General features: G+C 45.4%; 5 protein-coding genes across 8 annotated transcripts; 2 read left to right on the forward strand and 3 right to left on the reverse strand.

Annotated features, from left to right (window-relative positions):
- Positions 1–6,231: 6,231 nt before the first annotated feature.
- On the reverse strand, positions 6,232–25,760 carry LOC119185941 (arylsulfatase B). 2 transcript variants are annotated; one of them, XM_075872023.1, is made up of 10 exons: positions 25,377–25,758; positions 23,655–23,814; positions 20,506–20,618; positions 19,145–19,255; positions 18,837–18,989; positions 17,894–18,020; positions 17,504–17,794; positions 9,585–9,963; positions 7,699–7,903; positions 6,232–6,439 (listed from the first exon to the last, which is right to left on the reverse strand). In XM_075872023.1, the coding sequence occupies exons 1-10, from the start codon at positions 25,485–25,487 to the stop codon at positions 6,305–6,307; spliced, it is 1,785 nt and encodes a 594-aa protein (XP_075728138.1). In that variant the 5' UTR covers positions 25,488–25,758; the 3' UTR covers positions 6,232–6,304. The 2 variants fall into 2 exon arrangements, with proteins under 2 accessions (XP_075728138.1, XP_075728139.1); XM_075872024.1 differs by lacking the exon at positions 19,145–19,255 and having other exon boundaries at positions 25,377–25,760.
- Positions 25,761–28,840: 3,080 nt separating this feature from the next.
- Positions 28,841–71,855, forward strand: LOC142768269 (uncharacterized). Its single transcript, XM_075870223.1, has 10 exons — positions 28,841–29,006; positions 32,810–32,883; positions 35,579–35,784; positions 38,110–38,230; positions 65,828–65,894; positions 67,225–67,304; positions 67,950–68,032; positions 69,407–69,559; positions 70,782–70,923; positions 71,754–71,855. The coding sequence occupies exons 1-10, from the start codon at positions 28,841–28,843 to the stop codon at positions 71,853–71,855; spliced, it is 1,194 nt and encodes a 397-aa protein (XP_075726338.1).
- Positions 71,856–73,052: 1,197 nt separating this feature from the next.
- LOC119165857 (uncharacterized) lies at positions 73,053–97,015 on the forward strand. Its single transcript, XM_037417883.2, has 12 exons — positions 73,053–73,128; positions 73,872–74,018; positions 76,678–76,764; positions 78,280–78,348; positions 78,803–78,892; positions 80,322–80,455; positions 82,457–82,510; positions 82,995–83,030; positions 93,453–93,482; positions 95,370–95,393; positions 95,803–95,883; positions 96,719–97,015. The coding sequence occupies exons 1-12, from the start codon at positions 73,111–73,113 to the stop codon at positions 96,795–96,797; spliced, it is 849 nt and encodes a 282-aa protein (XP_037273780.2). The 5' UTR covers positions 73,053–73,110; the 3' UTR covers positions 96,798–97,015.
- Positions 97,016–105,943: 8,928 nt separating this feature from the next.
- LOC142769098 (uncharacterized) lies at positions 105,944–120,909 on the reverse strand. 3 transcript variants are annotated; one of them, XM_075872027.1, is made up of 5 exons: positions 120,086–120,909; positions 115,626–116,342; positions 112,157–112,205; positions 107,238–107,300; positions 105,944–106,174 (listed from the first exon to the last, which is right to left on the reverse strand). In XM_075872027.1, exons 1-2 carry the CDS (start codon positions 120,878–120,880, stop codon positions 116,301–116,303), a joined length of 837 nt encoding a protein of 278 aa, XP_075728142.1. In that variant the 5' UTR covers positions 120,881–120,909; the 3' UTR covers positions 105,944–106,174; positions 107,238–107,300; positions 112,157–112,205; positions 115,626–116,300. The 3 variants fall into 3 exon arrangements, with proteins under 3 accessions (XP_075728142.1, XP_075728141.1, XP_075728143.1); XM_075872026.1 differs by having other exon boundaries at positions 112,106–112,205; XM_075872028.1 differs by lacking the exon at positions 112,157–112,205.
- A 9,723-nt stretch (positions 120,910–130,632) lies between these two features.
- On the reverse strand, positions 130,633–141,320 carry LOC142768270 (uncharacterized). The gene is made up of 4 exons (XM_075870224.1): positions 141,306–141,320; positions 139,789–139,930; positions 132,266–132,483; positions 130,633–130,845 (listed from the first exon to the last, which is right to left on the reverse strand). Exons 1-4 carry the CDS (start codon positions 141,318–141,320, stop codon positions 130,633–130,635), a joined length of 588 nt encoding a protein of 195 aa, XP_075726339.1.
- Positions 141,321–144,179: the final 2,859 nt, after the last annotated feature.

The raw sequence follows: 144,179 nt of genomic DNA on the forward strand, positions 1-144,179 counted from the left end.
CGCTGTCGCAAACGTGGGCATGGCTGCGAAACTGGTGACTTGAAATATTTTTTTTCCTGTTACCAGTTACTTCGCGCCGTCGGTGGACCAAATCATGCTGCTTCACCTGTTCACCCATGTCAGTACGGTGCCAACGTTCCCTAGAGTGAAAGCTGCAGCTGTGATTGCTCTATTTTTGCCGATAATGTGGATCGTTGGGTTACTTTGTGAAAAAGTATGACACGAACTGCTAACAGAATGTTTCGGTGGTCGTTCTCAAGCCTGCTCTACTTCATCGCCTTTCAAAGGGAAGTGCTCAAGTAAGCTTGTTGGGACATTCGCGTAAGATATGGCGACCAACAATTATAAAAGAAAGGTCAATGATCATACGCCAAGTCTGAAAACGCCAGGCTGGTAACGTGTTGAGATTTTTGCTCCAGAAACGCGTAAGATTGCACTGCAATATTCATCTTCGTGCGGTAGCCTTCTCATTCCGTGTTAGTTATTTTATTTGCCAATTTTCACCTTCATTCGTGTGTGAAGGGGCGCAACTGTCATTATTGACGACGCAACGGACAGTCACCCACTAATGTTTACGGACCACGTGATCGCGTGGCCGAGAACCTTCTCGTGACATTTCCGCTACGTCCACGGTGATCGGAAGGAGCGAATCCCTCGAGACGTAACCAGACGTCAATCGATGGCCTGATTGTTTTCCGCGTTGTTTGCCGACGGTACGATTGCATTTCTCACTTTTCACTTCCGACGCGAAGCGCTTCATTGCATACACAGCTGCTTTTTTCTGTCTTGGGAGCAGTCTATCAGCGTGAATTTTATCAGCCGCAATGGTTTTCACAAATGACATCCATTCGACGTCACGCCATTCCAGGCACGCCGCGATATATTCGATTTTTCTATCAAAGTATAAATTTGATGGTCATAGCACAGAAAAGCTCCCTGCATGAAATCTGTGACCTGACCATGGGCAGTACGACAATAAAAAAAATTTAAATGCCAGTGAATAAAAATTACTCGTTTTCAGCCAAGCGTCAGGTCGACGGTAAATGGCGCACCGACATCTGACCAAGGAGGATTGAAGAAATGGCTGGAGTGGAAATCACTGCGCAGAAGTGAAGCCGTTCCTCTGGCAAGGGGCCAGATGGTGGCTGTGGCGGCCATATTACTAGGGGCATGATAAGTTATCACCGTTCAGCGATTTGGTTTTTAGAAAAAGTGGTTAACGATTTAGAGTACTTAGTACTCTACTATGGGAGAGCTGAGAGCCGTCCCGTGGATGGCGGAACAATCAGTTCAGCGATTTGTGTTTAGAAAAAGTTTATTCTCTCATGGGACGCAACAAAGCTAAGGGACAAGCGTCTGTATAACAGGCACATAACACGAAGCATTTCTTTCGCAGGCCCAACGAGCTTCATGTGAGAACTTTTTCGGACCACATAGTGCTCCAAGTGCGTCTTAGTGTTACTAGTTTTCCTTCGTGAGCCTCTAGTTGAAGGCAAAGTTCTTTGAATAGTCAGTCATCTATACAAGCTTCTGTGTGTTATTTCGTCGGGAACAACCACCCTTTAATACAGAACTAACATAACATTTACGCAACATATCAAAGTCACTTGATGTTTAAGTGGGCACTATCAGAAAACAGCATGTTTCCGCCGTCTTGGCAGTGGCAAAAATGGCTTCAATTCTTCTGGCAAGGCATTGCTGGAGCTTCCACTCCAGCAATTTTTTTAAATCCTCCTTGCATCTGACACGGACCTGCAGTTTGGAATACACCCGCGGTGTGCTTATGCTTTTCGGGTTAATTATATCACACACTTATTAGTTTGCGTAATAGACCTCGTTTCTGAAGCATGTGCGAGGTTTCAAGGCAGGCCTTTTCTTCGTCCTTTCGATGTTCTTGTGTGCTTTACATCCTTTAAATATACACAGACCAAACGCTGACCGATGCAAGGCGTGGTAATTTTTGTAAGCATGCGCGCCAAGAAATTTTATTATCGACTCTTGGATATATCGTGCACGTCTGAGGCGTGTGCATGTTCGTATCACCTAACAATTATTGCTCTTTGCACGTATAACGTCTCGATCCGATCACCCAAAATCGAAAGAAAGAAAAGTAACAGCATACCAGGGGAGGGGGGAGGAATTTATATTTGCAACGAGTAGACACAAAAAGTGTACAGATTCCCCTGCTTTCGTCAACATAGGAAACACAAAACTGCTCACCACCGTCGCTTGGTTGTGCATGGCCTTGCCTGGCAATGCATTGGACGCATATTGGGTTTCTGGCCAGGGCGATCGCTTTGAGATAAGAGCGAACTGAAAAATTATGCCAAAATTCAATTTTGGCGCTGTTCACATGCCCAAAGTGGTGAAAATATCCCATGTGCCGCAAAAGAGCGTTCCTCGGAATAACATCACGCGTTGATGTTATTCATCGCTACTCATCACTACTCATCGTTACCGCGATATAGCGTTGAAGAGCTCGTTTCGCAGAAACAACTACGTCGGCGGTGGCATTGTTGGTTGTGAGCGAAAAACTATCATCTCGTGCGTGATCGTTAAATCGAGATGAATGAAAAACTTTATTATTTTATGAAAAACTTTGTTGATAAATTGAGAAAAATGAAACACAAAATTTTGGTTTTCAGTGGGCATCAAACAAAGGTGCTTTTGGTGGCAAGTGCGTGTTTTACCACAAAGTCACGCGTCTGCTTAGGAAAGTTCACGCCACAAATGAGTGGTGTATTGTAATCTTGCCAATCGATGTTCGTTAACGTTGTTCCACAGTTGCAAAACAAAACTGTCTTTCCGCGTCTCCTAGACAAGCGAACATATTAGCTTCGATCGGCGTCATATACTGGATTGATGGTACTACGTTCGAAACATAACAGTGAATGGCTTTGTTTTCACGTGACACATGTACAAAATTAGAAAATACATACAAACCATGGGAGTGCGTGCTGAAATAGATGTCTGCACCATCGATAGTACTGTGCAGCAGACCGAGGGGATGTTGTTTCGATACCCGTTGAGGGAACGTTTTTTTTTTTTTTTTTGACATCTGATCATGGGAATTTTTTCGACGTCCGTTCCGTCACCGAAATACATAACGGAAGTCTTGGTGAACTCCATCATAAAACACTTTCGTGTAAAAGAAATATGAGAAATAAGCTTTCTTTACTGAAATGGCCAAATATATTTTTCATGTTTTCATAGTGTAGGACCGGGGCACACGGCTCCAAACTGCCATGCCACGACGAAGGCATAGTTTCGCGCGAAATGTCTTTAACAGGAACATTAAAGGAAACTACAGTTAACTAGTACAGGCGATACAGTGCACAACACACGATGTGGAGCAGCGTATTGTCTTCTTGAGAGCTCCCATTGTGTAATTTATGTGTAAACATTCACTCCTTGGGCATGCTTACATATGGACAATCAAACTTCTTTCCTCAATCGTTTCATTGCTATAGTAAAAACGTGTACCTGTGATAACTGTTTTTATCACCGTTTTAGTCTTTGCAGAAACACACGTTTTCTCTTTTTTTATCATCAATGTAAGAGCATGTTGTGGTTGGTGGCGCTACTTCGTGATAAATATGGTTATGCGAAGGCCCTGAGAGGCACTTCTTTTCGTGTATTCGTCTTTGTGTTCACAGTCTTAAACGTGTGATGTGTTTAGAAAAAATTTATTGCCACAAACGTCAATAACACTCAACAGAACATTTCCGTCTTAGACATACTCTAACGATGATGACAAGACAGACGTCATTTACATGAACATGGATATGAGATGACGTTGAAAAAACATGTACATTCGATGGTTCACTCAAACACAACCACAAAATACTTCAAGGTAAACAAGAGACAAATAAAACATAAATATGGACATTTTGCATATTTACATGTTGGCATGCCATTTCTGCCGGCACATCGACAGATCAGCCTACCAATACCAGGCCGGCCGAAAGACAAGTTTCACTCGTCCGTCATAGACCGACACAAAAGGGCAAGACCAGTGCCGAAGAAATTCCTCTTCACCGAGGAAGAAGAGCTCCTCCGACAAAACAGACAGCAGCTCCGAGTACAATCGTTCTAGGATCGGGTAGAGCGCGCGGCGGCGGCGGCCCGCTGCAACCGCCTCGCAGCGGTTGCGCCAGAGGCAGAAAGCGCTGGCAACAATGAGAAGACAAGCGAAGCGGCCTCGCGAACAACGCCCAGAAGAAACGAAGCGATTTACTCTGAGGCAGTGAAATCCAGCATGTACGGCTCTCCAAAAAACGCGAGCAATGATACAAACTAAACGCAACCGGGCGTAGACGCAGTGTGGGTACCAAGATGGGGCGACAGCGCGGCGTTCCTGTCTGGCAACATTGTGTTTTGGCGGGCGGTGGTGAGTTGGCGGCATGTAGTGGGTCAAAGGCTGACATCACCCTAAAAACGGCCGCTCATGTAGGCTCCCTACGGTCATCGCAATCGCGACGCTACCGGGTGCATGAAAGTTGTAAAGAAAAAAATGAAACCTGTTCTTATCTTACAGCAAGATCGAAAATTTTGTTTTATAAGAGTGTGAATTTATTTACTGTTTGATGCACGAGCTTTTTTTTTTGTCACCGTCACTTGGAGCTGAACTACAACCAAAGCCTTCAAGGCAGCCCAAATCCGTTTCAAACGCCCCGCCCTCAGCGGTGTGTTCACCGGGTTGCCTTGTGGCAAATCAAACTGAGGAGCTTTTTTGAATAGGTGAAAAAGTGGCTGCTGTTAAAAACTAAGTTGTTACCACTGTTAGTAAAAAAAAATGGCAGCATATCCACGGAGTTAATGATGAAGAGTGGGGCGAAGAATTCGTCCGTCCATTCGTTCTTTCTTTCCGTCCGTCCATGCGTCCGTCAGTGTGACCGTCCGTGCGTCCATCAGCCCGTCCGTGCGTGCATCTGTTCGTGCGTCCGTCCCTGCGTTCGTCCATGCAGCCGCCCCTGCGTCCGTTCATGCGTCCATCCATGCATCTGTCTATGTGTCCGTTCGTCCATCTATTCAACACTCCAAGTACCACCATCTCGCATCGTTTCATCATATATTCCCCATATAGAAGCACCGGCATCCAGCGGACATTCAAAGGACTAAAAGAGAGGTGGCACACGCACACTTTCTTACGGCTTGCGCTTCGGGTCCACTTCCCACCTTTAACCAACTCGAGTTCATGGTATATACTAGTTCACTGTATTCATGGCACTGCGGCCGAACGCTCGCTAAACCTTTCGAAAACCAAGGAGGTTACGCCCAGCGAGTTTGACGTAGCAAACTTTTTCAGTCAGATAGTGCTCAATGTACATGCCAATGGCTGCTAATGGGAAATGAGAGGTGGAGAATTCGGCTTTTACTTTCTTACGACTTGCGCTTCGTATCTACTTCCCATTTTTAACCACCTCGAGTTCATTCATGGTATATACAAGTTCATTGTATTCATGGCAGTGCGGCTCAACCCTTTCTTGTCAGATAGTGCTCAATGTACATGCCAATGAATGGCTGCTAATGGGGATTGCAGCGTGTGCGTTGACTAAAGCCGAATGCTTCTGTCTCTCATTCCCCATTAGCAGCCATTGGCATGTACATTGAGCACTATTTTTAATTGTTCAACAACGCACAGAAGAAGTCTCTCACCGGCACCACCTTGTAGCTCAAAATGTTATACTTGTTTCATACTACGGGGGACGAACGGGTGCCGCTATAAGGAGTTTCGCCCCTAATTACTATCGAAGATTCCAGAAGTTCCTTTGAAAGAAATACCATAGAAGTATCTCGAGACGCTTATGGTCCCAAGTGTCAGCTCTAGATCGTTTCGTGGAACTTCACCCCACAATGCTCCATCCCGTGGGCCTCACACTCGAAATGTGTGTTTTTAGAAAAAAAAATTGTTTAACGATATCGAGTACTTCGAACACAACTATGGGATAGCACTGAGCCGTCTCGCTAAATGAAGCGACGATGGATATTCGAAAACGAACACCACTATGTCATTATTACCAGTATTTTAGAGATTGTTATAGCCGAAGGCGCAGAGGTCAGCCAAAGCTTATAGGGTGCGTCCGGCCATGGACAATGTGCCGCTTTCTTTGTTCCCTCTTGCTTTATCTGAGGATAACTAAAATATGTCTAAAAAGGGATGAAATATATAGAAGCAGTGCTTCATGACGACGCACGGAACTTCAAACCTTCATGAGACAGACAAACCCATCGAGGCCTAATTTGATTTACTGAGCAAAATGATTCACACGAAGCAACAGTCCATGGACACCAGAAAAGTTAATCACACAGTGTCCATATAAGGTGCCCAGGTGAAATCGAAATATCTCGGATCTGATCTCCTCGTAGGTGGCTTGTTCAGCGGTGGGACCATAGTTTTCTTGTGCTGTTGCAGTCGGTTTTCCAAGCTTTGTAATACCTGACAAAAAAAGAACAAACAGGTCATAGTGCATGATGGGTAATCAAAGTTACTTAAGTCTTAGAAGTATGGCAGGTTGGGCTAGTTGGTATGACATGACGATAATTAAAGCGCGAGAACAGAACAATGACGCGTGTGCTTCTTGTCTCAGCATCATCGTTCTGTTCTCGCGCTATAACCATCCTCGTTACTTAAGACGTTGTGAAATGTTTTTCTTACTTGGTGTGTTCTTGTTGTCTTGAAACAAGTGAAAACTTTGTGGCGTACGGACACGATGAATTCACGTTCTTAAAGCAATGGATGACTACTTTCTACTACCGCTTAGCCGAACTGCAAACCTTTTCGTGCGAACACAAGAATCTAATTTTTTTTAGTTTTCACGCGAGCTAGGCTCATTATTTGTGAGTCGATTGACGGTTAACAACGATAATGAATTGAACGGTTTAGAAGTACAGACCAATATATTTTACAATATGCAAACACAGCACACCAAGCTAATAGGCTGTCATCAATGAACTTCTAAGGTGCGTCTAGATTTCATGTTGAGTTCTGCAAGTATATTCAATCTACAGATATTTAGTTGTGTGTTCCTATGTGCTAAATGTACATTTTGGTATGTGTCTAAACAATCGAAACATCCCTTTTTATACAAATATATGTTATATATGTAGTGTGTCAATTTCGAAGCCTACCTAATACACCCACTTATAAAATCATGTTTAGCCTTAAAACTGTTAGAAGCTGTGTGTGTCCGTCATACGCAATGTTCGGCATGTTATAAGCGAAAGCGATCGGCCTACGATAAGTATGGCCACCAAATCTCATGAAATAGAAAAACCGACAGTGAAAAACCTCCTTTTGAACTTCCTTGTTCGTGTTACGACAATTTCTTTTTCCTGCGTTCAAAAAAAGTTGCGCCACAGCGTAGCAACGCCTTCAAGATATGGTGCTACCAAACAGCGCTTCCGCATTTCTCGGAAGGTGCGACCACATAGAGTAGCGATAGTGCAATCGGGCTACGTTTGTATCGCCTTGCTAATCACAAGCCTCCTTGCGGTGGGGACCTATAGAGCTCACCGCGACAAAAGCCAAAGTACGGAAACCCCCAAGCTCACATTTTATTTGCATCTACCTCGCTTTCGCATTCACGGGAAATGTTCATTTGTCCTTGCCATCAAAGCCCGAAACCGAGGCCAACAACTTTCGAAATTCTTCGAAACGAGCTTTTTCACGCTATCGCGTTTAAACCAATTACTCACGTGCGGGTAATCATCGGCTATGTTGTCAATCTCGCAGGGGTCTCGCTCGATGTCAAAGAGGCAAGGCTTTTCGAGCGGCTTGCATTCACTCTTCCTGGGCTGACCACACTTCGTCACCACTTCCGAGGGAGTGTGCTTCGGCAAGGCGCGGCCGATGGACAGAATGGCCCGGGCCACTGCACACGTCCGATCCAGGAGGTTGTTGCTAATGGGAGAAAAATGTTCGCAAGCATTGTACGCTTCCCATTGCGTAGACTGAAAGCTCAAACACAAAAAGAGAGCCGTTTGAGACTGAGAAAGATGACTAGACAAGAAAGCACTTCGAAGCAATGCTCTAAAATATAGGATCATGCACAAACGAAACGCTGCAAATCATTACAGCCAGAACATAATTATAATGACCTTTGTGACGGAGTCGTCGTTTTGTTGTTCACTTTTTTCTGATTCTAACATCGTAACACAGAGAGAGAGAGAGAGAGAAATGCAGACAGAATACGTCATTCCATGTGATATACCTCCTGTCCTCTATTTCATGCTGGCAATATTGATTGTACTTTGCCGACTACAATGTTTAGGTAGAACAAAGTGGGTACTTTATAGAAGCTAATGTGATTTGATCGCATTTGTGCAATCCTTCGCTAACAATTTACGCTGCTCACTCATCTCGGATTTCAGTAGCCGACGCTGCAGAAGTGTAGCCACATGCTTAAGTGTAGCTACATACCAAGCGTGAAATTCGCACGTGTTTATTCCACGATACTACTGAAATTTTACGGGCGTCGCGTTCACTCTTATTGTTAATTTTTCTGGGCACTCATCATCAACACTTTGGGCCGTAGAAGGGCACGGTACTTTCACTGAAATGGAGGACACGTTTACAGACCATTGTCACATGTTTCACTATAGGTGAGCAACATATGAAAGGCCAAAGATAAAACTTCCTGCTGAGCTCGCGTCACTTCAAGTTTGTACACTTCAGCACTCGGCATTTGCACATCCGAGCGATGAAGAGTACTGCCGAAGACACCGGCACACGTTATACTGAGAAAATTTAGATATGAATGTTTATTGCAAGATTACGGACAGCAGGCAAAGTTACAGCTTGGAATTTACAAGAGAAGTTCGATAAAAGCGTTGAAGAACACTGATGAACATACGCATGCCAACCATGACCAATCAAGCGGATGGGGAGGTCAAGTTTTGCATGCCAACCATGATAAATCAAGCGGATGTGGAGGTCAAGTTTTGTGGTAGAACGTCTGCCCTTCTTTCGTCCGAATAAAAACAAATTGCACGATAAATGCACAAACGAGAAGGAAGTGGGATAGTGCTGCTCACAGCGGCCTGACTTTGGCCGTCAGCTTCCCGGCAATATAGGTAACAATGTGTGTTTAGAAATTAGTGGTTAACAATTTCGAGTACTAGGTACTCTACCATGGGAAATCACAAAGCAGCCGCGTGGGCTTCACATGTGGGGCGTTTAGAAAAAAATGTTAAACGATATTAAGTACTTGGTACTCAACTATGGTAGAGCAGTATGCCGTCCCTAAATAAGAACAAGATTAATAGTTGTCTGTGGTTGACCAAGAAAGTAGAAATGGGGTTCCTCGGTCAACTACATATTAAAAAAAATTACCCAGATGGTCCTAACGGGCAAACGTATGGAGTATACTTAACGTCCTCCTTATATGATCCGGAGATGTGCACTCTCCCCTGCCCCTCCCCCTCTTGTGTCCTGTGCTAACGACGTCATGTTAGGCCATATCATTACGTTAAAAAATATCTATGCAACCTCATTGTTCTTACTGATTTTTTTCGTCACGTTAATTTTCCAACAACACGTAATGAACGTAAGCCTATCTCACGCAAGGACAAGCGCCGCGTACCTTCTTGCCGCACTCGACGAGGAATCACGATAACTGGGAGGTTCCTGCTGCCGCGCCTTGTAGTAGTCCGCAGCAGTCATAGTTGTGGCGTCCCCGTCATGGTAGAGGTGGCGGAGGCCGTACTTGTCTCCCGACGTGTTGTCCACCCCGTAGAGTCCAAACTCGGAGCCTCTTTCTTGCAGTGGTTCGTACCAGCCGTCGTACCGGCCATCGCCGTAAGTCCCGTTGAGGTACTTGTAGCGGCCGACGCGTAGGGCGGACATGTTCCATATGGGGTCGATGTTGTGCAGAACCTCGGACCTCGGAGAGCCGAGGCCCGTTACGAGGCTTCGCCACATGTCCACGCCATCGATGTCGCCCAGGTCCTCCACGTTGCCGCCTTGACGTCACAAGTGGTCCATAGGGGGGGATGATAAAGAAAAGCAAGTTTAATCTAACCACAGCAAGGCTTTCCTACTCATACAGCCGTAAAATATATAAAAATGTGGGAAATAAGGGGACAGGGGCACGCTCCTTTGTGAGGCACAACCAAGTGAATTCAACAGACAAACATGCCAAGGAAAGCGTGCGCGGCTTTATTGATTCTCCTTAGGGGCGAAGCACTTCATCGTCTTGGCTTAACGGCGTGTAATGTTGTCGTCACGGTCCGTCGTAAACGGGTATACATCACGAAGATCACATAATTCCCACCACTTGCTACCGGTCCCTACTGTGCATATAGTTAATACTGTGTTGGAATACTATTAACGAGCAAGAAGACGAGAAACTGTTCTACGTTTGATTCAGGCGCTGCAGCAGCAACCCACGGAGTCAGGATGTGGATTGTTATATGAAAAAGCATTTCAGGGACGAAACTCCCTAGGGTGTGGGTCGTTTCCTACTCTTTAGTAGTAGTAGTAGTAGTAGTAGTAGTAGTAGTAGTAGTAGTAGTAGTAGCAGTAGTAGTAGTAGTAGTAGTAGTAGTATATGTAGCCACTTCTAGTTAGTTTTGAAACTTGATCTCTAGATGGCCTTTTAAATACGTGTCCTTGGAAATATTACCAGTAGATGGCGTTATAGTGGTTTTCATATTTGCAACAGTACTGAGAAGTGTGAAGGGCAAATTACATGGGAGTTAGGAAGGCTGCACTCGACGATAGATTACACACTGCTGTCACATAGGATGTAGGATAAGCTCAGGGGAATGCTCAGATATGAAGGTGGCTCCAGAAGTCTGGGTAGTGATCACAAACGTATCAAGCTAAGTTTTGGAAGAGCAGCGAAAGTGGGAAGGAGACAAGATGAGCAACTACAGGAAAATTTTTATTCAGAAAGGCAAATAGAAATAGCTACTAAACAAATTGAGAAAGTAATCACTAAGGTTAACAAAACAGTGCGGACATACATCAATCGCATTAGACTGTTTAAGCTGGAGCTTGCTAAGGCACGTGACAAGTCACCCCGGAAAAGAACACACAAACCCAAGAGTTGGTGGTATGAGGAAGTTAAAAGAGCCATAGCAAAACGTCAGGAAGCCTCTGGGGAACACAGACATGCTAAGGAGCGGGGGGAGCCGACAGATGATGTTGAAAGAAAATGGGAAACCTTTCTAAGCTGTAGAAGGGATGCATCCCTTCTGATCAATAAAAAAATTAGAAGAAAGGGAGCTCAGTGGCTGGCAGAAGTACATAAAAAGGACAAAAAAGCAGCTGCGAAATTTCGGAACCATCTAAACTCCTTAAGAAATGAAACAAGCCTAGAGCAGAGGTTTATAACTACAGCTCAAGGTGCTGGGCTAAAAGGGGACGAAGCTATGGAATATATAAGAACAACGGTGACCGAAAAATTGCAACAAATAAGTGTCTTATGCGCCACAGTAGACAAGGATGGATCAAGTGGCGCAATGGCTTCATTTTCAAAACGAAAGTGGGAAAGGGCTGAGAAGAGGGTTCCAAGTAGTACGTCAACAGGCCCAGATGGCATTCCAATTATGCTGATAAAGACATTGGGTCCGAAGTATAAACAGACTTTGAGAGAGGCAGTAAGCAGAACAATAATCAATGGTCAAGTCCCCGATGGATGGAAGCTTAGCAGGATGGGCATGATCTATAAAGGAAAAGGGGACAAAGCTAACATAAGCAACTACCATCCTATAACGGTGACATCAGTGGTCTACAGGTTGGTGATGAAGATTATAAAGGAAAGACTGCAAGCATAGTTAGAGGATGAGGGGGTGCTGGGAGAACTGCAGAAAGGGTTTCGGAAACACAGGAGGTTGGAAGACAATCTGTTCTCACTGACGCAGTGCATCGAAATAGCAGAAAAGGAACTAAGGCACCTCTAGCTAGCATTTTTCGATATCAAGAGAGCGTACGCTAGCGTGGTTCAAGAGGAATTTTGGGGAATACTGGACACACTAGGCGTGGAAGATGTAGTCACTAATCTTTTAAAGGATATCTATAAAGGTAACAAGGCAGTTATAAAGTGGGAAAAACAGGTATCCAAGTCTGCAGAAGTAAAACGGGGGCTTAGGCAGGGGTGTCCTTTGTCACCCTTGTTATTCATGACGTACCTACAAGGATTAGAGGCCAAATTAGAGGGAAGTGGACTTCGCTTCAACCTCTCTTTCGTCAAACAAGGAAAACTCATTGATCAGGTACTACCTGAAATAATTTACGCAGATGATATAGTGCTAATGGCCGACAACAAGGAAGATTTGCAGAGATTGATGGACATCTTCGGTAATGAGGGAGATAGGTTAGGTTTCAGATTCAGTAAAGAAAAATCAGCAGTCATGATATTTAATCATAATGAAGGTTGTGAGCTAAGGATACAATAAGTCACGCAAGAGATAACAGATAAATACAAATATCTGGGCCTATGGAGATAAATACAAATATCTGGGCGTATGGATAAGCAATTGTACCGAATACCTAAGGGAACACGAAATATACGTGAACACTAAAGGTAACAGAAATGCAGCAGTGATGAAAAATAGGGCACTGTGGAATTACAATAGGTATGATGTGGTGAGAGGCATATGGGAAGGGGTCATGGTTCCTGGTATGACGTTCGGCAATGCGGTCTTGTGCATGATATCGGAAGTTCAAGCAAGATTAGAAAATAAGCATCGTGGTATAGGTAGGCTTGCCTTAGGAGCTCACGGGAATACACCAAATCAGGGAGTACAAGGTGATATGGCATGGATATCATTTGAGGGCAGGGAAGCTAGCAGCAAGATAAAATTTGAGAAGCGATTGAGAGAAAGGGGGAGAAGCGTTGGGCCAGGAAGGTAATCAGCTACTTCTACATGAAGAATGTCGATACAAAATGGAGGAAGCGAACTAGAAAATTGACTGGTAAATACTTGGAAAACAGCAGGGGGCCAAACCAAAAAGAATTTTCGGTTAAGAAGAAGGTGAAGGAAGCTGAGACTGACATGTGGAGAATTGGCATGATTAAGCAGTGCGCACTAGAGATCTATCGAACTTTTAAGCAGGAAATGGCCAAGGAAAGAATCTATAATAATACTCGGGGTAGTTCTCTACTGTTTAGGACCAGGACGGGAGTATTGCAAACCAAGACATATCGGGCCAAATACGAAGGGGTAGACACGGTATGCAGTACATGTGGTGAGGAGGAGGAAACTGCCGAACACTTGATAATGTTCTGTAAAGGGCTTCACCCTATAGTTCAGAATGATGGCGCAGTTTTTCAAAGCACTGGGGTTTAGGGACCGGGAGGGCAAAATAGACTTTAATTGGGTAGCATTAACTAAAAGAAGGTTATCTGATTGGTGGCTAAAGTCAATGCACGAGTGAAAATTAAATCCTTCACTTCAAAGTACCAGTCCTCAACTTCAATATTTAAAGGGAAAAAACATAAATCTATTGGTTAGTTAACTAAGTATTACGGCTAGGTGGCGTTAGCCGCCGCCCGATCTAAAGGGTAGAGCCACATCCGTCCATCCATCCTATTGTAGATGGTTCAACATAGTTGACTGATGAACAGACGGATGGACGGACAGACAGACAGGCAGACAGACGGACATGCGGGCGGACGCTTCACCCCACTCATTACCATCCCCTCCGTGTATGGGCTGTGATTTTTTTTCTACGCGGCGGGAAGCTCGATTTCCTACAATTGGTGTTGAAACCCGGCATCATGTGTGGGAAATCAAGCCACCCGTTGTGCAAAGAAATTTATTTAGAATAAACCGCTGTCGTCCTGAAGCGCGTGAATCGAAGGCAAAGCAGTTCATCTTCTTCTTCCTCGTTCAAATTTTTTAGGGGCGAAGCTCCTTAAGCTGTGGGTCGCGCATACCTTTGTACGTAGTAGTAGTAGTAGTAGTAGTAGTAGTAGTAGTAGTAGTAGTAGTAGTAGTAGTAGGAGGAGGAGGAGGAGGAGGAGGAGGAGGAGAAGTAGTAGTAGTAGTAGTAGTTGTAGTAGCAGTAGTGATTAGTAGCTACCTCTCATTTAGCCCTTGGAATGTGTCCGCTGGATTGCGGTACCTGCACGATGAATATGCAATGAAAAGATGCAAGATGGCGGTACTTGTAGTATTCGCTATATGGACGGACGGACGGACGGAAAGACGGACGGACGGACAGAAAGACAGACTGACGGACGGAACGAAGGCACTGACGGCTGCACGGACGCTCAGATGGACGCACGGATGAAAGCACGGGTGGATGGACAGACGAACGGGCGGAGGACTCACAGACGTGTGGATGGATGGACGCATGGACTATCGCACGGAAAAACGGACGAATGGACGGACGGACGGACTGACGCTTCTCCCCACTCATCATCATTCACTCCGTGGATATGTTGCAATTTTTTTCTAACAGCCCCTCATGGAGAAGTTTGCACGAAGGTAAATTCCAGTGCTTACAGATTCTGAAGGGCACGTTCAACTGTAGTTATACCCAGTACTCCCTGGTGATTCGAACCATGTTCTCCCTACTGTGCGTCAAATGAATAAAAGGCTGATCGTTACCACCTGAAGTATTTACCTTAACACCGGTGTCAGAATCCTCGACAAAATTCAAAGAGGTGCTCACACTTTTTACCCAGAACCAGAGACACAAACGTGCGTCTCTACGCCGAAGTTGTCTACTTGAAACACATTACATTGAAATATTCCTGCAAAGTGAAGATGCACTAACAGACCGGTGGCAGCAAAGCAGTATAGAATAAATATCTGGCCGTGAGAAACACTGGCATCCGCAGCATGCTTCACGCCTTCATTGGCCTCACAGTGGTCAAGATGAAACAGATCGCGTAGTACTCCCTCGTAGTTTCGTTTATTCAAATTAGACATACAATGCCTAAGTTGACGGGACTAAAAGCAGATGATCGCTGCCTGACCAAGGCCCGCACTCACCAGCAAACCTGCGCCTTACCTCACCTTTAGTTCAAGTTTCTGTACTCTCTACATGAGTTATAAGGGCACGAGAAAGATAAGAGGGTAAAAGATAACACGATTGGTTCATAGCTACTTAGCTACTTTGTTCATCAATGGCAATAAATGCTTATTATCGATAAGGAAAACCCGATGTAAGGCTCAGGTTGATTTGTGAATACAGGCCTAATATCAATCCTCCCATGCATAAGGTCAGTGGTAGCGACAGGATAACGGCAAACGTGTTAAAACAATAATGAATAATAGCCCGAATAACACAAAAAGTAATTCATAAACTAATTGCTCCCTTCGAGTATAGCGCAGCACTTATGTAATAAATTGAAATGGATCAAACTGTACGGAGAAAGGTACTGTTATCGTCGGTGAGATGCAAACTCGCAAACGTCAAAATGCGTGACCAGTTCACCACCAACAGAGCAAGGACAGAAGGCACCTGCCCGTGCAAGTCTTTCAAAATATATGTACACCTAATCCCTGCGAGTAGTGACTTTATGCTATGAAGCGTGGAAACTTGGGCAAGTTTCTACGCTTTCCTTGTTTTTATCCTTGTTTCTTCGCTTCCATACTAACACTGTAACTACTTTTAAGTTTCGCTGTTCACAAGTTCAGTTATGACTTCATGCTACTCCTCCCCGGCCACGGAGGCGCGTCCCTGAAACGAGTCCCTGACGTTTGCGAGTCCCTGAAAAAAACTAAAGTAGCACCATTCGTGTCAATGTTCAGACTCTTCTCCCCTCGCATGCATAGCTTTTGGAAAGGTATCGAAAACGCCATATTGTTTTTCCACTTTCCCGAACGCGCCCTCCATGAACTGACCCCACCGGCCCACCCTTTCCGCATAGCCGAGGCATGGCCACTCAATGAACACACGGCACAGCAGTGCCCGAGCTGCCCAAGCGTCTTGCACATTCGGGGCGCCCGCGTGCTTTCGCGTTCGTAGTTTCCTGGTGGGCACTCTAGAGGCGCTGCTGTGGTGGCTGGGAGAGGAGGTAGAGGCAAAAGGATGCGGTTGGCGCTACTTTAGTTTTTTTTTTTTCGGGGACATTACCACTGGGCGCAGGGTGGCGATATCTGCGCTGTATTCCAGCTCGTATCGACACGTGCGTGAGGCATAGAGTTTCTCAAAATTAACTAGAGGGCACTCTGGCGCTGCGATCGTTCCGCGACCATGGGAATGATGGGTAGTACACACATTTTCCTAGTCTTCGTACTTGCGGGTGGCGAATCGTACTTGCGGCTGCGTTTATTGCTGTGTTTCGATTTTGTTTTGAAAGAAAGATTCAACCCTTTTGAACTTCGTGACCCAATTTGGAAGGGTAATTCGAAAAAAAAATACGGTGGTGAAGCGCAATCGCTGAACATTTGCTGATTTTTGTTTCGTGAGAAAACAACTTCAAGCCACACGAGCAAACACGGAGCCAAAAGCAGGCCATAAGTACGAAGTTTAGACAAATGTGTGTACTACCCATAATTCCCATTCTCGCTGAAGCGCTGTGCATTGCAGCTCCCATAGACACTAGCGCCAGAGTTCCCTCTAGTGTATACTGGGAAACTCTATGGCGTGAGGCGTGAGCGAAGGCGGACGTACCAGCATCGGACGCCGCCAAACAGCGCGGAGTGGTGGGAAAGGGGCAGCATCGAGGCACACTAGCTGGCAGTGTTGGCCAGCTATACGTGCACCCACGACGGCGAATCTAAAACGTTCGTTTTACCTCGTGACCTTCGCATGTGGCACGTGACATCTTCACAAAGTGGCTGCTGACCATCGCAGGCTACCCTGAGGCATTAACTGTGCCTAGAGAATACCCACTTGACGAATGAACAAAAGAAGGCGACCATCTGTCGAGGGTCTCGCTTCTTAGACACAGCCAAATAAATCCAGCGGACATTCACAAAGCGTATCACTGTAACCGCCATCTTTGTTGTGTATTTCGTTGCGTTTGTCGTTGACCTTGCGTGACATCACTGCCGACTTCTCTGTACTGTACATAGCCCACATATGTATATTCATCGACAGTGATTGCCGCAGGGGCACAGGTCGACACCTAGATTTCTTTTAGAAAAAGGGTTTCACAATTTAGAGTACTTGGTACTCTACTATGGGAGAGCAAAAAGCCGTGCCGTGAAAAAGAAAACCTCCCAAAAAAAGCATACTGGTAGTGACGTATTCTTTCACTGTATGCAAACACAGGCCTTTGAAGACATCTGGGTCAGAAGGGCTTTAGAAAACAGCCCGCTTGTTTTCTAGACTTTTCTTCTCTCATTTGGCAAAATATATTCAAACAAATGTTCTTTTGAGCTACATAAAAAATTGAAATAGATTCCCTGAACTTCGCACACGTTCTTTTTATCTGAAAAACTACGAAGAGAATTTTCGTACTCTTGGAAAAAAATTGAAAACCTGCTATCAGTTTTGGCGTTAGAAGCTGGTCAATGAAGTGACCGGTAGCTTTTTTTTTTGGGGGGGGGAGGGGGGCGTACAACGTTTGTAATCTTGAAACCGTCTTTACCTTACCAGCTGCGGAGTAGAGCGTGGGCAGCCAATCAGATACGTGCATCAGCTGGCGAGACACCCTGGGCTGACGTATCATGGGGCTCCAGAGGAGAGCTATTCCCCGCACTCCTCCTTCCCAGTGGTTCGCCTTCGTGCCGCGAAGAGGCCAGTTGGATCCGGCGCTGCTGTCAATGCCCCCCGTTGCCGCGCCGTTGTCCGTCGTCAGAGCAATTATGGTGTCCTGAATCGCGTCCGTGGCGTTGAGGGCTTCCACCAACTGGCCAATGGAATCGTCCAGCGCAGACAACATTGCTGCACAGAGGAGGGACTATTTATTTCTCACTTCAGCGGCACTGGTAAAGAAGGTTGATTCATCCGGAAGTGACAAAAAGTTTGGTTCCACGCACTAACCAGCAAAATGTCGTCTCTTGCTGTTCTCGATGTGTCTGTTCAACTCGATATACCTGTCCGGTGCCTCGAAGAGTGCATAGAAGTTCCCCACGTGAACGGCCAGGTGAGCGAGGTACAAAAATAATGGCTGGAAGACAAGTAATTGCAAGCCCAGAAGAATAAATAAAGCATAAATCAGTTCTACCTGCACATGCACATGTGATATGACTTGAGTGTTTTGAAACTGTCGCTTGGAAAATGTTGCCAAAGGAAATCCTAGCTTTTTTTTCTAGCCAAGCACCATCTTCCCACGAAGTACTGTTTTATCAGATCATTAAGAAAAAATATTTAGCCCCATAATACTTCGACAAGATGATGTAGACAGGACAGCGCTTACTCAGCTACACAACTTCATTGACGAACCTTATTGTTGAAAGGCAAATATCCATACATGTCTTCAAGTTTCAAAAAACCTTCGGCGGGGTCTGTGGTAGTTCCTTGCCAAAGAACGAGAATAAAATATACACGAGGTATATACGAGCGCCTACATTTCTTGACTTTTGTATCATATTTTTTTTTTCAATTGACCACGCTAATGCAAGCTAAGTTCATACGAGGTAGCTTAACAGTTCAGATCGTGTTACGAAGCCGCTGTATCCCGTTAAGTGCAAGGTAGGAACAGCATCATGTTGTTTACTTAAACGAAATAAAATACTTCCGAAATATTAAAGAGAGAACGAGGGCCGTCCATTACTGAATTATATTTGCTCCTCGTTCCCACTGAAAACTTCTTCTATCTCAAAAAAAAATTAAGCCGGGCGTTTTCAATGAGTCAATCAATTGTGAATATACGCAGCACTATGACAGTTATTCTGTTAAGTATCACAATATGTCATGCACAGGAGGCGACGCAAAGAATGTGTCACAGTTGCATCTCATAGTTTTCATTCAGCACGATTCTTACCTTACTACGGTCCCGATTTTTCAGTATTTCAATCGCCTTCTCCGTAAACAGTTGCGTGGTGTAATTTCCCGACTTGGATCTATCAGCTTCGAGATTGTGCCAAAGGTCCAAACCCCAGCCTGTCCATTGATCCTTGGGATCGTCCATGTACTCCTAAGAGGAGCCCAGTAAGGATACCGGTATATGAAAAAGAGCGTGCAGTGAACGTGTCTGTTATAGGGTGCACTCTGTATTCACCTTCACATACAATCTCACAAAAACTATATTACAGATAGGCTAGGGTTGTTCTTACAAATACCTGGTTATACCTCGAAGGCTGAGTGATCCGTGTAACCATGGTGACCGCTGTAGTAGCCGTAGAAGGAATCGAAGCCCCGACGTGTCGGTGTGTGGTTCATGGTCATGTGACCTAAATGCCACTTGGTCAGACACACAGAGAGAGAATTCTGTTACATTTCCTGAATCGACAAATGTCAGAGTACGTGCAGTACAGCATATCGTACGCCACCGTGACTCGAGGTTTAGCCTTGCCCGTATACGTAGTGCTGGATCACTTACTTGAACGCCTATAATATTGCCACGCGCGTTTATCATTTATACCCGTAAGACAAGGGCACCCTAAAGTCTTTTAGATAAGGGGACGTCTTCTAGAAAGGCGTATACGGGCGCAGTGACACACGACAAAGAAGTAACTCCTTTCAAAGATCCTTTTTTGGTAAAGCGGATCCCGCATATACTTGTCGGCCCGGGAAGGCATATACTTTCAAATCAAACGCCCGCCTGAAGTCACTACCACTGCGTTAATTGGCAGCGGCAGTTGCTGTGTCTGGCTCCGTGTGTCGTGGGCACAACTCCTATCTGCAACTGGTCTCTTTTGGCGAACAAAGGGGTTTACTACAAAGTACTTTACTTTTTCCCGTCTGTCACACGTATTTGGTTTTCACCCACAAATCCTGTTTGGAATGCTCAGCGCGAAGCTGCGCCTCATTGTTCTAGAAGGCTCACGGTTAACGTAGATCAATCTGTTCAGGTTGCGCGCAAGACGTGAAAACTCGAGATTATTCCAGAGCATGCGCGAAGACCTTTGTTAAAGCTGGAATATTTGACGGCACATGTACAAATACCGACGCGCTTCGCCACTTGTCAGTTGATCGACGGCCGACCCTGTGCTCGCCGCTACGAGTGCCAGTGCCCTGCTGTAATGTGAGTTTTCTTTCACGTGGCCACAATTTCGACTCAATAAGCAGTTTAGGCTGAACACCCAGCCTGCTCCCTTTATCTGCGTCACGATCCCGTGACAATATATTGGAAGTTTTGTGACAGATTTCTGAACCCAAGATGGGCGGAATCATTTCCACTCTCTCGGGCTTTAGCATTACGTTTGTTTATTGTTCTTGTTAGGTATCTCTTAGTGTATCGTCCATCTATGAAGGAATAAAAATAGCACGCCATAGCTACTTTTATGAGGAAGCTTTTGTCAGCGCTTTGTAAAGCAACTCAGTAGACCATAACTCAATACTAACTCAATACTTATTGGAACACTCACTCTATTCAACATCACCAGATGGTGAGATACAGTGTCTGCAGTCTCCATCAGCCACATCAGTGTTCGCTGTCTCTGCCAACACGTTTAACGACAGAGTGAAGCTCTAAAAAGCATATAGCTTACCTTTCCCACAGCGTGCGATTCATATCCCAGTGCCTTGAAATATTCGGGCATCACCTTAAAATGGAGAGGGAAAGCGTATGGCATCGCTGAATAGATTACATTGTGCTGCAGCCCTGAAAACAAGATGAGGCACGTCATTCACTCTTACTTTAATTGCTGATTTAGTCAAACCACTTATACATGACTTGACCGTTTTGTTAACATAATCATTAGTAATGACGTGCATTTAGGCTTTATCGAGTAAAAGCACTATCTGCATCAAAAAGCTCGAATATAATGTATTCGTTCTTCAAAACTTTCTCCTGGCAAGTTTTTCTCTTTCGAACGCCATTATTTATACAAGTATAGTGGGTATGGCTTTTTGGTGTTTCATCAATCGCTTATATCTTCCTTAAAAATTATGAAGTATGGTCCGATTGACCTGCATATCGCTCTCTTGTTCTGTGAAATCTCATAAAATTACATCATGCGCACATATGGTCACAATTTCTGGTAATATATTTGATTGATGGATTGATATTTGGGATTTGACGTCCCAAAACAACCATATTATTATGAAAGACGCCGTAGTGCAGGGCTCCGGAAATTTCGACCACCTGGGGCTCTTTAACGTGCACCCAAATCGGAGCACACGGGCCTACAGCATTCCCGCCTCCATCGGAAATGTAGCCGCCGCAGTCGGGATTCGATCCCGCGACCTGGTAATATATTTGGGCAGTTTAAGTAAACTCATCTGCTTTCTTGTAAGCTTGGTATACCACAAGTAAGCCGCATGTGTACAACCTAATATACAAAGTCATCGTTGAGTACCATAGACTTTATTTGCAGTAAGAACTCCTAAGCAGGTCATCAGGAGAATGTCTATGTGAGGATACAAATGGTCACAATTTTGTTGACGTTGCAAACATTTATATTGTACGAAAGCAGTGCAAGAACAGCAAGACAGAGTGAAACCGTATATTGTGTTCTAACAGTCCAACGATGGAATGCCGATACAGTATATTCAACAAGAAATATCAGCTCTCATGTTCTTTTGTCATAACTAAGCGCTTGCCTCGAAACACCGGAATATTGGGGTCTGAATGCTTCATCATTCTGACTTTACCCACTCTTTGTAAAAGTTTCACTTTAATCATGTACTGTTGAGGAGATTCAAAAAACTTTTTTTTAATAATGTGTTGGTCTGCACTGCATTTTTGCGGTAGATAATATCTTTGACAAGGTGCGATGTTCTATCGTGGCTTTGGCATGGCGACCACTGGCATTTCAAATATTTATCTGACAGCTGTTTCTGAAAAGTTACTATAGAAGTTCTGGCACTAACATGTACGAGCTGCCATAGCAACGATACTTGTTGCAGTGACTCGCCTCACAATCGTACTTATGGCTCAAAGCAACCTTGCGGGGAATTATTGTGATTTATTGCTCAAATTTACTAATGAATTCCAAGTTTTTATGACCAGCACAAGCTAATAACTTTCCACTCGCGCACCAGATTACTACGGTCTTAATGATTTTGCAGTACATTAATGAGCTCTTCTGGTTTTTCTTTTCTTCTTTTAAGTCCTACGTCTTCTCCATTCTCAAATGCAGGGCAGCCAGCAGGATATCATCTCTGCTTAACCATAACAGCGTTTATTTTCATTTCTTTCCTGCTCGTGTGCGATTTTTGCGTTTATAAACGTATATTTAGAATAAAAGTACCAATTTCAAACTAGACAAAGTCACTTGAAACATGTGGCCAAAGTATGTGTGAACCCGTATACAGTGCACAGCTATTCTTTCACTAGCTCAACTAAGACTCTCTCTTAGATTCAAGTACCACACAACCAGAGGAGTAGCCACGGGGAGGGCTGGAGGAGTGACACTACCCCCCGAATTTTTCAGTTATACTTCCCTATACATATACACGCCCATATAACTAACCCATCCCCCCCCCCCCCCGAACGGAGAATTTTCTGGTTACGCGCAACCAGCAATCAGTTACGAAGCGCACGATTTGCTGTCCTGCACTAAATGACAGGAGCACATAAAAAGAAAACAGAAAAGTAGACGGTAAATAATGACAACAAATTATTGCGCATGCGCAACAGCATTTACCGCGTGCACAGGGGGCATCATTGAGTTTCTATTAAAGAATGACAGTGGCATTGCATAGTTGAATCTAAAGGCAACATTCAAGCTTAAAGTTCTAGTGGTATTTTCATTTTGTGTAAGCTGTGTTTTCCACAGAACCCTCAACGTCTCTGCCATACTGAACCACAATTTCGACGTCACATTTCATCTTTAAACGCGCACTTAGTCTACACAAGCACTTCGCAAAGCAAAAAAAAAAATACAGAACGCACGTCATTGAGCGCATGGCGTTGAATGTGTGTCCTATATGTTTTCGTTCTGTGCATTGCCTGTGTTGACTTAATGCACCGATAAATCAACTCCTGGTCACCCATTTTGTAGCTTTAGGCTATGTCACAGTGAACGCTAGAATAAGTCTGGATGACTGTGTTATCCGTACCTGTGGTTGTTCAGCACCATGCATGTGTGAACAACTGCCGTGAGCACTCCAATAAAGAAGTTTTCTCCTTGAGACTACGCACCATACTTAGGGCTTCTAACGATTCTTTATTTCGTGGGACTGTCCCGGCTTTTTATACAGGATCCCGAATCCCGCGGAGTGCTTTTCGGGGTGTGTCCCGGATTCTTTCTGAACCGTCCAGTTAAAACTTTTTATGTGAACGAATGGAAGCGCGCTACAAGCTATGGAACACGAACTTCGCACGAATAACACGCAGGGGACAATGTTTCAGTGACTCGCGGTAGTTGAGAGGTGCTTTCGCCACCTTATTTGAACTTTTGCGTGAAATGCGGCAACTTTCACGGGTACATTCTGCAGCAAGAGGAAGTGTTTCAAACATCACGTAGCCAGCTGAAGCACCACTTCAAAGGTTCCGGAGATATACAATGGATACGTCATAGATATGCCTTGAAGAAAGAATTATATGTCTTGCAGATGGAAGAAGGAAACAATGAGTATGTCTTGAAGATTACGCAAGCAAACGGATTCTGCACAACTTCTATGTTAGTGCACGACCAATTCCCCGTCACCATCCCGACTCTCTTCATTGAAGAGTTGGTAACTCTATACGCACCCGTGTGAATTGGGTGCCTGCCGGAGAGGAGCGTCGCCCTGGATGGTGTGCACAGCGGCGACACATAATGGTTGTCGAGCACGATGCCGTCCGCGGCCAGTGCGTCGATATTGGGCGTGCGGATTTGTTGAGATCCATGGAAGCTGACGTCACCCCAACCCTGCAGTTGTCAGTCGTGAACACCAGGAGGTGGAACAGACATCAGACGATTTGTATGAGTATACTTATGAGGATATATTCACTCAAGAAATGACGTGTAACATGTGCTCTATGAGAGTAGACTCTTGTACTACAGGAATGAACCAAGAATTTTTGTATAATTATGCTACTCTATAAATGCCTTAGAACGACAGAACTTGAGCTCTTGACGAAGATTCATCATAAAGCGTGGCGAGGTGAGCGAAAATGGAACAGAAAAGAAGCGAACAATGCGACACACACGCAGACTGTTTACAAATAGGGCATACAACAATAAACAAACGAAGTACACGGAGCAATTTACCTGCGCATGCACAGTATGGTAGCGCCAGCTGTGGATCTTACACACGTGTGGGCCCAGACGAGAGATGACAGTTCAGGCATTCAATTTCTTTATGGACACTCGATCAAGCGAGTATGACGCATGCGCTTTTAGTGTTATCGATATACGAGGCTCCTAAGCGTTCCTTGCCATAAAGAAACGCCAGAACAGTGAACTTTAACTATGGGCCACCACATGTGCAAGACTAAATAGTGGTTATACACATACCTAGGCATGCACAGGCAAGTTTCCGTGCTCAGCCTGCTTTCTTGTTCCGCTGATATCGAGAATCCATATATAGCTCTTTTTGCACGCCTCAGTCAAAACAAATAAAATGTGTTTCATTAAGACGTAATTACCGAGAACGCGTACAAAGTACTTGCACCAGTAGTCCACATGGCTACTCACTGGTCTAACAAAGAAAGTATGTAGATGTTAGCAACGCACGTGACTTTTCGTTAAATGAGACGTTTTACAGATATGAAAGCTTCAATGATATACAATTCTAAGAAAGTAAATGTGTTACAATTGAAAAGACTCAGAACAGCGTTTGTAAATAACGTTGAAGTTCGCGTAGTTTTTGTCGAGTTCCAGTTAACAGCTCCGTAAAATTCGAGCAATCGTTCGCCGTAAACATTGTTGCCGAAAGGAATATGTTAACGTCAGGAGATTCGCTTGCCTGCATTTTCCCGCAGAAAGTTGAGTATGGTGTTAAGTAGAGAACAGTTTGTGTGCAGCATCTTGTGAACTAGACAGGTAACCTCATCATTTCTAAGTGCCGTAAATGACATAATAAGAGGCTCATTAAATAAAGGCGTTTAATAAAATTTGTACTTTAGGCACCATACACCACGGCCATAATTTATATCTTTATGTAAGAGGGAAATGTTTGCGAAACGAAGCGAATTCCCAGGCAAATGTTGCATTCTTTCATGATGCCTGCACGTCATCGGGCCTACATTATACAACGAAAACACACGCACGCCGACCTCAGGCAGACAGAAAGAGTCGATCAGAGTGTTCTGTATTGGACTTCAAGGCGATACAAAAATGACTCTTACTACATTTGATCACCATCTAAACGCATCTACCGTTGTTGGGAAACAAACCCGCGCCCTTCAGTTCAGCAGAATGACACGTTTGTCTACAAAGTACCGCGGAAGGTCTGTCGTAGGCTATCAACAAGAAAAGGATGTACAAACCAAATCGTCAGCCACTATGACGATGATGTTTGGTCTCGCCGCGCAATCCATCGGGCGTGAGACCCACACAACTCCAGCCAACACACACAGAAGCGTCGTCCCACCCATCATCGAGGCGAGCGACGACAGGAAGATCTTGTAATGCTTGCGAAGCTGTCATACAAGCGACGCTACACCGCCGTCGAGGGCACTCGTAATCCGCCCGAGCAACGCATTTCTCAAGTCTGATCTTTCCCGTCGCTTCGCTAAAACAAACAAAAGGAAGCGCTTCGAAGACGCTGTAATGCTTTATGCAGAAAGAGCGCGCAGCCGCATATGCTTATGCACCGGGAATGGGTCGTCAGAATGCAAGTGAAGAGACGTGGGATGATCTTTTCATCGTCTCGCTCGCGGTTACTGGAGTAGGATATGCCTGACGCCGATATAACTCGAGAGCCTAAAGAGATAAGACAGATCCCACGCTTTCTTTGCTGTCTTTGTTTATTTCATTTTGTGCTCTTATCTTATCTTATCAAACACACGTGCTCTTCTCGACTATGGGAATCACCGAAGAGGTCAGCGCTCTGATAGTCACCGCGAAAAACAGTATCGTATATCGAAAAACAGTTCTCGTGTATATGCTAGAGTGTGTTGTGCGTACTATTCAGGACAAATGAAGCCTAAACAGGGGCAAGACTTCGCGATGGTATAAGGCCCACCGTCCACTTATCATCATTGACAGGCCCGAGCATGCCATTCGGCAACTCTGCGCATATATGCATGCCTGTTCATAGTGATGAGTGGAACGGCTCGTACTATATCATCGCGAACGCTTGCCGATGCCCAAGTTTCACTTGACGTGGATAGTACGCGCAGCCAGACAGTGCGAACGCGATCACTATCGGTGCGTTATCTTTCTTTACCGAGTTCCGCGAAATTTCCTGTTTGGAGGCACTGATTCAAGTTTACTTCAATTATTACTTGCTCTTCAACACTATTTGCCAATTCTGACTTTTAATTGTGTCATACAACAGTACCAGGGACGAATAGAGGAGGATTGGTTAAAGACTCGTTTGCTTCGTTCAAGATAACGTAAGAAATAACAGTCAATAAAGGAAGACATATATGCATCCCTGTACAATCCCTACCTATCAGTATGCACATGTCATCTCGCATATAAAAGAGATATTTTTCAAATAGAGTTAGTTGCAAGCTGACAACCTATCTTACCGCCTTTTTTTCTGCCTATGTGGACTGCATCCTTAATATTTTTTAGTACGAACCAACTAGCCCCCAAACACATTCTAGTATACTTCTTAAGTTGTCTCAGTCTCAACGCTTGTGGCCATCTACGCACCGCGATATGTGTTCAGAGCTAATGTTAGACCACTTAAAGTGCGATGGACTCTACTACGGAGCATCAATATGTTGTCCCAAACACGATGCAGCATTACCGCGAAAGTGTTCAGAAAATGTTTATTTACACTACGCAAAGAGAACAAAGAGTCCATAACATTTCAGTAGTAAGGGTGCATACACATCGACACGTCTATGTACCAAGACAAACATCACTACGTTGCAATGAAGACATCACTGCTCTAATATACAGGACAATGTTGGCATACATGTACACAAGAACTCAATGCGATATCATGATACAATGGTATAACGATACAATAGATACAATGAAACACAACTTGTAACAAATGAAATCTTGAATAACTACTCAACGGGAGCTAATTAGCACCACGTCGGTCGAAAAATGAGTTGTATCCTTTCGTGTTCAACCTTGACGAAAGGGCACGACCAATGCCGCAGAAACTCGTGCACCCCGAGGAAAAAAAGATTGGCAGATCCCACGTACATCGGGAACTGTTGATAGTCGAAGCACGAGTCAGGACGGTTGTATGTCACTTTAGATCAGCACGACGTTACGAGGCGGAGGTAAGTTATGCGCTACGTGACTTATGTATCATGATTAGCATGTTTGAACCTGTCATTTGCATTCTTCGTCTATTCACGTCAAGTGATATCAAATTTGGCATATGTGGAGCTAGTGAAACGGCCGGGAGTGCCTCATGGGCATGGTATGTTGTCCTGTTCTTACACGGCACGCGTGTCATGAGTAATATGCTTGCACCAGTCATATACCTTCGTCATCCATTGAAATCACCTAACACCAAATTTGGTATTTGTAGAGCTAGCGAAGTAGTCGCGAAGGACCCATCACGAAGGATCCAATCCTCTGACCTATCTATGACGAGCACGCACGCACTTCATTTCGAGCACATCTAGGCCTAACTACAATATCGATATAAACAAATCGGCAACATAATTTTTTCGCGTTTGGTGCATGGTTCATATTTATTTTCTTTTATTAGTAGTAAAATAAACTTGTAACAATGCTTCGCACGGTGGCATAGGGATACATTCTCGTTTTTTTTCGCTGTCATTAACTTATTAACCATCCCATAGGTGGCGCCACCATTCCAGGTGGGGCACATAAACCTCGTAAACGCTATCCTGCTATACTATAAGACGCTGTCCACAACGAACGTTTGCTGCACGGTAACGCCATTTCCTTAAGCTCTGCTAACACGCTAACCGTAAACTATAACTGTCTATTGACATGGTGCGCTTATGGCTTTGTAGGTGTGAGTTCGCACCACACGCGCAAAAACGTCATTAACAACACCCGTGCACGAACTGTTACGCACCCGGCGATACCCTTCCGTGGTGCACGCTCACGCTCTTCACCTCGTTCACCTGCCGTGCCACATGGTTGGCTGGCTTGTGTCACGTGATCCGCCTTTCCGGTCAGATCACGCCATGCTCTCACATCGAAGTCGCAGCAGTTGGGAGCGCTCTGAGTCAGAGGCTGATGCTCTGAAAGAACCAACCGAAGATAGTCTGAGCGCTCGATTTCTATCAAGCGAAGGCGCAGCCACTTATCAAAGCGCTCCAGAGCGCTCGGAAACATCTAACCGATTACGCCATTAGTACCTACCCAAGAACGATGCGAACACACACGGGCAATTTTAGCGCGTGAGCGTTAAGGAAAACCTGACATCGGCAGCGTTGACCCGACCAATGCAAAGAATAAATGTCAGGGTCCAAGCAAGAATCGAACCCAAGCAGTCTGCATGACAATGATCTACCACAAAGGGTAGGTCTTGACGACTTATTCATAACGAATCCCACAAATGGGATCCGACATAAATGAGTCATCATAACAGTCAAAAGTCTAACCTCTGGTAGCCCTTAAAAAATTCAGACTTATAAGATCCACCCGACCCTTGGCTGATCACCCTGAGTGGGTAGCTGCCATTTACCCAAAAACGTCATCATCAGCAGCAGCAAGATGGCACGAGAGCATCTCAGAAGCAGTAGAAGAAGAACTGCATGCGCCGCATGGGTCGTTCCAGCTTCAAGGAGACCCAAGGAGGCCCTGCGTATACAATTCTGTACAACTCGTGCGCGTCGCCATGGCCCACCGGTACGACGATCGCCTTCGCGCCGTGGAGTGGGCCATCCTGGAGGCCAATCGGCCGCTCACCGAGGAGGCCCAGAAGCCGTCACTCTACCTGCAGGCCTTCCTGGACATGGTGCAATTCACCATCACCGTCGTCACCTGCTGCGCCAAGGACGAGCGTGAGACGCAAGGCCCGCCACTTTTGCGTTGCAACAGTGCCTCGAGAATTACGTGTTGAAGAGCCAGCCAACAGGCTTCAACTTTTTTTACAACTCCCAAACAAGCTCGCGCATTTTCACTACGCCTGACCAACCTCCTTCCACGCGCAGTGACGTCAACTCGGTGATCGGGGACGTTCACTTCATTATCGTTTGTTGAGGCCTGGTTTAGACCAATGGACGAGCTGCGTGCTGCGTCACAACCCCGATCGCGGAGTTGACGTCACTGCGCGTGGAAGGAGGTTGGTCAGGCATGGGGAGGATGCACGAGCTTGTTTGGGAAATGTAAAAAAGTCAGAACCTGTTCACTGGCACTTCAAGCCGTGAAAAGACAGGCTGCGCAAACTCAAACACAAGCGAGAGGTCAGGACACCAAAAAAAAAAAAAAAAACGCGCTTTGTCGCCTGATGTCAATTGTGAGTCATCACGTCAGAAATGGCGTCTGGTAATCGCTTTTGTGTCTGTGTTTGCATGACCTGTCTTCTTGACATGAATAGTTGCCAAGTGGCTCACTCAACAGTGTTATTCCAGTCCCTGTAAACCATCGATGTAATTTATAGCCTTGTGTCTGGTAATTCCGAAATTTAATCGTAAATTCTATAACGTACCACATCAATTAGTGTTAGCTCCACTAACTGTGACTGATTACCATGATTTTGAAACATCCGTCAAGAATTGTAAGAAGCAAAGACCCCACGGGGGCAGACCTGAGACCGCTTGTTTCCAAGCTTCGTGGACGTTCAAAAAAACAGTTTTATATCTGGGTCTCGTACGTGGTATGAAAAAAAAACAATGTGGGTGATTGCCTAGGAGTTTATCCTGTTAAGAACGTGTCCTTTGAGAAAGAAAAGCGCCCCCTGGCGTAAGCAGCCGCATCCACCTAGACAGCAGCTGGACAACAAAGCAAGAGTGACGAGGAACCACAGTACTCAGTGGGTAGCAGCCATGAAATTGTGTGCCCCAAGAGTCTCCTGCGACGTATACTATATTCGCTCTTCTTGAGGAACGTTACAGAGCGTCTGTCTACGTCATACTAGTGGCGATGTCACAAGGTGCTGAAAGCCGAAATGAACTCTCACACTTAGCTAAAAACCAAATTTTAAAGATTTCCTAAAAGCAACGTTCAATATTAATAATCGGTGAGAAATACCCACGTATACAGAATGATGAAACTACAAAATTTACTAGAACGTTTTGTTGGACCAGTTGGTTCATGCTGAGAAAAGGTTAATGACGCATACCATGTAGACGAAAAACGGAAGCAGTATAGAGCGTCAACTTGCAAGTGAATTTTGTTGAAAAAGGCTCTCTTTTATATACATGCAGACCTGTGTGTAGGGCCAATAGCGAACAATATCGAGCTTAAGACATCATGATATCATAAATGAAAAGATTCCGCTTCTCCTTCACTCAGGGGGACAGGCGTGTCACTGGTCACCAATCTCGTTTACGTGCCACAGTATTCTTACATTCCTACATGAATGCGGATATTTGTAAGGTCTGACCCACCCATGCAGGACTCGCAGCGCTTAGTGAATGGCCACTGATCCTATTTTTAGGACCTTACAAATATTCGCATACATGTGGGGACGCAAGAATACTGTGGCACGTAAACTTTCGGAGGTGCATTCCATCAATGAGAAACGAAAGATGAGCATTGGCGACAGGTCTGTCACCCTGCATAAAGCAGAAGCGCATTTTTTATGTTTTGATTTGGTGATGTCACAATCATGGTATTTTCCACCACTATCCTGCGCAATTGTAGCTGCTCAAATGCCTGCATGTATATAAATAGGAACTCTTTTTTTTGTCAAGTAAAGTCGGTTACAAGTTGACGCTCTTTGATTGTAGCTGTTGGGATTTAACGTCCTGAAACCACCACACGGTGATAATCAGATACGCCTTATATAGTGGAGAGCCCCGGAAATTTCGACTACCTGGGGTTCTTCAACGGGTCCCTGAATCGAAGCACACGGGCTTCGAGTATTTTTGCCTCCATTGAGAATGCAGCCGCCATGGCCGGAATTCGAACCCGCGACATTGTCTGAGTGGAGGGGACAGGCTGCTTTCCTCCTAGTCACCTAAGAGAAGGGGGGGGCGCAAACAAAGCCCCATACATTGACGTAATAGAGAGGGGGGCGCTGCAACGAACCATCCCCCCCCCCTCTGCTCCAAGGAACCCTGCGCAGGCATATGATGACCATATCCCTGCACATTAAAGAATGGCAGCAAAGGTTATAGTAAAAAAAAATGGAGAGGACGCATTTTGCACCCGCATTAGATTTTCTCTGCGGACGTCTATGACAGCTACAACAGTGCATCGGCGACACTATCAGCGCATATTTAGCCTGAGTAATTATGTATAATACACCATCTAATTGGGAGAACAAAATTTTCCGAACCGTCTGAAGCAGCGTTGAGCTTTCATGGGAAGCTTGCCGCAATCTCACTGAGACCCCCAGCGGTTCCGATCGCGATCTCTCGTCGATTCAACGTTCCGGCTGGTTCGCGCCTGCCGAACGTGTCAAGCGTTTTCATAGGCTGACACTGAAGACTCCACCGCAATACGGCGATAGAGAACCACGAGGTTGAGGCGCTATAATATGCTGAGCGGCTGATTTTCGGCTTTTGCACATTCAATACATCGAGTTAGCTACGCGAGAGGGTGCGACCAGTGCTGCCCCTGACGTCAACGTCATTTCCGTGTTTTGGATTCCACTGGACTTACATCACGAAGATGCGGTGGCGCTGTGTTGGTAGGCAGAAGACGCTCTGCCTACAGCAGTTTCTGCTACGTTTTCAATGGTGCATGTGGTGTTCTCAGTCAAGCAACGAGAAACAAAAACGGTATGTCGACGAGCTGCGTCGCGGTTGGATGTGAGTCGCGTCTCACAACTTAGTTTTGTTTGTTGGCGCACTTCGCAGCCCTCAGCGCTTACGGCGGAACTTACGTGCGGACGTCGCTATATTTTACCCTTAATGTTGACATTGCCCTACTTGTGTTTACAAACATGGAATGGGTCTAAAAGCGAGTTTGGTGCATGGTGTCTCGGAAAGCTACACCTAAAGCGAGTTTGGTGCGAGGTATCCATGTTAAAGTACATGTCTGTCACCGTTTGTGCAGTTTCATCTAGATTTGAGCCAGTTGGTGATAAAACATATCCAAATAAATAGAGTGGACAAATAAGACAGGGGAGAACATGGAACCCATCATGTGATTTGCGTTCTTTTTTCTCGTGCAACTTACACCGCCCAAACCTTCAGATTGTGCTCAGCGACACACGTCAGTGGAAGGTTTGACACCAGGCAATTCGTATAGTCAGTAGCTCACGCTGCACTGCTGATAAACTCAAACTTAAATCAGCTTCTCGATCAAAATAATCATCTGTAAGCTTCAATCATGACACATCTTCATTGCATTCAAATAAAAACAACGTGCACATCAATAAAGCTATTGTAATTGAATCGATGGTAGGAGCATATCAAGATAAATAGCAAATTTCATCAGCTGGCTCATTACGAAAACGTGCCGTTATAACTTACCGTATCGCGCATAAACAACAAAAATAGTGGTCCAAAACTAACAGGTTTGGCAGCGCCCACGTTTATTAGCACCTCTTAACTAAGCATATAATGTCATTGCATCAGCGAACAGTTTTGAGCTGCATTAAACGTCATCGCACTACCGACACATGTCGGATAAGGTCAGTGTTGTTGTGCAAGAGCAATGCGAACAACCGCGTACCTTGTTTGTCTGCAAACAGAATTCATCAAAAAGATTGTCGAGGTCAAGGGGGAGGATGGATTGGAAACGGATTACTTCGACTACATGGTCGCCGTAAGTATTTCGCTTAGAATTAAATTTAAAATTTCATGAGAGCATTTAGGAGGAGTCCTGAATAACTTTTCAAAGTAATCATGGAATGACCTCAGTGTCGGTGTTCTTGGTATAACTGTCCGTTCAAGCGCAGGTGTTTTTAATACCTCAAGAATCGAATGCCGCTAAAATATTTCGAGTCTTTAAAGGACTGTTGCAGTTACGAAAATTTATCACATGCTTCAAGCACTTTTTTTTCTCTTCTCCCGACGGACACCCTGCAATCTATCCAGGGAAGGATGGCTCTAAGCAAAAAACTTACATCAGCAGCACGCATCATAACCTTGAGTGAGCGAGGCGGAACGCGATCGCTCTCCCGTATTGCGATTCGTGTGCGCACTAATGTGGCTACTGTGTAATGTTAGCAGACTATGAAGCTCGGCTCTAGCAGGCGGTGGCACTCCGTGGCAAGAAGCCGCGGGGTGCTGTGGCTTTTCGCTACTGGTCAACACCATCCGTCCTGTGGTCAGACTAAGGTCCCTAGATGAAACAAGGTAGCGTCACTCATTGTTCTCGAGCCGTCCTCCTCACTCTCTCGATTACTCCTCTTTTTCTCTGCCATCCGCGTCTGTAATTGGCGCATTACTTGCACGTGATCTTGCAAATGGCTGGTGGTGTTATTTATTATTATGCAAAAGGTTCAAAACGAGTACGCGTGCGCATATGGCTCCAGCCGGATTCTCGTCGGTACCAAAGACAAAATCGTAGCCAGAACATAAACTGAAGAGGAGGAGCGTTTCGGTGTGCGCTAAGTCGACCAAGATTGTTTCGCCATGCTCGTTCAATGCAACATCTGCGTTTTTCAGCAATGCTGCGTTGCCGTAAACAACAGAAAATGGTTTCGCTCTCTTCAACTTACCTCGTGCTTTCCGAGATGAAGCGCACTATGAAGTGCAACTATGAACCATTTCACGCGAATGCTTTCGTGCAACTCCGTCAACGTATGTAGACGCGGATCTGCGAAGCGAGTTCACTTGTCGGTTTTTATTGAAACGCCAGGCGCGCGTCTAATGCGTGTCTAGTGCATGCCTGTTGGTACAAATACGTGTGGGTGTGCACGTATACAGAGCAGCTGTAGGTTGTAATCAACGCACCTTCAGAAACATTTCACTCTTGACCAGTTCCCGCTTGAGCCGAAACGCGCTGCTTCGAGGCACCTCACCAGTAGAACTCTCACTTTTCAGGAAGTTCCCAGCACCGCATCAGAATCACTTGGCATCACGATTGTCCAAATGGGCACATTAAAAAAAAAACGTCATCGCAGTGCTGCTGGAGGAGTGTTCGTACCAGTCTGGTCGTAGTTTTTTTTCTTGCGTGTGCGCAAGCCGGTTGTAATCAATCGTCACAACGTCACGCCCTGTGGCCACTTACAGGATCCAGCAAGAAGCACGTTCACTGTGTCACAGCACGAACAAAACACAATCGGAGAAGTGGACTAGTTAGAACTGGACGAAATACCACGGCCGTGGAACTAAAATGTACTACGCGTGACGCCATGGCTAGTGGTGTAAAGTATAGAACTGCACAACGTTGCCGGTTGAGTAACGCACATCCCGCTTGCTCTTGTGTTGTGCCGTTTATGTTTATAAAGGTAACTGTTTATTCTACGTCTTATTTCGTTCCATTTTGTTTCATTTACATCTATTCACCGTAGCAACAGAACCCAAACATTCGCTTTTGGATGAAAGTTTTAAACCTTCTAGGGGGCGCTTCAGGCAAATAAGCGAGGAGGAAAAGGGAGGGTGTCGCTACCTTGGAAACTTGTTTCATCTAGAGACCTTAGGTCAGACAGCATGCAGACGCCACCCGCGGCTCTCGAGCAAGTGAGCACCGGTCTCTGTAGAGAAATGGTGGGATAGAGATAACGGAAATTGGTCAACTCATCGCTCCCCTTTTAAACTCTTTTTGTGACCAATGAATACAAGGTGTAGGCGAGCTTTTTATAGCTATTTATACTCTCCGCAGCAAATGTTTTTCACCAAGTCAAAGGGTGCCTCATGACTCCTTGGAACGAAAATGGCTACATGTCTTGATATAATGTTGGAAGATCACATTACAAAACATTTAACAGCAGCCCACTACTGTGTGTCGTGATTTTATCTATCTATCTATCTATCTATCTATCTATCTATCTATCTATCTATCTATCTATCTATCTATCTATCTATACATATATATATATATATATATATATATATATATATATATATATATTTATATATATATATATATATATGTATGTGTGTGTGTGTGTGTGTGTGTGTGTGTACCTATCTACCTACCTGTCTGTCTGTCGATTTATTTATCTATCTATGTATCTATGTGTCTGTCTATCTATCTATCCATGAACAGGGTCTATGTAACAGCCTCCTCACCATAACCGCAATTCGGTTATGTGCTCAGATTTTGGTGCACGTTAAAGAACCCCAGGTGGTCTAAATTTCCGGAGCCCTCCACTACGGTGTCTCTCACAATCATATGGTGGTTTTGGGACGTTAAACCCCATATATCAATCAATTAATCAATCAATCAATCAATCAATCGGTGTGCCCTGGTGTAATTCACTTCGTATTCACCACTGCCTGGTTGGTACCGCCACCGCAAAAAGGGCGAAACTGAAGAAATACTTCGTCTCAAATCCGACTGACGCACGCAGCTGTTCACGGACGAGCCGTTGCTGGCCTTGATCGTGACCATCGGCGTCGGCTTCTTCCTGGGCTCGGTGTTCTGCGGCCTGTTCTTTGTGCTAATGCGCATGGTGGGGGCGTTCGGCGGCCGCAAGGTGCAGAACATCACCGGCTACTACATGCTCGCGCTGCGCCTGCACACGGCCACCATGACGCTGCTCACTGGCCTCAACATGTGAGCATACGCGCGTCGTGTTTCATTTAGAAGACGACAGTCCTTCTTAGAATGCGCAAAAATTTTGGTCTGTCTGTCCTTCTGTCTGTTGGTGCGTCTCTCCAACGATTAAATTATCCGGTGAAGATTTGAACCCATGCTCGATACCCACCCATCTCAATTTGGTAGCTGCATTCATGCTTCTGAATGTTGTCCATCAAACTATCTCGGTATACTACGCGAAAGAAAACACGGACGGGAAAAAGAAAGCACAAGCGCAGACTATCAACTGAAGGTTCATTTATCTCGCACTGGATTTATTAATGCAACCAGACAAAAAAAGCTAAGTTAGCCTTTGAACAAGCGACAAACTTTATACACCCGAAGCATGAGGCAAAGGATCTGATTCATTTCACACATGCGCCATTTGGCAGGTCTTTGTCTAGGAGGGCAACCGATGGTTTGCTCGCGCAGTTTTTGGGTTTCTTAGATCATGTATCAATAACTGGCCCATCACCAACTGGATGCTTCGATCACGTATCACCAGCTGGCCCAATCGTCCACTTTGATTGGTCAATCATAAAGCATACATTATGCATATTTGAGGCGCAACAACATTATGCAGTTATTAGGTAGTGTGTTTCTCTTTTATTTACAAAATTCATAGATACACAATTCTAAAAGACCGTATTATTTATAAGCTGTTCTGACGCTATGCACAAAAAGCGGGTGTTTCTACGCTTCGCTAGAACGACACGGTGCTGCCACCTACCAGTAGCTCTCCGTACAAAAAAAAAAAAGCTTCAGTTTTTTCCCATAACTGCCAGATGACGCCATATCTCACGCAGTACTCGCCGGTCTTCTCGCACAGAACGCCAAATATCCGTTTTATTCCCCCTCTCTAGACATAGGACTATAATTCTACGTCATTCGCAGAGAAGCACGTAGACATGGAGTTCTTTTTTTTTAATTTTGCCACCTTATAGGCACCACAGTGGAGCTCTTATATTCCATGCGGTCATCGATTAGAAGTATTAGCGAATATGTACTGAATGTTGCCCTAAAGATCCCACCAAGTGGCTTCTACACAATGGCATGGATTGGCAACCACAGTCAGGAGCTGACTCACGCAGACGTACTGTGAGGCTCAGATCAAACCGTGAGTCTCAGACTGAATCCGTGCGAGGAATACGGATTTCGGTGACATGGAGTCAAAGTGTGTCGGGCTGAGGAACCTTTGGTGAACCTGACTGCGAGTAAAGCCTAAGCATAATATGTATTTTGAGTGAGCTTCGCTTTTGTTGCCTACCTATGCAGGAGTGACAAGAATCTGCGTTGGAGCGAGTTGGTACATGCAATCACGTCGAAGGCACACTGATGCAGCATTACACAAAGTATGAACGAGCCCGAACTAGCACTGACTCGCGACTAACTGTAAGGAGGCACATATTTCCGCTATCACCAACACCAATATGCCGCCTCCATGCATCGATGAAGACATTTTCGCGCACGTAGAAACATTTGAAAATTACACCTGTCCATTCTTAAGCTATTATATGAAGCTCACTACAAGTGGAAGTTTACTGTCATGCAGAGCTATTGAAAGCATTTTCGCACGCCCAGCTTGCTTTTATGTAGTTTTTTTTACCCATCGGTGCACAAAAAATGGTGCGTTCTCAATTCTAAGGCCTTATTTCAAATCTGGTATTAGCCAGAAAATCGACTAAAAAAGTGCCTCGCGAAATAACTGGCAAAATTTGTTTCGACCTTAGCAAATACGTGCATGGGAAGTTGTCAAAAAAGTCTAGCGAATTTACCCTCATGTTTGACGGAGCTCACAATCCCGCAAGCGTAGTTAGCTGTAGTTAGGGGAGGTTCCGCTCAGGCAAGTGAAGCGCAGCAGCCGTTCACCTCAGCGACTAAAAAGTAAATCCAGCTCTCCCTTTTGACAATGTTCTCAGCAGGCAGGACCAACGGGCCTCCGACTCATGAGGTCAGTCTAAAGCAAACGCCCATTGCTGCAAGGCTTACGGGCATCCGCCTTTGAGGAGGAAATGCCGCTGACTTCTGAGTTATAACCGACACTAGCTTGACTCACGTGTGCGGTTTATTTATCAAACACAGCGTCATTTCCTCGTCGTCATACGCTTTTGTAGTGGGACATGTTGGCCGACATCAACCAAATTCAGCTTGTGATGCCTTACTAACCCGCAAATAACCAGCACTAACCAGCATATGGTAGGCCACATGCCTTACTAAAACGCAAGTTGCCTTCATCAACTCAGTCAAACAAAAAGTACAGCGAGTTAATTGTCAAACCTTTTCTTCTCCACTCGTTGAACGCAGCTTGTCCCTGGCCTGGCTCTACGGCAGCTCGGATCGGCTGCAGGTGGCGCACGAGAACAGCGTCCGCGTGATGCACGAAGGTCACAATTTCATGAAATCCAGTATACTCAACGGCGTGGGCGTAAGTGCATACCGCTAGATGCATGTGCTTAAACGCAATACGAGTGCCATACGACGGAACCTCGAACGCACCTGTCAGAACAGCCCAGCAACTGGTGGAACGGACGTCAGAGCGAACTCATCCATAGATTGCCCAGGCCGAGACTGTAATGATGATCTTTGTTGACATGCCCATAGGCAGCCGGCAATGCAGTTTAAGAGATCTGATGGTAGCGCCAGAACACACAACCTAGCGGTTAGGCGCAGCAAAACGGAGTCTTCCAATGCGTAGCCTAGCGAGTAGACACAGCAAAACCGAACTTGCACGTGCATATAATTTTATTTTTTAGTTGTGGGCAAGCGGTCACGGCTGATTATGTAAGCGCCCTGGAAGCGTTCTTTGGAAACAGGCTAAAAAGGGCACTGACACTTTAGCGTGTCACTGTGTTCAGCGAGCGTTCCATTTTCTTAGTATCCCTGGCGGTCAGTACCAACAATGCTGAGGTGGCCCAAAGTAAGGCCCCTGTATATACAGCAAGTAAGGCCCCTGTATTTACAAAATAAGGCCCCTGTATTTACAAAATAAGGCCCCTGTATTTACAGGGGCCTTAGCCCTGTATATACAGGGGCCTTTACAGGGGCCTGTATTTAAAGGGGCCTTAGCTGTATTTACAGGGGCTAAGGCCCGTGTAAATACAGGGGCCTTATCCCAAAGAGGTTCGTCGCGCCCTCTGGTCCACTGTCGGGTGCCTATACGCGTGTACAAGCGATGGAGGCATGGCGGTGTTTGCCTCCTTAGTCACCTAAGGAGTCACCTAAGGAGGGGGGAGGGCAACATTTCAGCCCTGTACACTGATATAATAGGAAGGGGCGCTGCAACTCGGCAGAGGGGGGCAAATATAGCTTTATACATTGACAAATAGAGTGGGCGGGAACACTGAGATGAACCGTCCCTGTAGGGGAACTGTGCACACACATATGGACGTGCCCTTTGAAATGGGTCGGCTACCGATAGTGACCAAGCCTGTTGTGATCAGACATGTGTTCCTCTGGCACAGTCTACCACCCTGCCTACATTTTTTCAAGAGTCATAAACGACGCCAAGAGTGCCAATGCACGGCTCCCGCGTCTGTGCTGTAGTCAAACGCATGTTTTTCGGACATAAATCTCTCTCGGATAAAGTACTGTGAGAACGCGCAGGCCTTTACGAGGAACGCCATTAGCGCTGAGAGAAACGCACTTGACAAGACTTTACTTCCGTTTTTACTATCACTTGCGGTTCCCATGCTTTGTCTCTTATTTATCATGCCCCGCTTTTGGTTCCTTTTCTTGCATCAACGTTTCACAAAAGTATTGAAAAAGACAACTTAATAGGCAAAAATTGTGCAAAAAGTGAGCAACGAGACAAATAGGGCACATAAAAAACTAGTAATGGCACGCGCATGGATATATCATTGTATATGTGTGTTGTTCTAAGAGTGATGTTCCAGACAACATGCGAAGACAGACGTCGGGGTCTGTCAGTTCTAGTTGACGCTATGCGGTGAGTGATGCTAACACGACATTGCTTTTGTACGAATTTATTGCCTTTTGCTACTATCTAGAACTAGAAATAACTTTGTCCGTACCTTTTGTCAACCACTACTCTACGTCATTACGCTAACCCCAGATGTAAGTGGTAGTACGCTTATATCCCTCCCGACCGAGGACCACTATCTACTACTATATCTGCTTACTAGAAATTTAGTTCCTACTCCAAAACACCAAAGAAATACGATCGAGCCTTAACCCTTTCCGACGCCATCTATAGAGAACGCTCTGTAAATGTGTCAAATCAATACAACGTTAATTCAATATTTGATTGCTTTAGGAGTAACATGAGAATTGTTAAATTAATGTGTGTTGCAGTAACTCCTCACAATTAGGTTGTACTTAAATATCTCCTTACTCGGAATTCATTCTTGGTTATGTCTAATTCGCACAAAAAAATCTGCTATCGAATTGGCTTACAAGAAGTGGCACGTCGCACGACTGGCCGAACGTGGTTATGCCTTCAGAAACGTGATCGTATGTATCACTATGCACTGAAAATTAAAATTAAATAAAGACAAATTATCTATCTATCTATCTATCTATCTATCTATCTATCTATCTATCTATCTATCTATGTGTCTATCTATTTATCTATCGATCTATCTATCTAGCCGCCTACGACTTTCAGCTCTCCGGGCCGTTTGGATAATGGTATTCGCACCTCAAACTTTGTATGCCTTGGACGTCTACAGATGTGTTTAGAAAAAGCGGTGAACGATATAGAGTAGTTGGTACTCTGCTATGGGAGTGCACTAGGCTTTCTAGTGGGTCTCCTAAGTGATGAGGCCTTGTTGACATAAAAATCTGTACACAACGATGCGTTTTAGAAAAAAATGTTAACGATTTCGAGTACTTCGTACTCAACTATGGGAGAGCACTGAGCCGTCCCGCTAAAACGGACTTTACTACGGGAGAGCAGTGAGCCGTGCAACATGGATGAAATATAGAAGCCGCGCTTTTGTAAAGAGAGAAACTTTATTCTTTTTTCGTGTTCCACACTCTATCACTGGTTTCTACATTCATGTACACAAGTATAAACCTTGTTACGACGCAGATACTTTAGTCCCCTGTGTTGCGGTGCTGTTAAAGCTCGCCGATATAAATAACTGTTTGGCTATTTGCGTTAAGCGCGGCTGCTTCCGTGTTGTCTACCTCAATTTTGAGCTTATAGAAGCACGAGCCATTATTCCCTTCTTCAATGTTGTGACGAGTTTTCCGGAATATGAAACATCGAATTTATCCGGACGAAGGCTCCTAGATAGGGACCATGGGGGCTTTAAAAAAATCACAGCATGTCCACGGAGTGAATGATGATGAGTGGGGCGAAGCGTCCGTCCGTGCTCCCTTCCACGCGACCGTCAGTCCATGAATCCGTCCACGCAACCATGCATTCGTGCGACCATCCGCACGTCCGTCCGTATGTCTGTCCATCCGTCCATTCATCCGTCCGTCCGTCTGTCTGTCCGCCCGTTGATGTAGTGAACACTCCAAGTACCGCCATCTCGCATCTTTTCATCATATATTTATCATATACAATTACCGCCATCCAGCGGATATTCTAAGAACTAAACGAGAAGTGGCTACTACTACAAACACGAGACGAACAGCCCACGGCGTAAGCAGCTTCGCTCCTAAAAATGCTTCAGTCGAAATTATCTATCAACAGTGAAAGCATGTGCTCGAAACGATGGCGGCGGCTGCCGCAATTTTATGGTCGCGGACAACTTTTTCTCGGCAATGCATCGGAGGCTACCGAGCCGAATTGGACGCATCCTACCGCTAATTATTGTAGTCCCACAACTGTCCCCTTATTTTGCCATAGGCATGAAATATACTGCCTTCATTTCTTGCTTGCATCTTTTTGACACAGGACGCAGCTCAAAGCAGTAAGATATTTGCATTTGCTTTATTTTCTCGTTGTCGCTTCGAGTTTCTGAACGCGTGAGAAAGCCGCGCCTTTCAAGTGTACCTCGTACGCCAAGCAGCATCTGCGTCGATATGAAACGCTGTTGGTCACGCACAGCCATCATTTTCCGCAGTTGTACGGAACGCGTGTCATTCTGGACTACTTCACGTAGTGGTGCATGTGCAGAAGCTCCGCCCCTGTAGTTTTCACTTCATTGCCAATAAAAGTTGTCTGCGAGTATAGTAGAGAGAAGAAAAACCATCGGCGTGCGGCCATGGAAAGTGAGCGCTCTTTCCGCACTGCCGACGAGTGCCATGTGGCAACTTTTACGGGTCAGATACTACTCTAGGTGAGCGTCTGTGTTGCTGGTTCTCCCTAATAATTTACTCGAGGTATTGTAAATTTTATTGGAGGTCAAGTCATAAATAGTCATCTTGATATACACTTTTGACGGGACCAACAGCTTTACCATTAACGTAGCATTCTCACTACCAGATCAAAGCCACTTGGCCTCTAAGAGGGCACCACCAAAAATGAGCATGTTTACGGATACTTCGCAGTCCAAAAGCTGACTTGGCGACGGCAAGCGATAGAGATGAACACATCAGTTCATGACTTGCACCAGCGGATGCTAAACAAGGGTGAATATCTGAACCTTGCATATTGCGTGGCATTTGTATCCCGAACTAAGTTTTCACGCGTAAGCATGGGTCTTGCTTACACAACATAGCTTTGAGAGTCCTGAACTGCACTGGACAGACAAAGTACGGAGTGATCAAGAGAATAGGGGGTATTCGAAGCGCGCAGGCTCTATTTTAAATAGTGAAAGACAAACAGCGCGAAAAACGAGAGACCAGACGAAGAAGCGCTTTCTGTGTGTACTTCTTCGTCTGGTCTCACGTTTATCACTCTGTTTGTTTTTTCACTATGTCGTACCGACACGCCCAAGCAACCACTTTAGCTGCACCCATTCGAAAGCTTCCTAGTGTCTAGGGCTTAACGTCCGAAAACCACGATATGATTACGAAAGAGGCTGCGTAGTGGAGGGCTCCGGAAATGTTTACCACCTGTGGTTCTTTAAGCACCACCTAATCCAATCACACGGGAGAGCGCGGAAGTAGCAAAGGCCACAGTTACTTTTCAAGACGGTAGACGATCTGGGCATACTTCAAAGCAGAAATTTTGGCCTGTCTGTCTGTTTGTCTATCTGTCGCTTTACCCAGCCACCCGGCAGAAGTTTAAGCCCTTGCTCAACGCCCAGTCATCGTCATCCGGTGGCTGCGTTCGTATGTGTGAACACTGTCGATGAAAAAGCTATAGGTATACGATTACGCATATATAGGGCACATCATCAATACGTGAGTATCGAGAAGTGTGTGTTTTTAATAGAAAATACATATATACGTAATTATAAAGACCGCAGTCATCCTTACGCTGCGTTGAAAATGCAACGTTATGTAAGAAAAAGCGGGCGTTCTCTATACGCTTTGGGAGACGCAGGGGGCGCCGACCAATGCGGACGCGAGAAGATAGGCTCCCGTTTCTGTTAATGTTTTTGTTAGGATTTTTGTGGTGCCTGTGCTGGAGCTGCATTTCATTCGACGCAGTTTCTTCTGAGGATCACGTTGATACCAGACTTTTTTCGGTGAGTGGTCCTTTTGCCGAATTATTAGAACTTTTCTTGTGGAACGCGCCGCGGCTCGGCTAACCCTACCGGGCTCAGCCTAGCGTCGACGGCGAGGGGCGGGAGAAAAGGGGCAACATGCCCGAAGTAGAGATGGTGGAAGGAGAGGAAATCTCTCACGAAGAAGCCAATCGCCCGGGTTGGACGAAAGCGCTGGGCAGGAACAAGAAAGCTCGTGTAGAAACGCCAGTTTCTGCGGGCAACGCATCACATGTGGGCTCGAAGGGAGGCCGCTGCACGGCAGCCCCGCAAGGTGCAATGAAGCGCCTCGCAGCTGCATCGAGGCTCCCCCGGCTGCCGAGGGACCACATACGAATTATTGTCAGGCCGAGGGACGAACTTGACGTCAGAAAAGTAAGCCAAATTAGGCTCGCACAGGCTATTGCCATGGCGGCTGCTCTTGCCCCGGCAGGGACGGAAGGGGACATCGTTTGCCCAAACATCGCCCAGAACATTCTCGTAGTTTCCACACCGGAGAAGAAGAACGCAAACGCCTACGCCGCGATCCAACAGATTCGGATAAGCGAAGGAATGTACCAAGTGGCGGTATATGTCGCGGCCCCCGATAACACCTGTAAAGGAGTCATACGAGGAGTGGACACTGACATCAGCGAGGCCCAGCTCCAAACGATGATCGTCAACCAGCGAAATCCACAGGCCCTAGAAGCCAAAAGGATCAAGAACACCACCACTGTGGTAGTGCTTTTCGACGGCATGAAGGTACCAAACTATGTCATATGCGGCGTCAGCATGCTGCGCTGCACGCTCTACAAGCGCCAAACCGACGTGTGCTACGCGTGTGGAGGACTTGGTCACAGGGTTGATGTTTGCCCCAACCCCAACAAGAGGGTGTGCAGGGGCTGTGGGCTCGTGTCTCCACCCGACGATCACCAGTGCTCGCCGAAATGTGCCCTTTGCGGAGGCCCACATTCGACGGCGGACAGAACGTGCAAAGAACGCTTTCAAGTTCCTTACGTCGTGCGACGGGGAAGACGACGGCACCGAAAGCGCGTCAAAAAGTCTCAGCAACAGCTGACCGAAGAGGACCGGTCAAGGGATTCCAGCGTGGCAAGTGCTCCCAGGCAGGGGCGTTCCGTCACGCCGGCTGGCCGCCGGCGCGACCACTCCAGGGGCCGCGCTCGCACGAAAGGGCGCTCTTGCTCCCGGGCACGAATCCAGGAAGTACCTACCTGGGCGGATCGAGCCAAGCCGAAGCCAGCGGCGCCGCCACCAGAGGTAACGCAGGTACCATTGCCAGAGCATAAGGAAGACCCCAGGGTAGCTAAGTTGATCCAAGAGAATGCTTGCCTTAAGGCAGAGATTCAACAGCTGAGGGCTGACCTTGAGTCGTTCTGCAAACATTACTCCTCGCAAGGTGAGAGACAACAGATTCCCCCACCAGGGGACGTGCAGGCGCGCTCGGGAAAACGTAGGGCCTCACCCCCCCCCCCCCCCAAGGGGAGTGGGATGCTATGGAGACAGAATCCAACAGCAAGGCTCTGGAAAGCATGCAGCAATCGATTAAACAACTGGCTGATAGCATGACTACCCTACTGAAAAGGGTGTCGTCTCTTGAAGGTACACAGGCAGTGCTAGCTACGGGTAGCTCGCCTCCGAAAGGCCCGAACAGGGCACAGTCGCCTGCAGGTGTGGTAGCAGTCAACCCGACAGGAGATTGGCTGTCTCAGAACAGTAATTATGGCGGACAACACTAATGAACTGGTCGTGTGGCAGTGGAACTGTACCAGCTTCAAAAGGCGCAGGGCTCCACTGCTGCAATTTATTGCTTCTAAGGCGGTCAAACCGCACGTAATAATGTTACAGGAAACTCTCGGTGATGCGCTAACTTTTCCGGGCGATCGAGTCGTCTCGGTGCGCGAGCAAGGGAAGCGCGGTTTGGCAACCTTGGTCGCAAAAAAGGGCTCCTTTCATGAACACAAACTACAGCTTGGCAACAGCAAGGCTGAGGTCATTATCCTCGAAATAATCCCCAACAGCTGGCTCAAGAACAGCGTATTCCTCATGAATGTGTACAGCTCGCCGTCGGACAAGCGGCAGGGGTTCGCTTCGATCATGGCAAAAGCGGTGGCTCTGGCCAGGGGGGCCCCCATCGTGGTAGCGGGAGACTTTAATGCTCCGCACGACGCTTGGCGATACGCCAGGCAGTCCCCCAAAGGCAACAACCTCCTAAAGGCCGTATCTAGCTGTTCTCTTAAATTGATTACGGACCTGCAATACCCGACAAGAATTGGCACATCGGTGGTCCGAGACACAACTCCAGACTTGGCGTTCGTCAAGAACGTCGCCGGAACAGGGTGGCAAAATTTGCAAAAGAATCTAGGTAGCGACCACTTCCTAGTGGCTATTACCCTAGCAGTCAATGCAGCTCCCCCCAGGGAATTTAAAGTAACGGACTGGGATGCCTTTCGTAAATTGCGGAAGGAGGACCAGGATGAATACGACAGCTTAGACAGCCTCTTTGCAAGGCTTAAGGAGGATGCTAATGCTGCGACCAAGGTTGTCAAAACGAACCTGAGGGTTGATCGGATGGATGCACGCCTCGCGCATCTTTTAGAGGCTAAGAATTCCATCCTGTCCCGGTGGAGGACGCAAAGGCTCAATCGCCGACTTCGAAAGAAAATTGCGCAACTCAATCGCGAGATCGAAGCCTACTCTATTGAACTCTCCAAACAGCAGTGGAATGAAGTATGTTCTTCGGTTGACGGACAGATGAGAGTGGGGGCCAAATGGAACCTCCTCAAACAATTACTTGATGAGTCACAGTCGAAGGGAAATCAGCGATTGGCTATTGAAAGAATCGTTCACAACCAAAAAGCAAAGGGAGTGTCCGAAAAGGACCTCCTGAAGAGGTTAGCAGACAGCTATCTTCCGCTGGGCCCTTCCGGCGGTGCGGACTATCCGCATTACAGGGGTGGAATGGTGGCGGAGCTGGACGCACCTTTCACTGAACCAGAAATCTGGAAGGTCCTCCACGAGCTCAACGGGCGCTCTGCACCGGGCCCGGATGGAATCTCAAATAAGCTCTTACGTAACTTGGATGGCAAATCCATCGAGAAGCTTATCGAGGAAGTCAACAAAATCTGGGAGACTGGGCACGTCCCCGAATCCTGGAAGACAGCTTCGGTAGCGCTCATCCCAAAGCCAGGCAAACCTCTGGCTTTGGAGAACATGCGACCCATCTCGCTTACGTCCTGCGTAGGCAAGGTGGCCGAACATGCGATTCACCATCGGATATCCGAGTTCATAGAAAGCAGAGAGCTATTTCCACAGAATATGGTAGGATTCAGACCTGCACTATCCACACAGGACGTGATGCTCCTTATCAAAAGACAAATTATTGACAACAACACCAGGGATACTAGAGGCATACTAGCTCTAGACCTAGCCAAAGCTTTTGATATTATCTCGCACAAGTTTGTGCTTGAGGCAATTTCGGTTATGGGTGTAGGACAACGGTTCCGCGCATACGTTAGGTCTTTTCTCAGGGATCGCAGGGCTACCATTAGGATCGGTCAAATGCAATCCACGGAATTTACCTTGGGAGCGAGAGGCACCCCACAGGGGGCATTTATCTCTCCTCTACTCTTCAATATTGCCATGAAGGGCCTCTCGGAGCGACTCGCTACGGTACGCGGGGTTAACCATGCTCTCTACGCGGACGATATCACCGTGTGGTGCATGGGAGGGTCCGACGCCGGGGTAGAGCAGGCGCTTCAAGAGGTATTAGACATCACGGAGAGCTTTCTAGTCGGTTCGGGCCTGAGCCTGTCATCGGCAAAGCCTAAGTTACTACTATACAGACCCACCCGACAAGGACTGAGGAACCTCACTCCTTTAGAACAGATTCCCATAGCTTTATACACACGGGATGGGGAGAAAATACCCAGGGTGGACTCCATCAGGGTCCTCGAACTCCTGCTAGAGTCCAAGGGGGGCAACTCACGAACTATAGCCCGCATCACCTCCAAGACGGAGAACATGCTTAGGCTCATACTCAGGGTCTCGAACCGCAGGGGTGGACTGAGCGAGAGCAATCTCCTTCGGCTCTATCATGCATTTCTCATGAGCCACATTAGAGAGTTTTAGTACTGCGTACGCTGCGTACGTGGCGGCGTTGCGTACGTAAGGACGCCACGTTCTGCGTAGTGCGCATGCGCAGACCGCAACGCACACGTATCGCATTACGTACGCAGCCGCTACGTACGCACGCATGAGATGCGTGCGTGCGTACGTATGAGCTGATCACGCCGCTCTCGAACAAGTTCGCGACAGCGTGAGACTTCGTTTTGCAAAATGGCAGCATCGAAGGCAAGCACCGACCGGCTCGGTGGCTTAAAATATGGCCATAATCTGGCTATAACACTTGGATTGGCTCACATTGGCTGTCAACAACACGTGCTTCTATTTTGATCTACCAGATGACGCAACACGCTTCACGCTCGTTACGTACGCTGGTACTACGGCGTACTAAAAGCCGATTAGTGGCAAACGACGCCACGTAACGCAAGGCGCTTGCGTGATGCGTACGTAGCACCATTCCGCAGTACTAAAACTCTCTATTATTATGTCGCTTCGGCGTTGCGCTGGTCCAAAAGAGAAGAGGCAAGAATTGATACACTAATGCGCAAAAGCATAAAGCGAGTGCTAGACTTGCCTATACACACTAGCACCGAGAAGCTCCTACAATTGGGCATGCATAACTCCCTCTCGGTGTTGATCGAGGCCCAGCAGATGGCTCAGGTTGTGCGACTATCGTCCTCGAGGGCTGGTAGGCGCATCCTGGAATCCATAGGCTGCAGTCCTACGGCGACTAACCAGCGTAATGTAACACTACCACCCTCGATCAGAGGCACGTTTTCAGTAGCTCCACTTCCAAGAAATGTCCACCCACTATAAAATGTAGGGCGCCGCATAGCTCGGGCCCGTTCCTTATTAAAATCAGTTGCAAACAGACCGCATCTCGCGACCTTTGTCGATGCAGCCCAGTACGGGCGTTCGGATCGCTTTGCAGTAGTCTCCGTCGATCATAGTGGCACACTCCTATGCTCTGCCTCGGTTAGAAAGGTTTCGGCAATGATGGCTGAGCAAATCGCCATCGCCATAGCAATGAAGGACCCATCGCGTCCTAATGTCTTTACAGATTCGCGTTCCGCAACTAGGGCTTTCGCCTCGGGCTCGATCTCGCGTGAGGCAGCGGCCATCCTCGGCTGTGAGGGGGCTGCCGGGTTTCACACCATAACATGGTTCCCGGCCCACATGGGGGCGAACGTACATCCTGATGTCCCCAACACCAATGAGTTTGCCCATGACCATGCTCGAGGTATCGCTCACCGCGGCGGTCCCGGCGGATTCGCAGGCGGGGACGCCGGAAGATACAGGGACTCGCTACTCACTTTCCACGAGATCATGACTCATTATCATCTATCTCGGAGGGCTTTTCCACTTCCTCATCCTAAACTTACGCGACCGCAATCATCGGCCTACAGGATGCTCCAAACGGGGTCTTTCCCTTCGCGAGGCAGGTTCAGTCATTTTTCGCCCAACATCGAGCCGCATTGTCCGGACTGCGGAGAGGCGTATTGCTCATTACCTCATATGCTCTGGCAATGTCCTTCGTTACGTGACGCAGAGTTCAACAAAGAAGAGAACTGGGAGGAAGCCCTTAACAGCGGCGACCTCTTGGTTCAACTTCGGGCTGTCCAGAGGGCCTGCGAGAGGGCGGAGGGCCACGGTCTTCCGGTCCCTACGTTGGAGCGGCCCGCGACTGCTACGGATTCCCCCTAAACGGGGCCGTTACAACGCAGATCCTCAGGACCTGAATAAAGTACTTTGTCTGTCTGTCTGTCTGTCTGTCTGTCTGTCTGTCTGTCTGTCTGTCTGTCTGTCTGTCTGTCTGTCTGTCTATACGCTTTGCTAAAATGACACGTTTATGCTACCTCCTGCCGGTTCTGCGTTTGATAAAAGCTTTCGTTTCTCGACATTACTACCAGAGCGCGTGCATACCTAACGCCACATCTGGAAGACAATGAAATATATAAAAACAAAGATTACAGAACAGTTCAAATACCAAGAAAGCGCTGCATGCACCGTACCAGATGAAGATGGACCAATCAGCACATTGGCTCCACTGGGAGAACGATAAAGGGAAGGAGCAGAGAAAAAGGTTCCTAATAACGCATCAACAGGCCTTGACCACCTCTCAATTATGATAATAAATAAATTAGGATCAAGCTCTAAGCAAACATTAAAAGAGGCAGCGAGCAAAGCAACAGTGGATGGTGAAGCTCCACTGGGTGGAAGGTAAGCATGATGAGCATGATCTATAAAGGAAAGGGGGACAAAGCTGATATAAACAACTACCGCCCTATAACAATGACATCAGTAGTTTACAGGCTGCTGATGCAGATATTAAAGGGAAGATTACAGACTTGGGTGGAGAATGAGAGGGTGCTGGGAGATTACAAAATAATTTCCGTAAACGAATAAGGTCGCAGGACAAGCTGTTTTCATTGATGCAGTGTATTGAAACAGCGGAAAAAGAACACAAGCCCCAGTGGCTGGTATTTCTAGATATCAAGGGAGATTACGAAAGTGTGATTCAAGAAGACTTGTGGGGAATACTGGACACACTAGATGTGTAAGATGGAATAACTAATCTTCTAAATGATATCTATATAAAAGTAACAAGGTAGTTATCAAATAAGCAGAACAAGTATCTTAACATATGGAAACACAACGTGGGCTTCAAAAGGGATGTCTCTTGTCACCTTTGTTACTTGTGCTGTATCTACAGGGACTAGACGCCAAATTAGAGGGGAGTCAAGTCGGCTTCAGCCTTTTTTTTGCCAAGCGCGGAAAACACGTTGAACAGTCATTGCCAGCATTGATGTATGCGGATGATATAGTATTATTAGCCGACAAGGAGATCTGCAGAGATTGATAGACATCTGCGGTAATGAAGGAGATAAGTTCAATTTGAAGTTCAGCGAGGAAATTTGGCAATCATGATTTTTAATCATAACGAAGGCAGTGAGCATAAGATACAGAAAGCCCCGCTAGAAATAGTGAATAAATACAAATATTTTGGCGTATAGATAAATGACGGGGCTAAATACCTAAGGGAGCACGAAAGATACGTAATGACTAAGGGTAACAGGAATGCTGCTGTAATGAAAAATAGGGCACTGTGGAATTACAATATGTATGACGTTGTGAGAGGGATTTGGAAAAGTGTCATGGTCCCGGGTTTGACGTTCGGCAATGCGTTCTTGTGTATAAAATCAGAGTTTCAAGCAAGATCGGAAATTAAACAACGTGGCATAGGTAAACTTGTTTTGGGAGCACACGGGACTACCCCAAATCAGGGGGTGCAGGGTGACATTGGATGGACATCGTCTGAGTGCAGGGAAGCTAGCATCAAGATATACTTTGAAGAGCGTTGGCAAAAGTGGGAGAGGAGCATTGGGCCAGGAAGTTTTCAGCTACTTGTACATGATAAATGTTGCTCAAGATTCAGCGTTCGTACTTGTGCGATTGTCAATTAAAAACCAATTATTGCGCGTATCTGAGGCACCATGACAACACGTATATATTCTGTATGTGCGTCTTTTACTAGAAAAGGCATACATAAGTAATTCTAAGGACCGTAGTGTTTACCACGCTGCGCTGGCCATGCAACGCTTGCACGAAAAGGCAACACTTTGCTAAGACGACACGGTGGTGGCACCTACCCGTCGCCTTGCGTTCTTCACCTTCTCACCTTTGAGACGGGTGAGCACGCCTGTCTCAGAGCCGCGCGCTTCGTTTTCCAAGATAACTGCCAGATAGCACTCATGTCTCACAAGTGACGTGACTTGTAGCGCTCGTTCACCTCCGCTGCACGCTCGAGGCACTCTAACGCAGTGCCTTCAGAATACCATTCACCAATTTTCTTGCGCAGAATAACAAATAAACGTTTTCTTTTCAATCTCTCCAGATGCAAGACTATCGTCTCACGATGACATTAACAGAGTAACACGCAGATACGGGGCCAATGTTTTTGTTATTGTGTTTTTTAAAACGTTTTAAGCTTTTTCAACGTTTCGCTTCTGAAGTGACTGGGTGAGGGTTAAGCCGCGTGTTCTGACCACAGCTCCAACTGTCTTGAATAGCGTGTCAACTTTTTCACTGATGTAGTACCCCCTAATTTGGTATGTAGAGTTTAAATTTGTTATTAACATACTTTTTAGGGCTGGCCAAGAAGTGCCCTCAAGCTGCACTCAAACGGATGTGTGACGTAAGCGTGACCAGAGCGTGGTGCGGGCATTGCCATGGTTACGCAGAACTTTTGGATTTATTTGCGGTGTTTTGTAATTAACTCGTTCGAAAGTTGGACGCATGATTTCATTCCAATTTAATTGCTTAAATTTGCACGAAGGCTACGCACGCCGTCTCTCTCTTGTTGCGACTGGTTCGCCCTGTATTCGCTACAATTATATATGTTGTACCCACCCCCTCTGTAATGCCCTACGGGCCCTGAGGGTATTCTAATAAATAAATAAATAAAATTGAAACCATCACAAACTTTCGTTATTACGCGCTGGCACTCAGGGACGCTGCTGGTGAATGCGTATACCCTTTCTCAGTGCTCAAGTGGTGTAGTGGGTGGTGTGACCCACTAAGCACTATCGTGATAAAGCGGGTGATGTGACTGGCAATAAAAGCTTCAGTATAATATGGGGATCATAAATGGTACTGTGCTCCACGGGGCTATATGTAATTAGCAATTTTTATTACTAGGAATGCCACTCATATATAGAGTGTCAAGGTTCCGGCGAAAGATGAAGAAAATGGCGACTTTGGGCGACTTTTCAGTTCTCGCTTGGGGAATTTCGCTTCAAAGTTAGTGGCAACCATGTACCTAGAACATACGATGCGTGGTGCAGTGTTACCGCCCTTTGGCTTTATACGGAACCTCACGGCAACGCTGACGGTTACAATTCAACTGCAGTGTCCGTGCAATCGCTATAGTAATAATAGCATGCAAAACGATTCATTGAGCAGTTATGTCAAATCAACATTGCGCTTGAGTCGTGGAGCCCGACGGGCGGCGTATAAACACGTTATTAGGACAGTTTCGTGAAAAGTTATGAAAACTTCTAAAGGTGTGTATATCCTTACACTTGATGTGTTATTACTCAAGTTTACAGTATAACAATAGAAGATATAACGCAATGGGGCGAAGTTTAGTTGTATATAACACTCACGGTACCCCACTCCTCTAAAAGCATCGCTTGTATACTTTTGTGTGATGAATACAATTAAATTTCATTTTTATTAATGTGCATTGTTTTCTTTTTTGCCTTTTTCAATATTTTGCATTTACAAGTGCTTGTTACTTTTAATCTTTTCGCGCTATTTTGAAACGCGCTTTTTAATTTCACCATACTTGTTTTGGTAGTTTGATGTACATGCAGTGTATACATTAGTGTGCATATTCTGCGAAACTATGATTGTTCCTTATCACCTGAACATTAATTGAGAAAGTAGTACTTCAATACAAATGAATTATGTAATGAAATCAGTAAAAAACTACGGAATAATGTTTGTCATCCTTTTTTCTTTCCTTTTTGCATGATCAGGATTTGAGAAACTCCATTGAAACGGCTCGTGAAGCCAGGAAGCAGATCGCGGACATCGTTAATAACGCACAAAAAGGTACGACTCAGTATTAGCTAAAGCTTTAGAAACATTTTTATCCAACATGCTGCAACGTATATGCGAATATGCGATGAAATTTTACTGACGCCATATTAGTGTAATTCCCTTTAAAAAAGTAATTGAAGTCTGAATTTGAATTTTATTGGTGTGAAATAAATACAAATAGATTGGGAATATTGCACAGCCCCTTAGCAAAAGGCTAGTATGAGGCCATATACAAACATCTAATTGTCGCTTGTACACCAGAGACCTTTAAATACATTCCATTGAAGCAATCTATAATTCCATTGAACAATCTTCTACGGGAGTATCTCTCTTACTGTCTATAAATGCTTTCTTTGATCAGTGCGTCTTTTTATTAAATGTTCAAAACCTACTTTACATAAAGGTCTGATGCATATGAATATGTTGAGTTTAGTTCACTTACTTCATACACTTTTACAGTGAGTAATTGGGCCAATGAAAAAAAAGCTGCATGAAACAGCTCGAAAGTACGCCAATGTCGAAGTGAAAAGACAGAAAGAAACCCAATCCTTGACGCTTTTTCTGTCTCTTCTTTGTTCTGCTCACTTTTAGTTTGCACCATGTTTTTGAAGTAGCAATGCAGCAACTGGCCCCACATAGCGTATTGGTACGTAATCTACGAACGTTCACGGGAATCGATATCGCACAATATGTCTCAGCCGCTAAACTTTGTGTCAGTCCTCGCTTAACCTAAAACACCCTTTTAACAGCGCAAGCCATTATGAACTGGCATCGATAGCCTAATTTGGTGACGTAGTTTTCCGCCACAGCAACCGGCGTCAGTCGCAGCTATCCCGCAAATTTATAAAGAAAGAAAAACATCCTGACGTTTGCACTAAGTCAGCTTGGCGCAGTGAAGCCGAGGCACCACGCTGCTCGTACTCCTCGTGACCCACACGTCTAGCTTCGAGATCCAGGGGTTTCTTCTGTGGGGTACGAAATTTCTTGGGATTCCCCATTGCTATCTCGGCTCGATCGAGTAACGCCAGGCTAGGTACGGTAGAGCGGAGGTTGCACGCGATGTCTTCATCGGTGGGCGTGGCTTAGCTACCGCACATACACGGCTTGACCAAGTGGTGCGGTACACTGACCTCCATTACGTGGTACGGTATGGGGCCATGTCACCTAGAAAAATCCTTTTTTTAGTTCCACAGAAAATGCATTTTCTAGGTGGCGTTTTACGTCGTCGCGATGCTTGCTTTCTCTTTCTTTCTACCTTATGCTCTCTCTCTCTCTCTCTCTCTCTCTGTGTGTGTGTGTGTGTGTGTGTGTGTGTGACGCTGGCTTCAAACTGCCACGGGAGGCTACGCGCTGCGTCTCCATCTGTCGCTATGCTCGACCATGGCCTTCGAGATGACGGGCGCGCTATCTTGGAGGCCATGGCTCGGCGGTCTCCATCGCAAAGACGATGCGTGACGTCACACCAGCTGTGCTCTTTGCGTCCCACGGCTCTAAGCTGCCATAGGACGCTAAGACTGGCATCGGTTGCTATGAGTTTCCTAAATATACACTAGAGAGAACTATGGCGCTTAGTGTCTATGGGAGCTGCAATGCATAGCGCTTCAGCGAGTACGGAAATTATGGTTATGACAGGGATTTGCCTAGTCTTCGTAATTTACATTCGCTCTGGCTTCGCTTGGCTTTAAGAGAGAGAGAAAGAATAAGGATGAAAGAAAGGCAGTAAGGTTAACCATGGCTGAGCCTGGTGCGCTACCTTGCACTGGGGAGGGGGTAAGAGTAATAAAGTTAGAAAGAGAGAAGGAAAGAATTGTCACTCATGCCGTCGATAAAGCGGTAGTTATGTGCTTAACATCAAAGACGGTGAGTAACATCCGTGTCTTAATCAATTGAGCCCATTCGATGCATTACCTTGTATGCGCGGTTCCATGCACCCAAAATCTTGCCGATGGTGAAGCCATTTTGGTGCCGCTTGGGTGCTCAAGGAGCAAACCTCTGAAGGCTTGAGAGAACTGGAGTGATGAAGCTGCTCGAAACCCAATCGAAACAACAATCGGCAAATGTTCGGCTGTCACGCTTCGTCACCTTAATATTTTAGGCTCTTTTAGGCTTAATATTTTAGGCTATTTTAGGCTGAAACTCTATGTTGTGAGCGGCGGTCTCCATTGCGCAGCGCGTGCTACATGAGCTAGGCGGTTGCCAGACGCAGTGAGTTTCTAAGGCAAAAACCTTTGCTGGCTTAGTCGAGCGAGATTCGCGGTGTGTCTCCACTTGGCCCTGAAGCGAAGAACGCACACCACGTGACTAAACCAGCCCCGCCGCCACTGCTAGGATGACTAACGCTGCCCCGCCACTCGTGTCGACGTGAATAATCACGTGCCTTTTACCACGTCAGGTAAGTGGGCGAGGGATTCAGTTTTGCTGCTGTGCCATAGGCACCATGCACCGGAGTTTTACTCTGTGACTGCGGTGCCAGAACGCAAATCGTAAGAATAAGACAGCGATAATGAGGCGGGTTCAGACAAAATGAAACAAATGGAACGCTATGCGCACGCTTCCTTTCCTGTGTGAGTGGGCGTATTGTCGCCGGGATTCTGCGTGCGTGAGTACGTTTTATGCGTGCCCCTAACGGCCACCGTCCGCAAACTTGAGAAGGACCAGTGTAAGCAACACAGCTCCCTCTGTTCGGTGGATGGTGCCTATAATGAATGGGAATATACTAACGCGTTAAAGAGCTCGTGCCGCAGAAAACCCGCCGCCGGCGTCGGCCCCGTTGGTTGTGAGCGAAAAATTGTCTGTGCGTCTGTGACCAAGAAATCAAGTTACCGAGATAGCCGTGAGAGGCCGCTACTTGTCCACGCGAATTCAGTTCGGGCTGTCACGGTGGACGGACGTGTTCTTTGAGCGCTCCAGAATCACGGCGCAGATAAGTGTTTTTGCATGTTTTGAGCTTGTCTTTATAATTATAAGGCAGCGGTTGAAATCTGCGTAGCATTTATTTTATGGTACGGCTTTTTCGGGGGCCAGTAACCAGGTATTTATTAGTTAATGCGGGTGTGTGTTTGAATTTTTTGTTGTTTTTTTTTCTTTTGCCACCCCGTGGGGGAGGTGCGCGTACATTGAACACGCAAGTTTTGTAGTAGAGCTTAGACTTTTTTTTTTCGTAGTACAGGGCTTGAGTTTAGTAATTATCGAGTATAGGGACAATTGGTGTCAGAAAGACATGGTTAAAAGACGGTAAGTGTTCAGGATGTGGAGTGGGTTTGAAAGTGGACCCAAGCAAAGAAGCGGATGGAGAAGAGGCTGACGCAAAGTGTACGCAATGTGAGGTCGAGGAAAAAAATGGAGAAAATGATGGTTGCCCAGAGTGAACTGCTGATGAGAATCGCCGAGCTCGAGACTGAGTTGGCGACAGAGCAAGAGAAAACGAGGGCAATCGGAGAAAGACTTAAGTCCACCGAGGAAGCACTAGCGAAGCTGAACAAAGAAGCGGCCTACGGAGAGAACAGTAGGGAACCGGCAACCAGAACGGTGGAGAAGGAAGAGCAAGCAAGTTTGGAAAAAACAGGTGTAGCCGGTTCAACTGTCCAAGGCCCAGCTTCAGCGAGGTAGTGGTGAGGCTGGGAGGGGCCAAAGCAGCCGGCGTCACAGGTGCAAGCAGCCCCCAGGTGCAGGACGCTCTCGCTGAAGTCACAGCATGTGATAATCGCCGGGGACTCGAATTTAAATTGATGCACAGAAGCCATCAAAGAGAGGGTAAGAGGGGACAAGAGGGTTGCAGTAGGGGCGTTCCCAGGACGCAAGCTTGAAGCAGTCATGAGGCAAGCGAGCACAAAACTCAAAACTACAGCTGATAGACGAAACCTCGTGATGATTTCAGGCGGTTTAAACGCTGTCTTAAATGAAGATACAGCAAGACTAGCAGCCACACTGGCGAAAGGCGTCGATGACATGCGCGCCACCTCTGCTAAGGTACAGGTAGTGATATGCATGATACCGGAGGTACCGGTGCGTGATAGCAACCTGCAAAAAGCGGTTGTCAACGCAAACCAAGAGATATGGCGGATGAGTCGAGAGAAACGCTTTGAGGTGGTGGAAATGAACGGAGAGGTGCATAGGTAGGGTGGTTTTCAACGAGACAGAATTCACTTCAATGGGCGGCTAGGTTATGAGGTGAGTTGGCGACTTTCAGGACGCCCAGTAGCTTTTTTGGGGGGCAAGCGAGCCCTTCGGAGTGCAGGATAGCTAGTAACGAGAAAAAAACCAGGAAGACTCTTCGACAGGTGGTACGGACAGATACGATTCCAAAGTGGCACCAATATCTAAGATAGGTAGAGTCCGGGGCATAAATAGACGTTGCCACGAGCGCCGAGCCAATTCAGACATAGGGTATATTAACATGCAGGGTGGTGGGAACAGGCTGAAGTGGGAAGAGATAGAAGAACAGCTAAGGGAAAAGAGGCCGATAGTATACGGTTTTGTGGAAACACATCTCAGGGACATGGAACAACCTCCGAACAATCCGGACTACGCGTGGGAATATTGTAATAGAACAAAAGGCAGCAGAAAGGGAGGTGGTATTGGGGCATTCATTCATAAAAGTACAGACTGGCAAAGGATCAAGCAGGAGTGCAAGGAACATTTATGGCTAAAAGGGAAAGTGGCAGGTGAAATGACACTCCTTGGTTTCGTGTACTTGTGGACGAAGCAAAGGGCAGAGATGAAAACCAGGCAATGGTAGAGTGTATATCAAAGGACATTCAGGAGTTAGAAAGAGAGTGCGAGATAATTATACTAGGAGACATGAATGCGCACGTAGAAGATATAGATGGGTATACCGACCCGACAGGCAAAATGATCATGGATATGTGTGAAAGGCTTGATTTGATCATTTGCAACAGTACCGAGAAGTGTGAAGGGCAAATAACATGCGAGGTAGGAAGGCTGCAGTCGACGATAGATTATGCACTGATGTCACATAGGATGCATGATAAGCTCAAGGGAATGCACATAGATGAAGGTGGCTCCAGAAGTCTTGGTAGTGATCACAAACGTATCAAGCTAAGTTTTGGAAGAGCAGTGAAAGTGGGAAGGAGACAAGATAAGCAACTGCAGGAGAATTTTTATCCAGAAAGGCAAATTGAAATAGCCACTAAACAAATTGAGAAAGTAATCACGGAGGATAATAAGACAGTGTGGACACACACGAATCTAATTAGACTCTTTGAGCTAGAGCTTTCTAAGACGCGTGACAAGTCACCCCGGAAAAGAAGACACAAACCCAAAAGTTGGTGGGATGAGGAAGTTAAGAGAGTCATAGCAAAACGTCAGGAAGCCTCTAGGGAACACAGACATGCTAAGCAGCGGGGTGAACCGACAGATGATGTTGAAAGAAAATGGGAAACCTTTCTAAGCTGTAGAAGGGATGCATCCCTTCTGATCAATGAAAAGATTAGAAGAAAGCGAGCTCAGTGGCTGGCAGAAGTACATCAAAAAGATAGAAAGGCAGCTGCAAAATTTTGGAACTATCTAAACTCCCTAAGAAAGGAGACGAGTCTAGAGCAGAGTTTTATAACTACAGCCCAAGGTGCTAGGCTAGAAGGGGACGAAGCTATTGAATATATAAGAACAAGGGTGACAGAAAAATTTCAACAAAGACGTACTTTATGCACCACAATAGACAAGGACGAATCAAGTGGTGCAATGGCTCCATTTTCACAACGAGAGTGGGAAAGGACTGAGAAAAGGGTTCCTAGTAGTACATCAACAGGCCCAGATGGCATTCCAATTAGGCTGATAAAGACATTAGGTCCGAGGTCTAAGCAGGCTTTGAGAGAGGCAGTGAGCAAAATAATAATCGATGGTGAAGTTCCCGATGGATGGAAACTTAGCAAAATGAGCATGATCTATAAAGGAAAGGGGGACAAAGCTGACAGAAACAACTATCGTCCTATAACAGTGACATCAGTGGTCTACAGGCTGGCGATGCAGATTATAAAGGAAAGACTGCAGGCGTGGATAAAGGATGAGGAGGTGCTGGGGGAACTGCAGAATGGGTTTCGGAAACACAGGAGGTTGGAAGACAATCTGTTCTCACTGACGCAGTGCATCGAAATAGCAGAAAAGGAACACAGGCCCCTGTGGCTAGCATTTTTGGATATCAAGGGAGCATACGATAGCGTGGTTCAAGAGGAATTGTGGGGAATACTGGACACACTAGGCGTGCAACATGTAGTGACTAATCTTTTAAAGGGCATCTATAAAGGTAACAAGGTAGTTATAAAGTGGGAAAAACAGGTATTCAAGCCTGCAGAGGTAAAACGGGGGCTTAGGCTGGGGTACCCCCCTGTCACCCTTATTATTCATGATGTACCTACAAGGGTTAGAGGCAAAATTAGAGGGAAATGGACTGGGCTTCAACCTCTCTTCAGTCAAACAAGGAAAACTTATTGACCAGGCACTACCAGCATTAATGTACGCAGATGATATAGTGCTAATGGCCAACAACAAGGAAGATTTGCAGAGATTGATGGACATCTGCGGTAATGAAGGAGATAGGTTAGATTTTAGATTCAGTAAGGAAAAATCAGCAGTCATGATTTTCAATGACAACGAAGGTAGTGAGCTTAGAATACAGGAGGTCACGCTAGAGATAACAGATAAATACAAATATCTGGGCGTATGGATTAGCAATGGGACCGAGTACCTGAGGGAACACGAAATATACGTGACGACTAAAGGTAGCAGGAATGCAGCAGTGATGAAAAATAGGGCACTGTGGAATTACAATAGGTATGATGTTGTGAGAGGAATATGGAAAGGGGTCATGGTTCCTTGGCTGACGTTCGGGAATGCGATCTTGTGCATGAGATCAGAAGCTCAAGCAAGATTAGAAATTGAGCAACGTGGAATTGGTAGGCTTGCTTTAGGAGCTCACGGGAATACACCAAATCAGGGAGTACAAGGTGATATGGGATGGACATCATTTGAGGGCAGGGAAGCTAGCAGCAAGATAAAATTTGAGAAGCGATTGAGAGAAATGGGGGAGGAGCGTTGGGCTAGGAAGGTATTCAGCTACTTGTACATGAAGAATGTCGACACAAAATGGAGGAAGCGAACCAGGAAGTTGACTGGTAAATACTTAGAAAACAGCACGTGGCCAAACCAAAAAGAACTATCGGTTAAAAAGAAAGTGAAGGAAACGGAGACTGACATGTGGAGAATGGGCATGATTAAGAAGTCCGCCCTAGAGATCTATCAAACTTTTAAGCAGAAAATGCCAAGGAAAGGATCTATGATAATACTTGGGGTAGTTCTCTACTGTTTGAGGCTAGGACGGGAGTACTGCGAACCAAGACATATCGGGCCAAATACGAAGGGGTAGACACAGTATGCAGTGCGTGTGGAGAGGAAGAAGAAACTGCCGAACACTCGATAATGTTCTGTAAAGGGCTTCACCCTATAGTTCAGGATGATGGCGCAGTGTTTTTCAAAGCACTGGGGTTTAGGGACCGGGAGGGCAAAATAGACTTTAAGCGGGTAGACGTAACTAGAAGGAGGTTATGTGATTGGTGGCTAAAGTCAAGGAACGAGTGAAAATTAAACTCTTCACTGCAAAGTACGAAACCTCAAAGTCACTTTTTAAGGAAAAAAATATAGTTTTTGGTTCATTAAGTTCATTTGGTTCATTAAGCTTGGTGGCGCTAGCCACCACCCGATCTAAATGGTACAGCCATAGCCATCCATCCATCCATGCACGCGCTATTACACTAAGAAAGCCGCGCATTAGAAGAAAAAAAGTGCTCAAGGTCACGAGGCGCGGTAGTTTTTTGCCCTGCCACCCCTCCCTGCAGCTTCTAGCGCTTTCGTCAGGACGAGAAAAGATATAATGTGGCATGCGACAAACCTTCGTAACTCCACTCGCACTGGACGGATTCTTAAAGATTTTTCCCCGTTGAATACGTGAGGCAATAAGCTCTTCTAGTGAATTCACTCCTTGGTTACTTGACAAAGTGTTACATGGCCCCTCTAACGCATTTCGTTCGACAGGTGTCACGACGAAAACGAGTCCATTCGGCGACGATAGCGCGCGCTGGTCCAATCTACCGTGTGCGTGTTTGTGTGCGTGCGTGTGTATGGAACAAAACATATGAATAAGTATGCACTTAGCGATTGAAAGGTGCACTAGGAGCCGGATTTCACTATCGCGTTCAAGTCTAGTAGGCGAAGCTGAAGGGTCCCCCAATTTTTCTAGTTCACTATAATGGTGCCTACGGTTACACGATGGAAACAGCGCGAACGCTGGTTCATTTAGCCGAAGTTGTCGGCATGGTCCCAGTGGCGAGTGCGGCAAGTTATGACGGACCATCCTGCAGATGTCGCTCAACTTGCTAATAAGTTGAAGCGACGACATCAATAAAAAGTGGCAGGTTGAAAGTGGCGCGAAAGTGGCAGGTTGAAGTGAGTGAGGAACTAAGTTCCGCGAGTTAAACATCGGGAGATGGACGCAGAAGGACGACAATGCCGATCTTTAAAGCAGGCAGTGAACGCCTAGCGTTAGACTTCGGTAGTGGTTTCGGAAACTCCCGAAACGGTGGTACTGAGTGCTTGCAGTAGGGCACAATCGACTACCCATATTCATTCAGTTGGCAAGCTGTGCTTCAGATACAAGCATGACCAAGTGTAACAAGCTCTTGCTTCCATAACCAGCCCTAGTCGATGTGTGCAACGGCCAACTTTCTTGCAACACCACTGCCGTTTTTATAATTTAACTATGTATAAAAAATGCAGAGTTCAAGTATAATTTGGATCCAGGCACTTTGCAATGAAAGTCGTGCATACTACCAGGGCCACAGATATAGTTTCGAAATAATGAAGTATTTGACATAAAGTGGGGTTTCTCTACGTCGAGGCGACACTGCACCTAATGTCACTCGCAATAAACACGCGTGATGAGGTTCTACTAAATGTTTCCACCGTAATTAAAACAACAATGTCCTTACTTCTCTTTTTTTTTTCAGATTATTTAGGCAATCTCCAGAAGCACGTAGGCCTGATCTTAGAAAAATCTAGTCTGCCATCGGAACAGCAAGTCACCGATCTTGGCAGCTGTAAGTGCAATAAATTTAGCGACTCCGCAAGAAATCATTCGAATGCGTTCTATCGCGCCATGCTGATGCGGTCCTGATGGCAAATAATATTTAGGGCTATCCCTACACTCTTAAACGAAAAAATGTTGTAGTACTTGCTAAGTTTGGTTTACTAAGTACTTGTCACATATGTTACTAACTGTAGTAAGCTTATATATATTGCCTCAATAACCTCGAATGCATCCCCGTGCTACTGAATAGGTTGTTAGACGCTCGTAGTAATAACCTGTAAGGTATGTTTAACGAGTTCATTAAATGTATACGTGCATGACGTAAAGTTACTAACAGTGCGCAAAACGTGGTATTCGTTGCAACCTTCAAGCGTTTGCTAACGTGGGTATTAAAATGTTCGTAAAAAGTCAATAATGGCCCAAGAAGGCTAGTAACAGCTGCTGTTACTGACATTTTGCTCGAGGTTACAAGCTTTTTACAAATTTTTTTAACGGTGTACAGCTAGGAGATTGTAATACTTGTCTATACCCACGAAAAGGAAAGTGTCTTTTAGTACAGCAAGAAATAGAAGAAAAAAAATACCCTCGATAAACAAATCAGTGCGAATCACTTACTCCTTGCCTACTTCTAAGTGGTGGCATAAAATTGAATGTCGCATGCATACGTGACCTTTGTAAAGTCGGCCACAAAATATTATGGGCCACGCAAGCATCGGCCGATATGGCCTTTCGTGCCATATGCTGTTGAACTGCCTGCTAAATAACTGCCTGCCGTCTTGCCTGAATTCGTTTATTCATTAATTGATGAATCGATTTGCCAGCAGCTCTCTTTGGCACGCATCTCGGTCATTCGGTGGTCTACAGTATGCACTCTATACCAAGTAGAATGCATCAGTTACATGAATATACACGAAATGCTAACGTGCACCAATTTCAGCGTTCACCTATCATGTCAAACAGATCAGAACAAAGGGCGGCTTTTAGCTTTGCCGGCTCTACAAGTGATGGTAGCCTCAGTGACGCTATCGCGTAGCCACTATAGTCCAAGCAGTTAAACTTCGGTGGAAGCAAACAGAATGTATGAGGGAGCCTTTACAACTCCGCACCGAACGATACGGAACAGAGAATGACGTGTGGTACAAAGAAGAGGGAGCACTCGACATATTCGTCTCACATACGCGTTAATTTACCTTCCATGCAGTCTGCAAGGACGCCGCTCAAGTAAGTATGGCCGTCAAAATCGGTGTGCACCTTTTTTCTCTTACCGCTTACTACAGGGGCCAGGGTCGTCTATTAAGGGCAGTGGCGTAGTATGAAGGTGCTACATCGGGCGCGTGCCGCTCCCCCATACTTTTTTGGTCGCCACAGCATACATAGCACAAAATAACCATTTGCCAGCCCACCCATTCCCCTTCAGATTAAGGAGGTGTCCCCTGCCCGAAAGTTTGACCGCAACGATTCCTATCTCCCCACAGCATTGCTGGAGCCCGACGGAAAACAAACTTGCCAATTCGTACGCAATCCTGAAAGTCCAGCGGTGACGTGCACCTCACAGCACCCTGCTTTTGGTACCTGGTGTTTCGCGAGCAAAGGTGTGAAGTGAACAGCTCTCGGAAGTCAACATAAGGAGCCCTCTTCAGTCCAACGCTGGCCAACACTCCCTACAAGCACACATTGTTGCCACAACGACGAAGAAACGTTTGCAACATTACAGAAATAATTCGCCACACTCGGACAACGATGGGACCAACTAGGATTATCAGTCATTACAATCCCATCGATTGGTGCATCTAGGGCCCACGATCATTCAGACATAGTCAGCCAACTCTATAGCCGACTTTGGCCACCATTTGTTTGAACATAGCCAGCATGAGACCGTTTCGATAACACGCGAGTAAACACAGTGCGCAACGACACCTGTCATCCATTTAGCGCTCCCAACTATAGTATTTAGCAGTAACGCGAAGATACTATTTTGCTTGAATTCGAGCTTTTTTTGTAATTGCCGTCATGAAGAAAAAATGAACGTACGTCATCAAGACATACTGCATGTAAGTACCAAAAGATACATCAGTATACGCGTGATTTTTTAGCATGGTGGAGAAGTATTTTTACGACGCGCATAACATCTATCTATCTATCTATCTATCTATCTATCTATCTATCTATCTATCTATCTATCTATCTATCTATCTATCTATCTATCTATCTATCTATCTATCTATCTATCTATCTATCTATCTATCTATCTATCTATCTATCTATCTATCTATCTATCTATCTATCTATCTATCTATCTATCTATCTATCTATCTGTCTGTCTGTCTGTCTGTCTATCTATCTATCTATCTATCTATCTATCTATCTATCTATCTATCTATCTATCTATCTATCTATCTATCTATCTATCTATCTATCTATCTATCTATCTATCTATCTATCTATCTATCTATCTATCTATCTATCTATCTATCTATTTATCTATATATCTATCTACCTATCGATAGATCGAGTGAACGAAAAAGGCAAATAACTGAACAGCGTTACTACAAATATTTTTTCTTAACCTTGCAGGACAACAGCGTGCCCCAGGGAGAACGCACTAAATTCGACACCTGCGCCACTGCGTGCGCCGACCTTCTGACGGTATATTACCGGAATCTCTATAGACCTTTTCTAAAATGGTTCCTTGGGCGCCACCATAATCATTTTTTGGGCTGCGCAGATTGTGACCCCCCAAAAACGCACTGTGGATGCTGTGCCTTTAGCCTTTGTACTCCCGCGTCCAGACAATCATGATGGCGTTTCTTCCTCTCCTGTGAAAAGGTGTATTCCTGCCACTTATTATTTGTGCAGTGCGTTTAAGCAAGTGCCTCCTTCTCACTTAGATAGTGCACAACTACAACGGCACATTTGGTGGCCATACAGTGCACTGCTAGTCACGAGCCAGTATACGAGCCACTGAATTTACGGCCCGCCTATTGTGAAACACTGCCTAACTATACTATTTTTTCTCTAGCTAGGAATTTCCTTCACCGTTTACCTATGCCTACGTGTCAAATGCCTCACTTTAGAACGTTATATCAACTATACAATTTAGGAAGCATTTACAAGACTAAACGTCTTGACCTTTTGTGTACCTTTCCTAATACGTTAAACTAAAATGTTAGTAGCAAGCTACTTGAACTGCAAGGCGGGCATGTTGAATACATGTGCTCCATGACTTAATAGCACGTGTCACGTGGATATTCGCACAGATATACCGTATATTAGAGATGATGGCAGCAAGCCCTCACATGTAACCCCAACCTCTGGGGACTTTAACTCTTAGGCGACAGGTTCAATTTCATGTAATGGTGGCAGGGCAGAATGCTTAAACACCACGTCACTCAACACGTAGGCAGAAGTCACATATAGGCACGAGGCTGATCGACTGAACTGAAATCGTCCACTTCCGTTTGCTACGCCAGCTTTATAGAGGCGTGTTATATCCGGAGTTCATGTACTATTATATCGCCCTTCGACCGCAACACGCACCGCACAAATGCATTATTCTTAGTCATTTACCATGCTGCGTTGCCCATATTAGCGCAGCCTATGAACACTGTACAAGTGTTGGCTTCGAATGCTGCAGGCCGTGAAAGATGCAGAGCACGAGGTCATGCCTCAGCTTCAGAAGACTGTGGAAGAGTACAACAGAGGTGCGTAGCCAGGTGTTCTCTTGTGGGTTTGGTTTTTTTTAATGAGAATAATTTGCATGTTATGCATTCTCTAAAAGTGTAAATCTTGTGAATTAGGTTCGGGATGGTAGAGATGTGATAGGTGAGAAAGAATTAGAGGTGGCTCTAGGCCATTAGCTTGGTGTCTGGAAATGGCACTCGTACCTCGGTGCTTGTATTCCCTCGTATATTCCGAAAGTGGTTCTCAGAGGCCACATAGAACGATGCGCGTGGTTGATATCTCTGCCGCCAGGTGTCGCAATGATCCCAGCTGCTCACAAAAAGAATCTGCTTCAATGAACGCGTTGAACTAGATTCCGCTAATTATCGGAATAGTTACTTGGCCCTGTATATTCTCGTACTTAGTATATGTACCCAGTATTACTTTTGACTTGAACCCGCACCATCGATTGCCTGTCTGTTTTATTTGAACAGCGGAGGTGTATAAGCTTGGCGTAAGGTGTCTGCGCAATCCGAAAACACGCTTGCCTGCAGCGATGACACCGCTGCGCGATGCGGTGGGAAATTGGTGCAGCTGCTGTGACGTCACGTGCGACCACCACTTAGGCGCACCTAGCGTTGCAACACTCGCTATCTCTCGCACGTAACTTCAATTCACACCACGCGATTTACTACGCCGATAGCTACTCGCCTCACGGCTGAAAGAAGGCGGGGGCGGAATTCAATGCAATTGGTTGCGGCCGGAGCGTGCGCCCCGATCATCGAACGACATGTGAGACCCAGTCATCTGACATCAGCAGACCGGAAACATCGCGACTCTTCGCGTTAATAAAAGCACTACACATAACGTAACGTCGAGAGGCGTTACATCCAAGCCTCAGCCCCGTGACAGCTGATCACGTGACCTGGTCCCACCAGAACAACGAGACAAGTGCGTAGTGTAGGTAACCGACTGAATTCGAAGAATAGTGCTGCCTAGCCACACTTGGTAATAAAAAATCAACACCTCTAGCAAAAGCTTGGCGTTACTAGCAAAATGAGCTAGATCAAACACTATCGCCACTGTCGGTTACAGGACTGCGCCCCTTCTACAAGCTGCGCACGTATTTTTAATGGCATCGCCTGAATATGGGAAAACCAGAAGAGCGTACTCGATCGGACGTATTTGGAAGAGAAACATGATTTTCAGTCATTATTGCTCGTGACACTAAACTTCATGAAACGATTTCCCAGCAATTTCATAGAAAGCGTGCGAGACTAACTTGTTCTTTTTTTTTTTGGCGTGACACGAAGGTGACCTTGAGCCTCGATTGATCGTCGTTGTATCGTTATTCTCGGCAACTGTTTTCAGGCGGAGCCGCTTTCAGGGAGCTTACCCCAGGCACCATCTGGAACACCAACAGACAGAAGTTAGACATATTATACACCGAAGTAAGCATGCCATCCGTTGCTCCTTTAAGCCAGCTGTACGCCATGCCCTCTTGTGCAGAACACGGCTCAGAGTGGCCGCGCTCAGCGGGGCGGCAGTCCATCTGGAACGTATGCGCTAAATGACCTAGATATACGAGACGTACCTTGCGTCCTCGGCTGCAACACTGGAGCAAACCACTCTTGCTTTGTTGTAGTACACAGCAAGTACAGCGTAGTGTGGCACAGTCGCACTTCTGTGAACCTGCGCCGCTTCATTTCGATGCGCTGCCGAGAAGGATGACGTGACACTCCACGGGACGCTGCCATTGCACTGCCACGCTGAGCCGAGTTCAGTTAGGAGCCTGTACAGCAAGGTGCACCCCACGCAATACGCTTTGCATTTACAATGGCGCATCTTTATTTAGTAATGCTGTTAACCCTCACTTGAGGGCCATTACAGAAAGGATTAAGTATAGAGGTCCACAAAATTACATAAATATTTGAAGAGCATTCGTAAGAAAAATTGTGCAACATATAGCACACTTGTATATGACACACAGTTACATGATTTTCACTCATAACATTTGCAACGTGCGTGACATGCAACGCCAAAACGCTACTGCAATCACGTGGATATCAACAGGGGTAAACTATGTTCTACCCCAGGTCAATTCGAAAGACTTTCCCGCCATATCCGACTACGGAATCCTCTCCTTTCTCAATCCTTACGGCGACATCTTCGAGAGAGGGTGAGTTGCAGCGCTTGAAAGCCGAAGCAAGTTGTGCGTCCGGTCATGTCATGTATCTCTAGCAATAGACTGCGTGGACCAATTTCAGTGTATAAAACAATGTGGCAGGAATGGCAAGGCAAGAGAAAGGCACACTAGGCAGGCTTTAAGCCATACCATTTACCAGCGATACTTGTAGCTGGGCGTGTTCGTGCAAACTGAGGAGGAGACTGGAGCACGAAGACACGGACACATGAAAAGGATGGGGCGAGTACTGTGTCCGTCTGTGCCAATGTCATAGTTCGAGCTCTGCTTCCCTCGTCAGCAATGATCATGCTCATTGCAATCGGGAACGAATGAATGTTGTCCATCTACGCACGATCTCTCACAGTACTGGCATTCATCACCTCGGGATTATTATGGTAATGACTCGGGAAGAGCACATCTGAACCTCAAGAGCTCGGGGCCACGTTACCTGGGCAGAAACACCAATTACGTACGTTATGCATAGCGGAGTGGCACGTCGCCATCGACCCTGGCTCTTGCAGGTGGTCATGCTGGTAAGATAGCGAGAACGGCAAAGCGACGGGTCGCAGTTTGCCATCCAGTGGCGATTGTCAGCGCATTGATTGCTTACATGTTGGCTAAGCTTCTTCCAATACGGCTGGATACCTTTTAATGTTGAATACCGTTTTCTAAACAATATTAAGCTAACCTTGATGTTTGCGAGTGTCATCTAAGTTGCAAGCATCGCGCCGTCATAGCAGCATAATTAAAATTATGACGTCATAGGTAACAATATCACGTTGCGCAATATATGTCATAGTCGCGCATCCTTACTACCAGCCCAACTGAGTCCGCTACAAGGCAAAAGCATCTACACGATGTTACGCCAATGAGCCCGTTGCTGTGCTTGCCGAGGCCTCGTTACACTCGCAAACTTCTTAATCTCATTGGCCCATCTAACTGTATCTTCCCCTCCCCTCTGTGCATAATTTTTAACTTATTTTGAACTCCAGTCAGTCTCTCGTAAAGACCAGCGGTTATCTTGCCTATGCCCATGCACATTTCTTCTTTATTTCGACTAAAATGACCTTAACTCCCATATGTTCGCCGACCTACCCTGCTTTCTTCTAGCCACTTGAAGTTACATCTATATCTTTTTTCGATTCTTCCCTGAGTCGCCCTTCATTTAAGTTTAACCCAATTTGTAAGCCTCCAGATTCCTGAAAAACCATAGGGAAATTTTATACCCAACATGGCTCTGCATATACGTCGATTAACAATTTTAATTGATTCTGTCTGTATTTCTTTTCAGTAAACTAATTCTTCCTGTTGGCCACACTTCCGACACTTCATTGTGAATGTTCTGCGCTCATTCTTTTTTCGCCACAGCCTTGGCTTCGGTAGCAACGTGTGCATCGCCGCGTTCATACTGCAAGTGGTGGTGACGCTCAGCTTCGCCGTAGGCACCTGGGCACACGACCCCGAGATACCGCCCAACAAGCGGGGCTTCGTCTCCAACCAGAGTGGCATCACTCTCGTCGTGTACGTTGTCCCAGTTACATTTCTGTTATTTTCCCTACTAGAATCTAATGCAGGTCAAGCGTTAAATGGATGTAACCGTGGCAAGACTGACTTTAACTCATTGCGATTGTATTGCAGAACAAAAAATATGTATAAGGTGCTTCAAAGCAACGTTGCCTTGCGCGTGCCTCGTAGTGTCAGGAACTCGCCAAGTGCATGTCATTCTCGTCATAACTTGTGAATGGCTGCAAGGTCACTTGCGAAAAAATAGGCTGGGATTTCAGTGACGTCGCTTTACGCATTGCTTCAAGCATCACTGTGAAAACATGCGTCGGTGTTAAAATTCAACAAACATGCAGGCACTGATGTATACTCTTATGTCTATCTTGAAACAATGGCTATCGGCGGATTGAGATGTAACTTATAAGTGACCCGCCTTAGCAATCGCCTTCACCGGATCTTTTCTTTGCTGATCATTAACTAACTGATATGAGTGGCGTCATCCCGTCACGTCACCTAAATCACCTGCTCATCAAAATTTCATGAAAATTTCTATACCTACAGTGTTCAATCAATATATGTGGCCCCTAGTTAGAAGCTTTGCACCTTCAAATCTCACCCATTATGCCATATCTTCAACAATTGGTATTTTAGAAACCAAAATGTAACATGAATACTCAATGGTTCAGCTGTTTAATGAGTTACCGCATCAATAATAACAATGCATATATTGGCACACTATCCTGTACTGGTGCAATAAAAACATGCTGAAGTTACTTGAGTACCACTGAAAACAGCTGATTTTCACCTGTGTATGCACCAAAGTGATAGCACGTAAGCTTTACAGCATTTGACGAAACGTTTGTACAATGTGAATGTGGTTCATGACTTGATGAAGTTTTCCTTCGTTTTTTTCCCTACTTTTACCAAGACCTTAACCAGAAAAGCCTCTGCTAAAGTTCACAACAACGTTCGTCCTGACGTGTGATCGCTGTATGCCATTGCAAAGAGCGGTAGTGCTGTGAAGGTATCAGCGGCATAGCCAGGGGGTGGTAAACCAGGCCCGTGCCCCCCCCCCCTCCCCGAATGTTTTTTTTTCTTTTTTGTCATGGCATACAGAGCTAAAAATTGTCATTTGAAGACACCCCCTCCCCCCTTAGCTTGTACCCGAAAAAATTTTCTGCCTTCACCCCTGGTAGGTCTACACAGTTTCACCTGTCAATGATGGTCTATACGCGTGCAGTGCGTCATTCTTCATGTGGCTCTTCACGACCATCATGGTTCCCTCGTCCATCTTGTACATGATGAGCGGAGTCATCGCGTCGAAGTACCTCTGCGACCCGTACCAGAACGGCGACGCCCAGGGCTTCGAGATTCTGGACAACGTGAGTGCATGTTGCCAGCGCACTCAAATCTCTTCGAAGTGGACGCCTCTCGATTGTCACTTCCGTTTTATTACGATGTCGTTAAAAGCTCGTAAATCACGTAACCTAATTATTGGAAAGTTTGCTTTATATACTGGCGTGGGTCGGTCGTGAATCACCTGTACTCTTTTGAAGGGGCAGAATCTACCGCATAGCGGATTGTCGCGTTTTGCTATTGTCCCCTTTATGGTTAAATCGCCCAATCCAACCAACCAATGTGGCTTATGTAGGGGCGCGAGTGCTAACCCGAAGGTCGCGTGATCGAATCTCGGCGGCGTTTTCGACAGTGACAGCTGCATTTTCGATGGAAGCGAAAATGCTTAGGCCAGTGTACTGAGATCTGCGTGCACCGTAAATATTCCCTGGTGGTCGAAATTGCCAGAACCCTCCACTACGGCGTCTCTCATAATCATGGCGTGCTTTTGGGATGTTAAATCCAATATATTAATAAATATAGTAGCCACTGCATGCCACTTATTGGCAGCTTGAAAACCCCATCATGCTTCACATAATTGGCGGTTTAGACGATGGACATTCAGTACGCAATTTGCAACACTTGGTATTTCTGCCTAATTTAAATAGCAATGCATAATTATTATTTTTGAATGAAAAAAAATGAATCGGAATACACACGTGTGCACACAGCTCTATTTCTGCTATATTATATTATTCAAACAGAATAATCACACAACAAAGCAGCGCATTCTCATAGCAGTTACATTTGTTATTTTTGTGCTTGTTTGTCTTCAAACGGTAGCCCGGTTTGGATCATGCTGTTTACATACTTGCAGGTGACAGCATCGTTGTACGTCAAAGGCAAATGGGATCCAACCGAAAACAGCGACTACGAACTGTACAACACAACTTACAAGCCGGGACAAGTGATCGTGTAAAAAAAAAAAAAACATTTCTTTCGTTTCTCCGTTCAGCGGTGCTTGCATTTGCATAGAAGCGCGCCGAAACTATATACGGGCTAACTAGTGGTCGCAGTCGTAGGGTAATCCACTACGAATGATGCACAGAACGCGGAAAACAGATACGGCTGACTGTAAAGAAAGGGCTGCACGGATTTGGATCAAAGCAGAACTTTTTTTTCTTTTTTCAGGATACGGCAATTAAATTTCCAGACCAAGGATTTCGCGGTCAAGTACCCCTTTCTGACCGTCAATGAAACTTGCGATTCGGGGCCGTAGTCAGGCTTTCGCATTTTGAAATTTCCAGTACGCTCTATTAGTTTAAGTTTGAAAATGATAAGTTCGCGTGAAACCAGTTTTAGTTCTGGTGAATCTGAGGACCACACATTATAACGAGAATATTTAGGACAATCGCATGCGATTTTGGAGAAAAAAACTTGGCGTGCCGCGGAGCTCCTCTTCTCTCGATTATTCGTATGAGTCAAGGAAACAAATTTAGTCTAATTAGTGCATATGTGTATTAAAGTTTACTGGTTATTAATAAACTATTGTTTACAAATGATCACCAGAGAAGAATCGTTCTTGCTGCATACGGGTACGAACAGTATAGTGACTTAACTACTGTAAACTAATTTCCGTTCATAAACGCATGTTATTGCCTGTAGGCATCTCACTAGTTGACCATGCACGTCAGTTTCAGCCAAATATTTTATCTGGTCATGTCTTCATACCTTAAAGATGCGGGCGAGGCCGAAGCGTTTCCGCTTATGCACATGTGCCTTTACTGGCGGGCTGTCTCGGCTTTTCGCAACACATAAAAATGGTATGCCAAGTATTATTACACCAGTTAATTGCCGCTTGTGAACCTTTCTCATGACCACGCATCTACATCTGAACGCCACTACGTATCTCCCATAAAAAATATTGGCGTACTTGAACGTATTTTTTCTTAATATATCAAAAGTGGTCCATACTACTAAACAACTCAGCTTTGTTAAAAATTTAATTTTAGTGTTAGATGCAGTGTTTTTTTTTCCAAATGGTCGCGTTGGATACGGATTCTTTTATTTATTTTTTACATTGCGCTAGATGCATTGCTCCGAACACGAGTTTCAGAACTTTCCAAACAGCTTGCCTAAGTAATGTCAAAATATTCTTTTTCCTTCTCAGAAAATGCAACAATACAACACCGCTGGTCAATTTGTCAACGAATCCGGACGTCACTATTGCTTCAATGACTTTGAAGACGCACGTGAGTTCATCATCGACGGCTCCTAAAAAACAAGAGCTCACGCCGAAAATTGCGCAGGTCTTATAGTACTCCCCGCCGGGTCTGGTGTTGAACATAGCCTTCTGCTTCGCTATTCACATTATCGCAGAACATGTGAACGAGCGTAACCATCCTAATTACTTAATTTTAACAGAACACTAACTGGGTATGCGTAAAAGGGGACCGAAGCAAAAGTCCATTCAACCTCAATCAAACTGTTCATTCATTAGTTTTTTGTGAGCCAACGGAGTAAATGTGCCACTTTATAGAATACTAAGACGCGTTCTTGGGCTAGTTGGTGCATTGACTAATATATATAAAGATGCCGTCTTTCAGTAATTATCGCAGCGACTTGCACTTTTTAGACAAGTTCTGATCACTGGTTGTCGTATACATCATTCTGTAACGACGATCACCAATGCGACTTGCGTATTCGCTTGAAGCTACCTAGAATGCGAACGTCCTTTCAATAAATCGGTTATTAGTTGGCACCAATTTTGTCGTTTGTTGTTCTGGTTCCTTCGTGCCTCGCGCATTACATTAGACATATTATCGAATACCAGGGCGCTCTAACTCTTTCTTTCGCTTTCTCTAAAATGGTGTCAAGATGTCACGCGGTGACACGCAGCAATATGAAGTTGAACGCACCGTTCATTGGCCCCTGGTCTAAAATGCATACCTATGTAACTCACTGCTAACACTGTCGCCAACCCGTCGAATTGCAGGGCTATCCCATGTACCTGAGGCTACTGGAAGAAAACAAGGCCCTGTCGCTGCCCAGCAGCCTTGCTCTGCCCAGTGGTCTCACCGTCAAGCTGAGCGACGCGAAAAACGCATTGGACGCGTTGAGCCCAAGGACGGCGTCCACCGCTGTGAGTGGGGGCATGATTTTTTCTATACCCCTAAAGTCAAATAACAATTTAAGTCAGAGAGGAAGCTCAATGAATGACAACGTCTAAAACGACAATGTCATCAACACCAGTGCCCCACTTACCCAGAAATTATTGTAAATGCACGAAAACACATGCACCGCGAGTAGCAGATATGCAAAACAATCCCGATGACGTCAGACTTACCGCCTACATTTAATTACTAGGAATCGAACTAGCTACACTAATTAAATAACTTTCCGTGCATCAAGAAACGTAATAAAATGATGCCTGTTCGGTTCTGTTTGATTCATGGAAAAAACAACAGCCGGACGTTACTATAGGGAGTAGTACGGGTGGTTCAAAAGTTCAATTTTCGCCTGGTTAAACAGGACAGGTCGTGTCATCTAGCAGGGCCCAGTCGAAACAAGCACGCCCGCAATTTTGAAGGCCATGGCTAAAAATTGTTCAATGGCCGTTGTTGCTGCTGTGGCTCCCACTCCTATCCCTCTGCTGGTACTATAGCGTCGGCAGCCGCGCATTAAAGCACAGCAACGTTGTGCACAGCAACAGTGACGTGACAGGTTCCGCTTAAAGCGGGTAATTTGAAGTGCGCTAACGCGATGCCGACCTCTGAAACGGGATTTTATTTCAGAATAAGCACAACCCTGGCACGAAAGTAGCACTACGGAGTTTTTGGATCGCTATTGCAGCAATCAAAATCGACGCAGTATTTGCCTCAAGTTTCCCTTTAAAGAAGCCCTGCAACACTTTTCCAAGTAATAATCGAATGGGTTCATTAGAGTAGTTTATTGCCTACCCAATTTTCAACATACGTCAAGTACCCACGGAGTTAAAGATCTGTCGCACGCCTTAGTTTAACAGAATAATAGAATGCAATAATAGAAGAGAAGTTTATTAGGATTGAGCTTAGACTACTTACGATGCGTGCCTGAGAATGAGCCCCCTCCCGTATAATTTGAACTAAACGTATTCTACATAATGCATCCAAACTTTTGACCTAGCTTTGCGCATTCTTTACCGTGATAATTTTTTGGAGGCAATCATAGACTTGTAGTGGCATGTGGGTGAAACTTTAGAAGGGGTTCTAATATTACAATATATCTAAGTAAAAAAAAACTGGTACCACAAACTTGCCCGACAACACCTCCCGCTGGCAAAAATGATCTACTATGTTCCAGATAAGATGCACCAGTGACCGCTGTACAGCGTATTTCTTTGTCTTCGTGGAATGGAAGAACACTCACTCCATGATAATAATTTTGATGCGAAAATTATAATGCGTAAGTTCCGCCTCGTTCACCTATCCACAGCTGGTTTAATATCAGGCTGACATATATAAGCCTCTGGTGGTAGAGACCGGTGTGACCAAAAAAGCAACTGGACAAGTGGCCCCATCGAAAGGGAGGCAGGTGTGTATTGCAAGGACGATGTCTGAAAGAGCAAATACCTTCTTTTCCTTACGCTAGGTCACCGGTTCCATCAGGTCGACCGATGACGCCAAGGTGAGGTTCCAACCACGACGTCATTTCTCACACTCATACACATCTTCCGAGAGACGCCCCTACAACCCGCTGTATTCAAAGTCCGCTAATTCACGTTCCTGTAGATTTGCCGTAGTGGTGTCGTACTTGCTAAAAAATTCGCTATCAAAGAAGGCTGTAAGACACCATGTGAAGAGGCATCGGTTGTCCAGATCATTCCCGTCCCCCATTACGTCTTGCCCTGCAATATTTTCGGAGTTATGGCAAGTAAAACCTCAGGCGTTACCTTTACCTAATATAGACCCTCAATTTTTACGAGAAAAAAAAACGTTCTCGCTGACACGGCCACATAATCAATACAAATGGAGGCCACTGGTGTTAATATCTATCAACACAACCACTGCTCCCGCCGAGCCTGAGCCACAGCTAAGCTGATATGTCAAATTTGTGACAATTCGTTGTCTGGATGAGTCTAATTCCAGCGATTGCTTTTAAAATTTGCCGACGTCTCTCCTGCATTTACGTGCGGCAGCAATCAGCTGACGTTAATGATCCTCAGGCCTCCCTTCGAAATATTTGTCCACCTCACATGGCTGTACACTGACATCACAATGAGCCTATCTTTGAGCAAGCGACGACGTCATGCAACGACGCGTCATGAGACGTCACGCTGTTAGGCTGCATCGTGACGTAATGGTGATATCTCGAAATCCAATATCTTGGACGATGGTTAGGAAGACGTCACACGCTCACGTCATAACGTGATTATGACTTTTTGCATTGATCGCTCTTCGCATTTGATGAGGCGTTTCGAGTTAAGGCCTTAATAGGGATAGCATAGTGACGCAAGTAGTTGAGGTGCCGCTCGTGATTCATCTAAGTATTTTCATACTTTTTGATGCTTTCACTTTTCATAAAATAATATCGTGTCAGCTCCCACCGGGAAATGATTTTTAACCTGCTGACTTCATGCTTTTTTTTTGCCGCTACAAGACTCGAAGATTAGTTTTCTTCTTTGAATGTTAGATTGTATTCGTGTTTTCTTTAAAGTTAGACGTGTCTAGCATACAGCGCCACTTTGCACATAACATTTTAAGCTATTATATTAACACTTTCTTATATGTTCTTCGCTTTATTTTGCCTTTGCATAACTGAAGAACGTGTCCGCAAGGTGGCGGGAAGGCTTTACGGCTCTTGCGAGTGACGATGCGTATAGAAAATCATTACAAGCGTCTATGAACAAGGTGAGTGAAGCGTGCCATTCTTGCATGGTTTTTGTCGGTACAGACGCACACAGTGAGTGAACGCGATGCGCCGTGAACGAAAAGAACGAGTTACAACACTATGTCAGTCAAGCCGTGATTGAGCCACAGCTTGGTTGTCCCTCTCTCCATGTCTTCTTATTTACCATCTTCCAGAGCGTGACGAGATTCTGTAGCAACTCACTCTGTGCAGCATCGTCTAATAAGTGATAGTGGCAGCGCTGCAGCTAAACAGAGTCCTAACATATTGTGATTATCAGGTTACAGCAGTAGGAAAATAGGCGACACAAGTGTCTCGCAGAAATGCATATTTCTGTGATGCATGCGTTCTCACCAACTAAAGGAATCATAAATAGCTTTTGAAACCTTGTATCTGGCTCTCTCACACAGTTGGTGCGCAAATAAAAATAAAAGTTTATGGCTGTCACCCTCGCTGCTTAGATAAAAGTTCACGCCTTTAAGATTTTTTTCTCATTGCTTCTTTCATTGTACCGCTTACATGATAGTCCTCGAAGTCGAAACTCTCCCGAAATGCTGTTAAGCGTTCTTTGTAAGTACTATAGCAAGAATCTCTTTCTATTTTGTTTCAAAAGAGGTCTCCGTGTATGTGGCATCATGGTGTAAAGGTGGGTCCGTGAACGCAATAGTTCGCGACGCTGATTGCACCCATCGTCAGGCTTATGTTACTACTTCCGCCTTTCTCGGTATAATTGTACGTTACGCACCGCTACTCGTTACGCCACGCCGTGTAGAACGCTGACCGCGAACCAACCTGCGAGACAGCGTATCGTAACCTGTCAAACGGCCACTCCCACGTGACCTACGATATCATTACGTCACGCGAAAACGAGAGTACAGCGAAACTATGGCACCGGTCGTGTTTTGGTGTTGTATTGTTCCACCACACACATCTGTATACACCCATTTCAAGAACCAAGTGTCTCCGTAGACAAACTTGAAGAAAGCAATGTTCCCCGTGAGCAAGCGATGTGTGGTGACATCGTGCTAAACAACAAACCTCCTGAAATACAAAAGTGAAACTATAGCCTTCTTCACGCCTACACGTGATGGGCTTTTTTCAGGGTAAATATAGCCTGCGCATGCGCGTGAGCGTGAACGAGGCACGCGCCAGGATCTTCGGCGACCAACCAAGCGACGCCTAGTGTCACAAACTAGCGTATGTTTTCCTCAAAGAAAGGCACGAATACAGGCCTCCCGGATTGCCTACCGGTTGGCGAAGAACCATTACGGAGGCCAGTTTTCTCAAGTTTACTTTTCGGCGATCTCAACTTTAAGTACTGTTCGGACCCAGAAAAAGCCCATTTCCGCGCCGTGTTTTAAGTGAACCATCCCATTTATACTCGAATAGTGAACGAACTGTAGGTCAAGGTAGAACATTAGAGCAAGGTGTGTCAGTGGTCATTTAGCGAACGTGGTCCTCATGCTTCGATTGCATTCTCTCTCTCTCTCTCTCTCTCTCTCATCCTCACAATAAAGGAGTACCTGGAGTACACGAAAGCCGCCATCGTTTCGCAGTTGAGCAATCTCAAGAGAATCACAACAGCGGTAAGATCATCACTATATTTTTGTACCGCAAGTCTGTACAGCACATCACACTTCGGTTATGCACACTTCCCCATTACTCGGTATTGTAAATCCGTGCCTTTCAAACGCAAGGACCTGCCTGCTTAGTAAAGGTACTTTTGTCAGCGAAAGGTATCCTAGATTCTAACTCACGTTCTCGCCAAGGCTCGATACATCTCGCCGTGTATTGCCAGGAGTTATCGCAAGCTACCAAAAGCTCATTAGTCCTGCTGTTTAAGCCTGTTCGTTAGCAGCTGCGTCACGCTAACGCCGTTCCTCCAATTCGATGAAGACCCGCACGACAATTACAAAGTACTCCGGCCTGCGTTTGTTTTTTTCCTGGTTTGCATTAATGTTCCGTTTTTTTTCTTGCGTGCATTGCCCGCAGCATTTGATTCTAAAATCTTCGTTCTTTGTTTCTCTCTTAATTCTGCAGGTTTTCACAAATCTCGGTGACTGCAAGCCCATCCGCCAGTTCTATATACAGTGCCTCGAAGCCTTCTGTGACGGTACCTTGTTATGCATGGTGAGGGGATGGTAACGCAAATACTTCTCGAAAGGATTTAGCCCGCTGCGAACGTGTAAAGTATTTTCACGGAGTTACTCCAAGAATATTCTTAGCAGATAAAACTATAAAATCTCAAACGAATCCTATAAAGAGGCGCTATTGACTTCGTTTTCAGAGATGCTTCGTTTCAAGTGGATCGAGTGTGAATCGTAGGTCGGCTATCTCACTCGTGAGTTGACTCGCTCGGACTCACTCAAACTCAGATCGATCCATGAGTCTGAGTGAGTCCGGGTCAATAATATTTTCGTGATTGTGTGGTTGACGTTTATTTATTTAATTTCCTGAAAATAAGAAGAAAAAAACGAAGCAAAAACAAAAGGCTGTAAGAGTCAGAGTTAGTCCAGCTGAAGAAGAAATTTCGTATGATTCAGTCTGAGTAAGTCCGGTTCAGAAAAATGTTTGTGAGTCTGAGTCCGAGCGAGTCCAAAGCTCGAAATATATTTCATGAGTGAGTTCGAGTGAGCTCCGCTAGTTTTGCCGACCTGTGGTGTGAATACGCGGCAGGAACGACGCACGCAAACTGCGACAGCGCGGGAAGCGGTAGAACGTATAATAGGGAAAGCACAGAGACATTCAGTTGAGAAACTTCGCGGGCATCGGCGAGCACCAAACCTCATCCGTGTTTCCGTCGGGAGGCAGAGTTATCTTCAACGCATGCAAACGCTTCCACAAAAGTCGCTTTCGCAGCTCTATTTAGAAGCGAAGCTCCTTGGGCTTCTACGATGTCCGTTGGCACATTTGTCGTAGCTTCCCGTCGGACAGAGGCACAGGTGTTACATATGTCGCACATAAAGCGTTCGTAGCGCGCATATAGGTTCAAAATAGACCGTTCGTCTGTCCGTCCTTCCGTGCATCCTTCCATCCATCCATCTGCCATCAATACGAGTCGGCGACGTCGACGTCGAAGTTATCGACCTTAGGACCATAACGTCTACGTTGTAGTGAATTTATAACGTGCATACGTTATAGTCCTAAGACCCATATCTTCTACGTTGAAGTGAATCTATGAAGTGAATGATGATGGAGCTCCTTCATCACCCACTTCATAGATTCACTTCAACGTAGACGTTATGGGCCTTAGGACCATAACGTCTACGTCGAAGTGAGTCTATAACGGTTTACGTTATAGCCCTGAGGCCCATAACTTCTACGTTGAAGTGAATCTATGAAGTGTATGATGATGGAGCTCCATTATTATTCACTTCATAGATTGCAGCAATTTTGTATCGGCAGACTGGTACGACTAAGCAGCTGCGTATGATGTTCTACGTTTACGTTATTTACTGACGCGTAACTGTCACTCACAGAATGCATACGCTGGCGGCTCTTTGTAAAATATTTTGACGAGCGCGTTTTTTTCATTGGCGACGTCCATTCATCCTTCCAGAACGGCATCTGGTTCTCGGTGTGGCTCGTTTGTGGCATGTTCACCACCCAAATCGCCGTTGGCCTAAAGCTCTCCAAGTACCTCATGAGGATGGATGACTACATGTACGAAGGCATCGAAGTCGAGGAGTCCGTGTAAGTTCACAGGCATGTCCGCATGGGCTGGTATAGAAGCACTCAATCGGTCGGGGTCTTCATCTTTCTTTAAAAACTATTTAACTATAGGCATTTTTAACGGAGAGCAGGATTGCCTCCTTTCTGGGCTGTTGGACGGGAGTACAAAAGCCAACGTCACAGCCTCGGTAGTGCATTTTCGGGCTTCACGCATGTTAACAACAGCCCAGAGAGAACTGTGGCGGCGCTCAAAGAGCCTTCGCTGACTAAGTGCATAAGCACCATTTAGAAATATTGGTTGATCACTAGAATTTGCCTCATGCAGTCTCTGGAGCGCTCCACCGAAAGAAAAGTCACCTTCATTACTGGACATGCTTAGGCAAATTTCAATGGTACAAGCAAACTGCAACGTCACGAGTTTACTGCACTTCCAGAGCAGGGAGATGAAGCGACCCTGACTATGTCAATCATTTGTTCGGCAGTTAGTTCGTCGCCGTTACTGCTGCAAAGCACGATGTTACCCTTAAGGTGCCGAGGTTTTTGTCCACTAATCTCTACACGAATTCTTGCCAATATTTAGCCGCGTTGTTTCTCCTCCAAAGCATGTAAGATGCTAGATACCTAATCATGCGCATCACTCGTTTTAGCTGCTTGTATTGACTAGGGGCTTAAAAAAAAGGAACGTACAATGAGGCTTGGGTGAATGGAACTCCTGCGTAAAAAGTGTGTCATCAGTTAACTTTATTTTGCAAAGTACCGTTTAATATATTTTTTTAGCTGAAAGCATTGCCACTTTCGACGAGTCGTTTTACGTTCCGTTTCCCGCCAGCCACGTCAAAGGTATGATTTTCCTTCGCTAGAAATGGACTTAAGCAAAAAATAATTTACACTGTGCTCTTGGCCTGAGGTTTCATTCCTTTAGGGCAAATATAGAGCATGAGTGATTTGAGAATAAATATATAATTAGAAATCATTTACAAGTAATTACTATAACACACATAAATTAACGCATCATTGCATTATTTTTGTTGCAATATTTTCATTTCATTTCATTTTATTTAGGGCAAAAACATAATATATCTAATGTCTTAAAATAAAGTTGCGTCGACTTGACACGTTTACAGACGATTCAATGGCAGCGTTTGAAAAGGCTGAATATGCAGTCACTAACAATGAATAGATCGAATTCCGTGGTCAAAACGGTTTCCTCGATCGCTATTTTCCTACTTTTGGGGGGAAGGAGTAGGACAGGTGCGGAACTCTGTGGACGTTCACTATGGTATCCACGCATGCTTCAAGTTCTCTTTGCCGACCCAATGCCTCCGGAACTGCTGGTGCCTCTATCTAGTCAGATGAACTTTCACAATTTATGAGTGCCACGTGAAGACCCATGGAATGGTTTATGTGGGGCAGACGGGGAGATTCATGAACGAGCACTTAATAGAGCGTTCTAATTCACTGGAAGATGACAGTGAGAAGTACCTGTCTGTTCATTGTGGCACATGTGCGCCAAAGTGCAAGGCCGTTTTAAGTACAGTACTAAGGTGCTAGGAAGAGCTAAGAGCCAAAGGGCAGGTGAACTTCTGGAAGCTTCCAGGATGGCTAGACATTGGCGGTCAGCGAGACATTGGCTGTCAGCGACAAGTGGTATTGGCGACACATCGGTGTATCTTTCCAGAAAAGAGGGCTTTTTCTTATGCAGATAGGAGTCTCGCGGGTGTAGTCCACTTTCGTTGCGTGGTTGTGATTGTCATTGTGCACGCGCATTGTTGCAGAAGGCCAGTTTATGTGATTTCAATAAATGTGTGGGTCTGCGTTCGCCCTGTATTCTTCTATACTGATGTCTCGTCTCTAACGCAGTTGAAGTTTTCAAAATGTCTTGCCAACTAGACCCCCCACCCAATATACGTTTCTCGACCACATAAGGAGTTCACACAAGCTCGTGCTGACGCTTAGCAAAACGCAAGATAGCCTGTGTATGCACACCAGTTAACGGTGGCGCTGTTCCGTTGTCTTTTCCAGAGAAAGTCCGCCGGATGACAAGTCTTCCGGATTTAGCGTGAGCTACGCACCAAGGTGGGTCTCTTCATGTGAAACCTTTGTCAAAATACTTGTAGCGGTCACTTCTAGGACCTTTGCATAACCACGATCCTTCTCTCTGGTCACTTGGTTCAAGTACACTAAGTAAGGAAGCGTGTAAGGCAGTTCCAGCAGTAGCGTCTATAAGGCGTCTATAAACCAGACGCAAAGACTATTTTCAAAGTTTTGTATCCTGTCCTCTTCACGTTATTGCTATCAGCCAAGATCAATTTTGTTCAGCACGTGCCGTTCGCATTCACGAATGAAGCTGCCAGACACTTGAACGTATCACTCCGGGATGCTCTGGCCCGAAGTTGTGGCGAATTTCTCGTTTGAAAACACCAGTGCCTATTGTCTCAGTAAACAGATTCAACTGGTTTAAACTGAATGTTTTCTCAAATTACCACACTATTTTTAAGGTAAACTCTTGTCCTTTTGAACTATCATGTGAAAAATTGTTTTTCTGTTTTTTTTACTACAGCGGCATGAAAGCACCCACTGGGCAGTATAGGTGGAGGTTAGTACATACTCTGCTTCACTCCTTATAATATTTTCTCGTTTGTTCTTCCGCAAGTTTTACATTAAATAGCAGAGGCAATCGTGACATGCAACACCACAGTCTCCAAGCCTCGATTCTCCAAGTGCTTCATAAAGTTTATTACGCTAGAGAAAGAGAGAAAGAGAAAGCTCTTTGCTGAAAATCAGAATGATAAACCAGCGTATACATGATGGCTTTGTACTCTTTAGTGATTCGACAGTTGGACAAACCTATGAATGTTTCCGTAACGCCACACTATAGTCACTGACGGAGGTGCTACAGTAGATCAACTTGAAATTTGCTCACTGCTTACGATCTCGTTTGAAGAAATGTCGATTATGTATTTGCAATTGTGCGCTGAGCATCAAAAAGTCAGCTGAATACTATGAACACACTAAAGTCGCGTTTTTGTTTTCAATTTACCGTTGAAATGAGTAATTGCCCTCGGACGAGCATGGAAATTCAGGAACACCCTAGTGCACTCGCAGAACACACTCACTGATGTTGTAAGCCAATGAAACCCCACTTGCTTCTGTCTCTGGGGGTGCATTTCTGAATTACGTTTTCCTTGCATCAAGTCATTCACTTGTAAGGCAAACGACAGCGTTCCAAAAACCTAGCTCTGAAGTATACAGTATGCGAAGCTTTCGAAAACTCACTGTGATCGTCGCATATCCTCGCCACGAGACGTCTGTCACAACTTTAGTCCTCTAGTAATGTAACGAGAAACGATATTGCTTGTGTGCAGAAGGCACGCTGCGCCTATTTTTTTTTTAGATGCGAAGCATCCTATGGTCGAGGGTCGAGTTCAATCCAGTGTGCGGCGTTTATATATTACACCGTGGGCGTGACCACGCTTTCCACGCGTGCGCTTCCCCTGCTCCTCTTCTCTCTCTCGCCCCCCCCTCTCTCGTTTAACAACGCTGAAACAGGCAGCGTCTGCTAGGCAGTCTCTTCGTTGAAAAAAATCCCAGCATATCCACGGGGTGAATGATGATGAGTGGGGCGAAGATTCGGAGGGTTCTATCGGGAAACCGTGAATTATCCATTCGTTTGTCTCAGTTTGTCTGTCTTTCCACTTGTGTCCATCTGTCCGTCCATCTGTTCATCCATCCACCTGTCGGTCCATCTCTCCACCTGCCTGCCTGCCTGCCTGCCTGCCTGCCTGCCTGCCTGCCTGCCTGCCTGTCTGTCTGTCTGCCTGCCTGCCTGCCTGCCTGCCTGCCTGCCTGCCTGCCTGTCTGTCTGTCCATCCGTCCATTCGTTCGCACCTGCTGAGTGAGTCATCGAACTAGGTGGTCACGTACTAACGACGAGCTAGGAGGAACAGACCCCCAGCTTTAGAAGCTTGGTCCATGAAAACCAACTGCTCGCGCTGTACAACCGTTCACTGGCCCTACTGTATATATAGGCACTGGAACTCGGCCCCTGCAAGTATAGTGCCAGTGGTAGATTTCTCCTGTCCGTTGTCGAACGGTAGGAGTAACAACACAATCCGCCGGCTTGAATCACTGTTTGCTGCGTCATGTGTATGCAGCTTTAGTGGAACATGGGGTAATTTTTTGTTTTCATTCAAGCTATATGAAATCAGACGTCTACCAAGTCTGGGCTGCATGCACTTGAGCAAAATGCCGCGAGGATAGCCGTATTCTTTAAACATGACATGATTATTTCACAGGACGAACGCAGTCAATACTCGCATTATCGAAACGTTTGCAATAACACACTGTGCTGCTGGTCAAAGGCAAGCTCATCACTTTTAGAGGCAAAGCTCCTTATAACGGCACCCGTTCGTCCCTCGTAGCCGTTGTAGTGTGTAACAAGTATAACATTTTGATCTCCTAGGTGGTGCCGGTGAGAGATTTCTTCTGTGCGTTGTAAAACAATAAAGATAGTGCTCAATGAGCATGTCAATGGCTGTTAAGTGGGAATGAGAGACAGGGGCATTCGGCTTTTAGTTAATGCGCTCGCTGCGATCCCCATTCGCAGCCATTGGCATGTACATTGAGCCCTATCTGACAGGAAAAGGTTGCTACGTTATACTCGCTTGCGTAACCTCCTTGGTTTTAGAAAGGATTAGCGAGCGTTGGGCAGCAGTGCCATGAATACAGTAAACTAGTATATACCATAAACTTGAGGTGGTTGAAGGTGGGAAGTAGACCCGAAGCGCAAGCCGTAAGAAAGTGTTCATGTGCCACCTCTCGTTTAGTCCTTGGAATGTCCGCTGGATGGCGGTGTTTCTATATGAGTGCGGGACAACATCTTTAATGTTTCCGCACTAAAGGTTCTACAACGACTGCCCCTGAATCGGGGCACACACACAGTTTTCTTGCTTATTTCGGGCGAGAGTGTTCTTATCGCTGGCGCTCGTGTTTGGAGGCATAGAGCCGCGGCGCGCAGGCGCAGAAGCGGCGCCGACCCGTTTTGCCAAACTACCCCCCCCCCCCCCACGCAGATAGGAGCCGTCAGGGTTGAAGACGTTTGGGGACCCGCACCTGGCGTCCAAGGCGGGTGGTGTAGGGTGCGAGCCTAGGTGTTGCGGGCTGTCGTCGGCGAACTACAGGAGGCATGCGGGGGTTGGTAGGCTCCTGGCAAAGGATGTGTGATGGCTATAGGCGGTCGATGGAAACGCGTACATCCTTTCCACTGATTTGCAGGGTAAATGTTTTGTCGTCGCGACAGGTGACTTTGTAAGGCCCGGAGTAAGGCGGCTGGAAAGGTGCACGTACGGTGTCGTCGCGGAGGAAGGCATGCGAGCATGTTGCCAGGTCCTTAAACACGAACGAGGTCGGCTTGGTGTGGCGAGCCGCTGGTGAGGGTGACAGCGCACCTATTGTGCGACGGCGCCGACGGCGTCGAGCGACGAAGTCTGCAGGGTCCGAGCTGGTTACAACAGAGGTCGGAGTGGAGAGGAGTTCTCCAGGTAGGCGAAGCGACTCCCCGTAGACGAGTTCCGCGGGCGTGGCTTGAATGTCTGGCTTGAAAGTTGCGCGCAGACCGAGAGCGACTGCGGGGAGAGCTTCGAGCCTGGTTGAGTGAGGAATATATGATGAAAAGATGCGATGGCGGTACTTAGAGTGTTGAATAGATGGATGGATGAACGGACACACAGACAGGTGCATGAATGGACGCATGAACAGACTCAAAGGCGGATGCATGTACGAACGCAGGGACGGACGCACGAACAGACGCACGCACGGACGGGCGGACGGACGCATGGACGGTCACACAGACGGACGCATAGCGTTCAGAAGTTCACTGTCGTAATTGCACGTTCTCGACACTTCGTGTCTGTCGTAACAACATCCCCCCAGTAGAATGTCATTACAGCCCGCGGAACCACATCCGTGCATAATGCGATCTTTTAGAGCGCAGCTCTGAGGCGCTCGTTCCTGCGTTGAGCGGCGGTACCATAGGCGGCGGCGGCATAACCGATAAAGCGAACGAGGAAGAAAGCAAACACGAAGTACAAAAATATGAAGAGCCGCTTGCCTCTAACCTCGTATTCTTTCACCGCCGGTCAGGCACGCTGGCCGATCGGTCGGAACTCGTGCGCACGCAGGGCTGGCCTGTGCAGCGCGGCTGGCTTCGCTTGACGTACGGAGCTGTGGGCGTTTTAGGGGCGAAGCTACTTAGGCCCTGGTTCGTTCCCTTCTCTGTAGTAGTAGTAGTAGCCACCTCTAGTTTGAGTTGCTCAATAGGTAGCATTGCGTGTATATGTCCATCCGTCCGCGCGTTCGTCTGTCTGTCCGTCGGTTCTACCATCTGCTGTCCATGCTTCCGTCCATCCGTGCGTCCATCCGTGCTTCTGTTCGTCCATGCTTCTGTCCGTCCGTGCGTTCATCCATGCGGACTCACGGACGAACAGACAACCCTTCACCCCACTCATCATCATTCACTCTGTGGATACGCTGCGATTTTTCATTTGGTTCACGACGCCTGCAATGCAGAGAGTGGTGTGCGTACCCCTCGAGCGCTGTTGGGGCGTCGCTTGGTGGCGGACGCCGTGGAAAACGCCGAATGCCCGACATAGGACAACTAAAGCATTCGCATTTAAAATATACCAACACGCTTGATAAAGACGCGTCCAAGTGCGTTTATGACTATTGCATGAACTATACGTCAGACTATTTTTGTGTTCTCATTGATTGTTCGATTAGGTCACTATAATTAGCTAACTTTGAACCAACGAAGCTGGGCAAAAATTTTCGCTGAGAAAGTTGTTTATGGGTTTCGAAAAAGTCGTATTAGGAAGTTTCCAGCTTCCTATTATGTATTGGTGTTTTTCTGCTGAATAGTACTCGCGATGTCCTGCTCGTCAGTCTTGGGGAGTCCGGGTGCCAGTGTCGGAACTTGAAGGCGGTTTCATTTGTAAAGTGCTACGATGTCTCCAAAGAATGTTACCGTATTAGGTCCTGGATTGTCAGTCGATGAATGGCGAGGCGGGATGCTATATTGACATGATGTAGTTCATGTTATTAACTACATCACTAAATATATACACGGTGAAAGACAGAAAGCGTGAGCCTGCGAAATGCACATGACTCTGCGCAATGCATACTCTGGCCTTTTTAACTCTTAAATATCAGACAAGTGTTCGATTTGTTCTTGGGCATCCTTCGACGAGTTTTCTATTCGCGGTCTTCAATATTACTATCCTCAAAACCCTAGCACATCGAAGTGTTTAGTTTCGATGGACATTGTAAAATTAACGAATAGGTGTCTGAATACATTTTTGTATAGCCACTGCGATCGGTTTTGAGGTCCTCGGCCGCAGATATGTCAATTCTAGAGCCAGCGCAGACCGTACAAAAGGTAATAAAGAGAACAAAGACATCCCTTTCTTGTCAATTGTTTTGCTGGTTGTTGAATATTGATTACCAACTATCCCATTCTCAAACCTTGCCTGTTTGATACCGGTTGCGGTGGTCACATTTCAGCGGAAGCGAAATGCTAACGGCGTTACGAGAGTCAGAAGCACGTTTGTGTACCCCGTGTGATGGAAATTTACAGAGCCCTCCCCTATACGACATGCCTCATGCCAGGCGTGTAGGAACAAATTATTTCAGGAGGGTCACCTCCTTGAAAATGGACGATTTTCACTCTGTATATAAGCCATGGCGAAAAAAACTTCGGGGGAGGGGCGGTGTACGCTATGGCCTCGTGATCATGTCGTGGTCTTGGCTCTTAAGACTGCAGAAATTATTTTTTGTCCATTTCAGTGTTAAACGAAATCTGGAAGCTATTGAAATTATGAAGTCATATTGCTCTGTTCATGAGATCTATGCTGCATATAGGCACCGCACACTGACCAGAAGGAGCTGCGTTGCTCACACTGCCCCGTCTCAAAGTTTCTGACATTCGCCGTTAGGGGCACGCAGAAAAGAGACGCGTGCTCGCGTCCCCAATGTATCCCGGGCACAATCCGCCGACAGATACTCTAGGCTAGGACATCTCCGGGAGGCCAAGAACGCACTTCGTGAAAGATGGAAGAAACAAAAGCTGAACCGGCGGCTCAGAGCCAAGATATCCCAACTCAACAAGGACATAGAACAACATGCCAAGAAACTCGCTGCGCAGCAATGGGATGAGGTCAGTAACGAAACAGACGGCAAAATGCTCAAAGGAAGCAAATGGGCCCTAATCAAGCATCTGTTTACTGACAGCACCAAATCACCCAAAAGCAGCACCCGGTTTAGGAATTGACAGACTCGTCTACATGAACACCTCAGAAGGCTGCGGTCTACAAACCTTTGCTGACAAATTGGTCGACACATACTTACCACTCGAAGGCAAATCTATTCCGTCGGACAACCCCACATCTGAATATCAAGGAACCCCACACTCATCCTTGGATAGACCTTTTGAAGCTGCGGAGATCGTTTATGCCTTGCGGGACCTCAATGGACGGTCGGCGCCCGGCCCAGACGGAATCTCAAACAAGCTTCTTAGAAACCTTGACAACGCAGCAATATATGTATTTACAGAAAAGATAAATCAAGTATGGTCTGATGGCAATGTCCCCGAGGGGTGGAGAACGGCTAAGGTCGTACTCATACCCACACCGGGAAAGCCCCTGGGACCAGAAAAGTTGCGCCCGATATCACTTACATCATGCCTTAGGAAATCGGCAGAACATGTAATTCATAATCGAATGAGCGGACTCATTGAGGACGACGGTCTCTTGCGCCTCAACATGGTGGGCTTCCAGAAATCCCTGTCAACACAAGACGCTATGCTTCTCATCAAGAGGGCCATACTCGATTACACGTCTCTAGACATCAAAGGGATGTTGGCGCTCGATATGATAAAAGCCTTCGACACACTGAAGCATGGGCATATTCTTAATGAAGTTTCCAAGTTGAGCTTCGGTGAAAACTTTTACAACTTTGTCAAGTTTTTTTTTGGCAGATCGGAAAGCTACAATCAGCATCGGCCCAATCAAGAACAAAAAGTACACACTGGGTAACGTTGATACACCACAAGAATCAGTGTTGTCCCCTCTTTTATTCAACATTGCAATGCACAACCTGTCCCAGCGGCTCACCGACGTTCCGGGCATTGATCATGTAATATACGCAGACGACATCACCATATGGTCTGCGGAGGGCCCTCTCGGGAAGCTGGACGGCAATGTACAACGAGCACTCGCTGTCACGGAGGATTTTCTGACGAGCACGGGGATGCAGCTATCTCCTGATAAGTCATAACTCCTCCTGAACAAGCGTTTTCCGAGGCAGGGGCTGCAGATTTATGGGCAGCCTATTAGTCTGCTTCACATCTGTGAATCAGTTCAAGTTCTAGGCATGACAATTGGAAAGTACCTTAACAAGAACACCAAGGCAATCAGACGTCTCGAGAAGAGCGCTCACAGCCTCAGTAGGGTCATCTCCAGAGTTGCCGGCAAGAGAGAGGGGCTGAAGGAGGATAATCTCATGAAAGCCTTCGATGCGTTTCTCCTCAGCACTTTATTTACGCCGCACCATTCCTAAAACTGACAAAGAAGGAACTTAGTAAGATTGGCGCCCTTATCAGGACGGCGCTAAAGTGGGTCCTAAATCTTCCAAAAAGCAAAAACACGGAGTGGTTCTTACAAATCGGACTGCATAACACAGCAACGGAGCTCTTTGAAGCTCAACGAACAGCGCAGCTATGCAGATTATCACTTACCAAAGCGGGCACCAGGATCCTCTCAGAAGCCGGGCTACAACCCCTCTTCATGCCACCAGAAAAACAGAGTATATCTGCTGAGATAAGATGGGCCATATGTGTCGACCTGGACCCTAGGAACATCTATCCGGTGCACAACGAAGGGCGCCGACGAGCAAGAACCGAGGCCATCATGAGGAAGATTGGGCGCTCAAGCTCAGCTGCCCTCTTTGTCGATGCAGCCCAATACTGGAAGAAGGATGCGTATGTCGTCACTGTTTTTAACGAGAAAGGATGCCTAGTAAACGCTTCCACGGCGATCACCAGATTCACTCACGAAGCCGAGGAACTCGCAAATGCGATCGCCCTTCACGAACGAAGAAGGGATGTCACCATCTTTTCGGACTAAAGAACAGCCGTCTGGTCATTCTCATCTTGCTTCGTCTCTACTACGGCTGCTCGCATCACGAATAAGGTACCTACTTATGAAAATGAAGTGGAAGTTCCCCTGACAAAAAGTTCTCCGGCCCATATGGGTAATCTCTCGTCTTGCCGTATCGGCAAACGAGAGGGCTCACCAGCTAGCGCGCAAACTACCTACCCGCGTTGGTGAGCGACCCTCTCAGAGGGTTAGTGAGCAGGGATGTATGGACTTCGAGGATCCATTGATTACATTTCACGAGATCAGCAAAGCTCGATACTAGGGCGCAGAATTTTCCCTCTTCCGCACACTAAATTGAATAAAGGACAAGCAGTTACACTTCGGCAACTACCCATGCAAACGTACATCACACCCACCATGCTGCACAAGACTCGACCCTGATTTTTCATTTTTCATCCCACTGCCCGCACTGTCATCACGAGTACTGTAATTTCGAACACATGCTCTGGTTGCGCCCCTTTAACTCGGGGTCGCAACTACCGGACCAAACCTCTTGGAAGGCCGCCGCCCGCATCACGGAACTCGACAACCAACTCCTGGCCCTCCAGAGGGCCCGGGACATCGCCGAGAGACTCCACCTCTCGGCACCATCCTGGGCGGAGCCACCTGGCTGAGCTAGCGGGGCCTCCGGTCCCGTCTAGTCTCTGCCGCCTTTGGACCAAATTAAAGTTCTCACTCACTCACTGCAGGGCGCGAGACGCACGTGCCGCGTTGCATTTTCACCGATGCCGTCTCAAAGCTCCTTTTTTTATCCACTAGGCTATGTAATCTGGCGCTGCGGTCAGACAGCAAAACTCAACTGAACGGCGGCGTTCCACTAGTAAAAAAGTACACGCCCTTACGCACGATACATTCTCGAACGCACATACAAAAAAATCAACAATTGCAAAAGGTAGGACGCCTTCAGATTTTCAACATGCATCACATACGACGCATAAAACGTTTTAAGGTTAAGAAGAGCGCGCGTTTTTTTTTCTCTCTGACGCCCATTTTAAATATGGTACCTAAAGTAGCTAAATATACTGCCAATTGTGCCTAAATACAGTTCATATAGTGACGCGTCCTAATAACTATTATTGCGTCCCGCATCCCTTCATGTTGACGTCTTTGCCAGTTTCGTTGTTTCTTGCTCGCACATACCAACTTGACTGACTAAATTTTTTGGATAAATGTGCCTTCAACATAACCCTCGTGGTTTCGTTTCTTTTGCTCAGGCGACCTGTGAGGGACCCGTAAGTATACGACCGTGACTGACTCAATCTTGTCGAGCTTTTTTTATCGCCACCTTGCCTCAATACGACTCTACTGCCCACGATAGAGCAAATAATTTAAAGAAAATGGAATCAGCCTGTCCATCCACCATCTTTTATACGGACGACACTGTTACGTACCTTACCTGGCTAATAGGTTGCTGCGCTGCGTCTTACCTAAACGTTGCAGGAAGATTCATTATTAACGTATCAGCTTTGTGTGCATCCATGCAAGTTTCTTGAAATATATGGCTTGCTTTTCTTTCAGCGAGGGAAAGTTCCTGTAAGCCACTGCTCTTTTTCCCATCTTCATCTTCTTTTAATCTAGAATTACACCGCTTTTTCATCAGAACTTCTTGCTAGGCTTGTTGAAGATACTTGGCACAACTGTGAGAGGTTCGTTCTTGAGTGGATGCATGGTTGAATGTGAGCGTGTTTGATTGAGGAAGTTCGAAGTTGCGCGCGCCAAGTACCTTGGTTATGGCATCACTTTCTGCAAGTGACACATACATTTCTTTAGTTCAAGTTGCAACCAAGGAGGAATAAAAAAATTGCTGGAATGGAAATGATTGCGCAGAAGTGAAGCCGTTCCTCTGGAAAGATGGCGGCTGTGGCGGCCATCTTACTAGGGGCATGATAAAGTATCGCCGTTCAGTGATTAAAAACAAAGCGTTTTCCTCGCACGTCCAACGAGTTTAATGTGGGAACTTTTTCGGGCCACATAGTGCTCCAAGTGCGTCTTAATGTTACTAAGTTTCCGTAGTGAGCCTCTAATTGGAGGCGAAGTTCTTTGAAGATTCAGTCATCCATACTTGTTTCTGTGTGTTATTTCGTCGGGAACAGCTATCCTTTAATATAGAACTAACGTAGCATTTACATAATGTATCAAAGCCACTTGATCTTTAAAAGGGCACTATCAGAAAAGAGCATGTTTCCGCCATCTTGGCAGTGGCAACAAGTGGCTTCACTTCTGCTGGCAAGCCATCGCTAGAGCTTCCACTCCAGCAATTTTTTTTTAATCCTCCTTGGTTGCAACCAACAGAATTGTACAAAAGAGAACAACTTTCACGACACGAGCCTTTGCCCTGTGGGCTGTCATCTTCTTCTCTTTCTCATGGTTATTTTATTCTCCGCTTTGGCAATAAAAATGTATGCGATTCAGCACCAACTCGCCCAACAGCAAGTTCCACAGACGTGTTAATGCAGCCGCTAACAAATGCATCGTGATACCATCAGAGTTCTTCAGTCATACAAGGCCCTGAACACCACTTGCAGTTCTGTGCTCGCATACTGTGCCACGGCACCAGTGAGACGTGGCCCATGTGTTATATATAGTTGACTTTCGTAGTTTTCTTTTATGAGTTCACGCTTTTCGCCAATCACGGGTCTCCTTGAATGTGGTGTTGCGGGCACACTCAAATGGGGAAGGAAGTTTTGCGTATACGAAAAATGACAGAGGAACTGACTATTCTTACTCCGAACTGTGAACATGTCCGGCATGGCTCCACAAGTCCCGGAACACAGGTTTCCGTAAATTGACACGTTTCATTGCCGTTTCAGGAAATTCGAGGAAAACCCCTACCACATGCCGTAAGAAAAAAATTTTTGATTATTTGATTATTATAGATGCAGCCAAGGTTAAGAAAATGAACATTACAGCCCCGCTAAGCTCGCTTAAGGGCGGGGTTAAAATCTCGGCCACAGTAATCCCATCTCGATGGGGGTGAAATACGAGAACGTTCTTGCAGTACTTTTATTAAGGCACAACCTAAAGAACCACTGGTGGTAAAAAATAACCCAGTAGTCCCCATTGTAGCGTGATTCGCAATGATGAGCATTTTTCCTATTTATTATAAATTTGCAATTTATACTGTTCAGCGTTCATGATACTGCCATCACTAGCATGTCACGGGATCGAATTCCGGCTGTACTTTCGATGAAAGCGAAAATGCTTCAGGATCATGAGCTTAAAGTTTGTGGTGTACACGTATCCCGAAGGAGTACGGCCACCAGCGTGGGTCCGGTCTTAGCGAGCCGCAGGGCACGCGTCAACCGTCGCCATGGCGGGAAACACGATACTGCTCAAAGTCGCAACACTTTATTGTGGCAACACCAAACGCAGTACAGCCCGTTGCAAAAAGGCGCGGCGGGAAAGCAAGTAGGCTTATCCACGCCACGGGCACAAAGTACTACACAGGGTGCCACGAGCACGTCTCCGCGGTAAAGGTAATCCACGGAGACACCGGGACAAAGGGGGCCCGGTTGCTCGAGCGAGGGCAAAGGCGCTCGCGTTGGCTTCGAAGGGAGACGGGTCGGCGTAGCTAGGCCACGCACTAGGACACCGTACTGCCCTTCGGCCGTGAGTACGCAGCGGGGCAACAAAAGGTGAGCGTTCGCATCGGGCGCGAGGCGCCGTCAGCGAAGTCCGACGAGCCCCGAGCGACGAGACTCGACGGACAGAAAAGAATGCGTGGCTCACCGTTTGAAGTCCCGGACTGTACTCCCCGCTCCCGACGCAGCGCGCGAAAACCTCTCGGGGGTCCCTGCGCACGGCGCCACAGTCAACATCCGCTACCGGGTGAGGGAGTTAAACATCACTCCGCCCTTCCCAGCGCGGCTGACGGCAAAGGAGGGCAGACATGTCGGGACATGAGAATGACAGAAAAGGCGGCAAAGCCGACGCAAAGGCAGCGGGCCAGCCTCAATTCCCACAAGTTCCGAGCACGTTAAAGAACCGCAGGTGGTCAAAATTGCCGGAGCCCTCCACTACAGCGTCTCTCATAATGGCATAGTGCTTTTGAGACGTTAAACGCCGACTATTATTATTAAGACACTGCAATGGGCCTTGACATGAATGATCTAGACTGTTTCCAGAACTAAAAACACTGCGCTAACAACAACGGACGGTGATCTTAGCTAAATTTACGGAGATCTACAGAACCCCCAACAGCCAAAATACGAAAATACAATCAAATTTGTGACGTCCCACTGACAATCTAGCACTAAAGGCCAATACTCAAATAGTGAAACTTACATTAGTGTTTTCATTATAGTAGCTTATGTCAGCTAAAGTGACGGAAGCATCTTTTGCAATAAGACAATTAATAACTTATCACCACGACGATTCACTGTTTTCGATTGCTGTGGTTGAGAGTGCAGCTTGGTCACCCCGTCCACGTTCCTTTTATCTCTCTTTCGAACTGTTTATCACACGAGTGGGGACCATAGCCGAGACGATTCGGCATTAAGAAACACCTGGTCGCCTAATAAAAAGCGGTCAGCTGACGCATAATCTTCGATTTTTTTGTTGTCCTCGCCACGGTTACCGCTACCTTCAGTATGTAAGAGTTGCAGAAAAGACAAGTCGATTTTTTTTGATGACTTACAATATTTCTCAGGCGCGTGTGTGCTTGCAATAAACTTCAAGGTACGCTCAGATAAGCTGAAAATGGATACCGTTTCTTTTTCTGCTTACAGAAAGGAATTGGAAGGATCCGCAACGTAAGAATCTTCACTCAGTAATATTCTACTCAACATAACTCAGAATTGTAAGATCGTAAAATACTATCATGAAATCAGTCCGTCGTAAAATTCCGTAGCAAGCAGCAACCATATTGATCTGGCCCCAACAAAAACATTATCAGGCAATGACGAACTGCGACGATTATTTCATAAAACAAGATGCAAATAATGTATTGCCATATCTGCGTCAACTGTAGTGTGTAGAGATTATACAAATAGTTTGTATTCCAGCGAAATTTAGTGCAGAAGATTAAGAACATAGCACATGCAAACCATGTTTTTGCATCGACGATTAAGGTATCATCAAGAAAATGGCCAGATATAATAATCACTTCATAGGTTGTCATATTTGCCTCTTGTAGGTCTAACGAAGTTCGTACTTTTCCAGAGCATGTGACAGCAATGATTCGGCTTTAGACATCAGAAGATGGGCTGTGGACAGGACAAAACCTTTCATTATCGATTCCATGTAAGTTCTAAACTCACGTAATTCTCACGAGACTTCTTCTTTACTTTTAGTTTCCGATTGTTCGATGTGCGTTAAATAGTTCCATTTTCGCTTACGTTTGACGCTTGTAACTGTAGAGGGCGTGCACATGTACAAACTTCAAATTTCGGGGGAGGGGATGCTGTAGCAGAAATCGTCCTAACTGAAAGCGCACATATAGTGCTGATTATGTCGAGATAATTGCACTAACCAGATACATACGTCAAATTAAATTTCAGACACAATCTGACCATGTCGTACTATATATGGGTAGCTTATTTATCATGGCAAAGTCGCACCAGTGAACGCGCGAAACTTTGCGAACGGTACGATCTCTCTCTCTCTCTCTCTCTCTCTGTGTGTGTGTGTGTGTGTGTGTGGGTGTGTGTGTGTGTGTGTGTGTGTGTGTGTGTGTGTGTGTGTGTGTGTGTGTGTGTGTGTGTGTGTGTGTGTGTGTGTGTGTGTGTGTGTGTGTGTGTGTGTGTGTGTGTGTGTGTGTGTGTGTGTGTGTGTGTGTGTGTGTGCGCGCGCGCGCGCGCGTGCACCATTTTCAGCTTTTCATTAAAACATTTATACATCTCTATATCTTTGCCTAGTGGACTATATACAATAAAGAAAAATTAAACGCTCAACCTGGTACGTTCTATAAACCGTAATATGTGAAAAACTATAATATGTTTTGCAAGTGAATATTTAACGGGGGAAAAAATAACTTCTGTTTCCGTACTGTTTGGCGCAGTACACTGAGGTCTGTTCTTTTTTTAAGATTTTTGGCGCAGCATCGCAATATAACGGGTATACATGTGTGAACTCGCAGTGCCGATGAAGTCAAGAAGGCAAAGGAGACCCGTGCAAAGGGCCAGCACCATCATCCAGCTCCCGGGGACGCGTCCTAATTGGCTGCACGGCGCACAACGCTTCCACCAAGCGCCACCTAGGCGTCTAAGGGGGAGCGACATTATATTGCGGTATTCTTGCGTTGATATCCACTGCCGATGTAGGAAATCGTACTGCACGCTTTTCACAATTTTCAGAATTTGTCTGTATCTACTGCACTAATATTTGTTGCGCAGAAAAAAGTGAAAACAATACAAACGCGTTGGCTTACATGCTGTTAAATCTAAGCGAGTTTTGCTTTGTGTTCTGAGCTTTGTCTCTTCATATTCCCGATTAGGGATAGTGTACAACTTTCCTCTCTTAGTTTTCATTGTATCCCGAACATGTTCCCACTAGATGATGATATGCCCACAGAAACATATTTTTTAATTTATTTTTCTTACTTTCGGTACATTCCCTTTCTAAATGCCATTCCCTTTTCTGAAAAATGATCACGCAACAATAAAAAAATGCCAGGCCTGCGCGGAAGGCGCAGCACCATCGCAAGAAAAGCTAGAAGAGTAGCCTTTCAGAGGCTTTTCTAAACACTCATTGGATAACTGCCGCAAGCACACTTGCAGCATTTGCTATGCTATTTTTCGTCATTCTTCTGAGAAAGCATTGTATCCGCTAAACACTTGCAAAGAATTTTGTGCCAATTGTTCATGCAGTGGCTGACGATGATGAACAATTACGCCCGAGGTGGGTATGTGCCACAGTTCATAGGCACCACAGTTAATTTAAAAAAGCAAGGTACTGTCCCATTTATGGCCTATCCCCCTAGGAGGGTTGCGCCAAGGTGTTGAAGAACCAACCAACCAATCATAGGCGATCAAAAACAAGCTTTTGTAATGTGTTGGACGATTCGACGACGCACTCGTTACGCTATTCGCATTGTGTGATGCCTCGTTGTTCTTTTGCTGCTCTAAAACGCTTTATAACTCATATTAACACAGTTATTTTCCCGACATCAAGCCTGCCTAAGGCAAGTTTGCGAACAAGTCTCAAGCACCGGCGTGGCTCAGTGGTAGAATACTAAGCTGACACACAGCGGACCCGGGCTCGAGCCCCACTGTGTTCTTGGTACTATGTTTTTTTTTCTTATTTCGCGAAAGTGGTTACGGACACCGGCAGCGGAAAACTACGGCGCCGCGCGTGACCCGAGTTTTGATCTCACAACAGCTTTCGCTGTAATGTAAAACATGTCACTGAGGTGCTGCTGTTTCATACGAAGTGTCCAAACATGTGATCAGGAGCGTTTTGTAGCCACCAACATCATTAGAGAACACAACTTTGACTGGCGCAAAGGTGCTCAGCCGGGGCACTGGAGCATGGCCACCAGATTCTGCTCAGGTTGCCAGATCTAGTAATCGCAGGACCCATGACTGTAGAATATGTACTTAACACCATAGTCTCCTATAGATACTATTTAAGGATCTCTAGCATTAGTGTTTTGGAAGGCTGCACTGCACGACGCTTCAGCCAGCATTGGAACGATGGGTAGTACACTAATTTGTATTATCTTAACACTTTCAGCTCTGTTTGGCTTCTCTCTTGCCCCGCCGTGGTGGTCTAGTGGCTAAGGTACTCGGCTGCTGACCCGCAGGTCGCGGGTTCAAATCCCGGCTGCGGCGGCTGCATTTCCGATGGAGGCGGAAATGTTGTAGGCCCGTGTGCTCAGATTTGGGTGCACGTTAAAGAATCCCAGGTGGTCAAAATTTCCGGAGCCCTCCACTACGGCGTCTCTCATAATCATATAGTGGTTTTGGGACGTTAAACCCCACATATCAATCAATCAATCTGTTTGGCTTCTCATGGCTTGGAGCTTTGTGACAAAACAACCAGTTCATGTTCCGCAGTTGCACTTCACCACCTGAACTTTTTAAGCTCACCAGTTGAAGTCGGGTCACAAAGTTCACAACGGTCTGTTGCTTTATGCAAAACAAAGCCAACAGGTGCCTTCAAACTTTGCAAGCACAAGACTAGGCAAATTGGCATACCCATCAGCTCGGCCAGAACAGTGGCATCTTCTTTCAAAATGTACAGTCTTTATTGTAGCGTGCATTGAAAAGCATCGACAATATTGGTTCACCATAACAGACGATCAAACTGGGAATATTGTGTGTTGAATGCGAGTTGTGTGGATAACAACGCGCCTCGCTTGTGAAAACATTGGCAGTCATTGTGGTCAGGTGGCAGTAACATGTTATTGACGAAACTTCGCGGTTTGACATTTTAGTCGAGGTGAAATGCATTTTACGCGATCAGCTGTGAATAAATACCTCTCAGTGTTTGAGCTGCGTGCGGAAAAAACAACGTCCAGGCTGAAAGATTGCTGAAGCTGCATATACATTTGGCCATAGCGAATACTCAAACCTAACAAATATATTTATTTATATATTTACAATACCTTACAGAGCCCTAGGGGCATTGTATAAGGGGGGCGGTACAGATAATACGTTAGAAAAATATATATACATAATATCTACACATACATAGGCAAATAATGAATATAATAGAAAATGCAGTTCAATTTATGAACATGTAAGCAAAATACATACTAGAAATGTGAGTTACAGTATGTGAAGGTGAAATAAAAAAAACTATTATGACAGTAACTACAGCCTAGCAATAGTGCAAAAACATCGGCAACAGTCCTATGAACACTGATGATTACGAAGATAAATAGAGCAGTTTTTGGTGCATAAGTATTTTTTAAGAGTATGATAGAACTTTGTGTGGTCTTGTTCTGACGCAAGATTATCTGGCAAATCATTCCACAAACGAATAGCTCGTGGAAGAGCCGACTGGTTGAAAGCGTTAGTATTGCCATACATGAGTGATAAGCTAAAGATGTTATGCTCGAAGTTCGATGTGCTAGATTAAGGTGAACAGATTGCATTATGCTGGTGTGGATGAGTTTATGAAATAGTGCTAAAAGTGAGATGTCGCGGCGAATTTTCAGTGGCTCGAGTGCAAGGCTACGTTTAATCTGTGTTTCGCTGGACGGGTAGCTGTGATTACGCGCTATGAATCGACTAGCTCTGTTCTGTATACATTCTAACTTATCTATGAGGTATTGTTGTTATGGTGACCAAATGGAGGATGCGAACTCCAGTTGAGGACGGATTAGAGCAAGATAAGCCAGTTTGCGCACATCGGAGGGAGCACTGTATAGATTTCGGCACAGAAAACCTAATGATCTGGATGTGTTGGCACAGATAGAAGTGATATGTGTGGACCACGAAAGTGTAGAAGTTAAGTTTATGCCTAGGTATTTGTAATGATCAGTGCGTTCTACAATGGTATTATCAATTATGTATTGGCTATTAAAGTTATCACGTTTGCGACTAAAGGTGATTAGTTTGCATTTGGAAACATTAAGTGTCATCTGCCATGTTTTGCACCACTGAATGATATGCTCGAGGTCTTTTTGAAGAGTTAGATGATCGCTATTGTTGCGGATGGGACGATAGATAATGCTGTCATCGGCAAATATACGCATACATGAGGATAAGTTGTCAGGCAGGTCGTTAATGTAGATGAGGAAAAGTAAGGGATCAAGAACACTGCCCTGTGGTACACCAGAAAAAACCTAACAGAGTGATGAAGAGTGATTGTTGGCGATAGTGAATTGTTGGCGGTTAGTTAGGAAGTTTCTGAGCCATGTTAGCATGAGTGAATCAAGTTTTAGTGATGACAGTTTTAATATCAAGCGACAATGAGCAACACGATCGAATGCCTTTGCAAAATCAAGAAATAAACAATCTGTCTGTAGATTACTCTTCATGTTAGAATGTAGGTCGGTGGTGAACTCAAAGAGTTGAGTCTCACAAGAATGACCCTTTCAGAACCTGTGCTGGTTTGAGAAAATGAAATTGTTAGATACTAGATGCGCATAAATGTTAGAAGCTATGATATGCTCAAGCATCTTGCAACATATGCACGTCAAGGACATGGGGCGATAATTTGCTGGCGAACTTTTACTACCACTTTTATAAACTGGCACTACTTTCGCTATCTTCCAGTCAGAAGGCAACATTCCTGTAGCGAGCGACTACCGAAAAATGTGAAACTGGACAATGCCAGACACATAAACAGTGTTCTTTAATATTTTTGAATTGATATAGTGGTAGTGGCGGCCCCAATGACTTGGTGCCATCGCCACTCAGCAGGGGTTCTTTTCAATTAAGATATCCAAGCCATAAGAACCACCAGCCTGGCCTCGTGTAGGGAAGCCGGAGAAGACATGCAGCCTTTTGCCACCATCAACACAGCGACGCCATACCAGCGGGAACTCCACGGGGGTGAAGCGGACTCCCCGTTGTACCCTCTCTGTTAGCCGTTTGAGCTCCATGGCCACTCACAGGTTGCCCGCCACGTATCGCGTTGAGGTAAAGAGGGGCGTGATCAGAGGTGAGTGCACAACCACCCGCACCGTCGAGGCACCTCCGAGGCATGAATGAATCGGAAACTTCTCTGACAAGCCTGCGAGAACAGAATCCTAGCTGCGGCATCCCCTATGCAGAGGGTCCGAAGCACATCCTGCCAATGCAGCTTTGTTGTCTGGTTCTCTCACAAGGAATGCGTTCCGCATGCCAACCCCTCTGGACAGTCAGATTACAAGAGCTTACTACTCTCCCGACCTTTCCGGTATAGTTGTGCTCGTATTGCGCAAACAGTGATTTTAGCATTTTTTGTATGCAGGTGGACCAGTGTCCATTCATGTAAACTTTATCCTGTATAAGGTGATGCAAACCCTGGCAACGGGCTACAGTGGTTCACCATAAGCCTCCGGTGCGGATCAGCCAGGCACCCATCCAAAGAACATACACACTCGTGTAAACATCAAAAATTCTTGTTTCACGCACACTTCGGACCTTTATGGTTGAATCTTTATGATGTCACAATGCACATTCCAAGAACATTTATCAAACCTAATAAGAGCAATGTGAGTATGCAAATGGGTTGTAGGCATCAGAGACAGCAAGGTAACTGTGCAAGAGTTTAGGCATACGAGTTATCGGCTTTAAAATTGCATTTATTTTCAGTGGGTTATGAGGAATACCAGCGAGGACTTAGCTTTATTCTTCATGAGGATTTGTTAATTTTAGCATTATGTATGGCAAAAGAAGTGTTTTTTCTTTCTCTTTGTGCCTTTTTTAATCCATCTCTTCTCAGAATTTGGTGCAGTGAGAGAGAACCTTATTCGTGACTTCGCGCATGGCAACTCAAAACCATTCTGCCGGCTTTCTCGTTTGAAAGTGCATATGCCGCGACGGAAACCGAAGAAAAGTGTAAACCCCACGTTTACATCCATGACATGCAAATATTTTTCAAAATGCCAGTCACTGCGCACATGCAAAATGCTCGTTTTTGCATTTTTTATAGGTGTCATTGTCGTCAGCCTCACTACGCCGACTGCAGGACAGACGCCTCCCCCATGATCTGCCAACCAACCCAGTCTTGTGTTTTGTGCTGCCATGCTATACCTGCGAACTTTTTAATCTCATCGGCCCACCTAACTTTCTGTCTGCCCTTCGACAGTCCGCTTTTTCTGGGAATCCAGTCAGTTGCCCTTGATGAGCAGCAGTTGTCCTGCCTACGAGCCCGCCCCATGTCCATTTCTTCTTCTTCATTTCAACTCTGATGTCCTTGACCCCGGTTTGCTCCCTGACCCACTCTGCTCTCTTTTTGTCTCTTTAGGTTACACTCTTTCAATTTCCCTTTCATCGCTTTCTGCGTAATCCTCAATTAAGGTTTAACCGTCTTTGTAAGCCTCCAGGTTTCTGCTCCATGGGTAAGTACTGGCAAGATGCAGCTGCCATATACCTCCCTCTTGAGGGTTAGTGGCAGATTACCATTTATGATTTGAGAATGCGTGCGGAATGTCATCCACCCCATCCTTATTCTCCTAGTTACTTCACTCTCATGGTTTGGCTCCGTGGTTACTGGCTGTCCTAAGTAGACATATTCTTTTACAATTTCCTGCATTTCTCCACCTATCACAAAGTGCATATTAATTTTCAGACCTGCTTTTCTGCTTTCCATGTCTAGTTCAGTAATCATGAGCTGTAATTCATTGCCTGGGTTACTCATCAAGGCAATGTCATCAGCAAATCGTAGGTTAGCAACATACTCTCCATTAACTCTTATTCCTAACTATTTCCAATTTAGGGCTCTGAAAACCTCCTACAAACACATAGTGAATAGCATTAGAGAGATTGTGTCTTCTTGCCTTACACCCTTCTTTCTTGGGATTGTGTCGCTTTTTTTATGGAAGACTGTGGTGGCTCAAGATCCATGTTAGATTTTTTCAGTTATTTAGGGCTTGTTGATACCCTGATTCCGTAGTGCCTGCATTTCTTCCGTCTCAACTGAGGCAAACGCTTTCTCATAATCAATGAATGCTATGTATAGGGTTTGGTCTTATTCCGCGAATTCCCCTATTGCCTGATCGATAGTATGAATACGACGTATTGTGGAGTAGCCTGTACGAAATCCTGCTTGGTTCTTTAGTTGATTGAAGTCTAATGTCACTTTAAATGTATTAGCTATTAATTTTGTGAGTAGTTTGCAGAGAAGGAACAGTAAGCTGATCGGCCTGTACTTTTTCAAGTCCATGACGTCTCTTTTATTATGGATGAAATTCATGTTGGTGTTCTTTCAAGATTCTGCTACTCCTTCAGTCAAGAAACAATTTATACATAAGGTGGCCAGCTTTTCCAACACAATATTTCCACCATCTTCCAGCAGGTCTGTTGTTACTTTATCCTCAACAGCAACTTTGCATTCCTTCTACAGCTTTTCTTACTATCCCTGTAGTTACTGGTAAGATGTCAAACTCCTCTGGGCTATTATTGCTTGTTATATCATTCTGCTTCACTCGGCTTCTCTACAGCTTTCTGCAGACCTCCTCCACCACCTCAACTACCATATCCATATTGGTTATGACATTGCCTACCTTGTTACTTAATGCACACTTTCTAATTTTGCCTATGCACAAGTTTGCCTTCATAGTTTTTAGGCTTCTGCCGCTTTTTACAGCCTGCTCAATTATCTCATCTTATACTTTTTATTGTCAGCTACCTTGCGCCTATTGATTAACTTCAAAAACTCCCCTAGCTCTTTATTGTCCATTGCATCTGAAGCATTCATGGCTTGTTTTCTTTTAATGCCATCTTTCGTCACCTGAGAATGAATTGACTGTTTCTTCTGTTTATGACAGAAAGAAAGCAGAAGCTAAAGGCCATGTGGCCTGACAAAGGCTTCTGCTTTTACAACAGTTCAGCACACAGGCCATACATTACACAAGCCAATAAAAAATATACTGTGCACACATGTTCGACTGAACAGTCAATACTGCCCTTTGCCAGTGCCGTTTCTAGTGACTGTAACTCAGACTTCCATTACACACTTTGAAGATACTAGCAAGATTATTGTTCATTGTGTCAACACTAATGTAGGTTACCCCACTTAAAGCCTTGAATCTATTCTGAAGCGAAGCTTTGAATTCCTGTCCTTTCCCTCTCATGGCTAGCTCATTATTTGGCTTTTTGCATATTAGTTTATTCCTTGGCTTTTTTAAAATGTAGGTGAATACGAGCTCTTACCATCCTATGGTCTTTACATTGAATCTTGCCAACTACTACTATATCCTGCACAATGCCTGGGTGTGCACACAGAATGAAATCGATTTCGCATTTAGTTTTGCAATCAAGACTTCGTCACATCCACTTATGGTTAGCCCGTTTTCTCAAGAAGGTATTGAAGATCTGCGAGTTAATACGGTCTGCGAACTCTACTAATGACTCCTCTCTGGTATTTCTAGAGGTGGTACCATATTCCCCCACTGCATGATCTCCAGCCCATTTCTTGCCTACTTTGGTATTAAAGTTGCCCATCAGAATAGTATATTGCATCTTTAATAATGGCAGACTCTACGTCTTCAAAGAAGCAATCAACCAAATGATCATCATGGTTCAAGTAGGCACGTAGTCCTGTGCCACCTATATCTTGTACCTTTTATTAAACTTAATTATAACACTGGCCACCCTCTCACTAATGCTATAGTATTCCTCCATGTTGCCAGTGATAGTCTTGTGCATAAGAAACCTCATCCTTCGTTGCCTTTTAACTACTAATCCACGGTAGCATAGGACGCGTCTATTCTTCAGCCCTCACGTGTCCTAAATTCGGTGTGCCCTATCAGACCCCATTTAACACCCTCTAATTTTTTTGAAGAGCACAGTTTATCCAGCCTCGCTAGATAGAGTTCTAACGTTCAACATAGCAAAGTTCAGATTCCAGTGGTGGCCTGTTCGGACCCAAAGATTCTTAGCATCCTTTCGCAGGCCTGACTGACCTTGGACAGTTGCTTCACAGCCGCTGGAGACTACAACGAGAAATTGACATGCGTTAACGCAACAGAAGCGCGCATTACACCCAGTGGCCCTTTCTTTCAAAAGTTGTGGCGTTAGGAAATAGCAATTCTAATAATTATATCCGGGGTTTCAAGTCAGAAAACTAAGATATGAAATGAGAGGCACCATAATGGAGGGCTCCAGAAATTTTGATCATCTGGTGTTCTTTAACGAGAAAATACCAATTCGCAGAAGTATGTCCAAGGAATGCAGGCGCATGGAGTGAATTGGGGAAACAAGGGCAGCCGGCATGTTCTCTTTCCACTTGATGAGCGATCGTTAGCAGCTCTCACAACCTTCACCAGCGCACAGGATATAGGATGCATGGAGCGATGTTATCGTCTCGCACTTTATATCAATCATCACGCCGATGGTTACGGCGTGTCCCTAAAGTTCCTCTTGTAATAAAACAATACATACGGCACACCTTTAGTGTTTGTAATGCAATCTATGAAGCATAAAAGATCTATCAAGACAATACAATAGTAATTAATAAAAACTTTATTCTGAGAGCAATAACTTATACAAAAAGTGCTGAATTAAGCATCCAAGCATGTAAAAATGAATTACATAAATGCCACAACTTCTAGAGAAACTTTCGTGACATCAAACTGACTGTTTTATGTCACATTATAAAAAGCAACAGAGATGAAAGCTTTTGGAAAACACATGGTAAACTGCAGCACATTGACCAATGAGGCCATGAGAAAGGCAATGGTGAAAATAATGAGGCATAAGAAAACTTGTTGGTATAAGCACGGTGAGGCAGCTGTCTTCTGTTTGTTTTCCAGAGAGCGCTCCCGCGGCACTTTGGTGAAAGAAGCTTTCCCACAGGCTCATGAGCACTGCCAATCTGGGAATGTTGTAACAAAAATGACTTTTGATGTCAGAAATATGAACTCCAAAGGCTGCCATATCTCTGTCATTGGCAGTTTTTGCCTAACTTGGCCCCCTTGATGTTGTACCCTCAGGATCTGCAATAACGTACATAGGAGAAGTATAGAAAGAGTAAATGGGCTCATTTTCTCCATTAAACACACTAATAATGAAAACTAACCAACAATAACACCGGGAAAGTATAGGGGATACTATGACAAGTTGTTGTCTAAAAGTGAAGAAAAAAAACGATAAAAAATAGATCTTGCCACCGGCAGCATTCAAACTTGCAACCGTTGAATAATGCGTCTGATGCTCTACCACTCAGCTACACTAATGGTCATCCCCTCAGCCACTTTATAGAATATACATGTGGGTTTAAACGGAGTGTCTGTCAGCGTCATTTTGTGCCATTACTGCAGGTGTGTAACTTTTTTTGCATGTTCGGTGTCACGTAGTACGCGATCTTATTACAAAATGGCAGCTAATCAATAACTTGTTGCATACGACCTCAAGGCATCAAGTCTGTGAGGATTGATATGTGGGGATTAACGTCCTAAAATCATTATATGATTACGAGACATCATAGCGGAGGGCTCCGAAAATTTTGAACACTTGGGGTTCTTTAACGTACACCTAATTCTGAGCACACAGGCCTACAGCATTTCCGCCTCCATCAGATATGCAGCCACCACATCCAGGATTCGATTCCGCGACCTGCGGGTCAGAAGCCGAGTACCTTAGCCACAAGACCACCACGGTGGGGCAAAAATGCAACTTCCGCAGCCGGGATTCGATCCCGCCACCTGCGGGTTAGCAGCCGAGTACCTTACACTAGACTACCGCGGTGGGGTGTAAGTCTGCTAGAATTAGATCGCCACTATAAATGAAGTAAAGTGAAACTTAATAGCAGTCTCTGCATCGGACACATTATTCGAAGGTCGCAGGTTTGGATCCTGCCAGTGGCAAGGTATCTTTTCGTCGACTTTTCTTTCTTCACATTTACACAATCATTTCTAATAACATTGCCTATACTTTTCCTTGTACTGTTATCTGTTAGTGTCATAATTATAGAGGACGCATGAACGTCATTGACACTGAGTGAGAGCACACAAAATCTGGACAATGGCCTCTCACAAAACTCCACTGCACATACTTCACCTGTAAGTTCCATTATAGCCGGTCTCCAAGAAACGTTAGCTTCTGGAAGTGCCATCATAATACCTGTAAAATCATGAATACACTTAGTTTTAAATACGTTTAAAAAGCACAAGCCAAGCATCTGTTAAACAGGCACATAACAAACACAAAACAGGCATGTTAAATTCAAGCATGCCTTTTATTGTTCCAACTGGAAAAGTACAATTTTTAGGTATGCGAACATGGATTACTCAAAGCTTATATGTTGAAGCACCCTTCGCGAAAAGCTTCTCAGTTCAGCTCAGGTTGCTCAGATATGTTGGACGAATGTAAGGAGATTTTCAAAGGTGCATTTAAATGTGGAGTTGGCCTTTAAGGCTTTGCCTAACGACATTGCATTGTTTACATAACTTAGTAAGATACACAACTTCAAGCTGCCTGAAAAAGCTACTGGTTAACATTAACATGTAATTAGGTCCTGCCAGAGAGTTTTAAACAGATTACACTATCTCCCACTCAAGATGACTAAAACCCAATACGAAGCTGAGCGGGAGGCGTGCCCCCCTTCCCCCAACACCTCGTGCTGAAGTGAGAGGGCGCCGACTATCCCTGACGCAGACCTACACCGACTAAATTTCAAGGCGGCAGGGCTGCCGCAGTGACGTCAGAGTGTGGGGGCCCAGTCACGCAGCGAATGCGGCGGAAAGCCAGTGTTTCGTTCACGTTTTGGGAGAACCAACGCTCCCGCTGTCGCAGCTGCTGCGGCTAGATTGGGCCGAATAAAAGATGTGGGAAAAAAAAACTTACCAAGCATCCTAGCATTGCTACACGGAGTAACCAAGTACTGCATCTGGCTTGTGAAAGTTTTGATGTTCTAGCTCTACCGCCGCGGCGCACTAGAGAATCACACGAATGATTTCAACATCTCGATTTCGATTATGACTTATTTTGGGGTGAAAACCACATCTACTCTACTTGTTACTCAGTGTTTGAAGCTTCCTTTTTTTTATTTTTCTCTGGCGTCACGAATGTCATCATTCATTCTGGAGCAGACGTTTTTCAGCAAAATGTTTGAACTGCACCACAAAATGTACTTAAGGACAATCTCCATGTGTCCAGCATCACAGCCATCGAAATCAGATGACTCATCTTCAGTCAGCAGATCCACGGTGAGATCTGTCGCCACTTGACGCTGATTGGGAATGATCAAGAAGTCATCTCTTCTTGACAATTCCTCAACGACTGCGCAGCTGTGTGCAATGGCGTTGACAGCAAATATTGAGGGTTGTACGAGTCCTCCTCGGTCAAGCTCCTTCACAAGCTCGTACTTGGGATCTTCCACAGAGACAGTGACTTCCTTGTCAATGGTTAAGACGTCCCTGCTCTACTCGCATTTCAGCCTTCTCAAAGTGGAGTAAATGCAGTATCCTGCCATGTACACCAATACCGGAATGACATCCGTAATCTTAGACAAGGTGTCTTGTGTGACAACCACATTGTAGTTAGCGCGTGCTGCACCCTCCTCTCGGTCCAGGTCTTCCCACTGTTTGTCTCTGTGACTCTCGTGATGTGAAGGTTTACTGACAGTCGGCAGCGTGCTTTGCAAACGCATCTTGTTTCCGCCCTCGTAGATTTGTCGAATGGACACGTGATACTGCGACCCTGCGAGTTGCCTGTAGTTTCCAAAGCAGTCTTCCAGGCCGTCGGTTTGGATCTTGCCAAACAGGACGTAGAACATGTTGAGCTCGGTGAGGCAGTATCTAGCAATTTCCACAAGTCCATGAGTTGTTTGGTGGAGAGCAGCGTGAGTCTCCTTGGTCAACTTGCCGCTGTTGTTCTCCGCAGTGCGATTCTTACACTCGTCCAGCCAGTCCAAAAGTTGTATGGAAAGTCCACTTGCGGATCATCTAGAGAAGACATCGGGTGTTGGAGTTCATCCCTCAGCCTTTTCCCCTTGCATGATGTCTGGACATTCACAATCTTCCACCACGTCAGCACAATATCAATGAAAGCCGCGGTCCCCTCAACAAACTGAAGGTTTTGCTTCGATTCAAGGGCTTTCAGGGCGGGAGGGAGGGAGGGAGTTGTGAAATATCTGCAGGGCAAGTTTTTCACTTTGTTTTTCAATGTCCGTCGAAAAGAGCCTTTTCCTAGTCAGCGTGTGAGCATGCCTCAGTAGCTAGCCAACCTCAGCATCGTACACATCTCTGATGGTTTGAAATGATGCCGTCAACATGCGCCGTTCGGTTGTGTGTTCTGAATCCATCTTGGGAAAAAAAAGCACCGCATGTGATTCTTTTGCTTCAGCTAGTTGTTGCGGATGCACTTGAAAATATGAACGGGGTCTATCACAAAAAACAATGGCCTTGCAGGATCACAAGGAAGCTCATAGACAAAGCGAGTCTCCAAAGACGAGCAAGTTGGAGAAGCAAGTTGGAGAATGCTCCATAGCTTTCCTGTTGATTTTGTTGTTGTCGGTTACAACGCAAACAACTTTGTAGCCAATCTTCTCCAAGCCAAAAATTACTTCTTTCAGCACCTCGTGCAGAAACTTTCCGTTTCCAGAGCGGACGGGCACTATATGGGCTACCTCTTTGAATTTCGAAGTGAGGCTCTGAACCATAAAAACAAAAGCGATGTTGGCCGCCTCTAGCGAGTTGCGCGCAATGCTAGTGATGTTTCTGCCTTTGTACTCAAAAAAAGGCTTCATGTGGATTTCGTCCACCATTAGCGTAACAATGCGCTGGTGATCGTCCAGGTCCAATATCGTCTTTGCCATGTATCTCAGAAAGCTTGATGGCTGGTGCTCAAGCTAGGGATTCGTTTTGTATGATGAGCATACTGATCGGATGGTTACAGGATGCGGAAGAATGATGTTTCCGGAGCTGCAGATGTATCTGTAAGCGTGAGGTGAAATGGTAAAAAAGTAGGCAGGCGAACACCATGACGTCGGACGAGTAGCGTCTTCGCACCTTTTTTTCGGACAAAAAGTTGAGCTGCTTGATCAAAAACTTGATTGTGGGAACATCATCCTCTTCTTCCTTTTCACACACCTTGGCAAGCAGTGCACGCACAGTTTCTACAGTATCTCGCTTCGAGGTAGTTGCTGTCGAAATCAGGTCGCGGTCCCATTTCTCAATAGCCTCAAGGACCTTCGCAATTTCTCTCTTTCCTGAAGCTACATCGGGAATCGAGATGTTACGTCCGAGCTTCTGAGTCGCGGCCTTCAAATAATAAAAGAGTACGCTCAAATCCGGCTTGATCGTGACAGAATATTTAATGCTTGGGGCATCCTCGTCAACAATGTGCAACAGGATGAGGCGTTCGTTTGCGTCTATTGCATGCCAGAAAGCCGACGAATTGCATCTCACGTAGTCGGCCACGTCTTTGAGCGACTGAATTCTGCCCTCTTCAACTCCATGTTGGAATGTCTCAGCCGACTGCTGAAGAGCTTTTTGCAGTGCGCTTGACTCTAGGCGCAACCGTTTTGCCTCCGGAGCTTCTCGCGCGCTGCGCTGTGAGTCAGATACTCGGGGCAGTCGGGGAATATCAACGAAATTGCCCCTGGGAGAAGGCGTGCATGCGGCAAGGAGGCAGTGACTGTTTGTCCCGTCGAGTCGTCTGTATACGATGTTTCGAGCGTGATGTCTTCCGGGTGGAAGTGAAGCTCACAGACCTGAAGAAAAACATGGGCCTTCGCATAAGTAAATAAACACGTTTTGTGGCTAGTGCTTTAGAAATCTCCTTTAAGTTTTAATCGTTAGCAGTACTGCTGAGCTTGCGCCTAGCAAATATATATTCAAAAATTGTCAATGCCTCTTTCTAATAACTGCAGCTCATCATGCAATGAATGGAATATGCAAAAAAATTATGAACTACTCACTCTTGTGTTCTCTGTTGGTAGGAAGTTTTTCGCGGTATAGCACAAATCCATTTTTGCCGACACTCTTCAACCTTCGGGAATCAGAATATCCGCACTTTCGATCTGTTCTTGTGGTTCCCGCGACATCGAGGTACACAACACTTGTTCGGCATTACGCACTCCCGTGTTCACACACAAACACGCATAGTCGAGGAAGAAACTCTCCGTGCACAAATACGCAACAGTCACAGTGTCGTAGACCCGCTGATGTACATATCTGCGCTCAGTATGCTGCCTTCATAACTAAACAGTGGCCAAAGGGAACGACCTGTGAAAATCGGAACGTACAACTATCGCTGCAGCAACCACAACCCGGCGGCCGAGGAACTTGCCACTCTTGCACGAACGCATGTGCACTGGGTGACGCCTCCACGTATAGAAGTAGCGCACTTCATAGTTTTAAAAAATCATTATTTTAACCATCCTTTTTCTACGAGCGAGGTTGTGAAGCACTTGTAATATTTATTGCAGTTTATTTACATGACTCGACAGGTTACGTAACTATAAATAACTCGTTTTTCTTTTTCAATTCAAAAAGTAGTTCGGGACACAAGTTACTGCGCGAGAGGTGCTGGTTGAAATTGCTTCCTAGAAACTGGTCGCCCGGCTTCCCGCGGCACAGGAACGGGTTGCGCGGCCACTGAAGGTCGCTCCCACCAACACCGCCTCCAGCTACGCAGACCCCTTCCTTCAGAGACTGGCCTCCGCTCCTATGGAGAGGGCCTCCACCCCGTGACGTAGGTGCTTTTGTGAACACGTGACATACGGCCTCGTAATTTAGTCGGTGTTGCGCAGACGCGCTCCGTCTCCTGAAACGCGTTACCAATGGTAGCATGAGAAGGAAGAGTGTAGGAGAGGAAAAAAAGGGGCAGGGGGTTGCACATGGGCAGTGGAGGTGTGGACGCAGCACTGATGAGGAGGCATTTCGTTGCTTTCGCCAGCGACTCTGCAAAGAGGGGCAGCGTACGAGAGCAGAGGGCCCGGCATGCGCTGTAAGGGTGGTCACCAGGAGACGAACCAGGAAAATTGGCCGTTCCTTTCCATTATCGCTGGTACTGCCTCAGGTGCTGCGTTACAATGAAACGATTACCTATGTTACGGCTATTTCGAGCCCGGAACAGAAAATCAAGCAGTCTTCTCACGAAAGTTGCCAAGCGTGCCTTCTTTGCCAAATGAGCAGCCTTCTTTCATTCTCTTTATCCTTTTCTTTTTCTTACTTGAACCTCTTTAAAACAAAGTTGCATCTTCTACGAACAAAGCTTATTAAATCTGAAAATTTTTTATAAAGGTACATTCTCAACACTATATTTATTGCAAGACTAGTTTTAATTACTTTGTTATAACCAATATTTAGTCATATCAAAGTTTCAGTGTAGCTCTATGTATTTCCTATTTCATTCTTTTTTGTTCTGTATATGTTCCAGCCCATTATTTCTCTTTCACACTCGCTTCCTCTTCTTTCTATTTTCACACGAAATTGTACCTGCATTATGCCAAGCACACTGGTTCTTTTTTGCTGATGATTATAAGAGATCAATCATCGAGGCGCTAAAACAAGACTTCTCAACTTGGCGCAAGAGCTCTCTCCGTATTCTACAAACAAAACGCTATGCCAAGCGACAACAGCATGCTATTCTAAACCTCATTACAACAAAGTTGCATATTAGATGAAAATATCCATAAATTCCATATCCAGAAATTCGTTATAAAGGTACATTCCTAAAACTATATCTACAGCAAGACTACTCTTCATTTGCTTTGTTACAACCGGTATTTTGCTATATCTGGGTTCGTTACATCGAAGTTTGAGTTAGAGCCTACGACAGCCCGGCCTCTCTGAAGTGCACCGCACTTGAAAGCACAACTACATTAATGTTGCAAGTTTTAAGCAAAGGAAACTTGCTGCATTCGCTGAAGGCAAGTGGTGAAGGAAATGTACAGAGGCCTAAAGTCACGTCCTATTAACTCATACCTCATTATAACACGGTTGTATCTAATGCAAAAAATATATTCATCATATCCGAAAACTTTGTCTACAGGTATATTTTCAACACTACAGCTATTCCTAGACTATTGTTCCTTTGTTATTAAAGATATTGCATTATATCCAGGTTCACTATATAGAGGTTTGAGTTTTCACAAACCAGACCTGCAATATAAACTTCCGACCTGCTCATGGCGTCGCTGCCCCTGTCGCCAGATTTGCTTTTGCTTGTTTAGTTTTTTTTTGGTTCTCGGAACAGCCACAGCACGCCGTGGTGCCACCACTAACCCCCATCGTGTTAGCGGCCACTTCAATCTCCGTACGCTCCCAGTCGCCGCCAACACAGAGTCTGAAGTTTGCTACGCGAGATAGGTGCTCCTTTGTGAAGCTGTTACGTGTAATCAGCTGCTGTACATAGTCGGCAACATCGTCAAGGGACGGCAGCAGTATAATACCATTTCCTGTGATGGTATACTGCTGCGTTCCTTACTGCAAGTCCAGCGGGCGACTTTTTAGGAAGCTGAACTTTCGTTGCCCTTCCTAAAGAACGAGATCAGTGTCGGCCGCACTAGTGATGGGTGATTGGGAGAATGAGCATTTGGGTACACTTTGGCAGTGAATTAAACTATATTTCGAACAATTGTTGCGTACAACCCTTCGTGTGGAGTGTCCTTGCATGCAGAAAAAACCCACGACAGGCTTGTTATATATAGCCTCAAAGTTTGGTGTCGCAACCCCTTTAAATTGTGCTTTAGACTCGAGAAGCTGCATAAAATATTTTGCCATCTGCCCCCTTCGCACCAAATTCCACTTTCAAACAGCCTTTTTCCTGCCACAAAAATCAAAATGTATGTTCCATTACTGATAATGACTGCACATTTAATGTTGGAAATGTTAACTGGAATGTGCCTGCCAAATGCAGGCGTTTCAGTGTATGCTGAGTGAAATAAACTGATTGAAATTGTGAACTTGCTTCTTAATTTTGCTTCTTGCAGTGGGAAAGCTCGCACAGGTACCGGCAACAACTTCCGAGGAATCCACTTTTGTATCTTCAGCACCAAGCATAGAATTTATGAACTTGTATAGTAGTGAAATATATATGGGACGTCTGGTAAATTGACAAGGTGAATGTGTAAACAGCATAGAAATTTCGTTCTTTGAAATAATTGCCAAACAGGCCTTCAGTATGCATTATGTGCATGATGTCAACCAAGAAATTCGGAAATGCAGCCTTTGGTCAGAAACAGTGCATGCATAGTAGCTATTGCTGTAAAGGTTAAATAGTTTTGCAAACTGTAAAACTTGTTGGCAGATATAAAATTTCGTGAAACAAGAAAGTGATATTGCAAAGCGGATAGTGGGAATACACAAAGTGATAAGGAGAGCAACTGATTAAGTTGGGTTTGTCTCGTAATGCTTTTATATGAAGCATATTCTCAAGGCGGTGTATACCAGCAGCCATGAGAAAGCCTGGTGGCTGCGCCGATGCAAGATACGTGATAATTTTATTGAAGGCGCATCAACGTTTCAACTGACTGTAACCGCAATGACTAAACTTAGATGGTGGACGTTTTGAAAATACTGTTGGCGCGAAGTCCCATTGTAGCGGCAAGCCGCTACGTTGCTAGAACTTTGACATGTGCAAGGGCCGCATTTTCACGTCGCTTTAAGTTTGCTTGACACTGACGGTTACAATTATCGCTCCTCACACACCCTTCACATCCAGACAGCGTGGGAATAGTGTGTCTTGAAACAGAAGTTCTTGCAGCGGCAACGAAATGGTCCTGAGGACAGGAAAAAGCGTGGGTCCAGCAGGGCAGTGTGTGCAGCAGAAACTCCTGTTTCAAGATGTGCCGTCAACTCCTGAATTACTTTTCCACAGCTGATGCGAGGCTCAGCGAAACGAAGTTAGAAATGTAATGGTTGCATTCCCCACTTTAATTTTAGTATATTATTTGTTTTTGCCGCCAATGAGTTCCCGACCGTCTGTTGGCTGTCTGACGGAAAGTCGGCTGATCAACATCAATTCCACTCGATTCCTGTGCTCATTATGACCAGCGTGTTGCCTCGAGATATTAAACCCCGTGAATCAGTCAGCGCACGCGTTAAAAGCAGAAACACACACACACACACACATGAACGCGTGCACCAGTGTGCGGGGACTTCGTTGCGCGCTAAATCTAAACGACGCGCATCGTCTGCTATGTGGGTAAGTTTTGGCGGCATCTGGTGGCACTTTCGGTCTCTACACATCAATTTTCAGGCCCATGCGCCGCCGTAAGGGAGCGCGCCGGTGAGCAGGTCGGATGTTTATATCGAAGGTCATGATATAAACGTAAAAGGAGTGTACAAAGTTGAAACCTTGAAAACCGCCTTAATGCACAAAGACACTTACGCACTCACGTTGATAAGGTATCGAAAATGTTTTTCAAAAATTACTAAAAAATAAACTGCCTTACACTGATCCCTTCGCATGCTTCGACATCCCTTATTAAATGCTTACCAAAACGAAGGTGGTCGCAGTCGTATATTCTAAGTATTCGCAGTGACGGAAAGTTGGCGATAATGATCCGAATCCCGTCTGCTTCAAGTTTACTGCATCGGTCAGCCCAAAACTCCTGCAAGACGGACAGCCACCGAAAAACAAGCGGACACAAAGCTTGAGCCTGAATCACGCAGCTGTCAAACACTTCGTTCACGTCACTGCAACGGTAGAGCCATTCATCATGGGACAGCATTTCTTTGCTGCTTTCCCTACAAAAGCAGAAGCTTTTGTAAGTTTCGCTGCAAGAACCCCAGCCGACACCACCAGCATGATGTCTCTTCAGAAAACAAGAACTTCCTCATGACAGACAATAGTACGGTTAAAAGTGTGTGACAGCTTCGTGAACCATCTGCTTGAAAGACTTTTGACACTGAAAGCAGTTTTACAGAACCAAACACTGTTAACACTTCAGTTAATGTTTGCAACATTTGTGTTTTATTTATTTTATTTAGGAGAATACTGCCAGTCTGAATGCCAGACTTTGGGCAGGGGTGGGCGGTACAATGAACACAAATGCAGGAAGTACAAAAAAATATTGAACAGATTATACAGTGGTACAAAAAAAAAGGAACGCGTTGATTCACATAGAAAGGAAACTGGAAATGCAGTCCACAATTGCCGTGCCATACAAGGCTATACTGAAAACTGCACGAAAGTAGTGCTCAGCAGGTTTTGCTGTGTGGAAAAAAAAAAAAAAAAAAAAAAGTTCAAGTACAAGAATAGTCAGCAACAATTCAAAAAGTACATCCGGGCATGTTAGTTACAAGCGTGGCAAATTGTAAGGCAAATATTTTGTCTAAAATGGGCACAAGAACAAAGGCACTGTAAAGGAAATGGGAGTGTAGCTATCAGAAAGATGGAGCAGGTAACGCACGGAGAAATGATTTCAGATCGACACTTTCCAGAGCCTCTGGTGGCAATTTGTTCCACTCGTTGATTGCGCGGGGAAAAAAGGAGTACCGATATATGTTAGTATGACAGAGAAGCTCATCAATTCTTTTAGGGTGGGAGGAGCGCGTTTCGCGGCGCAAAATTGGTTTAATGTAATTGGTTTTCCGAATTGCTAGCTTGTCATTATATATGAGGTAGAACAACTTCATTCTTTCATGGTAACGTCTCCATTGCAAAGTTTTCAGCTTAGCGCTTTCCAAAAGAGCTGATGGAGATGTGTCGTGTCGGTAGGCATTAAACACGAACCGTACAGATTTTCGCTGTATTGATTCAAGTTTATCAATGTTAGCTTGTGTGTGGGGGTCCCATACAGGCGACGCGTATTCAAGTAATGGTATTACGTACGTTTTATATGCGAGTAGCTTAGTCTCGCGGGTTGCTTTAGCTAGCGTCCTTCGTAAATAACCTAGTTTTCTCAAAGCCTTTTTTTCAATGTAAGCTATGTGATCGTTCCACCTTAAATCAGATGTGATTACAAGGCCAAGGTACGTATATTGCGAAACGAATGATAAGGAGTGATTGCCTAGGTTGTATCGGAATTTTAAAGGATCTTTTTTGAGGGTTATGGTCATCGCAACAGTTTTTTTGGGGTTTATGTTCATTTGCCATTTCGTACACCAGTTTTGAATTTTAGATAAAGAATCGTTTAAAAGAAGCTGGTCGCTAGGATCATTCACTTCTTGATAAAGCACGCAGTCATCTGCGAAAAGCCTTATCTTAACTGGTATATCGCGGACAATGTCATTTATAAAAACCAAAAAGAAAAGAGGCCCCAGGACGGATCCCTGAGGTATGCCGGATTGAACTGGCGCGGATGGCGAGTTGGTTCCACCAACTGTGACGCACTGGTACCTGCAGCTCAAGTATGCTTCGATCCAGGCTAATAAAGAGTCATTTTTCAGAATCGCCTTGAATTTGATTAGAAGCTTACGGTGTGACACGCGGTCAAACGCTTTCTCAAAGTCTAGAAATAATATATCAATTTGGCTTTGTTTGTCCAGACCAGAGGCAAGGTCATGTACCATTTCGAGTAGCTGCGTAACCGTCGATAAGCCGCGTCGGAAGCCATGCTGGCGACTGTCTATTATGTTGTTGCTTTCGATAAACGCGGAAAGGTGCTTGAATATTATGTGTTCCAGAACTTTAACACATGCGCATAACAACGATATTGGTCTGTACGCGGAAGGTATGTACTGGTTTGCCTTTTTTGGTATGGGAGTTATTTTGGCGTAACGCCAGTCATGAGGAAGTTCTGCTCGAGAAAGAGATTTCCGAAAGATTAGGTTTAGGTACTTAGAACACCATTCTGCGTAGCGCACCAGAAAAGCATTAGGTATGTTGTCGATCCCACTAGATTTCTTATCATCTAACTTGAGCAGAAGGGAAAATACGCCCTCTTCATCTATTTCTATATTGTCAATCGGTGGCAAATCACCAAACAAAAGAAATTCAGGTTCCGTGCCATTATCATCAGTGAAAACTGAACAGAAGTATTCATTGAGTATGCGCGCTGTTTCTGAGCTGTTAGTCACCGCATTGCCGTCTAAGACAAGAGTAGGTGCCGATTTTTTATTTGGTGACAGATACCTCCAAAATTTCGCCGGGGACGAAGAAATAAACTTTTTTAGTTGCACGTTTTGATAATGAGCTTTAGCGTCAGCAATACAGTTTTTAAGCTGCAATCTCAGTGCGCAAACCAAGTTGCTTGTGGACGCTTCGTTGCGCCGTTTCAGTTTTTGTTTTACTTTTTTAAGTCTTCGTCCCAAGCGTACTATCTCTTTGGTTATCCAGGGGTTAGTGTTCCGTATTATTTTACGCTTACGTGGTACAAATTCGTCAATGCACTTTGTCACAAGGTTTTTGAAAAAGTTCCACAGGTGATTAACCGAGTGCTTATCCGACTCGTAGAGGGATACAAAGTGTGCGAAAGAGCTGTCTAGTACGTCAAGTACGTCAACATCACTTGCACGTGCAAACACAGGAACAAAAGTTTCTCGCTTTGTCACCTTGTGGATACAGCTTAATTGCATATCCAGGCATACAATTTTGTGGTCCGATATACCCTCTAAGATTCGGATAGTTGGATTTCGCTGTAATACCCTGTGGTTGACCAAGAATAGATCCAAGACTGATTGTTTGGTACCTTGGACTCGAGTAGGTGCATGAACAAGTTGTGTTAAATCATGAAACAACACAAGATCAAGAATATGTTCAGCCTCATTTGAAAGCGCATAGGGAAAGACATTGTCCCAGGCAACGTGGGGAACGTTAAAGTCTCCAACAAGCATTAGATTACTGGAGTGATTTCTATAAGGCAATAAAAAGTTATTAAGCCTTTCGTAGAAAGATATGTCTGAACTAGGGGGCCTATAGAAACCGCCAATTATCAATGCACATTCTTTCAAGATAACCTTCACGACAACACATTCGATTCCTATGATGTCGGGCAGTCTCAACAACTCCAGCGAGTCCTTGAATATAATCGCAACTCCGCCACCACGCGTATCTCTATCGTTTCGAAGGATGCAGTAACCTGAGGGTGTAATTTCGTAATCACCAATGTCGCTGTTAAGCCATGTTTCTGTGATTACTATAATTTCTGGATTGTGCGCGATGACTATGCTTTCCAAATCGGTTGTTTTATTTACGATGCTGCGAGCATTAATGTTTAGGCAAGTAAAACTTTCTGTGTGACTGTGTGGTCACGCATCTTTTTGCCTTGCCCTAGATCGGCGTTTTGAAACTGATACTCTAGTCATTTGTTCGTCGTCCCATTCAAATAGCTCATCATCAATTCTAATTTTATCGTGCACGAGTCTGACTTTCTTTCCCGATTTGCGTAGGTCAGCCGTGCTAACCCAGAGCTGTTTTCTTATTTGCCTAGTGGCAGCGGAGAAGTCTTCAGACACTGACATGCGCTTTCCTTTTAGCTTAAAACAGTTTTGTAGAACGGTTATTTTTTCACGATGGTCGAACAATTTCAGTATCACAGGGCGAGGTTTATTTGGTTGGCGACGCCCCATTCTGTGTAATCTTTCTACTGAGTGTACTTCTACTCCCAAAGTATCTTTAAAAAGCTCAGTAACGACCTTCTCGCTTAGGACAACGGTTGATTCATTCTCGCTTTCCGGAATACCAAATACCACAAGGTTGTTGCGTCTGCTTCGGTCTTCTAAATCCACAAGCCTTTTTTCAAGGCACTGCACAGTTTTTTCGATTTTGTCAACTTTTTGCAGCTTGGATTCAATGGCGTTTAGCCTTTCTTGTATAAGTTTCTGACCATCAAGTAATTGTTTGAGAAGTTCCGCGGTACTAGGTCCGGGATTGAGCTCTACGTCTCCGCACAACATTAGCAAAGACCGTACAAGATCCCATGTATTCACAAAAAAAGCATGTAGACAGCTTGGGCACGTCAGCTGTATAAAACAACGATTGCTTGTTTTAACTGAGGAGTAATCGACACCAACCTGTACAAAGAACAGGAATGGGTTTGACATGACGCCGTTCCGATGCCAGCCGACGTGCCCACTGCGCGGGTGTTGCTGCAGCCGTCCTTTTATAGCCATAGTCGATGCAGTCGAGGCGCCATCATGCGGTGTAGAAAGATTCAGCACGTGCGGTTCTTGGTCATGGGTAAGCTGCTGATACGGGAGCGTGATGGCATTTATCTTCGTCTGCGTAGTCGATGCGCTGGCCGCCGTAGACACCACAGGCAGGAATACCTGTACAAAGAACAGGAATGGGTTTGACATGACGCCGTTCCGATGCCAGCCGACGTGCCCACTGCGCGGGTGTTGCTGCAGCCGTCCTTTTATAGCCATAGTCGATGCAGTCGAGGCGCCATCATGCGGTGTAGAAAGATTCAGCACGTGCGGTTCTTGGTCATGGGTAAGCTGCTGATACGGGAGCGTGATGGCATTTATCTTCGTCTGCGTAGTCGATGCGCTGGCCGCCGTAGACACCACAGGCAGGAATACCTGTACAAAGAACAGGAATGGGTTTGACATGACGCCGTTCCGATGCCAGCCGACGTGCCCACTGCGCGGGTGTTGCTGCAGCCGTCCTTTTATAGCCATAGTCGATGCAGTCGAGGCGCCATCATGCGGTGTAGAAAGATTCAGCACGTGCGGTTCTTGGTCATGGGTAAGCTGCTGATACGGGAGCGTGATGGCATTTATCTTCGTCTGCGTAGTCGATGCGCTGGCCGCCGTAGACACCACAGGCAGGAATACCTGTACAAAGAACAGGAATGGGTTTGACATGACGCCGTTCCGATGCCAGCCGACGTGCCCACTGCCACTGCCCACTGCCTGTGTAGGGTATCAGTGCCTCTTTCAATGCACGTTTCATCATTTCCAGAAAATTTTTTCCTAAGCAAAAGTTTTCTTTATTACAGAACTTCATTTTTCTCACCCCACAGTCATTTTGTAACTGCTGCATTATTGTTATGTTTGCTGACAGCATCACTGTCTTTGTCAAATGTAATTGTTATATATGTTGTATGTTAATCCATCAAGACATGTACCTGCAAGTTGCCTTCCAGTGGATTGTTGACATTTTACACACACACACACACACACACACACACACACACACACACACACACACACACACACACACACACACACACACTAAAAAATCAATAAATGAAAGCAGTCATAATTTCAAGGCTCGTTTTCCTTTGTTAGACACAATATTAATGAGAGCTACCAAATTATAATGCGAAGGAACATATGGGGGATGTTACTAGAAGTCTTTGTAATGGAAATGTGACGAAAGAAATGTGGAAGAAAAGATAACTTGCCGGGGCCGAGACCATACCTGCGAGCTTCGAACAACATGTTGGTGCTATATGAACTGGGCTCCAGCAGCGGCCATACCTATGTTCACTTTACGAGAAATATACGTTCATTCAAACATGGGAGTACCAGTCAGTGCAACCAGGAGCCATGTCGGCGAGTGTCGAACACTCGTTTATCTGCCTGTTGGCGTCACAAAGCACGTGACATTCTGGGAAGCTGGCAGCTGACCAGACTGGATGCTTTCGAGTGGTACGCGGGGAATTACTCCAAGGATAAAAGGATCATGCAATTATGAAAGGACAGTTTTTGAATAAAACATCTCTGACAAGTGCACGAAACGTCAGTGCACGTCAAAGAACACCAGGTGATAAAATTTCAAAAACCATCCACTTCGAAGTGCCTCAAAACCATATCACTGTTTTGGCAGATGAAACCTCAAATATCATTATTGCACAAAAGTACACAAACCGAAGGTAACGTACATATACTGCATGCAGAATTGTGTGTACAGTACAAAAAAAAATGAGTATCCATTACAATAGCAGCTGCTTCCTTTGAAATTCAATTCATTACAACGCTCACTTACAGCCTCAGAAGAGTAACTAAGCAGTCACAGAAATGTGGTGATTTACGTTTGCATTGCTTTCCTCCCGAATCCCATTGCCGTAACGCAATAAAGCACGCCCGCTCACACTGCGACGAAGAACATCCGTGACCTGCATGGCAGAGGAAAGCTGTAAGCTTGAGTGAAGGCTGCGATGCTTACTGCGGCTTCTGCGACATGTTTAACTTGCATTGACATCCCTGTGGTCACCAGCTTCAAATACCAGCTAGTTGAGTTGCTGTGTGAACTCTCGCTCGACCACGCAAAGCAAAGAACGGTTGCAACAGATTAGTGCCAGTACCCCCCTTCAATTGTTTAAGTTCCTCATTGACACAGCTGGTGAATAGAAGGAAGCGGAGATACTGCAAAAGAATGCGAGGAGTAAAAGACTCTCTGTAGACCCTTGCACTGGCACTCTCAAATGCGATGAAAAGTCATGGTGGCAATGGTGAAAAGTCATGGTGAAAAGTCATGACATGCAAGTTATTTTATAGTGTTATATGCTATCGTAAATACTCGAATCTAACGCGCACCTTTTTTCTGGTTAAGCGAGTTCATACATCGCATGCACGTTAGAATCGAGTAATAAAAAAAAATGAATACGGTCATTCTATTGCCATCGGCATTTCCAAAATGGCCGTCCCTTATGTGCGTCGGCATGGCACGTCGGCCATTTCTGCCTATGTGTTTCCCATGTGAGGCACTTCGTTTGTGTTCTAAAGAGTTCGTCATCTTGTAGTGCATTAGCATGAACGGCATGGAAGGACTGACTCCAAAAACTCGACGAGTGCACTACGATGCCGCTTTTAAAAGAAAAGTCGTCACGTGTACAGAAACGGACGGTAATCGGGCGGCATTGCGGTCGTTCGGAGTTCCTAAAATGTGCATGCGGGACTGGCGGAAATAAAAGCAGAAGATTGCCGACAGCAAAGATAAAGGCTTCAGTGGACCACAGCAGGATCGGTTTCCGCAAATTGAGGAGCTGCTCGGCGAGTAAGTGATTGAGCAGTGAGCGGCACAGCGGCCTGTGACAACAGAACTGCTCCATGTGCAGGCTATGCAGTTAGCCTTAGAAAAAGGGCTAATGCGGAGCCAGTTTAAAGCGAGCGGGTGCTGAATAACTAACTTTATGAAGAGGACAGGCTTTTCCCTCCAAAGGCGAACGGGCATATGCGAAAAGTTTCCGGAGGAGTACGATGAAAAGCTACACAGTATTCACAGGTTCATCCTAAACTTGCGCCACAACAACGGCTACCTGCTTGGGCAAATCGGGAATGCCCATCAGACGCCTCTTTACTTCGACATGCCTGGCACCACAACCGTCGAGAAGAAGGGGGCGAAGAGAGTTCGCGTGCTGACACGGGGCCACAGTAAAACTAGAGTGACGGCAATGCTCCATTGCATGTCAGATAAGCACAAGCTTTCCTCGTACCTCATGTTTAAACGGAAGACGCTCCCAAAAGGAGTAGTTTTCCCGAGTGGTATGATCATGCGGGCCAACGAGAAAAATGGGTGCGCGATGCAATCGATGTCTTACTTTTTTTTCGGCGTGGAAACCGGGTGCGCGTTACAATCGAGGGCATGGTAGAATCGAGTAAATACGGTATATCACAGCCAATGTTTTCAATGCTTTTGTGACCAATTCATTTTTCTTCATTAAAAGGTCAGCTGCTATGCAGAACGGTTTAGGGGCCTAAACAGGCCCCTAAACCACCCAGAATGTTTTTCAAGTACACACGCACATCGTGCCCATAATGCTGGTACGATCAATGATTTCTACATATGGCAGCGCTACGAGCAGCTGGTGCATCGAAAATTCCAAAAAACACTCCCTCCTCCTATCTAGGCTTTTTGGGCCTCCACGTGACGCGCAGTACAAACACGCTTTGATTGGTCGAGCCTATAACTTCTGGTTAGACTCATAGCAGGTGTCCCCACTGCTTACTGTTCATTGTGTTGCCCGCATGCGTGCGGCCGCTCCTGAATCGGCTATCGCGCCCTGTAATGCAATTGCGCGAACTAAGTCTGATTGTTTTGCGATGACTTTTCTTCATCCTTTGCATTGATAATGCCATTAGCACTGAACGGGTAACAACAAGGGGGAAAGCGTAGCAGAACGTGAACCTACCAACCCATATCAACGCCACGATCTGGGGAACGTGGTGGAAGCGGGTCCTCATCTCGTACCGAAGTGCTCTTGCATGACACGTCACCGAAAGATCCACCACAGTGGTGATCCTTCGAAAGTGCGCGCGTAGCACTGAGACGTCCCCTGCTACGCCACCGATTACCAAAGAGAGGGAAGACCACTACACCCCTTGTCTATCCGGTTCCCTCTTGGTTATGTGTCTCAATCACTTCTCACATACAGGGATTCGTGCTGGGGCCGGAAAGTAAGAGACGCTATGACCTGTTTCTGTTTACTGATTCATTTAATTTAATAGCAAGTGCAAATGGCGTACACACATATTGTCCATAAACGACATCTCTGTTAGAGGAAACTGTAACACATCAGGAAATACTCGAGACACACAAACAGGATACATAAGCGAAGTAACGGTGACAATACAAGGGTGCCTCAATGCAGACTAAACACAGGACGACACAAATGATAAAGTTATCAATGAATAAAACCGCGCAATGTCTTAATATGCCCCATCCCTACCCGCAAAGCTCAGTTAAGTAAGGGAGGTGAAGTTCGTCTCACAGAATGTCCATGTAGTCGGGGCCTCGGAGCTGGCTGCTCGAATCGGAGCCGAAGGTTGGTTCCTGGCTTCGAGGTCTAATCTGTCCAATTCGTCAGCGTCTTCATCGTCTTCGTCATCATCGCCTACGTCGTGCCTTTCACTGATTTCCATCTTAGCCCTCTTTCGTAACCCTCCATTCACTCGCCTCCTATCCCTAAGTTTCATTCCTCATTGTACCGTCCTTGCCTCTCTATCATCTCGAGCTCATCGCATCGTATATCTCTGGCCCCCTGTATAGTCTAGTAGTCTCTTTTTGTAGGATCCAACTCCGCCCTACCGGGGCACCAAACCAATCGCCACTATCCACGGGGCATATTTTCTTGTCAGTCAAAGTTTCAAAGTTTATTTGCAGGAAAGAAAAAAAAATACAAAAACTTCCCTGCGGGAGGCAAAGACTAAAGGCTAAATAGCCTGACGAGGTCTTGACCTCCTGATACAGTCTGCATCAGTGCCATATCACACATATTCACACATCAGTAACATACATATACAAATAAGTGACATTATACATATCTTATTTAGTTACATAGCTTATTTCTACATGATATACATTCAGAATATGTTTTACATAAACAGGAAACAATTTTGGTATCAAACGATTCTGTTTAAGTATCATTGTTCACAGTAAGAAAAAAATCAACTCAGTATACAAGTATTCCTAAATATAAAAGCCTATGGATCTACTATGTCTTTAGTCAAAAGAAGAAAGGATTTATGATGACATTTAAATTGTTTAGTTTTCAGAGTAAAGTCTATATTCGATTCGTGAAGGTTTAGCAATTGTATGATCTTATAATCAATAGCCGGCTTGCCATAGTTCGTGCGTGTTTTCTTAGTTTTGCGGGTAGAATTTCTGAAGCCATATGTTGTTGATACAGTGCGTGGAAAGGAATCCTGTAGTTTATGTTTGTGGATGTGTTGCATCAGTTTAAGATTATATACTTTCCTAGCAGATAGAATTCCATGTTTAAGAAAAAGCGGCTGAGTGTCTAAGTCCTTGGGTGACCTTTATATTTTTCTATTACACGGAGCGCGCGCTTTTGCAAGATTAATATTCGATCGTAATTGGTCTTAGTTGTTGTTCCCCATACAAGCATTCCGTATAGAAGCTTGGAGTAAAACATGCTATAATATAATGATTTACATAACCATGAAGGGAGGAGGAAAGCAATTTTACTCAAGCACCCTACAGAACGAGCTAGATCTACCAAGAGACTATTTACGTGCGGTGTCCATGTTAAGTGCTCATGAAACCAGACTCCAAGGAATTTTTGTGTGCTGACTTGTTCGAGTCGCTGATTGTCAAACAAGATTACTATATTATCACTGATGTGCTTGTTAATGGGCCTGAACATAATAAATTTTGTTTTTTGTGTGTTTAATTTTAGTTTGTTTTTTGTTAGCCAGCCTGAAAGTTTCGAGAGATATACATTTGTCGAAGCTTCTACTTCCTGAATGGTGGAGCCTGTGAAGAATATACTTGTGTCGTCAGCGAACATTTTAATTTCGGGTGTATACTGAACCTCTGTAATATCATTTATATATAAAAGGAAAAGCACGAGGCCTAAAATGGACCCCTGCGGAACTCCTTTCTTTACGCTTAAATAGTCTGACTTTTTACTGTCTATGCTAACAAATTGTTGTCTGGATGATAAATAGCTTTTAAATAAATCAGAGACTATTCCACGAATTCCATAGCGGCTTAATTTCAACAGTAAGATATTATGGTCAACAGAATCGAACGCTTTACGCAAGTCAAGGAAGACACCCAACGTGGACATTTTATTTTCAATATTTTCTATTATGCGGCTTTTTACATCAATTAGTGCCTCTTCCGTGGTTTTATTTTTGCGAAAACCATATTGATGCGGTGATAAGATATTGTACTTCTCAAGATATTTCATAAGGCGCGTATTTATACATTTTTCATAAATTTTTGAGAATACAGGTAATACGGATATCGGACGATAGTTTGTTAATTCAGTAGTGTTGCCACCTTTATGAATGGGTGTAACTTTGGCCACCTTAAGTTTTGTTGGAAAGATTCCAATAAGAAAGGAATAATTTACCAGATATGCTAATACGGGGCTAAGTATAGATGCGACAGCCTTAACTGGAGCCACCCTTACGTCATCATAACCACTCGCAACGTTTGTCTTTAGTTCTTTTATATATCGGTAGATTTCCTCGGGTAATACTTCGTGTAGTACGAGAGAGTTCATGCAACTACTTGTTTCATCTTCATATTGTGTTGAGTCTTCATCATAAACAGCCACATTTACAAAGTATTGGTTAATTGCGTTTGCCAGTTCCTTACCCTCCAGAATGATATTGTTGACTTTTACTTGTTTAGGTGTATTTGACGTTGCTGTTCTCCCAGTTAAGGAAATAACTTGTTTCCATATTTTTGCCGGTTCTGATTTTATACGTGAGAAGGTGGCTTCATAATAGGCAAGTTTAGCCTTCCTAGTGTCACTATTTAGTTTGTTGCGGAATCGCTTGAATTCACGCAATATTGCAATATCTCTAGTAGCAAGAAACCTGTGAAAGAGCGCGTTTTTCTGCTTGATTCGTTTCAGGAGGTCACTGTTTATCCATGGTTTTCTGTTCTTACCCTTTCGTGTTCTGATCTGTTGTATCGGGAAAGCAATATCGTAGCACTCAAGGAAAATAGCTAGGAAAGTATTATATGCGCTATCTGGGTTGCATTGCACATACACAGGTGACCAGTCAGCACGTTCAGTTAATTCGGTAAATTTAAGCAGTGATTTGTCATCAATATATCTATACCGCGCGATATTTGGACATTTAATTTTGTGCTGCAGGTTTTGTGTAGAAATGTAGATAGGTAGGTGGTCACTTAGGTCTGAGCACAGTATGCCCGAGGTGTAATCGCAACTATTTAGGCTTGTTATACAGACGTCAAGTGACGTGGAACTATTGTGAGTAATACGGGTTGGATATATAATGGCATTCCGACATCCATATGATGCTACAAGGTTTTTCAAGTCAAGCGCGTACAGCTCTTCACTCATCATATTAATATTTACATCACCCATGATAAAATATGGTTTTTTTATCTCATTAAAACAACGCATGAGGTTTTCCATATGACTGAGAAAATGCCTCTTATATCCAGTCGGAGTGTACCATCTTATATCCAGTCGGAGTGTACCATCTTCGGCGGCCGCCCCCCGCGGCTCGCACTAGAGGAAAACCCTCTCCCAAGCAAAGCCGAGCAAGTAACAATGTTCAAACTCAAGCCTCAAGGAGAGAGATGGGCGAGCCGTCCGAAGACACTTTAATTACGGGCGAACAATGGTCCCGATGCTTCCGGTACTTGAGGAGCCGATGTCCAGACCAAGTCTCAACATTTCCATGCAGCTCGGTGTCTCCCGCGAAATTCTCCGTAGCCGCCGCTTCTTCGTCATTCAACGCCGCGGGTGGCCATCCGCGCAGAACGCAGTAATGAGTCCTGGAGCCACGGAGGCTGACAGAAGTCAGACCGGACCCAGAACAGGCGCTGCGGCAAGGGTCGCATTCCCGCGGATTATCTCCACTGTACGCTGTCACACTGTCTGTAGGCGACAAGGCGCCGCCCGGTCCTCGTGAATGCGTGGGGGAGCCCACGAGAATAGTAGAAATAATCCTTTCAGGTACTCCACTCCGGAATGCCTATTCGTTACACCGAAGGTTTTCTTTTCCTTTTTTTTATGCGTGGGTTTAAGAAACGAGCGAAAACATCTTGAAAGCACCAAGGTTCAGTCCGCGTTTGCGGGGACGTCAGAGCACAGGGTCCATGCCAACATGATACAGACAAGCACAGGCCGGCACAGCAGCCACAGTTTGCCAACAAAAACGCGGCAGGCGGAGGGACAGAGTCACGGTAACCGGAAGTGGGCAGTGTTTCAAGCAGTGCCTCAGCAATGACGTATGCCATGCGATATTAGAAAGGGCACTCGAAAAGGGGGCAAAGCAGTTTTAGTAGAGGATACCATGGAGGGTAGCACAGAAAAGAATGAAAGGAGTGATCGCCGCGATTTCAATAACCAAGCACATCTAACTCTGCTATAATGGCACCATTAAAAAAAAAAATTCTCGCAGCTCCGAGTTTTTCCGACACCTGTGCACAATTTTTCCACCACGACTGAATTTCAACCACTGGGTGGTTGAGGGGCCTTTCAATGCATGTGCTGAAGGGAAGGACGGTGTTATAACGTAGGAACAACTTCTGTATCAGCTGGTAGTTGCGCAGTGCTTCAATGCTAATGTTCGTGTCCTCTATGAATTGATACGCTTCACTGTTACTGGCAGTAGCGCAAGGCATTGCAGGTAAGGCAACGGAAAAGGTTAAAAAGAGGCTTCATGGAGACCGCTCATCTTGTCAAATGAGAGGGTCCCCACAGAGCAGTCACATATATTTTTGAACAAGACTGGTTACAACAAGATTTTTAAAAAAAAAAAAAAGACGGTAAATACTGGCAATCACTTACAGGAAATTGTGATTGAAAAATCCAGAACATAAATCTCAAAAAATGTAGTCAATTGAATATACTACCAAATTACAATAAAACGGAATTGATCAAAGTAGTCCTTTTGTTTATGCCTTACAAAGAGCTCCAAGGCAGTGTCATCAGCACCAAGCAGTAAAACTGATTTGAGGAACTCTTTCATCTTAAATCGATGCATATGTTGTTACCTACTTGCTGGTATCCCTTGAATCAGTTGGACTGCACCTTTAAAATTTGCATCCTTTTATGCGATGTTATTGCCCAATTCAAATTCACCAGCATCTTATTCGAGTGCAGCATCAAAACTTTAATGATCCCCCATTCATATATCATCACTGTGTATCCAAGTTGCCTATGCTTGAAATGTACGCCACAAACCAGTGTTTTTTCATTACTCTTGACTAGCCACAAATTGGAGATGCACAATGGCTTGGCACGGCTTTTGAAAACCAAAGAAAGCATAATGAAGGAGAGCAGCTGAATGCACAGTTGTCATACTGCTAGTATTACCTGTAACGAAATACGCCTTTACTAAGGGCCTTGTAGTGACTCTTGGGAGCTTATTTCAACGCTAATGACAATGCAGCCAAGGTGTTGAGAAGCTCAGATCTTCTTTCCTTTAAGGTGCACTAGAATACAGATATCGCTCGAAACATCCAAAACTTGGCAGCACAATCAGGTACCGTCGACTCACCTCTATGGTGACTTTGCAAGGACTGTTGGCCAAGATAACCAAACCACGACTAGTTATCTGCAAAAGGGCAAAACAAAACCTTTCCAAACACACCACAAGATATTGCTACAAACGAGCCAGACACGTTGAGAGTTGTGAACTGAGCTCCTGCTTTCATTCTTTTCAGTTGTACAGTAGAGCAGAAATAATGAATCCAAAGGACACCGAAAAATCCCCACCCAGGCTCCAAAGCGAATGGTTAACCAGGGATGCTGAAATGTGCAGCCTTGGGTGCTTATAACGAGGCATACACGATGGCATACATCACGATGGCATACAGCACGAGGCACGTGCGAGAGCTCTCACTTCTATCTTTCTCGCCTGAGTAACTTACTGTAAAAGCCAGCATATAACTCAGACCCTGATACAGTCCGGGATGTATTTGGGGGTAGCAAACGCAAACAAAAGTTTTCAACCGAATACAGCCCGAGTAAAACTGAAAAATGCATTTATCGACACACTTCACTCATCGTCGCCATCGGACGCACTGTTCTGAAGCTCGCTTGTCGGATATGTTCTCCCATAGCACATTGTGCTCAGTGCCATCAAGCGCGTTTGCGATAGAGGACTTTTTGAACACACAGCGAACGTGCACCTCGGGAATGCAGGCCAAAGCCTCAACTATCCACGAAGCACAGCATCACTGGCGAGGCAAGTTTCAGCCGCCCGGCAAGAGTATTTTCTGGTTCTTCGGACCTCATCCACTCCGCATACAGGCACTTGACATGGTCCTTAATTGTCTTATTAAGGCACACATCAAGTGACTGCAGCTGTGATGTCATCCTTCCCAGGATCACGACGAGCTCGGCGAGGGAGTCGTGCAGCAGTCGCTTCATAGAGCCGGTCATTTGACCCCGAAACCAGTCCAGCACAAGCACTGAAGGAAGCCCCAGCAGTGCTCCGGGCCGTCGACACCACAGAGACTATCTAGTCAAGCACTAGCGATTTGTCCATCCACCCATTGTCCTGGCAGCCGACAACGACATCTTTTGGAAACTTTTCTCCTTTCGGCAGCCTCTTTCGTTTGAACACCTTGTAGGGTATTAAGCTTGCGATCGCCTGCACTGTAGGACATTACAGTCGCCCGCGTTTTTTCGTTCTCAGTCGATCGCATAATAGCTTGCCTGGAACCATTCTGATGCAATGTCAGCGTCGAGGGCAATACCAGGTAGACCAGCGTTTGATCTCCGTAGCCGATCTGGCCCAGCTAAAAGGGGACAGCCTTTCGCAGTGCAAATGCATGCATTTTAAACTTCACAAGGTCCTCTTCGTAGCATTTTGGTTGCTTCTACGAGATTGACGTACGCCGAAGTAAGGAGAATCCAGCACTGCGCATGAAGAGAGACACCCGATGCTTGCTCGCCTTGAAATGCTCCGGCTGAATGCCTCTGTCTTGAGCAACCTCCCTTGCCTTTCGCTTGTAGAAGCTCGCTGCTCCTGCACGAAGTCTGCGAGTTCTTGTTCCACGACAAGAAACTCTGCATTTTTTCGTCTGTAGAAACTTTTCTGCTGGCCCCTGCAAGCAAACAGGGCACCCTGCTTCTTCCCCACTCCGCTCGCTGACTCTAAACTGCCGCTCTGCAGCACAGTTGCCAATGGTTTCTGCAGCAGCGATAACTTTTCTTTTAAAAGCAGCCAAGTACTGCCAGTGCGATGCTGACATGGCATAAAATCACAGGAGAGAAATCATGGCCTCCAAGTTGAAGCAACGACCACAGCCCATTGTTGCACGCGTGGGTCTGTAAGACTAATGCCTGCTACCGCCGCTAACACTGCCTAGCGCAGAAGTGCGCAACGACCTGATAATGATTATAGCAACACGCTATGCCGAAACCAAAACTGAATTTTCGCCAAAAATTCTTGGGACCTGCATATAGTACGGGGCTGAAATTTCGTACCCTAAAATCCTGAAAAAAAACCCGGGGCTATACGCAGGCTTTTACAGTAAGTTCTAACTTCAATATCATTGTAAACTAGGTGTATACGCAACCAAGACGTGGCCTACGACTGTTACGTAGTCCTAAAGTACACATTTTGTAGCAAGGTCCTTCCTTCTTCGGCATATGGAGAAGTTGCCACTAAAGCGTGCTTTAATGTTGTGTTTTATATCTTTAACTGTAAATCAATTAAAAGTTACTATTTGAAAGTGGAAAATGAGAACAACTTTTCATTATCTTTGGTGATTTCATATCTCAGGCATTAAAAGGTTAACAGGTGCGGGTACGGGATCCGATCACAGAACTGACTGACCTGGGTCGATGAGAAGTCGAGGCTTTTCAAGAAGTGGCAGTTCTGTCCCAACACTTTAAGGGCATCGTCACTAACGTTCACACAACCACTCAGACTGAGGGTCGTGAGGAGCTTGTTCTGTCCAGCAATGGCTGCCAGCACTGTGTCAGTGACTGCGCTGACACCAATCAGCTCGAGCCACCTCAGGTTGTGGAAGCACGTGACTGTTTCCAGGAGACCTGAAAAGACCAATAGGTACACACGGCATATTCTTCATAACCCATGCTCTTGCAATTGATCAGTTCTAGACAGATTTTACAGACCAAAATCACAGAACACCAAGGAATTGTGAGAAACACACACAAAGCCCGTCTGTCATAAATCTGCAATAAACATGATTCCACTGGTCCAAGCAGCAGTTTTTTAGCTAAATCAGTTTCGTGGAGATCTGCAAAATAATGGTAGATTAACAAAGAGGAAAAGTTCTCCCCCCAATGGCAGGTTGTTTTTTTCCTGTTTTTTTCGGAAATTTCAAGAACCCTTGCCCAATTAAAAAATGGGGGAATGTAAAGCTCGGTGTTTACATGCCTGACAAACTGCGTTTCTTTCTCCTTACTTCCGATCCCAATGCATAATGCTCTCTCCTAACTGTTGCTAGAGTCATTGAAGGATTTTTCTGGCCATGAAACTGCCGCCACTGAGGTGGCAGTATCATGGCACTGCTGCTGGACAGGGGACAAGGAGAATGCTGACAGCCTTCTGGTTCCCTTGTGGCCAGAACGGAACCCTGGCAAATGACGTGTGGTAGCCATCTTGGTCCTGAGACCACGTTACCGCTAACTTGAGCACATCGTTTCCAGCAGCTTGTCTCACAGTGCGCGAGCATTTCAATACACGGATAGCGTGGATGAATGCCTTTGTGGCGCAGCAGTGCCTACGTTGTAGCATCTTTGAGCAGCGTAGGAAACTCGCCCTTTGTGTGACGTCACAGCTACGCTACTATAAAAAGCATTGGACGATTCCGCTGTTGCCTGCCTCCATATTGACAACAGAACCTTTTCACACTTTAAGGGGAGATGCAGGTCGAAAAACTGTGTTTTTTTTTCTCAAAAAAGTCAATCCTGTGTTTTGTTGTGTTCTGTATTCCTCCAAGCCTTCTCTTTAATACCGTATTTACTCGCATAATCGTCACACTCACATAATTCTCGCACCCCCACCCCCCCAACCCAACAAAAATATATTTTTTTTCCTTCGAGTAATTATCGCATCCCCGAAAACTCCCGCAATAATGTTGTCTGCTCGTTCCAGCCACTGATGATGATAGCGCGTGCCATCTCTTAAACTTCAAGCGTACTATTATTGCATGGAGATTCAATCTAATTCAAGCCAAGCAGTGGCAAGTGCGCGTTGCGCACTGTTTTGTATGTTGTGTCGGTAATCTTGTCACGTTATGGGGCGATACTGAAGCTACACAACTGCTTTCAAGTTTAAAAGTGATAGATCATGCACTAAACAACGGCAACAGGGCTGCCAGTAGGCCCTTCGGAGTCTGTGAGTTTTGTGTTTGCTACTGGTGACGGCAGCTGTAAGCCACCAAGACGCGTTGGGCCTGCCATGTGCCTAAGACTCGGATTGATGGTAAACTTCATTTCTTCAGAAGGAAACTGCCGACAATTCTGTTAGATAGCCATTAGCCCAATACTGACGTCCTATGCTTACTTTTTGAGGGCTCCTGTAGAGCGACAAACGCTACCGCTACTACGCCCACAAGCTTTGCGTATGGTATTCTAATTCTCGACTATTTGCTTCCACTTTTTGTGTCTCAAATAAATCTTGCCTTGTGTTGAACCTGTGCTTTTATTGTTGAGGTAAGTTTTTATTAGTACTTTCCAATGCTTGCTGTTAGTTGCTGGTTTGAGAATCCCGATTTGCGGCCACTTCGTTTTTTTTTCGCTCTGTATGTTTTCGTGAAAGTTTTCCCACGTAATTCTCGAACCCCCAACTTTGCATCGGTTTTCCACCTAAAAAAGTGCAAGGAATATGAGAGTAAATACGGTATACAGTAAAAACCCGCAATAATGAAACCCCACGAGTACGAAATCCCCGCGGCAACGAAATATTTCCGGATTCCCGGCGATTGTTCTTAGAAGCCCATGTATTACGTATCTCGCAGCAATGAAATGTTTTTGGACAGCAATCCCAAATTAACGAATTTTCTACCACGGTGCGGGCCTTATTTTACCCTCCCATTAAAGATTAACTGCCGAAAATATGCTCGTACGCGCGTTATACGCACTCAAAATTTGTAAACGTCTGCTTTTGCCGTGGTAGCGTGGGTACCACCATTTTTGTTTACTTAAATTGGCGATGGGGTCAGTTTCCAGCAACATGTCTGGCCACACTGCAGCAGGCGATGGCAAATGATCATGCTGCAGTGCAGATGGCGCCGTTGGACGAGCTCAACAGACAGGAGAACTGCTTGAAGCACGCGGACTTCACCACCACCGTGCAAGCATCACGCATGGATTGCGCTTCGGCCTCACCAGACGAAGATTTGTACGAAAGCGCACTTGACGGTGAGAGTGGTGGCAGTGCAGTGCCTCTATCCCTGACCAACGCCTGGGGGGAACTTCGAGCAATCGACATCCCAGATGAACTCACATTTGATGCGTTCGTTTGCGCCGATGACGACGTAGTCGTGTACGAAGAAGTGACCGACGAGGCCATTATCGAAAGTTTGGGCGAAGCAGAGGACACTGAAGACCAAGAAGAGACCGCGGGTTGTTTTGAATGCGCTGGACACCCTTCACTCCTTCTTCGGCGCACATGGCGACAACGTAGCAACGAACCAGCGAAGGAAGAGCTTTGAAGTTGTTGCATGGCAAGGGTCAGCAAAGTAAGTTGACCGACTTATGGCAAATTTTCGTTCTGCTGGCCACACCCCTGCTTTTATGCCGCATACTCGCGGCAACGAAATTCTTGCGAATACAAAATTTTTCAGTTTCCCTGGTGATTTTGTTATTGCGGGTTTCGACTGTATTAAAAAATCAAAGCTGAGAATTAGCTAAAAGTTATCGAAAAACACAATTAAAACACTCGCGGTGGCTCGTGAAAGTGCGAAATTACTCGATTTTTGCACACGCCGCACTTCGCTCTACAGCATCGCCGGCTCTTGAAATTTCGCGGGCATGTAGGCCTAACCCTCTTCTCCCAGAGCCCACTTCGGCAGAGCGGCATTTACACTAAACATACAACAAAAAGTTTTTCCACTGCATTTTAGCGTGGCGAGTGGGCCTTCAAAGTCACATGATATGATCGGAGCGCTGCCATTGGTTGCGGGCATTCCGCCGCGCAGTTAGATGCGAGCGCTTTCTTCATTCTCCTGCTTTTGCCGAGACATCGCCGAACACAACCGACAGTTATTATTTCCATGCCATGAATGCCAGTGAGAAACACTACTTGTGTTCACGGAAGTTCATTACGCAGCACCAGTATGAGAGATGGCGCCCTGAATGCAAGGCAGTAAGCGCCGGCGAGAGGTTCGTCTGCTGCTAGGCTTAGCCGCGGCAGCAGCGACGCACCCGATTTGGATTGTTCGAGCTTCATTTCTAGCGCCGATGACTTCGTCAGTGCTTCATCGTGAAAGATACAGATGTTCGACGACAAAAGCAGTAAACCCCAACTGCAGGCGGTGCGAGCTGTCCATTCGAGTAATGGCAAGTAGCCGATAAGGATTGGCATCGTTTCGGGAACTTTAGTGCCGAAATGACGTGTGTGCTGCAACTGTCGTTTTGTCTACGTACACGTCAAGCCGCATGTATCCGTCATGCATTGAAAGCGAGAAGACGTTCACCAGCTGCAGTGCACTGGACAGCTTCGCTGCAAGCGTGCGATGGGCGTTGGACACAAGCAGCGCGCACCATTTTGAGCAATCATTGGTGTTCAAAAACCAGTGCATCACAAGAACTGCCATTGCAAAAAAAAAAAAACCTCGCATGAGCCCGAGAGCAACAACCCATTGCCGCAGTACCGAAAAAAAAAGCCCTTCGAGGGAGGCAGCTTGCAGAGAATGTAAAGGCCCAATATATAGTGCTGGATTATTCTGAAGCTGTCACCTTTTTTAAGATAGCTTTGCTGACAATCTCTGCGAATTTCATGCAGATTGTTTGAAGAGTATAGTATTCAACATGTTTTTGAACTTTCAAACCTCTTTTTTTCAGTTTCTCATCTTACGGCATTTTTAGAGCTTGTTCACTATAATTTGTATGCTTTACGCAGTCGGATTGCAATGAAACTTGGCATGCCTAAAGTTTAACATGTCCTGAATCCAAATAAAGAACTTTCAGAGGTCTCCAAAGCATGTTCAGCTAGATAATTTCAGAAACTTCTTCCTTGAGTATGGTAAAACTCAAACTCAGCATTAGAATTTCTTTTCTAGGCCAGCACACAAATGCTACACAATGTTTCTTTACTTTATTGAATTCTGCAATTCATTAGGAGGAACATTTGCTATTTTTAGAGCGTTTTTTGTGCTTACTATTGTTGCCCAAGCTTGCACAAAAAATGCATTGTTTTTACGAATGCATGGTCTCCAACAAATTAACTAAATAAGCTATAAAAAAATAAAAGCAGATTTGAAAAGAGGAGCTCGAACTCTATACAACTGGTGAAAGTTTCAGTGAGCTGTCACAAATATCTCAAGAAAAAGTTTTTGGAGGAGCATCTCCCCTTAATGTTAGCTTTCTTGCTATGCAGTTTGAACAACTAATAGCGGCTATCCAATCACTTCCAAAAGCCTGCTGGAGCGCGGTTTGCTTACACAATGACGTGGAAAATTTAGTCGGCGCAAAACACTCACAACAGACAAGCCCAGTACGTTCAACTATGACCACGTCGCCGCTTGAAGCACGACAGGTGCCACTGCCGTTAGTTGGACAAATATGCAGTGTGCAGCGCAGAGAAACACAGTTGAGAATTATGAAAAGGGCCCATCGGACCTTGATCCACGAGCTTAGCAGTGAAACACCAGGGCGCGAGGACTCTTCCTCTGTCACTGACGCGTTTTTCAGACCTTTCGTAAAAGGGAAGAGGGCATTTGGTTAGTTCGGGGCAGTTGTGCAAAACATTAAGGTGTATTCAAGGGCAGTTTACAGCTGTTCGATAGACACACAAATTTGTTATATGTAAGTACGACTGTATTAAGATGACTTTTCTATAGACTAAGAGCACTGCCATGTGACAAGAGATTTATATCTCCTGCATGTGAATTAGCAACCTAGCGGGCTTCCACAAAAATGACTCTCAAATGACAAAGCAAATCATAGTGGCCCACATTTGTCAAAAGTTTTACCAGATATTTCAATCAATCAATCAAACACGTTATTTGATACATACATATTTGTATAACTTGCTTTTTTTATGTGCTTGTAAATGCGGTTTAACGTTTATTTGTACTCTAATTGATTTGCGTTACGCCTGATTTGCAAGCGACTTCAGTACCCACCCATGCAATGTCTTGCACGGAGGCAGCAGCATATGCAAATAAATTTTCTATAGAATCATGTGGGGTTTAACATCCCAGAAGCACCACATGATTATAAGAGACGCCTTAGTGTAGGCCTCCAGAAATTTGGACCACTTAACTCTTTCGTTACCACGCCTATCCAAATCGATCACCGGTGATCGACGCTTTTAGATCATCGATTTTTGCATGTTAAATTTATTTCTCATCCACCCAGCACTTTTTAGTAGGTAGTTAAGCCACTCAACTTTTAGAATCAATTAGAATTTGCTCATTTCGGCAATATATTGATTTTTGACAGACCTTTACACGAACCAATGTGCGTGTATTGTTGGAAAAGTGCACTAGGCTGGCGAACTTGACAGAAGTGCCTGCCTCTCGTGATTATAGTACAGTGACATCAAAGTTCTGTGATGAAAAGAACCTTTGCAAGCCAAATATCGAATTAAAGTGTCAGCTTCGCAATTTGACTTTTTTGAGCAGTAATGATTGCTAGAAATTTATGCCATATATTCAATAGAAAGCTGTTCCTAGGGTGTCAGAAAAAATTTGTTCTATAAAAAATATTTGCGAGGGTCCGTCGCATGTTGAAAGTGTTGAGGCGGCCTTCTATGGCAGCTTTTAGCAGCTTTGGTTTTGCTTGCATCCGTATATCAGACACAGGGTCCCATCTAGTGTCACTAGGCACTCCTACGGCGTTATCGTCACGCGCGCATGGGTGCGCATCAGGACTAAAAAACACATGCACTGCTTGAAACTGTCTTGCAACCCCACCTGAATTGAGCGACGATGAGCTTGGTGTTTGAGGATGACAGCACCTCAGCTTCAAGTTTTATGGCGACAATGTTTTGCATCAGCCTGATCCACAGCCACAGCCGTTCATGGGTTCATTTCATTTACATCCTCAAGTTGTTTCCTCCGCCGCAAGTGCGTATAGCTTCTGACCTTTGCGCACAATCTTATAGCTACTCTGGTTACGTGCGGGGTCCACACCTCGCTGGGGTGCCGTGTGCTGGCACTGGCTATAGAGCTTCCCCTAAACACAAGATGGCCCCCGGAGCACATCTTGGCCCTGACTACGGAGCAACCGAAACGTTGTGGAACTGCGTGCGATGTTCTTTTTTTATTACGATATCCATGAAAATGCAAAGAAATATGCTTGGATGCATATATTGAAACGCCAACCTATGCGTTGTAAGGTGGTTTATGGAAAGAGGTGACGCTAGATGAAATAGCGAAGTTCATTTGATATCTCTTTCATAGAGGGATTAATCACATCACAGGTATCCATCTACTTATATTAGAACACCAGGAGACTCTTATTGCAACACAACAAAAATTTACTGAGAAAAAGTGTACGAATACAATTGTGTCTCGCTAAAAACTATGCAATGCTTCATTGCATGGCACGAGCAACGAAGCAGCACCTCAGTTCCGATTTTCTTTGTCTATGTGACGAGAAACATTTTCGCACAACATTCATTATTTTTTATACTGTTCTTCGTTCATTTATCAACAAAATGTATATTCTAAATTTTCTTTGTTTTGAATATTTTTGCATATACAGTGTTTTTTTGCACTGTTTACCAGAATGTGACCAAATTCTACACTTTTCACATTCTTATTCATTTTAAAATATTTTTGTTGCCCTACAACATACTTTTTTGGAAAAATCATTTCGTTGTGTAAAGTTCGGAATGCTGCAATGAGTGCTGGAGTACTTTTCCAACTTGCAGAAACAATCTTCCCGAGACATATGAAAAACAACCATTGTCGCGTGGTAACGAAAGAGTTAAGGTTTTTTTTTAACGTGCACCCAAATCCGAGCACACGGGCCTACAACGTTTCCGCCTCCATTGAAAACGCAGCCGGGATTCGGTCCCGCGACCTGCGGGTCAGCAGCCGAGTACCTTAGCCCCAAGACCACCGCAACGGGGCATAAATAATTTTTTTTAAAGTTATCAAGCTGTCTCGAAAGATGGTAGCACTGCAGGTGCAGACAGAGCATAGACGACAGGCTTACTAGTTTCGCAGAGCGAGTCATTCCAAGGCACCGAGGAAAAGGTGAGCTTCTCCAGCTGCGTGCATTTCCTGACGTGAACGAGGGCCGCTGCCGTGACAAGACTCTCGGCCAAATCTGCTTCAATGGACTTGGCATGGAGCACCTGTACGTAACAGGAAAAGAAATGCGAAGAAAGGTAGTGTACACGACAGCAGCGCAAGCAAAAATGTCTGTTTTGCCCCCAGCCACGCCCATCCCTTCTACGGAGAATTAATCTTCCACGATGCAACGGCGCATGTGCCCTCGTCGCATAACGACTCCTGGTCTCGAAGCCTTTGTTTTAGCAATGGCAGTTGTCTCGGCCCCTGCCTAGCTGCAACTGCTTCATACAAAAGCACTAATTTATTTTGTTGCATCAAATACTTCACAAGTGTTTCAGATAGCTGCCTGTCCCTAAATGACAGATGTTTGTTTCGCTCGTTTATGGACTTACACTTGAACGTCCTGATGAATTTCACCAGGAAAACTGACAATGTTATTCAGCCAAGCACAACTTTTTAGGTAATAATAATGAACCTTTGACTCTCAATACAAGTGATATCTGCATTAGCTGCACAACCATAAGGTTCAAGCGCAAACCTACCAGCACGACTGCATTTCACTAGTGAAAGGCATAGGTTTATGAAAGGGGTTCGGGGCAGGGGTGCGGAGTCACCTTATAATTGCGAGGCATTTCTTTGCGGATTTCAAGCACTTTCAGAGTCTTTTTCCATATCTATCAATCTATCTAGCCATTTAGGTCTGCATAAGCTTATGAACGGGGTTCGGAGCGGGGGTGCAGAGTCACCTTATAATTGCGAGGCATTTCTTTGCGGATTTCCAGCACTTTCAGAGTCTTTCTCCATATCTATCAATCTATCTAGCCGTTTAGGTCTGCATAAGCTTATGAAAGGGGTTCGGTGTGGGGGTGCAGAGTCACCTTTTAAATGCGAGGCATTTCTTTGCGGATTTCAAGCACTTTTAGAGTCTTTCTCCACATCTATCAATCTATCTAGCCGTTTAGGTCTGCATAAGCTTATGAAAGGGGTTCGGGGCGGGGGTGCAGAGTCACCTTTTAAATGCGATGCATTTCTTTGCGGATTTCAAGCACTTTCAGAGTCTTTCTCCACATTTATCAACTATCTAGCTGTTTACGTCTGGGATCTCTCGTGATCACCCCCTTAACTTGGTGCGAAGCAAAATTAGTATGGAAGGGTAAGCTGCTTTGACGAATATGATGCGCTCGTCAAGACACAAATAAGGTCACAATTCTGTCACGTACATCGTCAAACACCTATTGCCAAAGAGACACATACCGATGGACGGGTGCGTGCTACAGGTGATTGACACTTGGTATCCACTCGGGAACTACGAGGTCACACATGGGCAATTTTGAGCATTATGAAAAACTCGAAATCAGCAGCTGTGACCCAATGAATAAATTTGACGCAAAGCTGTGAAGCAAAGAATAAATATCTAGGTGCCAGCAGGAATCGAACCGAAGCATTCTGCATGGCAACCAAGCATTCTACCAAGGAGCCACGCCAGGTCTCGGAACTACTTTTCAATTAGACCCTAACGTTCGTGAAGCATAAATTGTTGTTGCAGTGCTAGCTATCCAATTTTATAAACATTACATATGTACTCCTATGCTACAGCCATCCCGTACGGCTAACGTATATTACGCTGAAATAGCAACGTCAAGGGCCACCACCATTGCAAGGACAATCACTGCATTTCAGCTTATCACTTCTGGTGTTGCTAATACTCATGTTCCCGTCGGCATCGTTGCGCAAGAGCAAAGAAGTGCTTTTATGAACATCTGCAACTCTTCAACATATGTCTCTGCGTGTAACATTTATACATATAATTGGACTAATTTCATGACGTGTCGCTCAAGTAAAATATTACAACACAGTCACTTTCCCTCTGCTTGCTTTGCATAACTTTCCAAGGCACGCGGATCTGCCAATTTTTTTTAATTATTCAAGAGGTAGAGGTGGAGGGGGGAGGAACGAAATCTGCCCCACACATTAACTTAATAGGGAGAGGGTGCTGCACTGCAATGAACCTTCACCCTCTCCTGATGGGGAAACTCGGAGCACGTCTATGGGCGAACGACAACTGTTTAATATCAGCTGCTTCGACAGGCAGAGCTTATATATTATTTTTCTTAGGTTTTAAACAACCAAAGTGAATTTGAAAGATGAAGATTATATTTTATATTGTTTTAGGTAGTGTCTATATTGCCGGCAACCGGCAGTATATCAACAGACTGGGTGCCGGCAGTTCTTTCCTATGGCAGGGTTTCCAGTCACGTTCTCTGGGGAGTGTGCCGAGGCTGGTCTGGTGTTGCCAAACGACGAGGAGCTGCCCAAGCTACAGGAACACCGCTACCTAGGCATTATTGTCCACTTCACAGAAGCTCATCTCACGACAAGAGGCACACTAGGAAAGAGCGTCGCTGCGAGCCAGCCGCATACTGCCTGGACAATGCCTGTGGGGCTCGTTAGGTTAGGTTACGTTAGAGAACCTCAGGCCTTGACAATGTTGATCAGTGTAGCGAAATGTCTGAGGGCAAAAATAGCCAAACGACGGCTTAAGGTTAAAAATACAGCTAGCTGGCATGACTGGCTCACCAGAAATGTGCCGGCTAATAATCACATGGTCACGGGCAGCCAATAAGGAAAAACTGCCGGCACTTTAGGCGCGGCCTTGTTTTTAAGCCACTCCTATTTCTTTGAATCTCACGATTACAATGTTCTAGTGTTTCATAACAAGTACCCTTTATTCTGGCCCAGCGTTTTTACAGAAAGTATGCAACAGCGCTACCACGCGAATTATTGAAATGGTGCATACCACAGGTACGAGATGATCCTTAAAAGACCGTCGTCTTTGCAGTCGTGTGTAGTAGTGATCGGCGAGGCAACGTGGCAGCACGAAATCCCGGAACCATTTCACATCTGTGAAGTCAGTAATGGCATCCAGGCATCTGAAAAAAAAAGAAACGAGTAAAACTAATTTATTAAAGAAGACCACAAGTCTGAACCAGTTGGTACATATTCATCGTGAAACAAAATGAGTGATGCAAACAAGTACACGAGACATCAAAACGAGACAGCACAGGCATGTGCTGTCCAGTTCCATTGTACACTTGCACGATTTACGGCACCCATGCTCAGCAGCGTGGTTTGCACGGATTTGTCGGTAATCAACACCGGGTCGGTCGAATGCCGTTGACACCATGGTTTTTTAAACGTCCGAGACCTTTGTATAAGAAATGTAAGTTATTCAATCTCGTCTAGACATTTCCCTTGGGTTGTAAAAAAAAAATACGATGTTATCCTGTGCAATAGCATTCGCACCACTAGTGAAGCCACAGATTGTTCTAAGGGCTTCAAAATACACCGAATATTAAGTTGTTGCATAAATGCGCACCCACACACGTAGAACAAGCTTGCACGAGGGTCAGACCGACAATCCTGGCGTTGCTTTCAAAAGTATTGCAGTTTCGTTAGTAACAGAATGTATACACACATGTCTTGCAGGAGACGCACTTCTCGTCCACCGGAACCACGCTGTTCATTCATTTTAACACGTCCAACGCTTTGTTTGTTGGAACTCTAACAACTGCTTTATCCTCACACAAATTGACAACACCGACCAAACCACAGAACACGACCAACCCATGTGCGCGCCAATGGGGGAATATTTACAAGGCCCGCACGTAGAAAACAAAATATGACACACAAACAATAAAATGTACGTTATTTTGGCTGTAAAAACATTTTTTTCATTTTTATTGTAAATAAAGTTCATTTACTGTTCAACAATATTTTATATAATTTACTGCGGTTCTGTTGTTTGCATGGCTGTCATGGCAACTGCTTGTTAACAAGCGTACTTCACCGCGCTTCCAGTACACTCTAGCCCCGCGCTATCGTAAACATGGCGAGCGACTGCATCTGACAGGTAATATAATGCTTCGGTTCGCGCTTTTGGCCATCTACGTGGTGCTGAACGTACTGTCCGACCTCCACGGAGGTTCGCCGGTCATATCCTACTGCTGTTTTTCATGCAAGCGTTGGCAGTTATGTGCAGTGTGCTTCATATGTAACTCAGAAATTTTATAAACAAGACGCAAGGCGCTCACAAACTAATACTCCTAGGTTTACGTGGACAGATATTCTCGGTAAAACGAACGGGAAGATGACTGTCGCCGTAGCTCGATTGAAAGCGAATTGGAGGCGTTGTTCGAACATCGCAGTTTGGGATCCCCGCCGGCGGCAAGACAAAATTATTCCGTGTACGTTTTGAATACTTCGCATTTGTCATGGTTACTACAGTTATTCCCTTAAATTCCTTTGCTTGGC

Source organism: Rhipicephalus microplus, chromosome 8 (genome assembly GCF_043290135.1).
Source record: "Rhipicephalus microplus isolate Deutch F79 chromosome 8, USDA_Rmic, whole genome shotgun sequence".
In the NCBI taxonomy this organism is placed as follows: Eukaryota; Metazoa; Arthropoda; class Arachnida; order Ixodida; family Ixodidae; genus Rhipicephalus; species Rhipicephalus microplus.

Excerpts from the sequence above, each read along its gene's own strand:
- LOC142768270 (XM_075870224.1), bottom strand. Across the intron at positions 132,484-139,788 it reads TGACTCGCTCTGCGAAACTA|GTCTCCTGGAAACAGTCACG; the intron begins GTAAGCCTGTCG and ends TGGTCTTTTCAG. Across the intron at positions 130,846-132,265 it reads TCGACTTCTCATCGACCCAG|CGACTGCTGCACGACTCCCT; the intron begins GTCAGTCAGTTC and ends GGCTCTATGAAG.
- LOC142768269 (XM_075870223.1), top strand. The coding sequence starts at position 28,841 with ATGGCCCACCGGTACGACGATCGCCTTCGCGCCGTGGAGTGGGCCATC. Across the intron at positions 35,785-38,109 it reads CTGCTCACTGGCCTCAACAT|CTTGTCCCTGGCCTGGCTCT; the intron begins GTGAGCATACGC and ends CGTTGAACGCAG. Across the intron at positions 67,305-67,949 it reads TAGACATATTATACACCGAA|GTCAATTCGAAAGACTTTCC; the intron begins GTAAGCATGCCA and ends GTTCTACCCCAG.
- LOC119185941 (XM_075872023.1), bottom strand. The coding sequence starts at position 25,487 with ATGATGGGTGGGACGACGCTTCTGTGTGTGTTGGCTGGAGTTGTGTGG. Across the intron at positions 20,619-23,654 it reads CAGGCACCCAATTCACACGG|GGCTGCAGCACAATGTAATC; the intron begins GTGCGTATAGAG and ends TCTTGTTTTCAG. Across the intron at positions 18,021-18,836 it reads AAAATCGGGACCGTAGTAAG|CCATTATTTTTGTACCTCGC; the intron begins GTAAGAATCGTG and ends CTTGTCTTCCAG.
- LOC119165857 (XM_037417883.2), top strand. Across the intron at positions 83,031-93,452 it reads ACTGGGCAGTATAGGTGGAG|GAAATTCGAGGAAAACCCCT; the intron begins GTTAGTACATAC and ends TTGCCGTTTCAG. Across the intron at positions 93,483-95,369 it reads GAAAACCCCTACCACATGCC|AAAGGAATTGGAAGGATCCG; the intron begins GTAAGAAAAAAA and ends TTCTGCTTACAG.
- LOC142769098 (XM_075872028.1), bottom strand. The coding sequence starts at position 120,880 with ATGTCAAACCCATTCCTGTTCTTTGTACAGGTATTCCTGCCTGTGGTG. Across the intron at positions 116,343-120,085 it reads CATTCCTGTTCTTTGTACAG|CAAAACCTGCTGAGCACTAC; the intron begins GTTGGTGTCGAT and ends TTTTCCACACAG.